Raw genomic sequence first — 126,161 nt, 5'->3', positions numbered from 1 at the left:
GTTATGTACTCACGGATAACACAGGCTGCAACTCAATGCAGCTTTGACCAAAAGACTTTGAAGTAAGTTCAATGTGATTTATTGAACCACTATGAGTTCTCTATGAGTTCGACTCTCCTGCTAATCTTGCTATAGCAACTCAGTCTAACTAACCAGTCTGCTCTAAGCCACGTGGTGGGTGTGATGCTTCTGATCTGCCCCTGTCCTACTCTCTAAGTGTCGCCTGTGGAAAGAGACAGAGCATGTGTGCCCTGTCCTTATATATGGGTTGTGTAATGCCCCCTTGTGGTAGTGTCACCTCTGGATGACCTGACTGCCCATTGGTCATGTCTTATCCTATGTGTTCATTAGCTGTATGTCTGCATGTCATGACGTCTCTGGTGCTCCTTCTAGTGTTACTTAGTCGTAGTGTATTTACATTAACCCCTTGTGTATTTACGGTGATGCATATCACCACAAAGGAAAGTTGAATTGTATGCCACTTTCTCGATTTTGAAGTGTTTTGCCTCAGCCTGAGTGCCTGACAAGGAGTGCATACTGAGCGCTCCAAAGAATTACAATCGGCTGGGGGCGCCCGAGGAATGTGGCTGTACCTACGCCACATGGACTGCAGGGGTTCAAGAAGGCAGCTCACCACCACCTCCTCAAGGGCAATTAGATAAAGGACTAACCAACAGCCCACGTCCCGTGAACGAATTTTTAAAAATGAACGCAAGTCGGATTTTATGACACTTTCTGTAATTTTCAGGTTGAAATGTTTTGAAATGTACTTTTGCAAATGTTATGAGCAGAGTATAATTTGGGGAGGTGGGTGGGCGAGGGGAATTAAGAGACTGTATAGATTGATTTGTTTCACATGGCCCAGGAAGTTGTCCCACACTGAGCTCATGAGAACGTTGGGAAAAGGCTCCTAGTTGGTAATTCTGATAAATCAAAGGCCTAATGAGGGTGACAAGTGGCGCCAGTATCTTCGGCAGGTAATGAGCGCTGAGGGGGTAAGACTGGGACAACTCATAGTTCTACAGCTGCTATTTGTTTCAATGGTTGGAAAGATCAGGGAACGGCTTTGAGCCAAACCTGCTTCTGGTGCTGATCTGAAAGGGAGGGGATTTCACGCCATCTGCTGGCCTTTGGGGAGATTGCATTATATCGCGGCACTGTTTCTGGATGGCGGTGCAGTGGTAATGTCACTGGGCTAATAGTCCAGAGGCCCAGGATTTCCGCCATGGTTCCATTAATTAATCAAAATTCTGAAATTGAAAGCTAGCCTCACTGGTGAGCTTGGAACGCTCGTGGATGCGAAGACCCACCGGATTCACAAATTTACATCCTTTATGGATGGAATTTGCCATTCTCACCTGGTCTGGCTTCATGTGACTCCTAACTGCTCTCAAGGGCAATTAGGGATGGGCAACAAATGCTGGCCTTGCCAGTGATGTCCACAACCCATGAAATAATGATTTAAATAAAAGCATAGAAAGCTCGAGCACATTTCACTTATCATATCTGTAACAACTCTTTGCAAGAGCTATCCAAATTACTGCAAGGTGCTGGGTGTAATTCGGTGGGCCTTACCAAGGTATTCAAAGTCTGAGGTAGTTCAGCAGTAAGTATGTATTCATTTCCAGAACCCATATAAATAGGTACAGTAAAGAATCAAGCAAGGAGCGATCTCCGTGCTTGCTTCTACACACGGCTCTGTCCAATGCTACACTGCCCCCCAGGTGTGAGTCATGTGTTCTTGGTACTGTACTCAGTCTCATGTTAACCCTTGATGTGCCAGGCCCTTATACTTCATAATTAGTTTCACTCCCCTGCTCTTTCCGCACAGCCCTGAAATAATGGGTGGCACAATAGCGCAGTGGTTAGCACTGTTGCTTCACAGCGTCAGGGTCCCGGGTTCGATTCCCGACTTGGGTCACTGACTGTGCGGAGTCTGCACGTTCTCCCCGTGCCTCCGTGGGTTTCCTCCGGGTGCTCCGGTTTCCTCCCACAGGTCCCGAACGACGTGCTGTTAGGTAATTTGGACATTCTGAATTCTCCCTCTGTGTACCCGAATAGCGCCGGAGTGTGGCGACTCGGGGCTTTTCACAGTAACTTCATTGCTAATGTAAGCCTACTTGTGACAATAACGATTATTATTTTAAAATATTTCCATTTGTGAAACGTACGTCCCAACCTTCTCTTATTTTTTAAATTAGTATCTCCATCGGTTGCCCTATATTTTAAAATTTATTTCAATTCTTTCTTTTTTGACAGAAGGATAACTTGCTCTTCAATAATTCCACTCAGTGACCTTTTAGAAGAATAGCAGCTCATTACTCCTGGAACAATTCATACGGACCAGAGCTAAAAATTAATGATTGAATTCCAAACATGTCTGATAAGTACAAATGCTGTCCTGGTTTGATGTATTCCTGCAACTTGCAAAATCTTTGAGAAAATTGAAAACTAAGAACATCAGTGTTACGTGGCATCGGGCGCAGCCGCCTGCCTATCAGAGTCATTCAGACAAATGATCCATTGCAACGCGCACACATCCATCGTCAATCTCTAAGTCCAGTGACTGAGAGGTTTAACTCCACTCACCACTCTGTACAGTCCTCCATTTCACCAAAATTAGGAGCTGTTTTCATAAAGGATATTCCACCAGCACCGGGATGAGGTGCTAAAGTGGCCTTTAAGTGGCTTCTTAAGGCCTCAATTGGCCTTTGACCCACTACCGTGACACCCAGGACTTGGCTGGGAAAGTTGGGAAGGTGGTGCGGTCTCCACCCCACACCTTACTGTCCAATCAAACAACCTCCCCTGTCTTCAAAGTCCTGGTGGCTGGTGGGGGAAATGGGGGGAGTGGGGGTGGGGGGGAGGGGTTGGAGGGTGGCATTAAATTCCACAAAACAAAAGAAATTCACCCGAACCTCTATTAAAGCCTGCCTTTAGCTCTCTGTTCCACCACTGTTGCTGATGTCTCCCCCAGAATTGTATTAACTTTTCCTGTGTTACTTATTTTTTTCCATTTCTTCCTGGCCACTTGAACACCAAAGAGTCCTTCAATTCTGATAAGAAATGTTTGACCTATGTTCTTCCATTCTTGTGAAAATTCATTTACATTATTGGACGTTGATTAACAACATTAATCACTAACATCTTACAATGAAAATTGCTTATTGTCACAAGTAGGCTTCAAATGAAGTTACTGTGAAAAGCCCCTAGTCGCCACATTCCAGCACCTGTTCAGGAAGGCTGGTAGGGGAATTGAACCGTGCTGCTGGCTTTGGTCTGCTTTAAAAGCCAGCTCTTTAGCCCAGTGTGCTAAACCAGCCCCAATATGTATTCCAGAATATTTCACCCTCAAGTCCTTTCAGCGACTTCAGCAATAATAATCTTTATTAGTGTCACAAGTAGGCTTACATTAACACTGCAATGAAGTTACTGTGAAAAGCCCCTAGTCGCCACACTCTGGCGCCTGTTCGGGTACACGGAGGGAGAATTCAGAATGTCCAAATTAGCTAAGAAGCACGTCTGTCAGGACTTGTGGAAGGAAACGGGAGCACCTGGAGGAAACCCGCACAGGCACGGGGATAACGTGCAGACTCCGCACAGACAGTGACCCAAGCCGGGAATCAAATCCAGGTCACTGGCGCTGTGAAGCAACAGTGCTAACCACTGTGCTACCGGGCCGCCCTTTGGGACTCCAGCTCCATTTGGGTCTCCATCTGATATCTCTCTATACGCTGTCTACCATACACTCAAGTTCCAGGCTAGCCTAACACTTGACAATTACCCCCATGGGCTCACACTCTGCGTACCAACCTATTACCCAGGGTGGCCTCGGGTACCTTTCTGAAATCCAGGTAGAAAACATCCACTGCCTCACCGCATTCACTAACACCACTGACAACTGCAATCTTCTCTTCAATGTGGAAAAAATATCCCCAGATGCTTCATTGGTGCGGGATCAGTCAGAAATGGTCACCAAGCTAAAGAAGCTGGATTTCCTGAATGTAAATTGGCACTCTCTAAACTGCCCCATCCTCTCTATGATCTGTTATGCTATGCCTCATTGGCATCTCAAGTGCCGTTCCCAGATTGGCATAAGGGTCACTGTACTGAGTTGAAGATTTCGCCTTTGTGAAGGATGGGTTTCAGAGTTGTCCTCTTTACAATTCATTTGGATGTTACTTGATTCGAATGAGTTTTGAAAGAAATTGATGAGAAACTATGCAATCTCCTCAACCAAGCCTACCAATGCCTACCTACACTGGAGTTGATATCCTGAGATACTAAGGATTTCCTCCTTTTATACCGCAACTTAGCTTCTCTTTCCTCTTCATTGATAGAAACAGTCACTAATCACTGATTCAAAAGATCCACCTTTTCTCTGGCATCTCAGTGGGCAGCACAGTGGTTAGCACAGTTGCATCACAGCTCCAGGGTCCCAGGTTCGATTCCGGCTTGGGTCACTGTCTGTGCGGAGTCTGCACATCCTCCCCGTGTCTGCGTGGGTTTCCTCCGGGCGCTCCGGTTTCCTCCCACAGTCCAAAGATGTGCAGGCTCGGTGGATTGGCCGTGCTAAATGGCCCTTAGTGTCCAAAAGAAAGCTTAAGTTACTGGGTTGCGGGGATAGGGTAGAGATGTGGGGTTGAGTAGGGTGCTCTTTGTAAGGGCTGGTGCAGACGCGATGGGCCGAATGGCCTCCTTCTGCACTGTAAATTCTATGTAAATTCTATTTATGTAAATTCTATGTAAATCTCTCTATTGATACTACTAAAGAGGCCATCTTCCAACTTAAGAACCTTTATTGTCCTTTTCTAATTCTCATCTTCAAATCCCGCCTAGCCGACTTGTAACCCTTACTCTCTTCAACTCTCTCCCAAACTCTTCTGCCTCTCCAATTCTCCCTCCAATTTTTGAAACCTTCTCAAAACCACATATTTTTAATCATGCTTTAATCATGCTTCCTTATGTCTCAAATGATGACTTGGCGACAACTCTTTTCATTGCCGCTCACACATAAGGTGCACCAGCGCCTTTTCTGTATTTGAAGCCAATCTCAGAATCACAGAACTGTTACGGCGCAGAAGGATACCATTCGGCCCATCGTGGCTGCATCGGCTCGCCGAATGAGCATCAAGACCTAATGCCAGTCTCCTGCCTTTTCACCCTGAACATTGTTTCAATTCAAATAATCATCCGATGCCCTCTTGGACGCCCCGGTTGAATCTGTCTCCACCACGCTTCCGGGCCGTGCATTCCAGACCCGAACAGCTCGCTGTGTGAAAAGGCTTTTTCTCGCAACAGGAATGGATGTTCCTATTGCCGTATTAAATCACGAGATTTCAAGAAGATTTCCAAATGAAGAAAGGTTTTGATGGGATGGGTAGGGGCAGATTTGGGTAACAATCAGCTTCAGTGGGTGTTGAAAGCGAATGGAATCAAAGCGTCCACCCATTATCCAGGGTATTGAGCCTTCCCTTCCCTCCAGGCAGCTCCACTTAACATCTGTGCAGTAATTTTGGAACAAAATCTCCCTGAAGCCGATCGAGGCTCAACAATTAAAGCCAGATATATAGAATAAGAAGCTATTCTTGGCACAGAAAATTACGGTCTCGCACCGTGAATGCTTAGTAGCTTAAAGAACTGTGCCGTCCTCTAAAGTGTTTAGGGACTCCAGCGACATGTCCAATCTGCCAGACAGCTTAGCTGGGGCAGGGCAATACAAAGGGGATGAGCAGTAGCCAATGAGAAGGTGGATGGCGAAATTGCAAGCGATGCCAAGTGGCTATAAAACTCACAAGAGATAGAAACTTTATGCAGATGAAAGATTGGAAAGTGGACAAAGCAAGAACACAGAAGCTTATAGCACACGACGTACAATGAAGTGGCTGTTAGTCCTTTGGGGTCTTTGCACCTTGGCATATGCTTTAAAAAGGTAAGAGTATATGTTGCTGCCTCGCTGTTGGGAGTTTTAATACTGAGTCAATATTCAGCAGTAAGACAAGCCACAATTAGACACGGCTGAACACATATTAGATGCAAGTTTGAATTGATTGATATCATTATCCTAGCTCTTTAACAATGTTACTGTATTGTAGATGATTTATTAATACACTTTAACAGCTTCTGTGTGTATACAAAACCTGACAGTGACTTGTCAAATGTATTTATTTTAATGATCGTTCTGAGGGCTACTTGAGATGAATTTAACACAAGGTGCCATTTATGTTGTCGGTGTGGGGACGATTCCTTCAGGTGATATAGTAGAGCTGCTATGGACCAGAAAATACTGTCATTGCGATGTTGTTAAAAATGTTAAAATTTGTTAAAAAAACCTAGTGTGAGGAATTGAAACTATGATCTTTCGATACCTGTCTGGTCTTTGCTTTCATTTCCCAGCGTGCTGTTTACACCTGAGGTACAGGAGCTGAATTTGGCAAGTCTCAATTTGTGCACATTTTCACACTCCACCAGAGTTTGCTTTCATTTTTCTTTCATTTGCTCTTTCAAGGGGTGTGGACGCCTCTGGCAGGACCAGTATGTGTCGCCCATCCCCAATCACCTTTGAACTGGGCGGCTCGCTGGGCCTTTTCTTTTTTTTCCATAAATTTGGAGTACCCAAATCATTTTTTCTAATTAAGGGGCAATTTAGCGTGGCCAATCCACCGAGCCTGCACATCTTTGGGTTGTGGGGGCGAAACCCACGCAGACACGGGGAGAATGTGCAAACTCCACACGGACAGTGACCCAGAGCCGGGATCGGACCTGGGACCTCGGCGCCGTGAGGCAGCAGGGTTAACCCACTGTGCCACCGTGCTGCACTCTGTTGGGCCTTTTCAGAGGGCAGTTAAGAGTCACGTGTAGGCCAGGCCAGGTGAGGTCGGCAGATTTCCTCCCGAAAGATGGGGGGGGAATGAACCAGATGGATTTTTAACAATAATCGATGGGAGTTGTAGAGATCACCGTTGCTGAGACGAGCTTTCTATCCCAGATTAATTATTTACTTGTTCTTAAATTCCACCAGCTGCTGCGGCAGAATATGAAAGGATATGGCAATTGAGAGAGGGGTTAGGATCAGTGTCTGGCAGGCAGCAGTACCGCTGTGGAATTAGTAGTCCGATACATTTGGGCCGGAATTCTCCGGCCGTTCACTGGTGATGGGATTCTCTGTCCCTGCTGGCATTGCACCCCAGCCTGTGGCTTTCCCGGCAGCTTGGGGTGGCTTCACTGGGAATTCCCATCGACAAGCGGCAGGAATAGAGAATCCCGCCACCAGTGAATGGCGCGGCCAAACTCTCCGTCCTCTCTAGCAGTGGTAGGAGGGCGGACTCGCAGCAGAGAATCCAGCCCTGATAACAGAGGACATGAGGGGCGGGATTCTCCGGCCGTGTTCGCCCGGCGACCGCACAATCCCACCCGAGGTCAATTGATTTTTCCTTTGTCTGCGCCTCGTCCCACGGCGTTATGGCGGCGGGCGGGGAAAGCGAATCCAGCGAATAATACAGAAGGTAAATGTGTGGGTATATTTTCTGATCAGTGCTATTTTGGGATGAAATCGTGATTAGGGGAGGAATGGAGAGCAAGCATCTCCACAGGGAAGGAGACAACATCAGAGGGAGAAGGTGGGTGCGTGTGCATGGATATGTGTGTGTGTGCGCGCACGCGTGTGTGTGTTCATGTTAGTGTGTGTGTGCGTGCGTTTGTATATTCGCGTGTGTGTTCGTGTGTGTGTGTGTTTGTGTGTGTTCGTGTGTGTATCCGTGTGTGTGTCTGCGTGTATGTTTGTGTGTGTGTTTGTATATTCGCATGTGTGTGCGCTCGTGTGTGTCTGTACGTGTGTTTGTGTATGTGTGTTTGTATTTTCACGTGTGTGTTTGTGTGTGTGTTCGTGTGCGTGTCTGCATGTATGTTTCTGTGTGTCTGCGTGTGTGTGTGTTTTGTGTGTGCATGTGTGTTGTGTGTTCGTGTGTATGTTCGTGCGCGTCCGTGTTCGTATGTGTGTCTGCATGTGTGTGTTCGATCTTGCTAGTGGCCAGCTCAGAACTACATCCTAGCAATAAGACATTATTTTAATAAACCCCCTTTGCATTCACTGAAACCAGCCTTACTTTGTTCTGCGTCAGTAGACCTCCTGACTGAGAAGGAAAAGGCTGGCTGGATGTCTCAAACTGAGGTGATGGTGCCTGATGGTGATTGCTCCAAGTACGATCTCCTGTCTCCTGCACCCCATTGTCAAACCAATGTATTCTTCAGAGGAAGCCAACCTGTGCGCTGGGGCACGGCTCCATGTATGTTGCCCACACTCCAACACCTCACCCAAGCGGCATTCCTGCGTGCAGGAGTGCCAGTGCCCAAAATGCCAGCCTGGTTGTGAGTTTGTTCGTTGGTCGAAAGTTAGTCTGAGGCTTTGAAACTGGAGGCTGCTTCTTTCGCAATTTATATTGTCCTTGCCCTCATTTCCCAGGGCACTATTGTGCTTAGAGTTTGAGGGCTCTCAACGGATGCAAACTTTCATCTTTCATCAAGGTTTTCTTTTTGTGGGAATGCTTTTTTCTAAAAAAAAAGGTTGTTCTTCAGCAAATGACAGCTGGCTCCTTCAGTGGAGAACTCCTTCTTGCCACTCAAGTGGATAGAGCTGTGAAGAAGGCCTATGGTGTGCTCGCGTTCATTAACAGAGGGATTGAATTTAAGAGCCGTGAGGTGATGATGCAGCTGTACAAAACTTTGGTAAGGCCACATTTGGAGTACTGTGTACAGTTCTGGTCGCCTCATTTTAGGAAGGATGTGGAAGCTTTGGAAAAGGTGCAAAGAAGATTTACCAGGATGTTGCCTGGAATGGAGAGTAGGTCTTACGAGGAAAGGTTGAGGGTGCTAGGCCTTTTCTCATTAGAACGGAGAAGGATGAGGGGCGACTTGATAGAGGTTTATAAGATAATCAGGGGAATAGATAGAGTAGACAGTCAGAGACTTTTTCCCCGGGTGGAACAAACCATTACAAGGGGACATAAATTTAAGGTGAAAGGTGGAAGATATAGGAGGGATATCAGAGGTAGGTTCTTTACCCAGAGAGTAGTGGGGGCATGGAATGCACTGCCTGTGGAAGTAGTTGAGTCGGAAACATTAAGGACCTTCAAGCAGCTATTGGATAGGTACATGGATTACGGTAAAATGATATAGTGTAGATTTATTTGTTCTTAAGGGCAGCACGGTAGCATTGTGGATAGCACAATGCTTCACAGCTCCAGGGTCCCAGGTTCGATTCCAGCTTGGGTCACTGTCTGTGCGGAGTCTGCACGTCCTCCACGTGTTTGCGTGGGTTTCCTCCGGGTGCTCCGGTTTCCTCCCACAGTCCAAAGATGTGCAGGTTAGGTGAATTGGCCAATGATAAATTGCCCTTAATGTCCAAAATTGCCCTTGGTGTTGGGTGGAGGTGTTGAGTTTGGGTAGGGTGCTCTTTCCAGGAGCCGGTGCAGACTCAAAGGGCCGAATGGCCTCCTTCTGCACTGTAAATTCAATGATAATCTAGGACAAAGGTTCGGCACAACATCGTGGGCCGAAGGGCCTGTTCTGTGCTGTATTTTCTATGTTCTATGTTCTATGTATCAGAGTTTAGGCTACACAGGCATTAACAGCAGGGCAGGGTGGCATGTGGCGCAGTGGTTAGCACTGGGACTGCGGCGCTGTGGACCCGGGTTTGAATCCTAGCCCTGGGTCACTGTCTGTGTGGAGTTTGCACATTCTCCCTGTGTCTGTGTGGGTTTCACCCCCACAACCCAAAGACGTGCAGGTTAGGTGGATTGGCCACGCTAAATTGCCCCTAAAAAATTGGAGACAAAAAATAATTGGGGACTCTAAATTTTTTTTTTAAATTAACAGCAGGGGATTTATGGGGCAGTAGAAGTAGGAACGAGCCTGGGGGTAACTGAGGCTGGATTTCACTCCAGTCTGAAATGGGGTTCGAGCCTGGAAGCAGTCAGGTCTGTATGAGTGTTTCGTGCCGAACCCATTGAGTTTAATGTGTGGGACTGGGATGGGCCTGAGCTGTTAGTGATGATTGTGTTTGGAAGGTACTTTTGCAGATATCACTATCGCACTTATATCTGTCCTTCACGTGTACCTCCAGCAGACCAGGATTTTTCCCCCCTCCCCCACCACTCCCAGAAAAACACGATACCCACAAGCCCTCACTCATCAGTCTGTTTGGCTGCGTGAGAGAGTTTGGAGAGGATTTCTCTGGTTATTGGCTATTTTCAGAAGTTGCTGTATAAACACAGGGTCTTATTTTAGTTGCTGTCTGAGAGTTAATTTCACCATCTGGCTGATGATGCTGGCACTGACCCTGCTACTGAACTCACATTTCTCCACCTCTCGCAGAACGTTTTTATCAAAAAGAAACTCGGTAAAAAAAAGTTTTTAGGGAAAATAAACTTAGTTGATTGTCCTCTGTTAACAGAGATTAATCATTGTGAACTTTTCTGTGGCAATTGTTAAAACTTCGCTCTGTGTGCCGACAGAAGTTGTCAGGGTCCCAGGAACCTTTCTTGGTTCCGAAGCTTCCTATAGTACTGACATAGAAACAGGCCATTGGGCCCCTTGATTCCGTTCCGCCAAGCTACCCAAATGGGAAAGGGGAAATGTAACGTACTGTGTTCAGTTCTGGTCACTCTATTATAGGAAGGATATTGTTAAACTAGAAAAAGTGCAGAAGAGATTTACAAGGATGCTACCAGGACTTGATGGTCTGAACTATAAGGAGAGGCTGGATAGACTGGGATCTTTTTCCCTGGAGCATAGGAAGCTTAGGGGTGATCTTATAGAGGTCTATAAAATAATGAGGGGCACAGATAAGGTGGATAGTCAACGGGCGGAATTCTCCCCCCCCCACGTCGGGTGGGAGAATCGCCGGGGCGCCATGCGTGTCCCGCCACGCCGCCCGCACGCGATTCTCCAACCCCTCCCAAACCGGTGCGGTGAGAATCACGGCTGGCCGCTGGGAGAATTGCCGTTTGCAACGGGCGAGCGGCGATTCTCCGGCCCGTATGGGCCGAGCGGCCTGCCCAATACGACGGGTTCCCGCCGGCGCCGACCACGCTGGGGGTTGGGGGTGGCCTGTGGGGGGGGGGGGGGGGGGAGGGGGGAGTTCCTGCACTGGGGGGGACCTCAAACGGTGTCTGGCCCACGATCGGTGCCCACCCATCGGCGGGCCGGCCTTTCTGATGGAGGACCTCCTTTCCTCCGCCGCCCCGCAAGATCCATCCGCCATCTTCTTGCGGGGCAGCCTCGGGGAGGACGGCAACCGCGCATGCGTAGTCAATGACGTGCCGTCATTTACGCAGCGCCACTTTTACGCGTAAATGACGCGACGCCACTCCTAGCCCCCCAGGGGGCGGGAGAATAGGGTGCTGGGAGCGGCCTCCGACGCCGGAGTGAAACACTCCGGTTTTCACTCCGGCGTTGGGACTTAGTCTCCCGATGGGGGAATTGCGCCCAACATCTTTTCCCAAAGGTAGAGGAGTCTAGAACTAGAGGGCATCGATTTAAGGTGCGGGGGGAGATACAAAACAGGCCAGAGGGAAAATTGCTGCACACAGGGTGGTGGAACGGGCTGCCAGAGGCAGTGGTAGAGGGGGGCACAATTTTTTCCTTAAAAAACAATTAGAGAGTTACATGGGCAGGGTGGGTATATAGGGATATGGGCCAAATGCGGGCAAGTGGGACTAGCTTAGTGATAGAAACTGGGCGGCATGGACAAGCTGGACCAAAGAGCCTATTTCCATGCTGTAAACAGCTATGACCCTGTGACTATATTAATATACACAGGGCATCCCAAAGCACTTCACGGGCAATGAAGTATGAAATGCAATCACTTTGGTGATGTAGGAAATGCAGCAGCCAATTTGAACATGGCAAACTCCCACAGACAGCAAGGTGCTAAATGACTGTATTGTGATATCGCTTGAGGGATAAATAACCGGGTGGGACATCAGAGATAATGTAGGATAAAGACTTTGGGGGGGGGGGGGGGTGCCATGTAGAGTAAAGGGTTAACTCTAACGCTACTCTATTAATAGCGACTGAGCAATGTGTGTAAGGGACGACGTTATAGTGATGTCACTGACTGAGAGAGATAAGTGAGGTCAGTCTAGGAGGAGCTGTAGCTATGCCCTGATGTTCTATAACCTTGTATATCGTTAGCTATGTAAATAAAAATATTTTGAAGGGAAGGCCTTTGCCTCCAGCAAAATATCTTTCTGAAGTAAGATACCCAACACTCCCGAGATAACCCAACAATAACACAAGACACACAACCTTCAGAGTGGGAGGCAAAACTGCTACAATTGATTCAAAGCTGACACAGGCCAGCAACTTAGTTCGTACAGAATTCTGCTGGTCTTGTCAACATCAGTTTGTAAATCTGTGCGATGTCATGATGGCCTGTGAGAGCTGTTGAATTAGTGGAAACAAGAGGGAGACGAAAACTGAGGGGCTCGTGCCTTGACAGTATACAAGAATGACAATATTCAAGGGGATGAACTCAAGAGTCCTTTGTACAACTGATGGGCTAGATGTTTCTGGGGACATGGGCGGCACAGTGGTTAGCACCGCTGCCTCACAGCTCCAGGGTCCCGGGTTCAATTCCGAGTTCGGGTCACTGTCTGTGCGGAGTTTGCACGTTCTCCCCGTGCCTGGTGAGTTTCCTCCGGGTGCTCCGATCTGCGGAGACTGCGTTTACCTTAGCAGTAACATAGACAGGCTACCAACACTTGTAATAATGCAACTCTATTTTATTTAACTAAGAGCTGTTAAACATACTTGTACTGTGGGTCGACACTATGTTAGATTGACTGAAGACCTATGCCTAACCTGACTAGCCTATACTGCGAGCACATGGTGGATGTTTGTGCTACTGACTGCGGGTTCTGTCTGTCTCAGAGGCTGCATCCCGAATGAGCGGGAAAACTAGTGCCCTCTGACTTTATAGTGACCGTGCCCTAACTGGTGATTGGCTGCTGTGTTGTGTGTGTTGATTGGTCTTGCAGTGTGTCAGTCAGTGTGTGTCTCTGCACCAAGATATACTGATGTGTATATTATGACATAATCGTCCCACATCTTTGCTTAAAAATCCAATGTTTGCTCGGACATTTGCCTAGTTCCACTCACAGCTTTGTCGAAGATAGTTATAAAGTACTCAGTGCAGCTCCAAACCATCATCACAGTGTATCGATTGCGGGGGCAGCAGTTAGACAGAGCGCCTGCTCTTTCTAGGAATGACATTTCAGCGCCACTCTGGCATTCCCGCTGGCAGCAGCACTTGGCTTGCAAACGGGAGCACCGAGGCCAACATTTCTGTGGGCCTAGAATCACAGACAAGACAGACCAGGTAAGGATGGCTAAAGGACAGAAATGTATCCAGTAGGATTTTATAACCATGCAGTAAGGCCTATGTCCACCGTTACTGATTCCAATTTGTTTATTCAAGGTTCTAATTAATTAATTTGACATATATTCCCCAACTGGGGGAGGAGGATTTGAACTTTAGTCTCCCTTGGCATTACTGGGTCCAGTCTTGCATTGCAGTGGGTGGGGTCCCTGCCTGGGCATGTTGGAAGGTGTCTTCCGCAGCCAAACCGGTCGAGTAACAACCTGTAAATCCTGCCACCGCTGCCAATGGGTAAGAGTTTGAGAGATTCCTGGCCAACCGTGTGACGGAATAAATGTTGGAGCCTCAAACATCACTATCCAGAGCGCGTGGGCACGCCATGCATTTAGAAATTACACGTTGCAGCTCAGAACTCCCTGGCTGAACTGTAACACACCACATCAGCATAACCACAACGCTACGGACCCTTAATTAATGAGGCTGATGCTTGAACTCAGAGTGATTAATTAATTGACTTTGAATTCCTTGATTGCAGTTAAATGATGTGCCGCTGTGACTCCAGACTTGGTGAAAGGCGGATTTGTAAACATTTGTATGCTAGGGAGGGCCGATCAAGGCCACGGGAGAATTTGAAAGCAAGAATGAGGATTTTAAAGGCGGCATCTGTTGCCGCAGTGAGCATGTGCGAATGCTATGGGCGGCCATCTTGTGTTGTCAGACACAGTGAAACCAGGTGACAGGAATGGGAAGTCGTCCTTTCTCGTTTGCCTTCTCTGACCCGGGAGAAGTGGGATTTATTTTTGAAATTAATGTATGGGATGTGGACGTCACATTTATTGCCCCTCCCTATTTGCCCTTCAAAAGATGGGGTGGTGAGCTGTTATCTTGAACCGCTGAAATCCTTGAGGTGCAGGTACACCCACAGTGCTGTTAGGGAGGGAGTTCCAGGATTTAAAAATAAAAAAAATAAAAAATTTAGAGTATCCAATTATCTTTTTCCAACTAAGGGGCAATTTAGCGTGTTCAATCCACCTAGCCTGCACATCTTTTGGGTTGTGGGGGCGAAACTCACGCAAACACGGGGAGAATGTGCAAACTTCACACGGACAGTGACCCAGAGCCAGAATCGAACCTGGGACCTCGGCGCCGTGAGGCAGCAGTGCTAACCACTGCGCCACCGTGTTGCCCCGAGTTCCAGGATTTTGTCCCAGCGACAGTGGAGGAACGGCGATATATTTCCAAGTCAGGGTGGCGAGTGACTTGGAGGGCAACCTCCAGGTGGTGGGGTTCCCAGGTGCCTGCAGCCTTTGTCCTCCTAGATGGTAGTGGTTGCGGGTTTGGAAGGTGCTGTCTTAGGAACCTTGGTGAGTTACTGCAGTGCATCTTGTAGATGGTACACACGGCTGCCATTGTTCACTAATGGTGGAGGGGGTGAATGTCTGTAGCAATCAAGCGGGCTGCGTTGTCCTGGGTGGTGTCGAGCTTCTTTTTAAAAAATGTTTTTGTTGAGTTTTTGGCACAGAAAACAAATATAAATGTGAACAAACAGTGGGAGTTCAACAAGAGAATACGAGAAGTAAAACTAGACTGATTGACACATAGATTGGTTTTGACTATTTACATAGAGACATCACAGTTTCCTCTTCCTTTTCTTTTACTGCTTCCTCACAGTGTTTGCCGTGATGATTGTGGTCCCCTGCGTTTCGCTTCCCACCGGTTTTCCCTTTGCTTTTCTTCCCTTTCGTTCTGCTTGTTGTTGCCCCTGCCCATCCCTCCCCTCCCCTTGTGTCTCCTGGTTTTCTTGTTGGGCTTGGTTGAGTTCCTTGTTCCTCTGACCCCCTTCCCCCCCCCCCCCCCCCCCCCCTCCTTACTGTGTCATGGCTATCCCCTCCTAATCTTTGGCTTCCTAGTTGGCTACTGATGTGTTAGGCAGGTAAGTTCGATGTGGACTGCACTCGATGCAGGGAAGCTAGATACAGACGTCTAACACTGGAGAAGATCCAACACTGTTTTATTCAACGATAGAACTGATATACATATTCAGCTGTGCGTCGACACTATACTGAACTGACTGGAGACCTTTTAGTAGCCTGACCAGGCTTTCTAGCTACCACATGGTGTTTGCACTGTGCTAGATCGTGGACTCTGACTGTCTCAGTAGCTGGGTCCCGAGAGAGTGGGAAACCTAGTGCCCTCTGGCTTTATAGTGGTAGTGCCCTGCCTGGTGATTGGCTGCACTGCGTTGTGTGCTTACTGGTCATCCTGTGTGTCAATCACTGCCTGTCTACATCTCATTATATACATGCGTGGATATTATGACAGCTACAAACATGTCTTGGAACAACCGAGTGACTGGTTCCCACGTTTTGTGGGAGAATGTGCAAACTCCACATGGACAGTGACCCAGAGTCGGGATCGAACCTGGGACCTCGGCGCAGTGAGGCAGCAGTGCTAACCACTGCGCCACCGTGCTGCCCGGTGTCGAGCTTCTTGACTCCTGTTAGGGCTGCACTCATCCAGGCAAGTGGAGAGTATTCCATCACACTCCTGACTTATGCCTTGTCGATGGTGGACAGGTTTCGGGGAGTCAAGGGGTTAGCTACTCCCCGCAGGATTCAAGGCCTTCCAGCCTGCACTGGTAGGCACAGTATTAATATGGCTAGTCCAGTTCCATTTATGGTCAATGGTAACTCCCTCTTCCCCCTGAGGATGTTGATATTCTCCCAGTGCTTGCGTGGCTCTCACCCCCACAAACCCAAAGATGTGCAGGATAGGTGGATTGGCCACGCTAAATTGCCCCTTAAAACAAACAAAACAAAAATACTCAGCAGGTCTGACAGCATCTATTTAATTTGCACGATGGCACAGTCCAGGTGACACTGTACAAAATTTATAACAGCAACTTGCATTTATAGAGCTTGTTGATAGTGAGAGAACATTCCGAGGCATTTCAAGGGAGCAATACCCGACATCACTTGACACTGCGACCCCAATAAAGAGGGCAAGTAATCGAAAGCTTGGTCAAACAGGTAGATGTTAAGGAGCATCTTAAAGGCAGAGAGAGAGGAAAAAAGGAGAGGTTTAGGAAGAAAATTCCATCCAGTGTTTCGGGCCGAGGTGATTCGGGCGTGTCTGAGAGCAATGAAAATTGTGAATGCATCGTCCCAACATCTCACCACCCACCCCAGCTCCATCTTTTTTTTTTAAATGGTTCATGGGATGTGGGTGTCGCTGGCTGGGTGAGCATTTATTGCCCATGAGAGGGAGGTTAGGAGCCAACCACCTTGCTGTGGGCCTGGAGTCACATGTAGACCAGACCAGGTAAGGACAGCAGATTTCCCTCCCTCTGAAGGACATTGGTGAACCAGATGGGTTTTTACGACAATCGACAATGGTTTCATGGTCGTCATTTGACTTTTAAATACAGATTTTTATTGAATTCAAATTTCACCACCTGCAGTGGCGGGATTCGAACGCGGGACCATAGAGCATTACACTTGGCCTCTGGTTTACTGGTCCAGTGACAATACCACTATGACTCCACTATCCAGCCCATGAATGCAAGTTGTTGTTATTCAGTCTTTCCTACTGCACCCCTTTGAGATATTTCTCAGAAGCAGAGGGAGTAGCAGGGGCAGCGATTCTCTGTGGCCAGCGATCTGCTGATGGTGAGATGTTAAGGCTTCCCAGCAACCCTAGAACCTTGGGCGAAATTCTCCGGCATCAGCGCGATGTCCGCCGACTGGCGCCCAAAATGGCGCAAATCAGTCGGGCATCGCGCCGCCCCAAAGGTGCGGAATGCTCCGCATCTTTGGGGGCCGAGCCCCAACCTTAAGGGGCTAGGCCCGCGCCGGACGAATTTCCGCCCCGCCAGCTGGCGGAAAAGACCTTTGGTGCCCCGCCAGCTGGCGCGGAAATTACATCTCCGGGCGGCGCATGCGCGGGAGCGTTAGCGGCCGCTAACGGCATTCCCGCGCATGCGCAGTGGAGGTAGCCTCTTCCGCCTCCGCCATGGTGGAGACCGTGGTGAAGGCGGAAGGCAAAGAGTGCCCCCACGGCACAGGCCCGCCCGCGGATTGGTGGGCCCCGATCGCGGGCCAGGCCACCGTGGGGGCACCCCCCGGGGCCAGATCGCCCCAGGACCCCGGAGCCCGCCCGCGCCGCCTTGTCCCGCCGGTAAGATAGGTGGTTTAATCTACGCCGGCGGGACAGGCATTTTAGCGGCGGGACTTCGGCCCATCCAGGCCGGAGAATCGCGGGGGGGAGGGTCCGCCAACCGGCGCGATTCCCGCCCCCGCCGAATATTCAGTGCCGGAGAATTCGGGAACTGGCGGGAGCGGGATTCACGCCAGCCCCCGGCGATTCTCCGACCCGGCGGAGGGTCGGAGAATCTCGCCCCTTATCCCAGACGGCTTTGTTATAAGGCCATAAGACATAGGATCAGAATTAGGCCACTCGGCCCATCGAATCTGCTCCGCCATTCAATCATGCTTGTTGGAGCAGAGGGAAATAAAAGGGGGCTTCATACAAAAAATATCAACTAACCTAAGGCAGGCTTTCTTTCCCCCAAAATTATACTTGACGGATAAAATTTGTAAAAGTTGCACAAAGCATTTTGAATTGAAAATGACAGAAATCCAATAAAAGTCGACACTGCATTCTCCCCTCTGCCTCAACACAATCTCATTCCTCTTGATCCTTACAATGTACACTTCATGCCAGGTATACAGCCGGAGGAGCTCTACACAGTTTGCAGACCCTCAGTGTGTTACGGCTGAGTACAGACACGGTGCGTGGGATTCTGTGATCCTGAGGCTAAGTGTTGAGGCCGTCGGAAACGCCGTCGTGTTTCTCGACGGCGTCAACACGGCCTCAGGATCAGCAATTCTGGCCCCTACAGGGGGCCAGTACGACACTGGAGCGGCCCATGTCACTCCTGCTGCTGATCCCGGCGTCAACTGGGCGCCGTGGGGTCCGCGCACACGCAGTGGCAGTGGCACAAACGCACACATGCGCAGTGGCACCAACGCACGCATGCGCAGTGGCACGGGCACCAACGCACGCATGCGCAGTGGCTTCCTTCAACGCGCCGGCCCCGCCACAACATGGGGCAGGACTACAGGGGCCAGCGCAGAAAAAAGGAGGCCCGCAGCCAGATCGGTGGCCCTCCCCCGGGGTCGGACCCCCCCTCCTCCCGCCACAGGCCGCCTCCCTGCCGGCTGAGAGCAAGTGTGGACGGCGCCGGCGGGACTCGCCGTTTTTACGACGGCCGCTCGGCCCATCCCCGGCTGAGAATCGGCGGGCCGGCCGCGTGGAGCGGCCCCCGACCGGCGTTGTGCCAACCACGCCGGCGCCAATGACGCCAATTCTCCGCTCTGCGGAGAATCGCATGCCGGCGGCGTGACGCGATTCGCGCCGGTCGCGGGATTCCCCGGCCCGGCCCCAGGCTGAGAGAATCCCGCCCAATGGGACAGACTGGATATTCTGCTCAGGGGCCAGCAGGGGAAGAAGGGGCCAAATGGTCTCCAAAGCTGCATGATTCCATCGTAAAATCCTCTATCTGAGCGCTAACCTGCCAATTATTCAGGTCCCTTTTAATCCCTGAATGATCATTAACAGGTTATACAGCATTAGCATTTAGATTGTTTTTTGCACGAACATCATCCACATCAAGTAATTAAATATTTAACCCCTGGATGTTCATTAACAACAGGAGAACATTTGCATTTAAATTGGTCTTTGTGCAAATGCAACTGACATTGTATAAATATATAATCCTGTCAACTCCAGAGATATTGATAATCATAAACTACTCTTTATCTGGGCTGGTTGCATTTACCATGTGTACAGGATTCTAGTAGTTTATACCTGCACTGCAACTTTTACCCTGTCCACATGGGGTGGGATTCCCTGGTCCCCCAGTCGATAGGTTCTCCATGGAGCAATGCAGTCAATCCCACAACCACTTTTGGTGTCGCTCCGTTCCTTTTAGAATCAGTGACTATTGCTGCCTCTACCACCTTCACAGACAGTGAATTCCGTGCCACTACCACACACCGTGGGAAGCAAGGTAATCTTCCGCACATTCCCGCTCCATCTCTTGCCCAAGACCTCAACTCTGTGCCCCCTCGCCCTTGTACCATCGGGTAATTGGAGAAGTTTTTCCTCGTCTACTTTGTCCAAACCTGTCATAATCCTGTAACTCTTCAATCAAAGCTCCCCTCAATCTCCTTTGCTCCGAGGAGTACAGCCTTTCCAAACTAAACTTGTTACTAAAATCCCTCTCCCTGGAATCATTCTGGTCAAGCTCTACTGCAGCCTCTCAAGGATGGTCACTTGCTTACGGAGCGCGGTGACGAGAATTGAACGTAATTCTCTAGCTGGGGCCTAACCAGAGTGATGGAAAGATTTAGTGTAGCCTCCCTGCGTTTGTACTGAAAGGCCAGAATTTAATATCCTCCAAGGTGGCACATTTAGGTTGCAGAGAAACATTTAATTGGGCAGGTGGATAGTGGATGGCCACCACACCGTCTTCTAGCCCTGATTAAGTCTGTGGTGGGAAGGTTTGTGCACAGTCCATCACTGGCTGAGACCCTTAGGGTTAGGGTTAGGGTTAAGGTTAGGGTTAGGGATAGGGTTAGGGTTAAGGTTTGGGTTAGGGTTAAGGCTAGGGTTAGGGTTAAGGCTAGGGTTAGAGTTAGGGTTCAGGTTAGGGTTCGGGTTAGGGTTAGGATTCCGGGTTAGGGTTAGGGTTAAGGGCTGAGGGTTTCAATCAATGGCAGACATAGAAAATAGAAGATAGAAAAATACAGCACAGAACAGGCCCTTCGGCCCACGATGTTGTGCCGAACTTTTGTCCTAGATTAAGAACAAATTAATCTATACCCCATCATTCTACGATAATCCATGTACCTATCCAACAGCCGCTTGGAGGCCCATAATGTTTCCGACTCAACTACTTCCACAGGCAGTGCATTCCATGCCCCCACTACTCTCTGGGTAGAACCTACCTCTGACATCCCCCCTATCTCTTCCACCTTTCACCTTAAATTTATGTCCCCTTGTAATGGTTTGTTCGACCCGGGGAAAAAGACTCTGACTGTCGACTCCATCTATTCCCCTGATCATCTTATAAACCTCTATCAAGTCTCCCCTCATCCTTCTCCGTTCTAATGAGAAAAGGCCAGGCACCCTCAACCTTTCCTCATAAGACCTACTCTGCATTCCAGGCAACATCCTGGTAAATCTCCTTTGCACCTTTTCCGAAGCTTCCGGAGAACCCCGAAAGCAAATGGTACCGTGTTTTCTCGTGAGTTTCTTGGCTGGGCAGCAGGAACCTCTTTGCCAAGCACTTAGTGTCTGACCAAGGGGTCCGGCATTGGGAAGGGGGGGGCCTGTTGAGAATCACCCTCTACCATTGCTGTTGACCCTCCTACCCCACCCGCACGATGCCCATCTCACGACCAACCCCCCCCCCATCACCACACACACACACACACTCACACAGACACTCCTCCCCACCTGTCATCAGTGGTCCATGCCTTGGACCATGCTGATCTAAGGTGAGCCTGGGTGTGGCGCTGCTGAGCAATGAAGAGTTGTCGGTCCGTGGCCGGAATTGCCCGACTATCCTGCGGGCAGTGCACCCCCACCTGCGGGTTTCTAAGTGCCATGGAGTGGCTGCAATGCGAATTCCCATTGACAGCGGTGGGAGCAGACAATCGTGCCGCCGGCCAAAGGCACGCCGCCTCACGCTGGACATGTTTTGAGCGGAGTGCGGGTGGGGCACTTCAAGTGCGCCATCTTACCTAACCTGACCCCCATATTGCTCTAGGTGGGTGGGTGGGTGCTGAAATCGGCAGCCCCCCCCCCCCCCGACACATGGGACTGAAGCTTTAAAGATCAAGTGGGTTCCTCAGGCCTCTTCCTTTCTCCCCACCTGCCCTCCAAATCCCGGTCCCCCCGCCCAACTCCTTCTCTAGAACATAGAACATAGAACATTGCAGAGCAGTACAGGCCCTTCGGCCCTCGATGTTGCGCCGACCTGTGAAACCACTCTCAAGCCCATCTACACTATTCCCTTATCGTCCATATGTCTATCCAATAACCATTTGAATGTCCTTAATGTTGGCGAGTCCACTACTGCTGCAGGCAGGGCATTCCACGCCCTTACTACTCTCTGAGTAAAGAACCTACCTCTGACATCTGTCTTATATCTGTCTCCCACCCCCTCCCTGCCCCCCAGCCCCACCCCCGGCTGTGCCCACAGACCCCCCCCCCCTGCCTGTGGTAGCCGTCGCTCTCCGCCCTGCTGTCTCCTCTCCCCTCCGAGTTTCAATGCCGGCTTGCTCCTTCCCAGCTCCGTGCTCTGTGAGTTTCCTGCTCATCCACGGGGGCGGGCTTCCAGTCTTCCCGAGGGAATGAGGGAGGGTGTAAAAAGAAACAACTTCTTTTTTTAAAAAGACCCGGCCGTACAACATTTGCGACGGTTTGCGATCTGTGAATGTTTACGATTGAGCTCAGTGGAAATGAATAATTCTCAGCAGCCCAGATTACACGGTCGCTTAATTTTAGCACTGCAGCGTTTCACTGCCAACTTGAGGTCGTGGCGGGGTCAGGTAACCCAAGGGAATGCGCCACCCGGTTGAATATTTGGGAGAAGCTTAAAATTCGAGTTCTGTGAGAAAGTCTTCTTGACATTTCAACCAACGTGACAGTAATGCCCAGGAGTCGCTACCTCCGCTCCGGTGAGGCTCGGGTGGTTTAGTGCCCTCTTGTGGCTGTTTCGGGTACAGTGAGGTGACCGCCAGCCGAAAGGAGAGGCTGCCTCAGTCTCAAGAGGGCTGGGGCCAACGGGGGTTTTATGTACAACTGGAATCATTCACATCCGCACAACATCAAAAATAATACCTTGAGGCATTTCGCAAATTAAAAACAGGCAGGGGATTGGAGAGCGGGACATGGGAGAAGGAGCAAAACAGGATGGGTGGCTTTGGCTGAAAGGTAAGCTTAGGAATCCATTTGAAGGGCGCTATCGGTGTTCTTTCAGCAGTGGCTGCGCTCTCCCCTTCTTCAGATGTTGCGGGTTAAAATCTCAACTCAGGGACATGAGCACAAACGCTAGACGAACACTCCGGTGCAGTACAGAGAAAGTGCTGCATTGATAGAACTGCCACCTCTTGGATGACAAAGCTCCGTCCACCCTCTGGGCTGTATGCAAGCGATTCCACAGCACGGTTTCGAAGAGGAGAAAGGGGAATTATCCCGACTAACATTAATCCTTCAATCAATATTGTGGCATTATCATAACTATCAGCATTACAAGGGTTAATGTAGTACTGTGAATAGCCACTCGAGGGAGCTGCAGACACTTACTATATAAAGCAGTGATGCTAGACCCTCGGGGAGGAGTGCATGCAGGAGACAGCTAGTGAAGGTCAGAAGAGTATTTAGTGTCAGAAGGTTAGATTATAGTTTACACCAGTAGTGAGATTCGCAGTAGATAAGTGTAGTTAGATGTTATTGATCAGTATTCTAAAGGACTAAGTGTTGAAACCCCAGATTAGTCGTGTCAATAAAATCATAGCTTTGATAAGTAAAAGCTATACTGTGGTCTTTGTGGAACACTACGCCAACCATCCTAAATAAGCAACACAAAGAACACCACAAATATCACAAATTAGCTGCTCATTATCACAGTGTTGTTTGTGGGAGCTTGCTTTGTCCAAATGGGCTACATTGCAACAGTGACGACATCTCAGAAGAATGTCATTGGTCGCATTTTGGGATGATCTGGCATTGGGTTAGATCCTCTATAAAAGCAAATATTTTGTTTTTCATGCTGATGCTGACACACAAAGGCACTCACTGTTTCCTGGGTTGTTAGTGATGATGGTAGCACCAAAACAGCTTTAGATCCTGTTTTCCATAGGGACATAAGTATTCCAATTGACCCCTTGAGTCTGCATCACCATTCAGTTAGACCCTGTATGACCTTGACCTCAACTCCTTTTACTCACCTATGCGCCATGTTCATTGATATCATTACCGAACAAAAATCTACTGATTTCAGTCTTGGAAGCACTAATTGTTAGAGTCCTTCCCTCTTCTTGATTTGTTCCCATTTATTTATTTATTTTTTTGGCCCGGCAATTGTTAATTGAGATATACCTTTAAGTTGAGCAGAGGAAAAACAAAACTTAATGTTTGACAGCTGGAGCACTCGTCAAGTTTTGTATTTGGGATGGGAAATCTTAGACTTGCTTGCACCGAGCAAATTGGAGGGCTTCGGTTCAATTGGTTGGCTGGCGGCCAATGGATTGGCCAGGGACAGTGTTCTGCCTGGCCACAGACAACGATTTGTTCTTGCCAGGTGGGGTCTTTTGGAGGGAAGCCAGCAAAAGACATGAGACCTTCGAAGTAAGAAGTTGTGTTTGCCCCCTCTCTCTCTCTCCCTTTCTCTCTCTCTTGGCTACTGGCTGCCTACTGTCTGCAAGTCTATAGTGAAGACCATTAAAAGCTGAAGGGAATGAAAACATCCAGCTGAAGGCCTAAATGGAAGATAGAATCTAACTGGAAGAAATCCATCTGAAGTCAAAGATCCCTGGGCTGGATTCTCCGCAGCCCCGTGCCAGAATCACGGGAGTCATTCTCCGCCGGCGGGGGTCTCCGTTTTGCCGGCGCCCGGGGGTTTCCCGACGGCGTGGGGCTGCCCCACAATGGGAAACCCCATTGACCGGCCGGTGTTATGGAGACTCCCGCCGGCCGGTCGGGGCAGAAATGTGGCGGGGCGGGTAGGAGAATTTCGCCCCATGTTTGGCGCGGGGGCAGAGAATCCACTTTTATGCAAGAATCATTCCCGGCGCCGCTCCCGCACAGGAGAATCGCTCGCACGCAATTTACGTGGCGTGGCTGGGGGGGGGGCCATTGCCAGAGGCCCTCCCAGCGATACTCCGGTCCCGACTGGCCAAATTCCCGATGGCGTGGTTCTAACCACGTCTGGCCGGTCAGGACTCTCGCGCGGCGGCTGCCCTGGTGGGGGTGGGGGGGTGATCAAGTATCGGAGGTGGCCTTATGGGCGGCCGGGGCGGCCATCGGGCGGGTTAGATGGAGCGGCGCGGGGCAGATCAGTGGGACCTTGTTGGTTGGTCCAGGTCCGCCGGCTGAGTCCGCCATCGCGTTCGGCTCAGCCGCCGTGTACATGCGCGGACTCGGAACCGGAGGTGCGGAACACATATCCGCAGCCAAAGCCGCGTGAAGCACTCCGGAGCCCGGCCAGCCCCTTGCAGCTAGGACATTGGCTGTATATTTATTTAAGGAAAGTCTGGAGGAGAACGCCAGCGTGTTCACGCCGGCGTGGAGACATTTCACCACCCTCTCCTCCATCACCAAGAAATATTTCACAGTGAAACTCAAATGTTATTTTAAACAAACTCAAAGAAGAATTGTGAACAAATGAATACATGAATTAGGAGCAGGAGACGCCATTTGACCCCTCTGATGAATTCCCCATCGTTCAATAAAGTCATGGTTGATCTGATCACCCACTGAGAGAAAGAATTTCTCCACATCACCATCTTAAATTTTTTTTAAGTGTCCCTTGATTCTCATCTCTCTCACAAGGTGAAACATCCGTTCAGCGTTCACCCTCTCAAGTCCCATCAGCATCTTAAATGTTTCGATAAGATCACCTCTGATTCTTCTAAACTCCAGTAGATACAGGGCCAACTGTCCAGCCATTCCTCATAACATAACCTACCCCCATCCCAGGTATTAGTCGAGTGAATCTTCTCCAAACTGCTTCTAATGTATTCAAATGTCCATAGAATCCGCACAGAGCATAAGGAGTCCACACTCCAACCCCACCTCTGCCCCCCGAACCTCTGTCATTCCAGTTGCAATGCTGGTCTCTCTCTCTCTCTCCGAGTGCAACTCTGCCTGAGCCCCCCTAGGGCACACCCTCCTGGGGTACAGAGGAAAGCCGTGAGCAGACCAACACCACACCCCCACCGGTCAAGAGTCTCAGTGGTATGACTGAGAGCCCAGGCCAGTGCTGTGGCACATCTACTTTGAATGTTGCACTCACCTTGAAGTCACAAGCGAAGTGAGGCCTGCCAGCTGGACACCACTTACGTGATTCAGACCGATCTAATTTCCTAATGGCGTGGTCGCAAGATTGAGCGGGGCAACATGATTCCGACGAGCAGCGTCTCTAACGAGCATTCATAGGTATGGCCATGCATGCAAACAGCGTCCCCGACATAGATCAGCGGGAAACCTGTGCTGCTATCAGCCCACCAAAAAAGTGGTGGTGGGAGAATTCGGAACTGCATTCCCGCTGGCGAGAATCCGACTTTTGGCTTCTCTCTGAATGTCCCACTCCTGCCTGCCACAGGCCGCCCCTTACGTTCTCTTCCTTCCTATCTTCGTATCTTCAGCGAATTTAGCAACTTTCATCCAAGTCATTGATATGAATTGTAAATAGTTGAGGCCCCAGCAAGTTGCCAAATTGAAAATGAACCATTTACCACTACTCTCTTGTTTCCTGTTAACGGACCAATCCTGTCTCCCTGCTAAAGTATTACCCTCTACACCCTGAGTTCTTATTTTGTGCAGTGATCTTTCATGTGGCACCCTGTCAAAATCCTTCTGGGAATCCAGGTACGGCACCCACCCGCAGTGTTTGGGGCCTTGGAGCAAACACTCCTTTCATTTGAAGCAGTGTTTCACTTGCAACTCCTTCAATTGGGTCTACTGATTTCCCTGCCCCCAATGCGGCCTCCTCTACACTGGGGAGACTAAACACAGACTGAGTGACCGTTTTGCAGAAACATCTGGACTTAACATTGAGTTCAGCAACTTCAGACCATGAACTCTCTCCTCCGCCTTGATCTCCTTTCTTAATCCAATTTTTTGTCCCAACGCCCCTCCCCCTCCCTCATGGGGGTCATAAAACATAGAACATACAGTGCAGGAGGAGGCCATTCGGCCCATCGAGTCCGCACCGACCCACTTAAGCCCTCACTTCCACCCTATCCCCGTAACCCAATAACCCCTCCTAACCGTTTTGGACACTAAGTGCAATTTAGCATGGCCAATCCACCTAACCTGCACGTCTTTGGACTGTGGGAGGAAACCGGAGCACCCGGAGGAAACCCACGCAGACACAGGGAGAACGTGCAGACTCAGCCCAGCGGGGAATCAAACCTGAGACCCTGGCGCTGTGAAGCCACATCGCTAGTCACTTGTGCTACTGTGCTGCCCACTCTCATTGTTTTTAAGTTTTTCATTCACAGAGCGCTACTCCTTGTGCTGCTATCAACACATTGTAGCGCACAAAGACTCCGAGAGACGAATAGAGTGAAGTCGATGAGGCTTTATTAAGCGTGTCTGTTCCCCCGCAGCTCGGTAGTAGACTGGCCTGCGGGGGAGGACTCCGGCTTCTTATACTCTGCCTTCAGGGCGGAGCTAGAGGGCAACGGCCAACCAGGACCCGGGATCTGTCAGCCAATGACATTAGGGCTTCCAGTCCCACATGACCCCTAATACATACTACCACACACATGCTCACATCTTACCTTTATGCCACAATCAGCACCTTCTTTAGTCTTTAATACTACCATTAATACTTCCTTTGTCTTGTGTCCACGATGTCTTTGTCAAGTCTCTCCTGATCTCCCACCTATCCCTGACCTTGCACTTTGCTCCACCCCCTATTAAAAAGTATAAAGTCCATCACATTTTTCCCTCTCTTTAGCCCTGAAGAAGAGTCATATTGGACTTGAAACATTAAACTCTAATTCGCCCCTCCACAGATGCTGCCAGCATGAGTTTTTCTAGCATTTTCTGTTTTAATTCCCCTTTATCCACACTGCTTGTTACATCCTCAAAAAACTCCAATAAATTAGTCAAATATGATGTCCCTTTCACAAAACCGTGTTGACTCTGCCTGATTGCATTGAGGTTTTCTAAGTTTCCCGCTATAACCTGCTTCATAATAGATTCCGGCAATTCCCCTATGATGGAAGTTAAACTAACTGGCTTATAGTTTCCTGTTTTCTGTCTCTGCCCTTTCATGAATAGAGGAGTCACGCTCACTATTTTCCAATCTGATGGGACCTTTCTGGGATCGAGGGAATTTTGGAAAATTTAAACCATCGACTATCTCAGCAGCCACTTCTTTTAAGATGCTGGAATGAAGTCCAACTGGACATGGCAGCTTTTAGTTCTAATTATTTTCACAGTCCCCTTTCCCTGGTGTAATCGTATTGAGTTCCTCCCTCCCTTTCACCTCCCGATTCACAATTATTTCTAGAATGTTATTTACATTCCCTCGAGTGAAGACAGATGCAAAATATCTATTCAATTCATCTGCCATTTGCTTATTTTCCATTGTTAATTCTCCCAATGCACTCTCCAGAGGATCAATGCTCACTTTAATTACTCTTTTATTTTTTAAATCCCTGCAGAATCGCTTGCTATCTGTTTTTTATATTTGCAGCCAACTTCCTCTCGTAGTCTAATTTCTCCCTCTTTATTAATATTTTCGTCATCCTTTGCTGTTCATTATATTCTGTCCAGTCTTCTGACCTGCCTCTCACCTTTGTGGAATGATGTGCTTTTTCTTTCAATTTGATACTATCCTTAACTTCCTTAGTGAGCCACAAATTCTAAGGGTGGGATTCTCAGGTCGCCGACGCCAAAATTGCGATTCCTCGCCTTTGACCTTCTCAGGTAGCCACAGTATTAATGTGGCTAGTCCAGTTCAGTTTCTGGTCAATGGTAATCCCCAGGGTGTTGATTGTGGGGATTCAGCCATTGAATGCCAAGGGGCGATGGTTAGATCCCAGCTTGTAGGAGATGGTCATTGCCTGGCACTTCTGTGGCATGAATGTTACTTTGCCACCCTGAAGCTATGCCTCTGTAGCGGCTGTTAGATTGTACATATTTATTTCTATTTGCACTGTCAGTTCATCTGTTTTGTTCTGAATGTCATGTGCTATTAGGAAAACAAAGGTAGTTTTAAGGGATTTATATTTTTATTGGTAAACATTAGAAATGAGGTATGGCTTTAAGTGGGTTTAATTTAATGTTTCTGTGCCTGGGGGGGGGGGGGGGTAAAACCTATAGTTAGATTCATGCTGGACAAAGGTGTTTGTATGTGTGGGGATTGGTTAAGTTCCAATTGTGTTTCTATTGTGCTTAGAGAGGGCTGCGGTGTGAACAATAAATAAAATGCACAAGCATGTGGGCGTTGCTTAGCAACTGGGGCTTTGTAAGGTAGAGAGGATTTTAAGTTTTAACTTTGCTCATATGATTGCAGTGGAAGATGGGTAGTGAAAGAGAAGGCAACTCTCACACCTCGGCTGGAAGCAGCTGGTTTCGAAGGTTAGAGAGGGGTCATCTCTCAGCTTTGCCAGAAGAAAAGCCATACCATAGAGTAATGATTAAGAGAACAAGTGCAGCGATCGGAAGAACAGCTTGTTAAGGAAACAAGAGAAATGAAGAGAAGTTTCCAAGTAGTCTGAGGTTAAAAGTATTAGAACAAAGCACTGTTCAGTAAAGACAAGTCTAGCCGAGGAAAAGGCTGAGATGCGAAAAAGATGTCAGAAATGATTTAAACATTTGTGAGATTTTACTACAACCTATGGAAGGCGAGTTGAAATAACTACGGAAATCGGTGGCTGGATCTCAGAGATGGTGTAAAAACAATTAAGGCAAAGGAAACCTAAAAGAGGGGGTGGTGTCAAATCCTGGGCAGGATTTGCAGAAGATTGGTTAAACAAGTCATTTGGAAAACCTGGACTGGACTTTGGAACGCAAACCGCTTTGGGAAAGTAGTATTATGAGAGATTTTAAACTGTGATTTTGGGAGTGGAGTTTGGAAACTCTCATGTGATCATCATCTAGGGGGATTCTGAGGAAAAATCCACAGACACTAACTTGGGTTTGGAACTGAGTGTCTGCATTTAACCACAGTCATCTTGTGTGCTTAAAAGGGACTGTTGGTGTTAATGAGACTATTGTCGTTTAAGGTGTACTTTTTAATCCATGTTAATCTTTAAAACTGTGGGTATTTGTTAAGCTAAGTGGGGAGTAAAAGAGTATTGTGTTATAATCCAACTTTTCCACATTTAATAAATGTTTTTATTTTTGTTATTATAACTAATAAGCGGTCTTGTTACTCTGTTCCTCCACATTTTATAAAGAAATAAAAGTTATGGCGCGGGATTCTGCGGGAATTGGCGGGACGGGCAACTCCGGCGGGAAGGAGTCGCGGGAACCACTCCGGCATCAGGCCGTCCCGAAGGTGCGGAATCCTCCGCACCTTCAGGGGCTAGGCCGGCGCCGGAGTGGTTTGCGCTGCGCCGGCCGGCAGGGAAGGAGCTTGGCGCCACGCCAACCGCGCCGAAGGGCCTCCGTTGGCCGACGTGAGTTGGCGGATGCGCGTGAGCGCCAGCGTGTGCTGCCGTCATCCCAGCGCATGCGCGTGGGGGTTCACCTCCATGTTGGCCATCGCGAACAGTTACAGCGGCCGACACGGAACAATAGAGTGCCCCCACGGCACAGGCCCGCCCGCGGATCGGTGCGCCCCGATCGCGGGCCGGGCCATCGTGGGGCCACCTCCTGGGGCCAGATCCCCCCCCCCCCCGAGGACCCCGGAGGCCGCCAGCGCAGCCAGGTCCCTCCGGTAAGTACCTACTCTAATTTACGCCGGCGGGACCGGCCTAAAACGGGCGGCCACCCGGCCCATCGCGGGCTGGAGAATCGGCGGGGGGGGGGGCGCTGCCAAATCCCCGGCGGCGGAGAATTCTGCAGCCGGCGGGGGCGGGATTCACGCCCCCCCCCCCGGCGATACTCTGACCCGTCGGGGGGTCGGAGAATCCCGCCCATGGCCTTTAGAGCCAGCGTTATATTCTGGGACCTTCCCACCCAGTTATAGCATCAACTTGGATCGCAACATTCAGATACAAAGCCTTTAGTTCTGTCTTAATTGTAACCTATAGCCTTATCTGTTGGTGAACCCTGAGGTTTGTACACTCTGTCCCTTCCAGCCACACTCTGATCATCATTTTCCTTATTGCTACCTTGTTCTCCTGCCTTGATTTCTTTATTTGATTTGTTTAATTTATCAACAAAGCACATTCTTATGAACAATATATAAATGCAAATTGTTCCTGGTGATTGGTTGGTTCCTACGTGGTCTGGGGGAGCGCTGCATCTGATGGGCGGAATGGCCTCTTTTTGTTCGCTGACATTTAGCAGAGGTGCATGCTGTTGCTCTGCAATCATTCTGAAACATTCCTGTCTCCAAAGGATCCCTCTCTATAAAATGCCATCCATTCGCCAATCACTACGGCAGCTTGGGGTGAAACTGACGGATGTCTCTCGGGAGGTTCATAAAGAATTTGGGACCAACGTGGGCAATGGAACAGCACCAACAATCCTGACCAACTACCTGGATGTAAGTGCGCAGCCCTCTTGATTAAACTTTGCTCCTAAGTCTGTAACCTGTGGCTCACAGATCTGTGCTCCCAACCTTGAAATGATCAAACCCAATTTTTCTCACCATCCATTTTTGGAACCTAATTGTTTTAATGCGTTCCTAACTTAAAAGGTCAATAATTGGAAACAAAGTATAAGGTAAAACAAGATTATTAGTATTTGAAAAGCAGCACTGCGGCTCTGCGACGGTAGCATTGCAACGGTAGCACAGTAGTTAGCATCGTTGCTTCACAGTGCTAGGGTCCCAGGTTCAATTCCCAGCTTGGGTCACTGTCTGTGCAGAGTCTGCATGTTCTCCCCGTGTCTGCGTGGGTTTCCTCCGGGTGCTCCGGTTTCCTCCCACAGTCCATAGATGTGCGGGTTAGGTGGATTGGCCATGCTAAATTGCCCTTAGTGTTCAAAATTGCCCTTAGTGTTGGGTGGGGCTACTGGATTATGGGGATAGGGTGGAGGTGTGGACCTTGGGTAGGGTGCGCTTTCCAAGAGCCGGTGCAGACTCGATGGGCCGAATGGCCTCCTTCTGCACTGTAAATTCTATGATAGATGGTAGAGGCTGTAGGTTATTCCTTGACCAGCATCAGAAGAAACAGGTTAACATTGCTGTTTGTGGGGCCTTGCTCTGTGGAAAACTGTCTGCGACCTTTTCTACAGTGGCAGCATTTCGAAACTCTGCCCTTTGAGATGTCCTGAGTCCCTGTCGCTGTCGTGTTGTCCTTTTCAGACCCAATATTTTGGGGAGATCAGTATCGGGACACCTCCACAGAACTTCAAAGTCATCTTCGACACCGGGTCAGCCAACCTCTGGATACCATCGGCTAACTGCTCACCGATCTACACTGCTTGTTGTAAGTGTCCTCTCGATTAATCTAAGGTTCGCGCATCATCACAACTCAGTGAGCATTCCTCCATTATGGGCGGCACTGTAGCACAGTGGTTAGCACTGTGGCTTCACAGCACCAGGCTCCCAGGTTTGATTCCCCGCTGGGTCACTGTCTGTGCGGAGTCTGCACGCTCTCCCCGTGTCTGCGTGGGTTTCCTCCGGGTGCTCCGGTTTCCTCCCACGAGTCCCGAAAGACGTGCTGTTGGGTGAATTGGACATTCTGAATTCTCCCTCTGTGTACCCGAACAGGCGCCGGAGTGTGGCGACTAGGGGCTTTTCACAGTAACCTCATTGCAATGTTAATGTGAGCCTACTTGTGACACTAATAAAGATTATTATTATTATTATTATTAACGGGATCCCAAGCCACTTCTTTCCCCCATATCTGGTCAGATTTGTGTAAACCCATCACTGACCTCAGTCTCCAACAAACCCCTGACACGCCTGTTAAACTGACACCGTCGTCAATCCCCCCCCCCCCCCCCCCCCCTCGCCCCCTCGCAAGAACTTTGAGGTGGTAAGCAGATCGCGAAGCTGCTGCAGATTCTATCGGGAGCTGTGCAGAAATGAAATGAAACAATCAATAAGAAAATGTGAGAACATTTTCAAGATTTAGATCAGAGAAACATTTTCATGACTGGAAAAAACATGAGCAAAATATAAAACGGTTAACAGCAAGGGAAAAAGAAAGAGAAGTTACAAAATTAAGGATGTGGCAAGGAATAGAATCCAACAAAATGTAAAAAAAATTGAATTTAGGTTTAACACAGATGTCGCCACTGGATGGGGCTATGCACCAAGATTTGATTCAGATCTATCAGATGCTCAACAAATGATTAAATTGCCTGAAATTAAATAGCTTGCACCTTGTTTTGGCTCTTTGCAGATTCCCATAACAGGTACGACTCCTCTACCTCAAGGACATATGAGGCCAATGGACAAGGATTTGCTATTCAATATGGATCTGGCAATGTGAAGGGAGTCCTCAGTCAAGACATTGTAATGGTGAGAACTTGGTGATGAATCCCGTCCACGCATCAGCACAAACTTTATTTACTGGGCACCATTTACTGTTCCCATGCATTCAGCAAGATCGGGGCTTCTTACTGTACCATATGGGTCAATTGATGTGATGGGGGCTCTGCCTTTAAGGAGAAGGACTGCTCCTTTAACAGGCAAATAAGTGCATAAGTACTTAAGAAATAGGAGCAGGAGGAGGCTATTCTGTCCTTTGACCCTGCTCCGCCATTCAATAAGATCATGATTGGTCTAGTTGTGGCTTCAGCACTTTTCTAACAGTTCTCCGCTCCCCACTCCACCCCCTCCCCATAACTTTTGGCTCCCTTGTCGATCCAAAACCTGCCTAACACAATCTTGAACATATTCCAAGACCCAGCCTCCACTGCTCACTGAGAAAGAGGATTCCGAACATTATTGACCCACTGAGAGAAGAAATTCCTCCTCATCCCTGCCCTAAATAGGAGACTCCGTCCTTTGAAACTTTCTAGATTCCCCTATGAGAGGAACCCCCCCCCCCCCCCTCAGCATCTGCCCCGTCAAGCCCCCGTAAGAATCTTGCACCTTTCAAATAGTGGTCATTTGAACACCATGATACACCTGTAATTAATTCACCAAGTCTACAACCCAACCCCCCCCCTCGCCCAGTCAGACCACCCTGTTCCCCTGGGACCGCCCATACCCCCCCCTCCCAGCACTGTCTGGAAGCTGCGTGATTGATCCAAGTTTGTGAGATGTGATTTACAAAGCTAGATCTTGATTCCAATAGGTGGCCAATATCCCGGTCATCCAGGTTTTTGCTGAAGCCACTGCCTTACCAGCTTATCCTTTCATCTTTGCCAAGTTCGACGGGGTCCTGGGGATGGGATTCCGAACTATTTCCATCGACAACATTAAACCGGTGTTTGAACGAATCCTGGATCAGCATGTCCTCAATGACGACGTCTTTTCTGTTTATTACAACAGGTGGGTACATCCAATATATAATCTGTAGATATCTGCAACATATAACCTATAGTGTAGATGATAAGTGAGTGAGACAGGGAGCTTGAATTGACAGGAAAGGGATCTGGATCCTTTCCAGGTCCATCTAACTTGGAGGACCCACAGCAGAGACTTGCATGTACATAGCACTGTTCCCAATGACCAAACATCCCAAAGTGTATGACAGCCAATTAAGTTGGTTTTGCAGCATGGTCGCTGTTGTGATGTAGGAAACCCACTCTGAACACAGCAAGATCCCACACACAGCAATGCGTTAATGATCAGATACTCTGGGCTGGCTGGATTCTCCGGACCCCGACGCCGAAATTGCGTTCGGCGAGGGGGCGGAGAATCCCCGATGATGCCGAAATCAGGGGCGGCGCCGCTTTCGCGATGCTCCGCGAAGTATCCACGGCTTTCGCGATGTATCCATTGCCTGAGGCCCGCTCTGTCCCCGACCGGCCGAGTTTGCGACGGCGAGGGACTCTCATGGTCTCACCCGTCGTGAAGTTAGCGTGGCGGCTGCGGACTCAGTCCGGCACCACCAGTCGGAGGAGGGCCGATCCGCGGGCAGGGGGGCTTCATTCGGGGCTGGGAGCTCTGTGGGCGGGGGGTCCAGGGCGGGCGAGCGGCCGAAGAAGGGTACTATTTTCGCGGCCTGAGTCCGTGGGCTGAGTCCACCATGAAGCACGGCGCGGCCGCTGCAGGACGCCGCCGTGTGCATATGCGGCCGCGGACCAGGAAATGCTCAGGGCTGTATCGACAGCTACAGCTGGGAGCTCTACGCTGCCTCCCTGCTAGCCCCCCTCCGCCCTGGAGCAGGAAATCAATAGCCGTTTTGCGCCAGTTTTCATGTCAGCATGGGGACTTAGTCTCCCAAACGGAGAATCCAGCCCCATCTTTTTATAATGTTGATTAAGCGATACATGTTTGACCTTCCCAGCTCAAAATACTGTCATGGGGTCTCTTCCACACATCTGCATCAGAAAACAGTGGGACCGGGGTTTAACCGCCCACCTGAAGGGTAACACCTTTGGAAGTGTAGCACTCCCTCAGTATTACACTTCATTGTCAGGTTTGATTTTAGTGTTCCTGTTCGGGATTGGCACTTGATCCCATAATCTTCTAATTCAGAGGCAGGTGCGATACCAACTGACAGCTCCGAGAAAATGCCCTGTTAACTTGGCTGAGCTGACGCGCGACCAGGCGAGGCCCAGTGTTTAAAAAGGGGGAATCAACTAACCAGAACATAGCTTCAAGGGACAGAATTTGGTTAACTCAGTTGGCTGGAGGACAGCACGGTGTCGCAGTGGTTGGCAGTGTTGCCTCAAGGCGCATTCTCCCAGTGTCTGCGTGCGACTCACCCCCGCAACCCAAAGATGTGCAGGGGATGTGGGTTGGCCACATTAAACTGTCCCGTAATTGGGAAAAAAACATTTTAAAACTCAGTTGGCTAGGGTGTGGTGCAGAACAGCATCCACAATATGGCCTTGATCCCGGCTGAGGCAGCTATTGGGGCCTACCTCCTCGCTTCACCCCATTCTGAAATCGGGGCGTAAGACATGATGAAGCAACCCTTGGACAACGAGGAAGATACTTAAAAAGCGTCAAAAGGAGGTTAAATGGCGGTTGCCTATTTAAAGGCATCGAATACTAAACCCTATCAAGGTTTTTCAAAGTATCTGAGGTTATTATAGTTGATTCCCAAAAAGAATGTTCAGAGGTGTGAAATCATCAGTGGTGCAGTCATACAGGAGACCACAGCAACCGTCATAGATTAAGATGTGGAGATGCCGGCGTTGGACTGGGGTGAGCACAGTAAGAAGTCTTACAACACCAGGTTAAAGTCCAACAGGTTTGTTTCAAACACTAGCTTTCGGAGCACTGCTGAGGAAGGAGCAGTGCTCTGAAAGCTAGTGTTTGAAACAAACCTGTTGGACTTTAACCTGGTGCTGTAAGACTTCTTACTGTCATAGATTAAGGAAGAACATTCCAGGTGAACGCTTATCTCCATAATTTTAGAACATTCCATGATGGCTTCCAACCCCATTTAGGCTACAACGGTCTCTCTCTGCCTCTCTGTGTGTCTCTATATCTCTCTGTCTCTCCTTCTCTTTTACCCGTCTCTCTGACTCTTTCTTTCTTTGGCTGTGTGCCTCTCTTTGTGCCTCTGTCTCTCTCTGAGTCTCTATCTCTCTATCTGTCTGCCTCTCTCTCTGTCTCTCACTCGCTCTCACTGTCTCTCACTCGCTCTCACTGTCTCTCTCGCTCTCTGATTGCTGTTAGCTCCTGAATATGATAATTCCGCCTGTTGCAATCTGTCGGACACTACTGAGAGAAGGTCGGATGCTGCATTTGTCTCCGAAATAACAGTGACTGCGTTACAAAATGAATGAATAGGCTATGAGGTGAGGTGAAGTGAGATAAAGAGAAAAGTAAGAAAGATGGGGGTGGGGGCTTGGGGCTGAGAGGTGGAGAAGGGTGAAATGGTGGGGAAAGATGGCCGGAGATGGGACACCAGAGAGGAAGGGTCTCAACAACTAGGAAGATGTTGCTATGGAGACGTTGAATGACAGGGAGATGAAGTAGCAGGGATCAAAGATATCAGACAGATAGAATAATAGTTAGAGAAGAGGTAATAGAGGGGACGATACATAAATTTGATATTGGAGAAATAAGCCAACAGGGGAATGGAGGTAAAACAGCACTTGCGTATCAGAGAGATTAAACTATATGGAAATAGGGTAACAGGTTGGGTTAAAGAGGGGGCTAGGAATCAGAGGTTCAATTGAATGGCAGAGTCAACAAGGAGACAATGGCAGCTGAACCTTCGGTGATGACGAGATGCTGAGCAGTCGCACGTCAGGCGGCTCTCCTCCGTGGACCCGTAAACTAGCAAATGTTCGACGAAAGCCCGCCAAACAACGCAGCTGCAAAGAGACATTGATGGGATGCAGAGTTGGGCCGAAAAATGGCAGATGGAGTTTAACCCTGACAAGTGCGAGGTGATTCATTTTGGTAGAAAAAATTTGAATGCGGATTACAGGGTCAACGGCAGGGTTCTGAGGAATGTGGAGGAACAGAGAGATCTTGGGGTTCATGTCCACAGATCTCTGAAGGTTGCCACTCAAGTGGATAGAGCCGTGAAGAAGGCTTATAGTGTGTTAGCATTTATTAACAGGGGGCTTGAGTTTAAGAGCCGCGGGCTATGCTGTAACTGTACATGACCCTGGTGAGACCACATTTGGAGTATTGTGTGCAGTTCTGGTCACCTCATTATAGGAAGGATGTGGAAGCATTGGAAAGGGTGCAAAGGAGATTTACCAGGATACTGCCTTGTTTGCAGGATAGGTCTTATGAGGAAAGGTTGAGGGAGCTAGGGCTTTTCTATTTGGAGCGGAGGAGGATGAGAGACAACTTAAGATTAAGGTTTATAAGATAATGAAGGGGATAGATAGAGTGGACGTTCAAAAACTATTTCCTCGGGTGGATGTAGCTGTTACAAGGAAGCATAACTATAAGATTCAGGGTGGGCGATATAGGAGGGATGCCCGAGGTAGGTTCTTTACTCAGAGAGTGGTTAGGGTGTGGAATGGACTGCCTGCTGTGATAGTGGAGCCGGACACTTTAGGGACTTTCAAGCGGTTATTGGATAGGCACATGGAGCACACCAGAATGACAGGGAGTGGGGTAGTTTGATCTTGGTTTTGGACAATGCTCGGCACAACATCGAGGGCCGAAGGGCCTGCTCTGTGCTGTACTGTTCTATGTTCTATGTAACTCATTCTCCAACCTGAGAAAGACAGGAAGGAAGAAAGGGGGAAGATGAGAAAAGATGCCTGGAAAATGCCAAACTTGGGGCCGAACAGAGACCAGGAGTGGAAGGGACCAGGAACGGCAACATTTGGACGAGCCAGCCAGCGCACGAGGTGGCGGAGCGCAAGTTTCACCAGAGCAGGAAGGGCAAGGGCAGCTGAGAACAAACCCCTCTCACACCGGGTGGCAGATGGAAGGCATCCTTCAGCGAGGCACTAAGGAAAACTAGCAGGAGGTGAAGGCTGAGATAAAAGCGGACATTCAGGCCGCAGTGAACGACGTGGTGGCCGTGACTCTGGCCCAAATACAACTCGCCCTGAGCAGAGGGGAAGAGGTTGGAAGCCAAGGAGGAGACCATCAAGGACATGGAAATGGCTGCAACCGACCAGAGCGAATGGATCGTGGCGGTACAGAAAAAAGTGGCGAGGTTGGTCACGATGCAGGGCAGTCTGAAGGGTAAAGTTGAGGATCAGGAGAACCACTCAAGAAGGCAAAACCTGCGGATTGTGGGCCTACTGGAGGGGATCGAGGGCAGGGACCCCACAGTCTATGTGACAGAGATGCTGGGCAACCTGGTGGGAAGGGAAACTTTCCCCAACCCACCAGAAATGGACAGGGCACACCAGTCGCTGCGCCCAAAAGCCTATGCCGGGGAGCAACCAAGGGCAGTAATAGCCAAACTGCACCGGTACCAGCAGTTAGAAAGAATCCTGCACTGGGCCAGGCAGTCCATGAACTGTAGCTGGGAAGGACATAGAATAAGGATATACCAGGACATTGGGGCTGACCTGGCCAAGAACCGGGCAGAATTTAATAGGGTAAAAGCAGCCCTGTACACGAACCACATACACTTTGATATGCTGCACCCAGCAAAGCTCTGGGTCACATACCAAGGCAAGGAACACATCTTTACAGCCCCTGCCATGGCAGAGAGGTTTGTCGTGGAGTGCGGGCTGGAACAGCGACAATAGGGGAAGCGATAAGTGGCCCCGAGCAAGGAACGACAGCACGGCGACGAGCCAACGAGGGCGGGAGGAAAAGAAAGCACAGTTGGCGGCCATGTTGGGTGCACCCTGGACAAAGAGAAACCCCGGAGCACAGGGACCCATCACATGGAGAGAGCGCTGACAGCGGCCATCTTGGATGGCCCCCTAACAAAGGGAAACCCCGGAATACAGGGGCGCGTCCACCAGGTAAGTATGGTTAATGAGGCACAATCAATTTGGCTGGAGACGAAGTTGAATTCAAACTGAGGCTTTATTAGTATCTGAAGTGTGGCCTCCTACAGCAGCTGACGAAATGGCTGCTAGCTGGAGGCCACGCATATTTATAACCCGGCTCCTGGGCGGAGCTAGCATGCAGGGGCCCAGGTGAACCTGTAGTGCAGGTTCTACCGTACATAATAGGATATCTACCTTAATATAGGAACACAGTGGTTTACCACATTCACCTCCTGTTAAAATTGAGTCCGGCGTGGGTGGTGGATAACTATATACAATTCGCAATCTTTAATACTTACAGAACAGTGAAGAAAAAATGTCTCTGGTCATCCGATGGGCCGGTCAGAGGTTCAGCCGGTCCGGCGCCTTGATCGTCCTCTGGGATCGACGAAGTGGAGCCGGCGATGTTGGTGCTGTCGTGGTCGAAGTTGACTCCGGGAGCGTGCCGAAATCCTCTTCATCAACGGGGGTGGGCAGAGGGAGGACGGACGGTCCTAGGGCGGGTGATGGGGGCGGCAGGGGAGGGGAGGGTGGCGCCGGGGGCGACGGGGGTGGTGTGAGGGCGGAACCTGCTGGTGCCAGGTTCCTGAGGGAGACGGTATCCTGGCGGCCGTCGGGGAACGCCGCGTAGGCGTACTGTGGGTTTGCGTGGAGCAGGTGCACCCTTTCCACCAACGGGTCCGCCTTGAGGAGCCGCACATGTTTACGGAGAAGCACGGTTCTCGGAGCTGTGAGCCAAGTTGGGAGTGATACCCCGGATGTGGACTTCCTGGGGAAGGCAAAAAGAAGTTCATGTGGTGTACTGTTTGTAGCAGTGCAAAGTAATGAGCGAATGGAATGTAGTGCGTCAGGGAGGACCTCTTGCCAGCGGGAGGCCGGGAGATTTCTGGACCGTAGGGCCAGCTGGACGGCCCTCCATACCGTCCCATTCTCCCTTTCTACCTGTCCGTTTCCCCGGGGGTTGTAGCTCGTCGTTCTGCTGGAGGCGATACCCCTGCTGAGCAGGAACTGGCGTAGCTCATCACTCATGAATGAGGATCCCCTGTCACTGTGGATGTAGGCGGGGAAGCCGAACAGAGTGAAGATGGAATTAAGGGCTTTAATGACGGTGGCAGACGTCATGTCGGGGCATGGGATGGCGAAGGGAAAACAGGAGTATTCATCGATCACACTGAGGAAATGCTTGTGTCGGTCGGAGGAGGGGAGGGGGCCTTTGAAATCCACGCTGAGGCGTTCAAAGGGGCGGGAGGCCTTCACCAGGTGCGCGCGGTCTGGCCGGTAGAAGTGCGGTTTGCACTCCGCGCAGACCTAGCAGTCCTTGGTGATCATCCTTACTTCCTCGACGGAGTAGGGCAAATTTCGTGCCTTAATGAAGTGGTGCAACCGAGTGACCCCTGGGTGACAAAGGCTGTCATGCAGGGTCCGGAGTCGGTCTACCTGTGCGCTGGCACATGTACCTCAGGATAGGGCGTCTGGGGGCTCGTTGAGTTTGCCAGGGCGATACTTAATCTTGTAGTTATAGGTGGAGAGCTCGATTCTCCACCGCAAGATTTTGTTATTTTTGATCTTGCCCCACTGCGTGTTGTTGAACATGAAGGCTACCGACCGTTGGTTAGTGAGGAGAGTGAATCTCCTGCCGGCCAGGTAATGCCTCCAATGTCGCACAGCCTCAATGATAGCCTAGGCCTCCTTTTCGACGGATGAGTGCCGAATTTCGGAGGCATGGAGGGTGCGGGAAAGGAATGCCACGGGCCTGCCTGCCTGGTTGAGGGTGGCGGCAAGGGCGACGTCCGATGCGTCGCTTTCTTCTTGGAAAGGAAGTGTTTTGTCTACAGCGTGCATTCCAGCTTTGGCAATATCAGCTCCGATCCGGGCGAAAGCCTGTTGGGCCTCTGCCGTCAGGGGGAAATGAGTGGACTGTGTGAGTGGGCAGGCCTTGTCCGCATAGTTTGGGACCCACTGAGCATAATACGAGAAGAACCCCAGGCAGCGTTTGAGGGCCTTGGGGCAGTGGGGGAGGGGATGCTCCATGAGGGGGCGAATGGGGTCGGGATCGGGTCCCAGAACTCCGTTCTGGAGCACGTAGCCGAGGATGGCTAAGCGGTTTGTACAGAACACACACTTCTCCTTGTTGTACGTGAGGTTGAGGAGAGTGGCGGTGCGGAAAAGCTTAGCGAGGTTGGCGTCGTGGTCCTGCTGATCATGGCCGCAGATCGTCACATTGTCTAGGTACGGAAACATGGCCCACAAGCCGTACCGGTCGACCATTCGGTCCATCTCCCTTTGGACGACCGAAACCCTATTGGTGACGCCGAAGGGGACCCTAAGGAAGTGATATAGCCGGCCGTCTGCCTCGAAGGCGGTGTATGGCCGGTCCGATTTACGAATGGGGAGCTGGTGGTCAGCGGATTTCAGGTCCACCGTTGAGAATGCCCGGTACTGTGCAATCTGGTTAACCATGTCAGATATGCATGGGAGGGGGTACGCGTCGAGCTGCGTGTACCTGTTGATGGTCTGGCTGTAGTCCACGACCATTCGGTGTTTCTCCCCAGACTTAACCACTACCACTTGAGCTCTCCAGGGGCTGTTGCTGGCCTCGATGACTCCCTCCCGCAGCTATCGCTGGACCTCGGACCTGATGAAGGCCTTATCCTGGGTGCTGTACCGTCTGCTCCTGGGCCTGGAACACCGCTGCGTAGTGGCCCTTCTTCCCGCAGGCCTTACAAAGGGCAGCACGGGCCAGGCAGCGTTGGTGGGGGTGTCTTTGTTGCCGCAAAAATAGCATCGGGGCCCCCCGGAGATCACTGGCTGGCGCGTAGCGCAGGCGTACTGGGTGGGTAGCGCCCCCGCTGGGGCGGCTGCCTGTGGGGCCCATGACGCGTAGGAGGAGTGGGCCGCACGGTTGGGGGTGTAGGACTGTACATTGCACAGGGCGACCGTCATGGAAAACGCTCGTGTTTTAGTCTCTGCGAGGTCGCGCGTGGCCCCTTCTGGGAGCCGCTGCCTGATAACATCAGACCCAATCCCAGTTACAAAAGCGTCCCTCATAATGAGATCTGAGTGCTCCTTAGCTGTAACGTCCTGGCAGTCACAGTCCCGAACTAGTGGGATCAGGGCCCTCCAGAAGTCCTCGATTGACTCACCAGGTAGTTGAGTACGCGTTGCGAGTGCGTGTCTGGCGAAGAGCGTGTTCGTCTTCTGCTCATAACTCTCTTTGAGTCGAGTCATAGGGTCAGTGTAATTTTGTTCATGCGGTGTGGTAATGGACCTGGACAGGACATCTGCAACGATTAGCTCTTTACCTGGCATGTAGACCAGTTCGAAGTCGTTGCAGCGTAGCTTCAGAAGAATACGCTGTAACCGAGGTGTCATGTCGTTTAAATCCTTTTGGATTATGTGGACTAGAGGCCTGTGGTCCGTCTCTACCGTGAATTGCGGCAGGCCATAATCATATCCCTGTTAGGAGGCCCAGACATTCCTTCTCAATCTGAGCGTACCGTTGCTCAGTGGGCGTCATAGCCCTGGAGGCATACGCCACTGGAGCTCAGGACGCGGAGTCATCCCGCTGAAGGAGCACCGCACCAATGCCGTCCTGGCTTGCATCAGTTGATATCTTGGTTTCCTTGGTGGTTGGGTCGAAGAACGCTCGGACCGGGGCTGTCGTGAGCTTTGCTTTCAGCTCGTGCCATTCATCTTCATGCTTGGGCAGCCACTGGAATTCCATCGACTTTTTGACAAAATGGCGGAGGGCCACCACGGATGCCATATTGGGAATGAATTTCCCGAGGAAGTTGACCATTCCGAGAAAGCGGAGGACCACCTTTTTGTCCTCTGGGGTCTTCATGGCGTTGATCACCGAGACCTTGTCGGCATCTGGCCGTATGCCCAGCTGCGAGATGTGGTCACCGATGAATTTGATCTCCGATTGACCAAGTGAGCACTTGGCCCTGTTGAGCTGAAGACCATATTCATGGATTCTTTGGAATACCTTCTTGAGGCGAGCGAGTGTTCCTGGGGCGTTGTGGACCAGATAATGTCATCGTCAACGTACACTCGCACCCCCTCGATGCCCTCCATCATCGGTTCCATGATGCGATGAAATACCTCGGAGGCAGATATGATGCCAAAAGGCATCCGGTTGTAGCAGTAGCGACCGAACGGGGTGTTGAACGTGCACAGCTTGCGACTGGACGCGTCCAGCTGTATTTGCCAAAAACCCTTGGAGGCGTCAAGCTTAGTGAAGAATTTGGTATGAGCCATCTCACTGGTCAACTCTTCTCATTTTGGTATCTGTTAATGCTCCCTCATAATGTTGCGGTTTAGATCCTTTGGGTCAATGCAAATGCGAAGCTCCCCTGATGGCTTCTTGACGCAGACCATGGAGCTGACCCAGTCTGTGCGCTCGGTAACCTTTGATATGATGCCCTGGTCTTGGAGGTCCTGTAATTGCTTCTTCAGACAATCCTTGAGGGGTACCGGCACCCGGCGAGGTGCATGAATTACAGGGGTGGCGTTCGGCTTGAGCAGCATTTTATATCGGTATGGGAGCGTGCCCTTTCCGTCGAACATGCTGTGGTACTGCGTGATAATGTCATCTATGTCAGTTTGCAAGTTTCCATCGGGCGAGGCCGTCGCCGGTGATGATGACATGGTGTGGACGCGTTGAACAAGGTTCAGGAGCTTGCAGGCTCGAGCACCGAGCAGGGACGCTCTGTCAGGCCCGACGATTTCAAACCGCAGCGTCGCCTTGATCGCCTTGTTGGATACTCCCAGTTGACACGAGCCACTGGTTGCTAGGGCATTGCCATTGTAGTCAAGGAGCTGGCAGGCCGGTGGAAGAATGCTTGGTTTGGCGCAGATGGTGTCGAGGTCGGATTTCGAGATGAGGTTCGCCAATGCGCCGGTGTCCAGCACAGTAGCATAGTGGTTAGCACAATTGCTTCACAGCTCCAGGGTCCCAGGTTCGATTCCCGGCCTGGGTCACTGTCTGTGCGGAGTCTGCACGTTCTCCCCGTGTGTGCGTGGGTTTCCTCCGGGTGCTCCGATTTCCTCCCACAGTCCAAAGATGTGCAGGTTAGGTGGATTGGCCATGTTAAATTGCCCTTAGTGTCCAAAATTGCCCTTAGTGTTGGGTGGGGTTACTGGGTTATGAGGATAGGGTGGAGGTGTGGGCTTGGGTAGGGTGCTCTTTCAAAGAGCCGGTGCAGACTCGATGGGCCGAATGGCCTCCTTCTGCACTGTAAATTCTATGTCTATGTCTATGAACCGGATGCGGGCCTTGTTAACTGTGAGGACAGCACACCACTCGTCGTCGGGGTTCACACTGAGGATCGAGAGGTGTTGCGCCGTTGTGATGGAAGGCAGCGCATGTGTGGTTATGATGCCCACCCGGTATGGGGACTTGAGGCACTCAGCATCAGGGTCTGTTGAGCTGTCGGGATCGTAATCTGGCATGCCTTGTTGTATTGAGCGGACACTTCTGCACCGCAGCTAGGATCGCTGGCTGCTGAGCGGTGGAGCAGATCTGCAAAGGGCTGCGTAGTGGCCAAGCTTGCCACACTGTAGGCACTGGCGACCTTTTGTTGGACATTGCCGCTTTAAGTGGGCGGAGCCACAATTCAGACACGTCATGACGCTGACATCAGCGCATTCCGTGCACCATCGCGCATGCACAGTGTGGTCGGCCGACGTACGCACCTGCACAGTCGGGTTGTCGGCCTCGTCGTCCACTCGGTCGTGGCGCGCATGCGCAGGGATCCGGGAAGAGCGCGCAAAACGGCCACTCTCTTCAATACTCAGGCCCTGCATCTGTGCAATGGCCTGCACCCGTTCCGCCTCGTGGGAGGCCAGCTTCGCAGTTTCTGCCGCCCTGATGTGGGAGTAACGATTCTTGGCATGCTCATGGACAACGCACGTCTCGATAGCGACAGAGAGGGTCAACTGTGTGACTGTCAGGAGCTGCTGCCGAAGGGAGTCGGAGTGGACCCCGAAAACGATCTGATCCCGGATCATGGAATTAGCCGTCGAGTCAGTTACCTGACTGCGCTAGGATGCGGAGATGGGTGACGAAGGACTGAAAAGGTTCATCCTTACCCTGAAGCCTCTGCTGGAAAATGTACTGTTCAAAGCTCTCATTCACCTCAATGTCGCAGTGGCTGTCAAACATCAGCAGGGCTGTTTTGAATTTTGTTTTGTCTTCGCCGTCAGCGAACGTGAGGGAGTTGTAGATGTGGATGGCGTGATCCCCGCGGTGGAGAGAAATAGCACGAAGTTCCTGGCATCCGAAGCTGCTTTGAGGTCAGAGGCCTTGATGTACAAGAGGAATTTTTGCTTGAAGATTTTCCAATTGACGTCGAGGTTGCCGGAGATGCGGAGCTGCGGAGGAGGCTGGATGTTTTCCATTTCACCGGATGGCTGCTTGCTGGTCAATGCTGATTCACACGAGGTAGGTCCGTTAATTTTCAGTATCACTCCGTAGTACCATGATGTGTTAGGCAGGTCGGTTCGGTGTGGACTGCACTTGATGCAGTGATGCGAGAAAGATACCTCTAACATTGTAGAAGATCCAACAAGGTTTTATTGAACGATGGAACAAACATAATATTTAACTGTGGGTCGACACTATACTGAACTGACTGGAGACCTTGTACTAGCCTGACCAGACTTATTAGCTACCGCATGGTGTTTGCACTGTGCTAGCTCGTGGACTCTGACTGTCTCAGTGGCTGGGTCCAGAGAAAGCGGGAAACCTAGTGCCCTCTGGCTTTATAGTGGTGGTGTCTTGTCTGGCGATTGGCTGCACTGTGCTGTGTGTTCACTGGGCATCCTGTGTGTCATTCACTGCCTGTCTGCACTTCATTATATGCATGCGTGGATATTATGACGATCTCCAGACGGAGAGGGAAAATCTACAAATGGACTTTGACCTGCTCTCCTCGAGGAAAGCAGTGCACCAACTCTGCCAGGCACGGGGAACCCTATACGAACGCGGAGACAAAGCCAGTCGCCTGCTGGCAAACCAGCTGAAAAAACAGGCAACCACTAGAGAGATCGCACAAATTAGAGACAACAGAGGAACATTAGAAACAGACCCAGAAAAGGTCAACAAAACTTTGAGGCCTTCTACCGGGGGCTGTGCACCTCAGAGCCCCCAACAGGGGACTTGGGGATGAAACAGTTCCTCAATAAACTGGACATGTCAGTTGTGGGGGAGGACAGAAAATGGGGCCTGGAGGCACCGCTAGAACTGGGAGAGATCATGGACAGCATTTGCTCCATGCAGGCGGGGAAGGTGCTGGGACCAGATGGATTCCCGGCGGACTTCGACAAAAGATTTGCGATAGCACTGGCCCCGCGCTTGCGGGAGATGTTCACAGATATATATACATACATATATACACTAGCACAGGCCTCAATCTCGCTAATACGCAGGAAAGACAAAGGAATGTGGGTCATACAGACCCATATCACTACTAAACTTAGATGCCAAAATACTGGCCAAGATCCTAGCCAAATGGCTGGAGAACTGCATTCCAGAGGTGGTCGCAGAGGATCAAACAGACTTTGTCAAAGGTAGACAGCTAACATCGAACATCAGGCGCCTGTTGAACATGATCATGATCCCCTCCTAAGGTGATCGGCTCCCTAGACGCAGAAAAGGCCTTCGACAGAGTCGAATGGAAATACCTCATCGAGGTACTGGAGCGGTTCGGGCTTGGAACAGGGTTCACCTCCTGGGTAAAGCTCCTATACAAAGCTCCCATGGCGAGCGTACGGACCAACAACACCAACGCCCGATACTTCCAGCTGTACAGGAATGCCCGCTGTCCCCGCTGCTGTTCGCCCCAGCGATCGAGCCACTAGCGATCACTCTCAGAACAACAAAGAACTGGAAGGGGATCCCTCGAGGAGGCAGAGAGCAGAGAATCGCGCTGTACGCCGAAGACCTACGCCTCTACATCTCAGACCCACAAAGCAGCATGGAAGAAATCATTGCGCTCATGAAAGGGTTCGGTGCCTTTTCAGGCTACAAACTCAACATGAGCAAAAGCGACATCCTTCCGGTGAACCCGTAAGGGAGAGGGGCAGCACTGGGGGGTCTGCCGTTTAAACAAGCCCGACACAAATTCCGCTACCTGGGGATCCAAATCGCTCATGACTGGGCGGGGGGTGGAGCCTGACCAGTCTGACAGAGGAAGTCAAAAAGGACCTGCAGAGATGGAACACACTCCCTCTCTCCCTGGCGGGAAGAGTGCAGACGATCAAAATGAACGATCTGCCCAGGTACCTCTTCCTACTTAGATTTATCCCGATCTACATCCCCAAGGCCTTTTTCAACTCATTGGACAAGGTAATCATGGCGTTTGTATGGGGGGGAAGAATGCTAGGATCCCAAAGAAGGTCTTACAGAAAACAAAGTCCTGGGAAGAGCTCGCCCTCCCAAACCTACAATACTACCACTGGACAGCGACAGCAGAAAGAGTAATGGGATGGATAAAGGAGCCAGAAGCCAAGTGGGTGCACGAGGAGGCGGCCTCCTGCAGGGGGACCTCGCTCTGGGCCCTCACCATGGCGGCACTCCCATCCCACCCAAGCAGCCCAGTGGTGGTAGCCACCCTCCAGACCTGGAACCAGTTATGGCAGCAATGCGGACTGACCGAAATGTCCGACAAAGGCCCCATCTGCAACAATCCATAGGTTCGTGCCAGCGCTCACTGACGCCACCTTTGAAAGGTGGAGACAGGACGAGGGGACACTGACAGTCAGGGACCTATACACTGATGGCAGGGTTACAACACTGGACGAACTGACAGAGAGGTTCCAGCTAGCAACGGGCAACAAACTCAGAGACCTGAAGCTTAAAAACTTCCTACGGAAGGAGACAAGGACATCCCCGCAACAAATGCTACTGGAAGAATTATTGGACGCAAACATTCTAGGTAGAGGAAACTGTAGCAAAATATATGAACAACTGCGAGAGAGGGCCGATACTGTACTGGACACGACGAGGAGGAAATGGGAGGAAGACCTGGGGCTCGAAATAGGGGGGCGATTCTAGAGCGAAATACTGCACAGGGTAACTCCACCTCCACATGCACGAGGCTCAACCTCACGCAACTAACGGTGGTACATAGAGCCCACTTGACCAGAACCCGAATGAGCAGATTCCTCCCGGAGGTGGAAGACAGATGCGAACGGTGCCATGGAGCCCGGCTAACCATGCCCACATGTTCTGATCTTGCCCCAGACTTGCTGGGTACTGGACAGCCTTCTTCGAGGCAATGTCCAAAGTGGTGGGGGTGAGGATGGAGCCGTGGCCGAAGGTGGCTGTCTTCGGGGTATCAGACCAGCCAGATCTTTTCATGGGAAGGAGGGCGGACGCCCTTGCCTTTGCCTCCCTGATCGCCCGCCGTAGAATCCTGCTCGGCTGGCGGTCAGCAGCACCACCCACAGCTGCAGACTGGCTGTCCGACTGTCGGAGATTCTGCAAATGGAGAAAATCAAATTCGCCATCCGGGTGTCGGAAGATGGCTTCCTCAAAACATGGGAGCCGTTCACCCGACTGTTCCGGGACCTGTTTGCGGCCAACGAACAAACAAATAAATAAACAAGTAGCCAAGAGCCAAGGGAATGTAGCCAAGGCGTGAGAGAAGAGAGGGAAGGGAGGGAGGACCGGGGAGGGGGGGGGGGGGGGGCAGTGCCCCCCCACCCCCATAATGGCATGTTTAATGAAATTCTCTCTTCATTGCTTCTCTGAACATGCACTTCCGCTGTTTCTATTTTCCCACCGCTTGGTTTTTTAGCTTTGTAATGTTTTGGTTATTTCTTTTTGGTGTCTCTGTGTGTACATCTGTAAATATACCGTGTCTAAAACCCAATAAAAACATTCTGGGGGGAAAAGAGAGGGCTGGGTGTAATCAGGAGATGGAATAACAGTACAAGGCTGTATTTGAGAGAGGATACTGTTGATCAAATCTGAAAGACTAACTGACAGGATACGGACAGAAGGTGGAGTAACAGAGAAATGGGTAAACACGGACAAGGAGTCATACGCCAGAAAGACACGTGAGCTAAAGAGGTTGGGAGGATAACAGGGAAACCACACAAGAGGGAGAGAGGACCAAATTAGTTCTACTGCTTTTAAATCCGTGCTAAATACAGTGAGCAGCAGTGGAAACATCTTTTCCATTCCCGTCACACAAAATCAGCAGCACAATGTTCTCGGTCAGTCACTGTCCAGCCTGTGGCAATCCAAGGCTCCTTCTAATCTTCCGAAGCAAATTGCCTTCTCATCTTTAAAGAGCATATTCGCTACAGTGAGGGTGCCAATGCTCGAGGAAAGATGACACTGCTTTGAGGAACCTGGGAGAAAGATCAGAGGGGCATTAAAATAATTATGCATATCTTTAATTCTCTTGGAACAATATTGTTGGTTAGTGCTAAAAATATTGGAGATTGGGCAAAAGGGTGTTTGATCTGACAGTCAGGAATAATCCGGTTTGTTTGCCTTTCAATGAAGGTGAGACAGTGTTGTACCATGAGATTGGACTTGTCAGATGATCAGTGGGCATGGGAGAGGCAGTTAGGAGTGGGAGTCATGTTCTATTTTGATTTGTTCATGGGATTAGAGTATCGCCGATAAGACCAGCATTTTTGCCCATCTCTTATTTTGAACCAGTGCAGTACATGTGGTGTAGGTACACCCATAGTGCTGCTAGGGAAGGAGTGCCAGGAGTTTGACACATGCCAGTGAAGGAAAGGAAATATATTTCCAAGTCAGGTTGGCGAGTGGCTTGCAGGGGAGCTTGCAGATGGTGGTGTTCCCATACATCTGCTGCCCTTGTCCTTCGAGGTGGTAGGGTCTGTGGGTTTGGAAGGTTCTGTTTAAGGAGCCTTGGTGAGTGGATGGTAAACAGAGCAGCCATTGTGTGCCAGTGGTGGAGGGCATAAATGTTAAGGTGATGGATAGGGCGCTAATCAAGTGGGCTGCTTTGTCTTCGATGGTGTCGAGCTTCTTAAGTGCTGTTGGAGCTACACTCGTCCAGACAAGTGGGCAGTTTTCAATTCACTCCTGACTTGTGCCTTCTAGATGGTGGGCAGGCTCTGATAGGTCAGGCGGTGAGATACTTGCCTCAGAATTCCTGGTCCCTGACCTGCTTCAGGGATACATCCAACCCGAGTTGGCAATCCTAGTTATGGTGTTGTGAAACTTTCCATTTCACGTGCTAACTATCCTTGTGGCCGCACTTACTGAGGTGAGGAGTGTCCTGCTAAGCAGCGGTAGTTTTGGAGGGAGGCCCCATTCCAAAGATTGAGGGCCTAATCTTCCGTGGACTGGCTATTGCCATCAGAATACCACTCAGCTCTTTTGCTCAGCTAAGATGAAGTTCAGCATTTCAGGCTCAGAATTCCAAACCAGACCTCTTCCAAAGTGTGGAGCGTATCTGTTCTGGGAGTCCTCCTTCGTCCTCTAGGATTGTCAGGGGAAGCCAGACTTTGCCCCCTTTTCAAGGCATTGCTGTCACATTCCAGTTAGTAGAAAGCCCAATAACCACTTTGAGAAGCTACGGAGAGAAGGTAAGTGTATAAGTGGGTGAGGGGGTAAGATGGCAGGTGTGTAGGTGAGGTGATAAGGGTGACAGGTGTGTGGTAGAGGGGTCAGGTGACAGGTAGGTGAGGGGTTAAGGCAGGCCTGGAGAGGAGTTGGGCTATCAGGGGGGCTTGGGGGTCTTGCGGGGGGGGGGGGGGGGGGGGGTAGTTGGGAGTCAGGGGTAGCCAGGAGGTCCTAATGGTAGTCAGGGGTGAGGGTGGCAATGTTGGGAGTGAGTCGGGGAAGTAGCCGGGTCTGATGGGGGTCCGAGAGGAGGAATCGAGGATGGGGTGGGAGCCGGGGTGGGGGGGCATGGGGTGGGAGTTGGGGCTGGGCCAATAGTAGAATTGGGTTGGAATAGTTAGAATTGGATTCTATTTCTTCTAACTTTTCCTGGTAACTAATTCAGATGAATAAATCAGAACCAGATGAAGCCTGTGACTTTAAATCAGAGTCGGGGGGCGAGATTCTCCGACCCCCCGCCGGGTCGGAGAATCGCCGGGGGCTGGCGTGAATCCCGCCCCTGCCGGTTGCCGAAGTCTCCGGCACTGGAGATTCGGCGGGGGCGGGTATCGCGCCGCGCTGGTTGGCGGGCCCCCGCTCCGGGGTCCTGGGGGGGGCGCGGGGCGATCTGGCCCCGGGGGGTGTCCCCACGGTGGCCTGGCCCGCGATCGGGGCCCACCGATCCGCGGGCGGGCCTGTGCCGTGGGGGCACTCTTTCCCTTCCGCCTCCGCCACGGTCTCCACCATGGCGGAGGCGGAAGAGACTCCCTCCACTGCGCATGCGCGGGAATGCCGTCAGCGGCCGCTGACGCTCCTGCGCATGCGCCGCCCGGAGATGTCATTTCCACGCCAGCTGGTGGGGCACCAAAGGCCTTTTCCGCCAGCTGGCGGGGCGGAAATTCGTCCGGCGCCGACCTCGCCCCTCAATGTTGGGGCTCGGCCCCCAAAGATGCGGAGCATTCCGCACCTTTGGGGCGGCGCGATGCCCGTCTGATTTGCGCCGTTTTGGGCGCCAGTCGGCGGACATCGCGCCGTTTCCGGAGAATTTCGCCCGGGGACTTTTTCTGAGAGTTCATAACACAGGAGGATTACCCATCAGAAGGCCAAAGTTCCGCCGAGGTCCCAGTTTCGATTCTGGGTCACTGTCCGTGTGGAGTTTACACATTCTTCCCATATTTGCGTGGGTTTTACCCCCACAACCCAAAGATGTGCAGGATAGGTGTATTGGCCACGCTAAATTGCATTGGTACGACCATCCGGGGATCGGAACTCCTGGGCCTGAGATTATTCAAACAACGTGAATAACCTGTACCCTCTGCTCCATCTCCTGCCTCTCTGCTTTTATTGTTTTTGCTCTTTTAACCGAGTTGTTTTGTTTCTCTTCACAGAGATTCCAGAGGGACCCCAGGCGGTGAGATAATTCTGGGGGGCAGGGACCCTTCCTACTACAGTGGCGAATTCCACTATCTGAGCCTGGTCAAGAAAGGCTACTGGCAGATTGAAGTCAAGGGGTGAGTGAGCGCTTCCAGCCTTCTCCTGGAGAGAACACTCATGCACAGATTCACTCAGAAATGACTACCGCGTGTGCTAAACAACTTTAAAGATTAGTCTGTACAAAGGGAGCACTGTTAATATTTAACAGTTCTGCTCTTTAACAATTTTTCACTCGTATGACTCACTTGGGATGGATGGTGTGGTTCAAGAGTTTTTTTTCAGAAGGAAGCATGTAGATTGGAGAAAGGAAGTTTTAGTTAAAAATTGAATAAAAGATAAAGCAGAAAATAGAGAGCGTATCAGTAAACAGAAAACAGAAAATGTAAACAACCTTTGTTCCCGTTTCAAATCTCTAAATCTAATCTATACCTATTAAAATATAGCTATGTATAGTAAAATAATGCATACATTAAAACCCTCGACCATCACACCTTCAATGCTTTGAATCAATGGGCACCAGTCCATACATTATCAGCTGTACTTATTTGCTCCCGAGGTGATGTTGTTTCAACCTGGTCCGATTAGTATGGCTAAAATATGTGCTATTAGGGCAGCACGGTGGCGCAGTGGTTAGCACTGCTGCCTCACGGCGCCGAGGTCCCAGGTTCGATCCCGGCTCTGGTTCACTGTCCGTGTGGAGTTTGCACATTCTCCCCGTGTTGCGTGGATTTCGCCCCCGCAACCCAAAGATGTGCAGGGTAGGTGGATTGGCCATGCTAAATTGCCCCTTAATTGGAAAAAATGAATTGGGTACCCTAAATTCTTTTTAAAAAAAATATTTGCTATTGCCTTTAACTGGAAGGGCAGAGGGAGATTTACTATTGTATGTGTTTATTTGTATCAAGGTAGCAGGTAAGTGGGTGAAGGGGAAGGGAAGAAGCTGGGTGGGTGAGGGGGTAGGGCGGCAGGTGAAGGGGGTCCGCGTGCTTGGGATGGGGTCAGGGGGTAATCGGGTTTTCCAGGATGTATCTTCTTTTAATTTAGAGTACCCAATCATTTATTTTCCAATTAAAGGGCAATTTAGTGTGGCCAATCCACCTAACCTGCACATCTTTGGGTTGTGGGGGTGAAACCCACACAAACACGGGGAGAATGTGCAAACTCCACACGCACAGTGACCCAGGGCCGGGATTCGAATCGGGGTCCTCAGTGCCGTAGGCAGCAGTGCTAACCACTGTGCCATGTACCGCCCAGTCCAGGAGGCATTTAAGGGGGATTGAGGGTGGGTAAAGGGGCTGGGGAGGTAATCGGCTGGTCCAGAGGGCAGTCAGGGTGGAAGGGGGGGCCGAGGGGAGTCAGGGGGCCGGCGAGGTAACTGGATGGTCCGGAGAGTAGTCGGGGGGTGGGGTGTTGAGGGTGAATCAGGTTGGGGGGTGGGGGAGTCGGGTCAGAGGGGGGATTGTCCTGGTCAATGTTTTTTAAAAAAAACGCATTTTATTCAAACTTGTATCAAAGTAGGTTACAGTAAATAAACACCCCGGGAAACGTTCTTCCCAACAATCAACTATACAGTTTGTACAGATTTTTCTCCTTTTTCACCCCCCCCCCCTCCCCATCACCCACCCCCCCGGCGACGAACAGCTCCTCAAACACGGTCACAAACATCCCCCACCTTTTCTCAAACTTCCCTGCTGAGCCCCTTAACTCATACTTTATCTTCTCTAACCGCAGGAAGTCACACAGGTCACCCAACCATGCTGCTACCCTCGGTGGAGATGCCGACCGCCACTCCAGCAAAATTCATCGGCGTGCAATCAGAGAGGCGAAGGCCAAGGCATCGGCCTTCCTCCTCTCCATGAGCTCCGGCTTCTCTGAAACCCCAAATAGCACCACCAAAGGGGCCGGGTCCACTCCCTCCTCCACTGTCCTGGCTAACACCGCGAACACTCCCGCCCAGAATCTTCCCAATTTTTCACAACCCCAAAACATGTGCGCATGATTCGCTGGCCCCCGCCCCCACCTCTCACACCCATCTGCTACCCCCTGAAAGAACCCACTCATTCTCGCCCGAGTCATACGCACCCTGTGCACCACCTTAAACTGTATCAGGCTCATTCTTGCACAAGAGGAGGTCCCGTTTACCCTTCGCAGTGTCTCACTCCATACTCCCCCATTGATCTCCATTACCAACTCCGCTTCCCATTTCTCCTTGATCTTCACCACCTGCTCGCCTCCCTGCTCCCCCAGCCACTTATATATATCCCCAATTCTTCCCTCCCCTTCCACATCCGGAAGCAGCAGTCACTCCAGCAGGGTGTATCCCGGCAATCTAGGGAACCCCTTCCAGACCTTTCGTGCAAAGTCCCTAACCTGTAGATACCTGAACTCACTACCCCTCGGCAGCTCTACCCTCTCCCTTAGCTCCTCCAGACTAGCGTACCCTTCCTCCAAATACAAATCCCTCACCTTGACCCCACTTCCCTCCACCTCCTGTATACACTATCCATCCCCCCCCGGCTCAAACCCATGATTCTCGCACAGCGGCGTTAGCACCGACGTCCCTTCCACCCTAAAATGCCTCCTCAGCTGATTCCATATCTTCACCGTGGACTGCACCACTGGGCTCCCTGAATACCTACTCGGAGCCATTGGCAATGCTGCCGTCACCATAGCTCTCAAACTAGACCCTTTACAAGATTCCTCCTCCATCCTAACCCACTCTACCCCTTCTCCTTCCCACCACCGCCGCACCTTGTCCACAATCGTCCCCCAATAATAATGAAGCAAGTTTGGCAACGCCAACCCCCCCCTGCTGCCTCTGCCTCTGTAGCAGGGCCCTCCCCACCCTCTGCACCTTCCCCGCCCATACAAAGTCAGAGATGATTGTGTCCACTTCCGAAAAAGGCCTTCGGTATAAAGATCGGGAGAGCCTGAAAGATAAATAAGAACCTCGGCAGAATATTCATTTTCACCACTTGGACCCTCCCCACCAACGTTAAGTGCAGTGTATCCCTCCTCTTAAGATCCTCCCTGGCCTCCTCCACCAGCTTCGTTAAGTTCCACTTATGGGGCCCTGTCCATTCCCTCGCTACCTGAATTCCCAAGTACCTAAACCTATCCCTCGCTACCGTAAATGGCATTCCCCCTAAATTAGCCCGCTGTGCCAGCTCATTCACCGGGAATACCTCACTTTTCCCTACATTCAGCTTGTATCCCGAGAACCCTCCAAACCTCTCCAACAGGCCCATAATTCTTCCCATACTCTCCAACGGATCCGAAACATACAGCAAGAGGTCATCAGCATAGAGCGCCACCCGATGCTCCCTCTGTCCCCTCATTATCCCCTGCCACTCTGCCGACCCCCTGAGAGCCATCGCCAATGGCTCTATGGCCAGCGTAAACAGCAGCAGCGACAGCGGGCACCCCTGCCTCGTACCCCTGTGTAAGTCAAAGCTTCGTAAGCTCATATCATTTGTCCTCACCCTCGCTCTTGGCGCCACATACAGCAACCGCACCCATGCCACAAATCTCGGCCCAAACCCAAAACTTCGCAAAACTTGGAACAAGTACCGCCTCTGCACCCAATCAAATGCTTTCTCCACGTCCATGGACACCACCACCTCCTGTACCAGAGCTCTCGACGGATTCATCACCACATTCAACAGCCGTCTTATATTACTCGCGAGCTGCCTGCCCTTCACGAAGCCTGTTTGATCTTCTGCAATGACCCCCGGGACACAATCCTCCATCCTCCCCGCCAACAACTAAACCAATACTTTCACATCCGTGTTCAATAGTGATTTGGGTCTATACGACCCACATTCCACCGGATCCTTCCCTTTTTTGGGGGATTAGTGTGATTACCGCCTGCTTCATCGTCTCCGGCAACTCCCCCTTCTCCAGCGCTTCATTAAACGCCCCCAACAGATGTGGTGCCTGGTCCGCCGCAAATTCCTCATAAAATTCTGCCGGGTACCCATCCGGCCCAGGGGCCTTCCCCGACTTCATACCCCTGATACTATCCAGCACCTCCCTCAGCCCCAGGGGCTCCTCCAACACCTGCCTCTTTGCTTCCTCCACCAGGGGATATTCCAGTTTGTCCAGAAACCGTCCCATGTCCCCCTCCTCTCCTCCTGGGTCTGCCTCATAAAGTCCTTGGTAATACTCTCTAAATGCCTCATTTATCTTCCCTGGCTCTGACACCACATCCCCAGCCCCAGTCCGGATCTTCAATATTTCCCTGGACGCAGCCTGCCTCCGCAGCTGGTGCGCCAGCATGCGTCTCGCCTTCTCCCCATACTCGTATTGCACCCCTCTTGCCCGACGCAGTTGCCCTATCGCCCTCCCCGTTGTCAGCCTGTCAAATTGCCCCTGCAACATTTTCCTCCTCGCCAATCCCTCCACGATGGGCACCCTCGAATATTCCCTGTCCACCTCCACTATCTCGCTCACTAGACGGTCATGTTCCGCCCTCCTTTCCTCATTCGCACAAACTGTAAATTAGATCATTTCTCCCCGACCACTGCCTTCAGTGCTTCCTAAAAAATGCCTGCCGACACCTCCCCATTCTGATTGATCTCCACATAATCCCTAATCGCCAACCCCACCTTATCACAAAAACCTCCATCCGCCAACAACCCCGAGTCAAACCACCACCCCGGCCTCTGCTCTCGTCCCGTACTGAACCGAATATCCAGCCAGTGGGGTGCATGGTCCGAGATAACTATCCCCGCATACTCTGCCCCCTCCACCCCAACCAAAATCTCCCGGCTCACTACAAAGTAATCAATCCTCGAATACACCTTATAGACGTGTGAAAAGAAGGAATACTCCCTTCCCCCTGGGTTCTGAAAGTGCCATGGATCCACCATACCCATCCTCTCCATAAACCCCCCCAGCTCCCTTGCCATTCGTACCCTACCCATCGACCTGGGGCTCGATCTATCCACCCTCGGCTCCAGGACACAGTTAAAATCTCCTCCCATGATCAACTGGTACGTGGCCAAATCCGGGATTGCTGCCAGCAACCCCCTCATAAAACCCACATCTTCCCAATTTGGGGCATACACATAAGTGCCACTTCCAATACCCCACTCACAATCACATTTCTCCCACGTGGATCCCTCACCTCCTTCGCACTCACAAATCCCATTTTTTTGCTCATTAAAATCGCCACACCCCTCGATTTCAAATCAAACCCCGAGTGAAAAACCTGCCCAACCCACCCCTTCCTTAACCTAACCTGGTCCTTCACACGGAGGTGTGTCGCCAGCAAAAAGACAACCCCCGCTTTCAAGCTCCTGAAGTGCACGAACACCCGTGACCTTTTAACCGGCCCATTCAGTCCCCGGACATTCCACGTTACCAACCTTACCGGAGGCTTGCGCCTCCAATCCCCTCTACCGTCCGTCATCTTCCCCACTTAACTCCTGCACCTTTAATTCCACTCTGTACCTAGCCCAACCCAGATGGCCCCTTTCTTCACCCTTGACCATGTCATCTCCCACCCCCTGCCGTGTCGCAGAAACCTCCCACCCCCCCGCCCCGCTTTTCCCCTTCCCTTTCTTCCCCCCCCCCACCCCCTTTCCCCCCTCCCCCCGGCCACCCCTCTTGGCCTTCTCCCCCACCACCTCACTTCCCTTCACCAGCATAACCTGCTAGCGCGGCAGCCCCTGCCCAAAGGCACATCCTAATGACTTCCCCCTCCCTCTCCCCCCACTCCTCAGCTCCAAGAGGAAGGCCTCCTGCTGGCCTTACCCTCTCCCACCCAAACAAGGACTTCTCCTGAACTCCAGGTAGCCTTGTCCAAAAGCAAACAAACAGATGTTAAACACAAACAGTCCCATAAAACAGGCGGGGGGATGGGAACATCCATCCCCACATAAACTTTTCACCCATCAACTCCTTACAATCTCAACATTGAATTGAAACGCCCCCCGCACCCCCCCCCCCCCCCCCCCGCCCCCCACAAAAAAAGGCGAAAATCCCCCAACACCTGCACCCACTTCAAACATGCTCCCGCCCATTACATAGTGCCAGCACCCCGGTTCCCAAGCATTGTCCACTCAGTTCTCCCCCAGTTTATGCTCTTTAATGAAGTCTTCGACCGTTTCTGGGGTCTCAAAATAATACTCCCGGCCTCCGAACGTCACCCATAGTTTCGCCAGGTAGAGCACCCCAAACCTGACCTGCCGCTGGTACAGCACCGCCTTGGCCGTGTTGAAACATGCCCGCCGTTTTGCCAACTTGGCTCCGATGTCCTGATGTCCGGACGTTATTTCCCTCCCAGTCGCAGCTACGCTTCTCCCTGGCCCACCGTAGAATTTTCTCTTTCTCCACAAATTTATGGAGTCTCACGATCACCGCCCGCGGCGGCTCCCCAGCTCTAGGCTTTTGCCTCAGAGAACTATGCGCTCGGTCCACTTCAGGTGCCTTATCCAGCACCCCTTCCGCCACCAGTTCTGCCAGCATCCTCGAGACGTACCTCGTGGCACTCACACCTTTTACTCCTTCAGGCAGGCCCACTATTCGCAGGTTCTGCCTTCTTGAGGCATTCTCCTGCTCCTCCACCTTTGCTCTCAGCATTTTTCAAAGGTCTCCTAGGAGCCCCACCTCCGCCTCCAGAGCCACCACACAATCGCTGTGGTCCGAGATCACTCCTTCAATTTCCCAAATCTGTGACCCCTGCACCTCCAAACACCTCTCCATCCGCTCCAAAGTATTCTTCAGGGGTGCCACAGCTTCTGCAATGCCCTTTGCATGATCCTCACGCATTTCTTTCCTCTGTTTATGGAATTCCTCCTTGATAAAAGTCATCAGATCCTGTTTCTGGGGCCTTACAGCTTGCCCTCCCCCGCCTGCATGCTGGAAGAGACTGTCTGTGAAGCACAAGACTGTTTCAACTTTCCAGCCAAACCTCTCACTGTTTTCTGCCGGGTCCGGTGATCAGAAGACATACCATTCCAGGGACTACCCCTCTAACATTCACCTACGCCTTTTCATCAAAATTGCACCGGATCTGGGTAAAAAGAGCCCTTTTCTGTGACTTTGAACAGGAACAGCCCTTTACGTGACCAATCACTCCATGGTCACAAGCGGAAGTCCTGGTCAATGTCTACCCCTTGATCAACATTTATTTTATTTTATTTTTTTAATTTAGAGTACCCAATTAATTTTTTCCAATTAAGGGACAATTTAGCGTGGCCAATCCACCTAGCCTGCACATCTTTGGGCTGTGGGGGCGTAACCCACGCACACACGGGGAGAATGTGCAAACTCCACACGGACAGTGATCCAGAGCCGTGATCGAACCAGGGACCTCGGCGCCGTGAGGCAGCAGGGCTAACCCACTGCGCCACCGAGCTTGATCAACATTGCAAAAACAGATGAATTTCTTGTTATTGCACAGCTGTTTGGGGAATGTGACAAAACGTCAAAGGCATTTCATTGGCGATAAAATTGGTAAATCTTGAGGTTCTGAAAGACATTGTAGGAAAGCAGGAGTTCGGCATGGGGATTCTCAATCTAGAATTCTGTGCTGAAATGAGACTTTAAGCCAAACTCAAGTTGACAGTCCGACCAACGGATCCTTGGCTGAAACTCCCCAAGAAATGTCTCCAATGTACAGACCTCCAGTGGCCATCCTTGCAAACAGTCCAGTCCTAATTGTAATAGTCAGGACATCGTTCTCCTAATCAGCAACCAGCAATCTCTAGTAAATAATACATTTCAGATCTTTTTCATCACCTTTGAGGGCAAGAGCGATTTCCTTTCATGAATCTTGTTCTTTTTCCTCTTTTAGAATTTCTGTCAATGGGGAGTTGTTACTCTGCAGGAAAGGATGCGCTGCTGTCGTTGATACTGGATCCTCCTACATCACTGGACCAGCGTCAGCGGTTTCCTCGCTCATGACTGCTATAGGAGCCACGCTCCTGGCAGAGGGAGAGGTAAGGGCAGGAGTCATTACTTTGCCAGCTGTGTCCCAGTGGGTAGCATGGTTGCCTCTGAATTAGAAGGTTCTGAATTGAAGACCCACTCTGAGGTAGTGTGGCCCCTTTAAGGGAGGGCGGGTTTGACAGGCCACGGGACCGGCTTGGAGCCACTTGCAGAGGAGCGCGCTTGCCCCGGCCAATGGGAAACTTGCAAAGGGCCCTGGGAGCAGGACCCTGGGCTGTGTGGACCCTGGAGCTGTTATAGTTTCGGGATTCCCCGTTCTCGAGCCTTAGTCTTCCTGCCAGTGGAGAATCGCTGCTGGTCTCCGTGGCGCGAAGAGAAGGGCCCGGTATGCAAGTCTCTCTCCTTCACCATGCTAATTTATGTGTGGGGTAAGAGCTCAATAACAGGTCACATCAGCCCCTCCCCCACAGTATGCAGGCATGAGGGTGACCCAACACCCTCCCCATTGGTACCCCCAGACCCACACCACAACCCTCTCCACAGCCCTCGTCAGACCCCACACCAGAACTCCTCACCAGACACCCCCCATCATATAAAACCATCAAAATCTGCATCAGAACCTCCAAATGAGACCCCTAAAACACAGCCCCATCAGACACCCCCATCAGACACCCCCATCAGACACCCCCAACAGACACCCCCATCAGACCCTCCCCATCAGACACCCCCATCAGACACCCCCCATCAGACACCCCCATCAGACACCCCCATCAGACACCCCCAACAGACACCCCCATCAGACACCCCCCATCAGACCCCCCCCATCAGACACCCCCATCAGACACCCCCATCAGACCCCCCCATCAGACACCCCCATCAGACCCCCCCCCATCAGACACCCCCATCAGACACCCCCATCAGACACCCCATCAGACACCCCATCAGACACCCCATCTGACACCCCATCAGACACCCCCATCAGACACCCCCATCAGACACACCAATCAGACACCCCCATCAGACACCCCCATCAGACACCCCATCAGACACCCCCATCAGACACACCAATCAGACACCCCCATCAGACACCCCCATCAGACACCCCATCAGACACCCCCATCAGACCCCCCCATCAGACCCCCCCATCAGACACACCGATCAGACACCCCCATCAGACACCCCCATCAGACACCCCCCCATCAGACACCCCCCATCAGACCCCCCCATCAGACCCCCCATCAGACCCCCCCATCAGACCCCCACATCAGACACACCCATCAGACACACCCATCAGACACCCCCATCAGACACCCCCCCATCAGACACCCCCCATCAGACCCCCCATCAGACACCCCCATCAGACCCCCCATCAAACACCCCTCATCAGACACCCCCATCAGACACCCCCATCAGACACACCCATCAGACCCCCCATCAGACACCCCCCCATCAGACACCCCCATCAGACACCCCATCAGACACCCCCATCAGACACCCCCATCAGACACACCCATCAGACACCCCCATCAGACACCCCCCATCAGACCCCCCATCAGACACCCCAATTAAACACCCCCATCAGACGCCCCCATCAGACACCCCCACCAGACGCCCCCATCAGACCCCCCATCAGACACCCCCATCAGACACCCCCATCAGGCACCCCCCATCAGACCCCCCCATCAGACCCCCCATCAGACACACCCATCAGACACCCCCATCAGACACCCCCATCAGACCCCCCATCAGACACCCCAATTAAACACCCCCATCAGACACCCCCATCAGACACCCCATCAGACACCCCCATCAGACCCCCCATCAGACACCCCCATCAGACACCCCATCAGACACCCCCCATCAGACCCCCAAATTAAACACCCCCATCAGACACCCCCATCAGACACCCCCATCAGACACCCCCCTATCAGACACCCCCATCAGACCCCCCATCAGACACCCCCATCAGACACCCCCATCAGACACCCCCATCAGACACCCCCATCAGACACCCCAATTAAACACCCCCATCAGACACCCCCATCAGACCCCCCATCAGAAACCCCCATCAGACCCCCCATCAGACACCCCCATCAGACACCCCATCAGACACCCCATCAGACACCCCCATCAGACATCCCATCAGACCCCCATCCCATCAGACACCCCATCAGACACCCCCATCAGACACCCCATCAGACACCCCCATCAGACATCCCATCAGACCCCCATCCCATCAGACACCCCATCAGACACCCCCATCAGACACCCCATCAGACACCCCCATCAGACACCCCATCAGACACCCCCCATCAGACCCCCCCATCAGACACCCCATCAGACACCCCATCAGACCCCCCCATCAGACACCCCATCAGACCCCCCCATCAGACACCCCCATCAGACACCCCCATCAGACACCCCCATCAGACATCCCCGTCAGACACCCCCATCAGACACCCCCATCAGACACCCCCATCAGACACCCCCTCATCAGACACCTCCTCATCAGACACCCCCCATCAGACACCCCCATCAGACACCCCCATCAGACACCCCCATCAGACACCCCCATCAGACACCCCCCATCAGACACCCCCATCAGACACCCCCATCAGACACCCCATCAGTCACCCCCATCAGACACCCCCATCAGACACCCCCATCAGACACCCCCATCAGACACCCCATCAGACACCCCTATCAGACACCCCCATCAGACACCCCCATCAGACCCCCCCCCCCATCAGACACCCCTATCAGACACCCCCATCAGAGACCCCCATCAGAACCCCAACAGAGACCCCCATCAGAGACTCTTTGAAGTGCACTTTGGCCTCCGAAGAAGCCTCTGGCATTTGTAACAGCCACTGCTTTAAACACTGTTGTCTGAGGCAGCAGGTGTTAGGGAAGGGTAAATGACAACGTAATGATTTTTCACTCCACTGCCTGAACTGTTCTTCAGCTTTCAGGCAGGGGTGACTGATCGGTGGTGTCTGATGGGGGAATCTGATTGGGGGGGAGTCTGATGGGGGGTATGATGGCACCTGATGGGAATTTGATGAGGGAATCTGTTGGGGATGCTGCTGGGATCGTTGGAGGTGGCATTGGGGTATTCGGGTAACCCTCATACATCATGCTGTAGGGGGGGGCGTGACCCATTATTCCTGAGGCGGGGGGGAGGGGAGGATGCTCCTACTTGTCAGCGGGGGGGGGGGGGCACGATTTGTGTTGTGGGGGGGGGTGACAGGGGCCTTCTGAAGGACTTTGGGTGGCACCTCAGTTATTTCCTGATCCCCATGACCCACCTCGGGGTCCATCGAATCTGGGCCGCACTTGGGCAAACTTGCCCACTCGGTGAATTTCCCGGCGTGAGAGCCGAAACATAACGGGAGCTTCTAGCCCGTTAATGACATTAACATTTTTTAGCATGCTAGATTTGCATCCTCCAGCTATAGAAGTGGACGAGGCTTCAGTGACGGTTGCAGAAGAACAGACTTCCAAGTATATTCAGGACGGAACTCAGCAGTTATGCTTGAACAGCTCTACAGCCAGGTTTTCTGCTTACACTGCGGACCAGCAACACACTCCCTTGGTGTATAAGAGCAATAGGCCCATTTTTCCTTGGTTGTTGTGGAAGGACACGGACCCATTCTCATGAGAAGAGACTGGAAATTTTAAAAAATTGCGATGGGGTCCTTCAAGATGTCCTGAGGAGGTAGGAGGACATTTTTCACAAAGAACTAGACTGGATCAAGGGTGTCAAAGCCAAAATCTATGTCAATCCGGATTTGATGCCCAAATTCTTTCGAGCCAGACCAGTGCCCCATGCCCAATCGCAGAAGGTTGAAGCTGAGCTTCAGAGATTAGAACTGGGCACAATCAGACCCGAGAGGGCAGCACCCATAGTCCCCGTTTTCAAACCGGATCAGTCGAAAGTAATTTGTGGGGACTACGAGCTGACCATATATCAAGCTGCCAAGGTGGATAGGTACCCGATTCCCCGGATCGAGGACCTCTATGTCAAGCTGGGGGGGGGGGGGCCTCACCTACTCTAAATTGGATTCTAGTCACGTATACCTGAAATTAGAATTGGACAAAGAACCCCAGAAGTTTGCCACAGTAAACATCCACAAGGACCTTTTCCAGTACACGGTGTCACTTCAGCCTGTGCTATTTTCCATGTAAGCTGGAATATCTCCTCCAAGGAATTTCCAAGGTGTTGGTCTACCTCGATTACGTTCTAGTCACTGGCACCACCACTGAAGAGCATAGGGCCAGCCTGGAGGACATGTTGAGGAGATTTCGGGATGGAGGGGCCCATCTCAAGTGCACAAAATGTTCTTTCCAGACCTCAGAAGAGACCTATCTAGGATTTTGCAATGGTGCGACAGGGTTGCCATCCCCTGGAGGACAAAGTCAAGGCTGTACGCAAAGTCCCAGAACCCAGAAATGTAAGTGAGCTCAAACCCTCCCTCAGTATGGTAAGTTATTGCGGAAGATTCATTTTGAATTTAGCCAAAACACTGGCACCTTCACACCAGCTACTAAAGAAGCACCTGCCGTGGCAATGGAAGGAGCCCCAAGAAGACGCTTTTCAAGTGGTGAAGAAACCTTTGCAGTCCTCAAATCTTTTGGTTCATTTCGACCCTGGAAAATCGATCGTGCTCACATGTGATGTGCCCCTTACGGTATAGTGGCAGTTTTATCCCACAAGATATGGTTCTGTGCCCCCCCCCATCGCCTTAACCTCAAGGAACTCGTGCGGCAGCACAGTAGCATTGTGGATAGCACAATTGCTTCACAGCTCCAGGTTCCCAGGTTCGATTCCCGGCTTGGGTCACTGTCTGTGCGGAGTCTGCACATCCTCCCCGTGTGTGCGTGGGTTTCCTCCGGGTGCTCCGGTTTCCTCCCACAGTCCAAAGATGTGCAGGTTAGGTGGATTGTCCATGAAAAATTGCCCTTAGTATCCAAAATTGCCCTTAGTGTTGGGTGGGGTTACTGGGTTATGGGGATAGGGTGGAGGTGTTGACCTTGTGTTGGGTGCTTTTTCCAAGAGCCGGTGCAGACTCGATGGGCCGAATGGCCTCCTTCTGCACTGTAAATTCTATGTAAAGGACCCTCTCAGAATTGGAAAGGAACTATGCCCAGAGTGAGAAGGAGGGCATTGCAGTCGTGTATGGTGTGAAGAAATTCCACCAATGTGCGTATGGACGGTGATTTGGCTTCGTCACCGACCACAAGCCACTACTGAAAATGTTGATGGAAGACAAGCCTATACTCCCAATAGCCTGAGCTAGGGTGCAGCATTGGGCCTTGCTATTTCCAGCCAACAATTATGCTTTCCAACACGTGCCAGGCACACAGATTGCCAACGGAGGTGCATTGAGCCGGCTTCCCTTGCCGAAGAGCATCCCGTCTCCACAAAGAGCTTAGGAGATCGTATTGGCTCTGAACTTCCTAGACACCCTGGGCAGGATTCTCCGACCCCCCCGCCGGGTCAGAGAATTGCCGTGAGGCGGCGTGAATCCCGCCCCCGCCGGCCGCTGAATTCCCCGGCACCGAATATTCGGCGGGGGTGGGAATCACGCCGTGCTGGTCGGCGGGCCCCCCCCCCCCCCCTCCAGTGATTCTCCGGTCCGCAATGGGCCGAAGTCCCGCTGCTGTAATGCCAGTCCCGCCGGCGTGAATCAAACCACCTCTCTTACCGGCGGGACTGGCGGCGCGGGCGGGCTCCGGAGTCCTGGGGAGGGCGCGGGGCGATCTGGCCCCGGGGGGTGCCCCCACGGCCTTTCCCGCCGGCCGGCGGCGCGCCAACCACTCCGGCGCGGGCCTAGCCCCTCAAGGTGAGGGCTTGGCCCCTAAAGGTGCGGAGAAATCCGCACCTTTGGGGCGGCCCGACGCCGGAGTGGTTCCCATCCCGCCGGGACCCCCCGCCCCGCCGGGTAGCGGAGAATCCTGGCTCCTGTCAGTGACTGCCGGACATCTGTAACTGGACCCAAAAAGATCCCACACTATCAAAAGTGGAGAGAATGATACACACAGGGTTGCACTATGAGAAATCTGAGCAATTAAGGCCCTATTTTACCGGTCAGGATGAATTGACCTGCGAGGATAGTGTGATTTTGTGGGGATCACGTGTACCAGTTCAGTCTCCAGCTAGGGGGCGCCTCTTTTGGAGCTGCAGAGTGCCCACCTTGGGCAGATAAAAATGAAGATGTTGGCACACAGCTATATCTGGTGATCAGGCATTGATAAAGCCATTGAAGAATTGGTATAAGTGTCATCCTTGTCAAACACAGCATACCCTGCCTCCATCAGTCACTCTCCACCCTTGGGAATGGCCAGGTTGCTTGTGGACCCAGTTCCGCTTTGACTGTGGGGGCCCATTCATGGGCAGTATGTCTTTAATCTTGTTGGATGTTCACTCTAAGTAGTTGTTTATACAGGAAATAGGGACCGAGAGCTCTGCGGCCACGGTGGATTGCCATTGATGGGCTTCCAGAGTCCTGACAATACCACCCCTTTACAGGCGGCGATGCCCAGGTTTTCACCTGATCCAATGGCATTCACCATACCAGGATGGCCCTCTATCACCCCGCGTCCAACGGTTGGCTGGGAGAACCATTCATACCCTCAGGAAGTGATGCGTAAAGTCTAATGAAACCAATGATTGACCAATTTTTTTATTGTCGTATTCAACACCCCACACCACAAGGGGGGGTGACAGCTGCTGCGTTGCTCACGGGCCTTCGCCTCAGGACCCATTTGGATCCCGTGCAGTAGTAACTACGAATTTGGCAGGGAGGGTGGGGGCACGTCAGGCCTCCCAGAGAAGTTAATGGACTGCTTGGAGGGTGGGCGGCAGGTCTTTCTTGGTGGGCGATCCGGGGCTGGATTCTCTGAACCCCGACGCTGACAACGTGTTTGGCGACGGGGCGGAGAATCCCCGATGAGGCTGAAATCGGAGGCGGCGCCGCTTTCGCGATGCTCCGCCTCCTGTATTCGCAGAGTACACCGCGCCACGTGTCCACGGCCTCAGGCCATTGCCTGAGATCCGCCCCCCGATGTTCCGTCCCCAACCGGCCAAGGTCCCGACGGCGTGGGTCTCTCTTGTCCAGCACCGCCACGGTCGGGGGGAGGGCCGATCCGCGGGCTGGGGTGGACATATTCGGGGCTGGGGGCACTGTGGTGGGGCGGTCCGGGGCGCATGAATGGCTATGTACTATTTCGCGGGCCGGGTCCGCTGCAGGCCGCCCCCGCGCGCACGCGCGGCCACGGACCCGGCAATTCTCCAGGCCATATCGGCAGCTGGAGCCAGGTGCTCTGCGCTGCCTCCCTGCCAGCCCCCAGCAACACGGGGAACAGGTAGCCGTTTTGCGCCAGTTTTCCTGGCGTAACACGCCACTGTTCCTATGCCGGCGGGGGCCATAGACTCCAAATCAGAGAATCCAGCCCCCGGCATTGGTCTGTAACGTCGCCTCGGGGCCACCTTGGCTAGTTGGACGGATCGTGGCCCAATCAGGGCCTGTGTCATATGTGATCAATATTAAAGGAAGGATTGACAAAAAGCATGTCGACCACTTGAGGAGTTGGGGGAAGGTGATAAACCCCAATCTGCTACCAATAAGTTCCATTATTAACACTCCTGCAAAGTTTTGGACCAAATGGAACTGAGGACCCCTGAACCCACTCAGCCAGCCCCACCTGTGGAAGCCACTGCTGTATTTCCCACGCGGGAAAATATTACTTCACCCAGATCAGCTCCTTGTTCATTTGATAATGATTTACATTCAGTGATATCATGAGCTGCAGGTCATTATGGTCATTGCCAACATGGAGATCATCGTGCACTGACTCATTGCGTTGGGTGATTAATCACCAGAATTACAACATTGTTATCAAATGAACACATCACCAGGCTCTGACCTCATCCTCAGGTAGTTATTCAGTCAATCTAAAATCACTGTTTGTTTGCTTGTTTTGTTGAACCTTCTTCAGATGCCTCCCCCCCCCACACCGCACCCCCCGCACCCCCCCTTCCCCCCCCCCCCCCCCCCCCCCCCAACCAAGAGAAAAGTCCTCAGGCCTAATAACAGCTACCTCAGAGGTTTGAGCAACATAATCGAGTTTGGCACTCCAGTACTGAGGAGGTGCTGCTCTGCCTGAGGTGCCTCTTTCAGATGAGATGGTATATCGAGGGCAGGTCTGTCCTCTCAGGTGGACAAGAAAGATCCCCTGGATATGGGGATTCTCCTGGTATTCTGGCCCTCAAACAGCACCACTAAAAATAGTCATTAACGGTATTGTCGTTTGTTGGATCTTTCTGTGTACAAACATGTTGCCGTGTGTCATATCCGGCGTGGGTCTTATGGGGTGGGTATGCTTACCTCTCCCTGGTTCTCGAGGAGTACAAGCCCCCCAGCTGAGGAGCGGGGGAACTCCATTCAGCTACGAATAAAAGGTCAGAGAGTAAGGCACGGCCGTGGAGAGATCCGATAAGGATCCACTGGGACTTGTATCTGACGTAACTGTAAAGAAACCAGAGTTCTTCATTCTTACTCGGTGTGGACTGTCCATGTCCTTATTAAACCGGGTTACCCCGTGTTACAGTAGTAACTACACTTCCATAGAGACATCAATTGACTATGGCCTTAGGAGGTCCTGAGATTGTGGTAGGCACTACGGGGGCGATTCTCCGATATGGAGGCCAAGTGTTTGTGCCGTCGTGAACGGCCGGAGAATCGCCGCTCGCCGGTTCTCCGAGCGGCCCGGTGCAAATCGCGCGCCGCTGGTTTCCGGGGGGTTGGAGAATCGTGCGCAGGGGTCGGGTCAGCGGGCGCGATTTGCGCGGCACCCCGCCGATTCTCCCACCCGGCGTGGGGGGGTAGAATAGCGCCCTACATTTCTATAGCAGTGTTGTAGAACAAATGACCAGACGTATCTAGGGCTACAATAACAATATTTTGGCCTCATGCTCGAAACCCCCTTGTAGCCGACACAGTTAAATGTTCTCCACAAGGAGCAGTAAAGTTCCTTCTCCAGTGCAGAATTTATAGCCAGGTTAATGATGACATTGAAAGAATAGCAGGCAGAAGAGGCACTCTAATTGCTTTAAGCCAACTAGATGCACTGAATCAATAATTCTTGGGTAATAATGAACCAATGTTAAAATCCACAGGAAACACTCTGGCAACTTTTGTTTCCATTTCAAAGACATGATGATCAAAAACACTTGGATGCATGTCCATGTCATGCAAATGTCATGTGAGAGTACCTTTAAGAAATGGGTGTTTATAAATGGGTGTGTATATAAATATCTGTAGTGAGAGTACCTTTAAGAAATGGCTGTTTACTACTGCAGTGATGTCAGAGAGTGGGTGGAGCAGTGCTGTCTGTCAGCTTTTTACTTTTGTTTTTGAGCAGGCTGCAGGGTGTGTTTTAGTTTTGTTTTCAGTGTTGGAGCTGAAGCCAGACCAAGCAGGTGTACTGCTGTTCTCTCTGCTATCAAAAGACTATCTCTTGATCATTTGCTGAATTCAGAATTATAAATGTTTTCAGTAGTGACTTTAACCTGATGTGCTTCTGATAAAGGTTTTGTTTTTAAGTCGTATGGATGTTAAAAAGGAAAGCTTAAAGGTTTACTTAGTGTTGTAGTCTTTGGGGGTTGTATTTGAATTAATGGTTGCTAAGATGTTCACTGCATGTTTTAAAAAGGTGAACTTGGAGTTCATAGAATAAACATTGTTTGCTTTAAAAAATACTTTTCCATTTCTGCTGTCCCACACCTGTAGAGTGGGCCGTGTGCTCCCCATACCACAATCTATTAAAAGTTGTGGGTCAGGTGAACTCCATGATACACTTTGGGGTTCTATAAACCCTGGCCCATAACACAAATATGAATTGTGAGATCACTGACCGCTCCTATGGCTCTTCTTTTAGGATTGAATTCTCCGTAGCTGGGTGCCACATGTGATTCGAGACTAATGTAACAGCCAATACTGCTTGATTTGCTACAGGAAGTGGACAAAACATGAGCATACTTTGTTTACTGCAATTGAAAATCAAGTCATTACATTGCTACGATCACAGATGCGAATAGCCGATTTTGGTAGTTGATAGAGTAACTCTGGAGATTGAAGTCTAATGTCTGGTCTGGAATTCTCCGGCCATTGCGATTCACTTTTCCTGCCAGCAGTGCACCCCCCGCCCGTGGGTTTCCTGGCGGTGTGGGAGGGGAAATCCAATTGACAAGCTGGCGCAGACAGGGTGGGTTGAATGGCCTCCTTTTGCACCATAACAATGCTGTGATTTTTTGAGCGGGCAGTCAGAGCCTGGGTTCAACATCTCACCCAAAAGGCAGTAAGAACTTTTGACAGTGCAGCACTCTCTCTGTGCTGCTTTGGAGTGGGAGCCTGGAATTCTATGCTCAAATCTCTGGATGTGTGACATGAACTCACAATCCTGTGATTCAGAACCAAGAGTGCTCCCAACTAACCCTTGGTCACCACCAAAACCATTTAGAGGTACAGCGAAAGCCACTGTTTATGGCGGCACAGTAGCACAGTGGTTAGCACTGTTGCTTCACAGCTCCAGGGTCCCAGGTTCGATTCTCGGCTTGGGTCACAGTCTGTGTGGAGTTTGCACATTTGCCCCGTGTGTGCGTGGGTTTCCTCCGGGTGCTCCGGTTTCCTCCCACAAGTCCAAAGATGTGCAGGTTCGGTGGATTGGCCATGCTAAATTGTCCCTCAGTGTCCAGAAAGGTTAGGGGGGGTTACTGGGTTACAGGGATAGGGTGGGCTTAAGTAGGGTGCTCTTTCCAAGGGCCGGTGCAGACTCGATGGGCCGAATGGCCTCCCTCTGCTCTGGAAATCCTGTGATCAAGAAAACCTAGTGTTTAATTGCTGGAAGTTTGAGAGTCCTTTATTGGCTGATGGCTTTTGTTGCGCTCTGGCCATTAAAGGTGACTGGTATCTGGGACAAAGGTGGGAAGAGTCGATAAACACGGCCCATCCCTTTTACTGAATGAAGCTCTCTTGCTCTCATACTGAAAGATAAAGAAGAAAGACTCGCATTCATATACAGTCCTTCACAACCTCAGGGCATCCTTCACAGCCAATGAAGGGCTTTGAAGTGTTGGAATGTAAGTGTTAGACTGTGACATTTTGCTCACATTGATCTGTATGGTGTTACTTCTTCCACAATGAAATATAGCATTAAAGTGGGACATTGTCCAGGCTTCACAATGTCACTACAAATAGAAAACACTCGTATGCCGAGTAAGTATGGAACTTTGTTATAAATTATTAAGTGTTTCCCCATGATTAGAACAGTGAGGCGACAGTGTTTCTAACCCATTCTGAACCCGCCCGTGGAGTTTTTTGATGGGACAGCTTCGAGAGGGAACTTTATTCTAACCCCTGCTGTACCTACCATTCGGGTTGCTAATCCTCCCGGATTATCCTGGGGTCTCGCCAGAAATTAAAGGGTAATCTCCTAGACACCATGAGCACGGGGCAGCATGGTAGCACAAGTAGATAGCACTGTGGTTTCACAGCGCCAGGGACCCAGGTTCGATTCCCCACTGGGTCACCGTCTGGGCGGAGTCTGCACGTTCTCCCCGTGTCTGTGTGGGTTTCCTCCGGGTGCTCCGGTTTCCTCCCACAGTCCAAAGATGTGCAGGTTAGGTGGATTGGCCATGCTAAATTGCCCTTAGTGTCCAAAAAAAGGTTAGGAGGGATTATTTGGGTTATGGGGAGAGGGTTGGAAGTGAGGGCTTAAGTGGGTCGGTGAAGACTCGATGGGCCGAATGGCCTCCTTCTGCACTGTATGTTCTATGTTCTAAGTTCTAACCCAGGGGCTATATCGCGGAGCTGGGAGAATTAAATAAAAGAAATAGATTTCTTTCAACGTATTATTGATAAGAAATGTTGGAAATACTGAAGGAAAGGCAGTTTGACAGATAGTCACCTGGTGATGGAGAAGCTATTCACTTTCCAATCAATTGTGGCGAGGCAGGGAAGTTTGATTTTGAGTGGCCACTGGCGAGGGAGTGTGGGTGGATTGGGAGAGGGCAAGGGGGGTGGTGGTGGGGAGGTGGGTAAATTGAGGGGAAGAGGTTATGTGATAAAACCTCCAGGAGTCAGTCGAGCCAGAGTTGACCTCCCGACCTCCGACTGCTTCAGATGACTACGTAAGCTGGGACAAGTGCAGCTTGAGACAAATCCTACAATCCACTGGAAGGAACAAATTGGAGATTGAAGCAGATCGATTCTGATTCAAAGAGCCTGGCTGGAGAGAATCTCTTTTTACAATAACTGTGGCTGCTCCCTTCTAACAGTCACCTTGGAAATGAAAATTCTGGCCTTCACTTCAGGTGTCAATTGATTTGTGTTTCGGTTTTTCCAGCAGCGCCGTACTTCTGCAGCATGCTCCCCCATCTTCTCAGTCATCCAAAGTCCATCACCATGGTTACTAAAGTAGTTTCAAACAGAAAACCTAGTATACCAAGCTGAATGAAGCTTCACCTTAAATAATATATGAGACAACATCATGTGTTTATTTCCCAGGGCAGGACCACATGTATTGGTCCTCCAGGCTGTTTAAACATGAGAATTTGTACGTTTGGACCTTTTCTGCTCTGCCGGTGTGACTTCACACTACCTGAATCACAGATCTTATCGAGAACCATTGTCAGGGTTCAGTGTTCACTCAGTCACTGAGCCATGGAACGGAAGAAGGTCCTAAGTACACTGCTTTCCGTAGCAACTGTGCTCTATGTTATCTCATGGAGGTGGTGAATAGCAATCAATTCCACAGGAAACTGGATAAGCTTAGGGTGGCACGCTGTCACAGTGGTTAGCACTGCTGCCTAATAGTGCCAGAGACCCAGGTTCAATTGCAGCCTTGGGTGACTGTGTCTGTGGAGTTAGGCACGTTCTCCCCGTGCCTGCGTGGGTTTCCTCCGGGTGCTCCGGTTTCCTCCCACAGTCCAAAAATGTGCAGGTTAGGTGGATTGATAAATTGCCCCTTATTGTCGAAGGGCTTAGATGGGATTACAGGGATAGGGCAGGTGAGTGGCCCTATGTAAGATGCTCCTTTAGAGGGGCAGCACGGTCGCACAATGGATAGCACTGTTGCTTCACAGCGCCAGGGTCCCAGGTTCAAATCCCGGCTTGGGTCACTGTCTGTGCAGAGTCTGCACGTTCTCCCTGCGTCTGCGTGGGTTTCCTCCGGGTGCTCCAGTTTCCTCCCACAAGAAGACATAATGTTAGGTAAATTGGACATTCTGAATTCTCCCTCTGTGTACCCGAACTGGCGCCAGAGTGTGGCGACGAGGGGCTTTTCATAGTAACTTCATTGCAGTGTTAAATGTAAACCTACTTGTGACAATAAAGATTATTATTGCAATAAAGATTATCATTATTAGAGGGTGGGTGCAGACTCGATGGGCCAAATGGCCTTCTTCTGCACTGTCGGGATTCTATGAACCTATGAAGGACATGAGGAAGGAAGGAATAAAACTTAAACTGATAGGGTTAGATGAAGCGGGCTAGGAGGAGTTGGGCTAATTGGCCCATTACTGTGCTGCAAATTCAATGGAGTTATTTGCCTCAAAAATTCTCATGTGCTGGTCCCACATTTTCATTGCTCTCTGAGTAAGAAGTACAATGCAAATAGTCACTTGGTTAGTATAGAGCTTCAGTATTGCTGAAAAAGTGACATGCTGTCATCAGGACAGTTTGGTATAAAAGCTCAGGTGGCCTGAGAAGGTAAGTTAGAATTATAGAATCACAGAATCCCAACAGCAGAAGGAGGCCATTCAGCCTATCGAATCTGCACCGGCCCTTGGGAAGGGCACTCTAACTAGGCCCAAGCCCCAACCCGATCCACATAACCCAGTAACCCCTCCTAACCTTTTGGGCACTAAGGGGCAATTTAGCAAGACCAATCCACCCAACCTGCACATCTTTGGACTGTGGGAGGTAATCGGAGCACCCGGAGGAAACCCACCCAGACACGGGGAGAACGTGCAAACTTCACACACTGACCTGAGGCCGGAATCGAACCCGGGTCCCTGGCGCTGTCAGGCAGCAGTGCTAGCCACAGTGGTAACATTTATTTAATGAACATGAAGTAAAGGCCACTTTGCGGCTTACGACTCAATGGTCCCAGTCGGGACCACTGGAGGTGGCGGCCCCAATCCGGGCTGACTTCAAATGGGCGGGTTTACGAGACCCAGCTGGGCGGGCGCCCACTAACGGGGACGCTCATATTCTATGAGTCCCATGGGGAGTTCAGTCAGCGTATCCCTGTGGGTCTCGTGAGGATTATTATAATCGGGAACAACAATTTAGATTGCATGAGAAGAGAGTACTGATTGGTTCGCGAGTGGGTCCTCATTGGCAGAGGTGTTGCCATGGAGGTTGAGCCGGGAAGCGGGTAAATGCCAAACTTTTGTTTGAATTCAAATCAGACAGACCAACTCTGATTGGTCAAAGCATTGTAGTTAGGTTTAATTACTGTGAGAGTGTAGAAGTTCGAATAGCTCTGGAGAAAAGTATCGAATGGAAGATCAAAATAATACGATTGCTGGAAATCTGAATTAAAAAGAGAAAATGTTAGAAATACAATGAGAAAAAGAGAAGGAAAGTGGAAAAGAGAGGTCAGTAATAGGTGGTCAAGAAGGCATACAGATCGGCAGCACGGTGGCACAGTGGTTAGCACTGCTGCCTCACGGCGCCGAGGTCCCAGGTTCGATCCCGGCTCTGGGTCACTGTCCGTGTGGAGTTTGCACATTCTCCCCGTGTCTGCGTGGGTTTTGTCCCCACAACCCAAAGATGTGCAAGGTAGGTAGATTGGCCACGCTAAATTGCCCCTTAATTAGAAAAAATGAATTGGGTACTCTAAATTTATTTTTTAAAAAGAAGGCATACGACATGATTGTCTTCATCAGCCGGGGCATTGAGTATAAGAATTGGCAAGTCATGTTGCAGCTGTATAGAACCTTAGTTAGGCCACACTTGGAATATAGTGTTCAATTCTGGTCGCCACACTACCAGAAGGATGTGGAGGCTTTGGAGAGGGTGCAGAAGAGGTTTACCAGAATGTTGCCTGGTATGGAGGGCATTAGCTATGAGCAGAGGTTGGATAAATTCAGTTTGTTCTCACTGGAACGACGGAGGTTGAGGGGCGACCTGATAGAAGTCTACAAAATTATGAGGGGCATGGACAGTGTCATGATATGCAGAAATGCAGATAATGATATACAGACAGGCACAGACAGGCAGCTAATGAACACAGAGAACAGGACATGACCAATGAGCAGGCAGGACACTCAGGGATGGTATCTCACTATAAAAGGCACGAGGCACTCACACTCCGCCTCTCTCCACTGATGAACATCTACAGAGTGAGTCAGGGTGTATGTACAGTATCACACCTCCAGCACGTGGCTAAGAGCTAGTCTGGTTCAGTTAGATAGAGTAACCACACTTAGGTTAGCAGAGAGTCGAACTCACAGAGAACTGTGCTAACTGTGCTACTGGTTCAATAAATCAGATTGAACTAACTTCAAAGTCTGGAGTATCGTTTGGTTAAAGCTGCATCCAGTTGCAGCCAGTGTTATCCCAGAGTACATAACACAACAGACAGAGCGGATGGTCAGAAGCTTTTTCTCAGGGTGAAAGAGTCAATTACTAGGGGACATATGTTTAAGGTGCGAGGGGCAAAGCTTTGTGGAGATGTGCGAGGGAAGTTTTTTTACACAGAGGGTAGTGGGTGCCTGGAACTTGTTGGCGAAGGAGGTGGTGGAAGCAGGTACAATAGTGACATTTAAGGAGCATCTTGACAAATACATGAATAAGATGGGGAACAGAGGGATACAGACCTCAGAAGTGTAGAAAGTTTTAGGTTAGACAAGGCAGCATGGTCAGCTTGGAGGGCCGAAGGGCCTGTTCCTGTGCTGTACTTTTCTTTGATGGAAGGATGGAGAGGTTAAATGACAAGCAATCTTTTAAGTCCAATTTGTTCTTGTCTCCCCCTTTCCTCTGTATTTGCTCAAAATGTATTATATCTCTCTATTTCTCCAGTTGTGACGAAAGGTTAATGGGCTGAAACCTTAATTCGGTTTTCCTTTCCATGGATGCTGCCTAATCTGCACAAAGTATTTGCAGATATTATTCACCTTATTAATTAATAGTCTTATCTGACTTGCCATTCAAAACGTGCTTCCTGGCAAATCGGCATTGCCAGTAGTTTCTGCTCAGCATGTGGGCTTTGCGGTGGAGAACCCTGAGCAACTCGATAAGTTTACTTTGATAGCTGCTAGCTCCGCAAGGCTTGAGCAATTGTCCCATGTAGTGGCGTGGAGCCAAAATAGGAGCAGCTTAAAGACACTACAAGTGTCAAAGCAATACATCACAGAAGAAGCCAGCTCTGTGCTTATCTCGACTCGATGGGCCGAATGGCCTCCTTCTGCACTGTAAATTCTTTGGTCATCTTAAAAAGAGCAACAACATTGTATCTTCTCTAGCGCGAAGCCAATTGATAGGAGAGATCTTGTAAAATTATCTTTGTATTTAACCAGAGAATTATGGGACCTATTTACAAACCAGAGATCCTTGATCAACTTGAATAGGTATGAAATCAGACTTTACAGTTGTTAATCATAGAACAGACTTGCAGCCACAGTGGTAGAATTACAGCTTACTTTGCAGCTCTCAAATTGGTGGTGTACTGATTTCGTAATTGATGGAGGAGTAAAGGGAACCAGGGTTGGTGTCAACTAGGAAGGAAGATCTAAATGGCTTGGGATAAGTGCTGATCTAAATCAGTAAAAGAATTGGATGCCCTCAAATGGCGTTTTCTCATTCCTACTTTCTCATCTCCCTTTCCACTTCACATGCAGTACATCGTGGATTGTGACAAAATACATCTACTGCCTCACATTTCTTTCAACCTGGGAGGAAGGAACTATCTATTAAAGGGTGAAGACTACATTATGAAGGTGAGTTTGAATTATAATGTGGGGGAAAGGGGAGAAAATTTGGCTGGGGGTTTTCAGGCCTCCTCCCGCGGTGTGTTTTCCTGCAGCAGAGGCGACTCGCTGTAAGCCTCCGGCGGGATCTTCCTGTCCAGCCAAAGTCTACGCCCACCCTGCTGCTGAGGAACCATCGTGGGGGGGGGGGGGGGGGTCACGTTTGGTGGAACCAGAAAGTCCCGCCAACTGGAAGGACCAGGAAATCCCGCCTTTGTGTGCGTGTGCATGGGTGTCTGTGCGTGTGCATGTGTGTTTGCGTGTGTTTCTGCATTCTTGCTCTGCCAAGCTGGCACAACAATGTGTACGTTGTATTTTAGTTCGAGGAAATAAATGTAATGAAATCAGGAGTCACAAATTTCAATAACATTTCTAGAGATTTTAAAATAGTAACTTACAATATTTCTTAAGAAAGGAAAACTTAACCACACAAGATTACATTTACACAGTTAAAATTAGTCTTTCAGAACATTTCCCAACAGTCTGTTACTTGGTCAGACTCAAAAATAAATACCCTTTTTAGGCAATAATCCTTACAGAAACTTAATTTATCGAACAAATTCCAGCACAATCCGCTGTTTCTATAGGGAAGATGTGTCACAAGGCTTCTCTCTCGCTCTCTCTCTCACTCAACTGTGGAACTCTAAGGTGTTAAACAAAACTCTTCTTTCTGGAACAAACAGACGCTTCTCTGTTGTGGCTGCAAACAGGTTCCCTATACCTCGTCACAGATCTGTTCCAGCATGCATCACACTCCAGGGTCTTACATGGTCACTCCTTATAACACAGCACCCAACCTTACCTTAAGAACAAAGAACATAGAAAAGTACAACACAGGAACAGGCCCTTCGGCCCTTCAAGTCTGAGCTGATGCCCAAAATAAAAAAAACCTTCTGCCCTTACTCAGTCCGTATCCCTGTATTTCCTCTCTATTCATGTACCCATCCGGGTGCCTCGTAAATGTTGCTAATGTGCCTGCTTCCACCACATCCACTGGCAGCGCGTTCCAGGCATCCACTACTGTCTGTGTGAAAAACATAACTCCAGACCATGGGCGGGATTCACCGCCCCCCTGCCAGGTCGGAGAATCCCAGGGGGGCGATGTGAATCCCGCTCCGACGCCAACTGCCATATTCTCCAGAACCAGTTTTCGGGCAGGGGCCCCCGAGGCAATTCTCCGGGCCCCATGGGCTGAGTGGCCGTCGGTTTCTGGCCAGTCCCACCGGCGTGGATTGGACATGATCCCACACGGCGGGACCTGGCTGGTAGGCTGGTTAGTGCGGTCCTCGGAGGGGCGCGGGGGGGGGGGGGATCCGGCCCCGGGGGAGGGGGCCTGCAATCGGGGCCACTGTAGGGCTCCGCCATGGCCGGCGCGGAGAAGACACCTCCTTGCGCATGCGTTAGAAAACACCGGCCGGTCTGCGCATGCGCGGAACCACACCGACGGTTCTGCGCATGCACTAATGCCCCTCGGCGGCGGTTGGCGGGCCGTCAACCATTCCGCTGCCGGCCTAGCGCCCGGAAGTGCGGAGGATTCCACAACGTCCGGTCGGCCCGGCGCCGGAGTGGTTCGCGCTGCTTTTTACGCTGACGTCGGGCCATCGCAGGGATTCGGGAGAAATCCGTTGCATGTGTTTTTCTCTTTCATCTTTGAAAGGATTGTTTGCAACATCGCTCTGAACATAACTGTCTTCAAAATAAAGTGTGTGTCACGCACGTGTGCATGCATGTGTATGTATGATTGTGTCTGAGTGTGCCTTTGTCCGTTTCTATTGGGGTAAGTCTGAGTTTGTGGCTCTGTCTATGTCTGAATATGTGTGTGTGTGTGTCCCTGTCTGAGCATGTGCACATGCATGTATATCCGTGTGTGTGCATGCATGTGTGCGTGTATCCCTGGACCCAGGCGAGCGACAGAGGACTGGAGAAATGCAGCCACGATGTCAGTGCTCAAAAGAGGTTGTAAGGATAAGCCCAGCAACTACAGGCCAGTCAATTCAATTTCAATGGTGGGGAAGCTTCTAGAAACAATTAATCAGGGTATAAGTAGTAGTCACATGGAAAAATGTGGGTTGACTAGGAAAAGCCAGCATGGATTTCTAAAGGGGACCAATCTTGCTGGCGTTTTTGAAGAGGTAGCAGAAATGTTCGATGAGGGTAATGCTGTTGATGTGGTGTACATGGACTTCCAAAAGGCATTTGATATAGTGCCACATAACAGACTTGTAAGAAAATTTATAGCTTATGGAACAAAGGGACAATAGTAACGTGGATACAAATTTGGCTAAGTAATTGAAATCAGAGAGTAATGGTCAATGGATATGTTTCAGTCTGGAGGAATGTTTGTAGCGGTGTTCCCCAGGAGTTTGTATAGGGACCCTTGCATTTCTCGATATATTAATAATCTAGATCTTGGTGTGCAGGGGACAATTTCAAAGTTTTCAGATGACACAAAACTTTGAAGTGTTGTAAACTGTGAGGTCGACAGTGTAGAAGTTCAAAAGGACATAGACAAATTGGTGGGATGGCAGGTGAGGTGCTCCAAGATGTGTTCAAAATCTTGAGCGGACTGGACCGAGTAGATCAGGAGAAACAGTTCCCGCTCATTAAAAGATCAAGAACGAGAGGGCGCAGATTTAAAGTGATTTGCAAAAGAATCAAGGGCGGGATTCTCCCAACGGGAGTCTAAGTGCTGACGCCGGAGTAAAAACAGGAGTGTTTTACTCCGGCATCGGCACCCATTCCCAAACCCCTATTCTTCCCCCTCCATGGGGCTAGCAGGGGTGTCGCGCGATTTACAGGGGCGGGGCCCCGGCGCGGCGTCAGCAACCCAGCGCCGCATAAAAGACTTGGGTCCCGCGCATGCGCAGTTGGACCGGCGCCAACTAGTGCATGCGTGGTGGTCGTCTTCCCCCAGGCCGCCCTCACAAACATGGCGGATGGATCCAGGCTTGCCGGCGGAAGAAAGGAGGCCCGGCGACAGAGAGGCCAGCCCACCGATCGGTTGGTCCCGATCGCGTACCAGGCCCCTCCGGAGGGCCTCCCCCGGGGTTGGGACCCCCCCCCTCCCACCCCCCACAGGCCGCTCCCGGCCTTTGAAGCCCCAGGTCCCGCCGGCCCGACAGCAGGTTAGAACGGCGCCGGCGGGACTGTCATTTTTTTCGCCGGCTGCTCGGCCCATCCGGGCCGGAGAACCGCCGCTCGCCGTTTGCGGCGATTCTCCGAGCGGCCCGGCGCGATTCTCGCGGCCCTGGTTTTGGGGGGGGGGGTGGGAGAATCGCGTGCGGGGGTCGGGGCGGCTCGGCGCAATTCGCACGGCGCCCCGGCGATTCTCCCACCCGGCGGAGGGCGGGGGGGAGAATACCGCCTTAAAATGTGATGTGAGAAAAACCTTTCGGCCTGGAATGCACTACCTGGAATTGTGGTGGAGACATTTTAATCAACACATTCAAGAGGGTGTTAGGTGATTATTTGAATAGAAAAAATGGGCAATGGCAAAAAGTCAGGAAAATGGGACTAAGTATTAATGCTCATTTGGAGAGCCACTGCAGACACGATGGGCCGAATGGCCTAATTCAGCACTGTAACAATTCTGTGATTGTGTGTGTGTCTATGTCTGAGTGTGTGTGTGCTCTGATGATTTTAACAATGTTGCTGGTCGTGGTCAGTGTTGGTGTGGGCGTGTCCTATGTATGCAATCTGCTCTGTCCATGGATTCTAGGTCCTGTGTTGTTCATATGAACAAATGAACAATGAGGGACAGGACAAGACCCTCTTGTTCAGGATCCAGCCAATCTCCACCATTCATTATGATCATGGCTGATCATCCAACTCAATAGCCTAATCCCACTTTCCCCCATATCCTTTGATCCCCTTTGCCCTAAGTGCTGATTCTAACTGCTTCTTGACTCAACTACTTCCCACTCAACTACTTCCTGTAATAATGAATTCCGCAGGCTCACCACTATCTGGGTGAAGCAATTTCGCCCATTCTCTGTCCTAAATGGTCCACCCCGTATCCTCAGACTGTGACCCCTGGTTCTGGGCACACCCACCATCGGGAACATCCTTCCTGCATCCACCCAGTCCAGTCCTGTTAGAATTTTATTGGTTTTATGAGATCCTCCTTCATTCTTCTGAACTCCAGCGAATACAATCCTAACCGACTCAATCTCTCCTCGTACATCAGTCCTGCCATCCCAGGAATCAGTCCGGTAAACCTTTGCTGCACTCCCTCTGCAGCTAGAACATCCTTCCTCAGTTAAGGAGACCAAAACTGCACACAATATTCCAGATGTGGCCTCACCAAGGCCCTGTACAATTGCTGCGAGACATCTCTGCTCCTGTACTCGAATCCTCTCGCAATGAAGGCCAGCATACCAATTGCCTTCTTTACCGACTGCTGCACCTACATGTTTACCTTCAGTGACTGGAGTACCAGGACACCCAGGTCTCGTTGCACATTCCCCCTCCTAATTTATGGCCATTCAGATAATAATCTGCCTTCTTGATTTTGCTACCAAAGTGGATAACTTTGCATTTATCCACATTATACCGTATCTGCCATTCATTTGCCCACTCACTCAACTTGTGCAAATCACACTGAAGGATCTCTGTATCCTCCTCACAGCTCACCCTCCCACCCAACTTTGTGTCATCTGCAAATTTGAAGATATGACATTTTGTTCCCTCATCTAAATCATTAATGTATATTGTGAATAGCTGGGGTCCCAGCCCCGAACCCTGCAGTACCCCACGAGTCACTGCCTGCCAATTTAAAAAAGACCAACTAATTCCTATTCTTTGTTTCCTGCCTGGCAACCAGTTTCCTATCCATCTCAAAGCACTACCCCCAATCCCAGGCGTTTTAATTTTACACGCTGATCTTTGTCAAAAGCCTTCCGAAAGTCCAAATACACCACATCCACTGTCTCCCCACCCAAAGCCAGGATAGCTATTGGGTGAGACACAAAAAAGAAAATCAGATTAATACCCCAGAATCAACTGGGGACGGAACACCTCTCCCACCCACTTAGCCTATCAAAACTGGCCCAAGAGATGACTCTGTCCCAGAGAGCCCCAAAGAGCCCATCCTTTGTAAGAGGTGAATTTGCCATGCTCTGCCCGCCCCAACCGGAAACAGATTCAGCTGGTGCTTGAAGGGATCCAGCAACGCAACATCCAACTGGACCAAATGATTGCCTGTTTCAGAATTCCACCATTCTCTGAGGAAAGCAGCACCACCTGACATGGAAATGAGGTCTGCCTTTATACAACTTTAAATTGTGACCTCGGTCCTCCCGAATCAATTTAACTGGAACAAACTGTAAACTGGAACAAAATCAATTTCTTTCGTTGTCATGTGAGCAGCAATCAAACCCTACATCCATGCTTCTCCAAAGAATAAATATCTGATCCATTGACGTTAATGGAAGCCTTGGGTGTTTTCCTGAACTGTGATAATGAGCCTTTATGATCCTTTAGCACATGCTTAAGATTTTGTGTTTCGCATTCCCCTGCTAAATTTGGGAACGTCATGAGCTCTGCCTTTGAACCTGTTGATTGATAAACAACTGGGAAGCTATTACACATCTTGTGAGTAGATTTTAGTGTGGTTAAAGAGAATGTGTTGAAAACAAAATCCAGCTTGAATGTTTTAGTTCTGGGAGACATGGGGACTGATCTCTGCTTCTCACTGTTTACAGGCCTCCCAGTTTGGAGAAGACGTCTGCACCGTTACCTTCACTGGTCTTGACATTCCGCCACCTGCTGGCCCGCTCTGGATTCTGGGTGCCAACTTTATCGGTCGATATTACACCGAATTTGATTACAGGAACAACAGAATAGGTTTCGCCGCAGCCGTATGAACCAGACAGGCACCGGACCGCTTGAGTTATATCTTTATTTTGGAACACACGGCTCACTCCACCTCTATGGCAACTTTTTCTAGAACAGCAGCTTCCTTTCGGCCAGATTAGCAGCTTTTGTGTCAAGCTTCTTGTTTTCCGTGCTGTCGGCACTCAGTCTTAGATTTAGAATTGTCAATGCAGGACACATGGAGCAGGCATGGATCAAAAGAAACACCATTCACTGCTTTCTCGAGGCCTTGCACAGTCCAGATGATCACCCTTCTCCATTCAGGGAGGCTGTGGCGTGGCGGTATTGTCACTAGACTAGTAATCCAGAGGCCCAGGGTAATACTCTGGGGGCCCAGGTTCGAATCCCACAATGGTGGAATTTGAATTAAATAAAATTCTGGAATTAAAAAGTCTAATCATGATCAACGCTGGTCATAGAAATCCATCCAGTTAACTAATGCCCTTTCGGGAATGAAATTATTGTGGTCGACTCTGAAATAGCCTAGCAAAAGCCAATCAGTTCAAGGGCAATTAGGGATGGGCAATAAATGCTGAATAAAAGAAAAATTAATCTTTGTAGAATCGTTAGATTTAGGAGCAGGAATAGACACATTCTACTCCTTCAACCCGTTTCATAGAATTTACAGTGCAGAAGAGGCCATTTGGCCCATCGAGTCTGCACCGACCCTTGGAAAGAGCACCCTATCCCAGTAACCCCACTTAACCTTTTGGACACTAAGGTGCAATTTAATGTGGCCAATCCACCTAACCTGTACATCTTTGGACTAAGGGAGGAAACCTGAGCACCTGGATGAACCCCACGCAGACACGGGGAGAACGTGCAAACTCCACACAGTCACCCGAGGCCTTAATTGAACCTGGGTCCCTGGAGCTGTGAGGCAGCAGTGCTAACCACTGTGCCACAGTGCCACCTTAGCTCCATATCTGCATATATTAGGAAGAGGCACATGGCCACAAATAATTTCCTATTCAACGAGAGCATTGCTCATTTGTATTCCGATGTTAGTCACCTGCCCTGGATCCCTTTCCCTTAATAACAGCAAAAAACCTACATTCTCAGATTTAAGGTTATCGATTGATCCAGTATGTACTGCTTTTTGTACCGAGACATGTTTCCTGACTTCCCTCCTGAATGGCCTTTCTCTGATTTATGTTTCCTTAGCTTCTCTCACCAGCGGAATAAAGTTTCATAGATTTCATAGAATTTACAATGCAAAAGGAGGCCATTCGACCCATCGAGTCTGCACCGGCTCTTGGAAAGAGCACCGTACCCAAGGTCAACACCTCCACCCTACCCCCATAACCCAGTAACCCCACCCAACACTAAGGGCAATTTTGGACACTAAGGGCAATTTATCACAGCCAATCCACCTAACCTGCACATCTTTGGACTGTGGGAGGAAACCGGAGCACCCGGAGGAAACCCACGCACACACGGGGAGGATGTGCAGACTCCGCACAGACAGTGACCCAAGCTGGAATCGAACCTGGGACCCTGGAGCTGTGAAGCAATTGTGCTATCCACAATGCTACTGTGCTGCCCTCTCCATTCTATTGATTCCTTTTTAAATATTAAAAACCTCCAAAAGGAAAGTTCGACAAATGCCCTGTTGCGGTCAGGAGGTTGGGGGGGGGTAATTTAAAATTCCTTGATTTCCCCTCTCACTACCCATCCATGAACAGAAAGGTGTTATGATTTGGATTTCCCCACTTTATAGACGGTTGAGTATTTTTTCCAGCCCTTGGGATGGATTCTCCGCCCCGCCGCGCCAGATTTCTGCTTCAGTGCGCCGGCGGGATGCTCCGTTTTGCCGGCTGGTCGATGGGGTTTCCCATTGTGGGGCCGCCCCACGCCGTCGGGAAACCCCCGGACAGCCGGCAAAATGGAACATCCCGACGGCGGAGAATCCTGCTCCTTAAATTTGGAGTGTCCCGAATAACTCGCAGCAAACCCGAGGTAAGATAAAATAAAGGGGTTAGTTTATTTTTACACACGCGTGCATGAAGGGGTTTTTCGACATCCGCTCCTACTGCGCCGCCACAATAAATGGGGGCAAGGAAAATAGAAGAGTGTTCAGGACATATAATAAAATAAGTTATGGCTTCACGTGATTGCAGAGTGAGAGTGTAATAGAATGTTTCTTTAGACGGGAGGTTGGCTTATTGTCAGAGAGTGATCTGTCTTTCCAGAAGTGAGACTTCCACAATGGGAGAAGGTACATGGAGTGAGTTAGTCTTGGAGACGTAAGTTCCAATGTTCCAGTAGTTTGCAGTTTTGATGAAGTCCAAAGGTCTTTCTGCTGCCACCTTCTTGATATAATACAATGCAGGCTGTTTGCCCGGAGTCCTGTTCACAGTGTAGGTGTCTGAGGTCAGGTCCACAGGGGAATATTACAAGTTCTGGCAGCTGGGGGGGAGGTCATGTGACATACCCTCCCACCACCATGTTGGACAAAGGATGTATTTTCCCAGGGTTGGAATCTTGAGGTGTTTAATAGGAGTCAGAGGTCCTTTTGTTCGCAGAGACACTGGTTTCAGGTTGACTAAACAAGGCCCCCTTATTGAGTCCAGTGTGTTCAAGCGGTTAATGCTTAGGCCACGAGCACCATTATTGGAGACTATGATTTGTAACCAGCTGCCTTTGTTTGGAGCTGGCTGGACAGACAGCTCGTCGGCGAGGCCTTTGTGTTGTCTTAGTTTGAATGTTTATGCGATGCAAGGGAATGTTACATTCCAGGACTTTTGAGGGCCTTTGATCATTTTGAAATTGCTCAGAAACTCCCAGAAGCCAACAGGTGACCAGCTGGAGCCACCTTGTCAGCTCAACATTTTGAAAACCATTCATTAAAAAAAATTAGGATGTAGTCTGTCTTGCAAAGACATATATAGTTTTTCCTTCCCCCCTCAAATGCAACAGCCCCAATCAAATAAAGTTATTGGCTCATGCAGTCACTGCTAAAAAGGTATGAACTTCGACCGGGGGAGGTGAGGCCGGGGAGGTGAAGGGGCAGTGGTGGGGGAGAGGGGGCGGCGGGGTGGTAGGAGGGAGGGGAAATGTGGAAGAGGGCTGTGCAAGAAGGGGAGAAGAATGAGGGCTCACAATGGCAGGCAAAGGGGACAAGGAGGTGGGTGAAGGTGGGCACAATGGAAGGCAGAGGGAGGACCGAGGGGTGGGATATTGGACCCTGACAAGGCTGCATGAAAATCTCACAAACAAGGAGGTCAAAGGGATATCACATCGTTTACTGGAAGGGAATGGATGAAGACTCCGGATGTGGTGGATAGAGATGCCTTGCTGGTGATGGCACGGGGTGGAGGTTGGGGAGGGGGGGGGTGGGGGAGGGTCGAATCGAGGGACAGACTCTCTGGTGAAGACAGGTGGATTGGAGAGAGTGATATGAGTGTGCTGGAGTGGCATTTAACTACGGCGCCAGGACCTTTGAACCCACCAGCTAACAGCGGGCAGACAAATCAACTGCCCGCCACCAGAAGAGTCGAGGGGAAGTCTCGTTGCCGTTTGATTGGACAAGCAAAGAAGGGAGTGCGCAGACCATTCAGTTTCCATTCCACCTCCTTCACCCTGCCAAGAAACATAAAACACAGCCTCTGTTTACTGATGGAACCCTCCACAGTCACAGGGCCACTTGACGCCACCTCCTCCCATCCCCCACACTCTCTTTCTCATACATTTCTCTTGCATACATTGCTATTTCAAAATCTATATACCGGGCATGTAATAATTACTTTAGTACCTGTATGTTCTTATAAATGTAGACTTTCTATCACCGTAAGCAACTGCTAAACTGCATTATCCAGTGGGATGGTCCCTAGAAAATATGTAAGAGCAGATGTAGGCCACTCGGCCCTATGATTGACAGCGGGTGTGTCTGTATACTCAGCCGGGTGCCCCGGTGGTCAAGCGGTCACAATGCTGAGCCAGATCCCAGGCCGTGCTTTCGAAACCAAAATAGCAATCTTTTTCAAAGAGTTGTAGTTTATAATAATACTAATTGTCTTTATTGTCACAATAATAGCTTACTGTCACAAGTAGGCTTCAATGAAGTTACTGTGAAAAGCCCCTAGTCGCCACATTCCGGCGCCTGTTCGGAGAGGCTGTAACAGGAATTGAACCCACGCTGCTGGGCTTGTTCTGCATTACAAGCCAGCTGTCTTAGCCCACTGTGCTAAACCAGCCCCTGTCAAGTAGCCTTGTTATGGGCCAGGGTTTAGAGAACCCTGAAGTATCATGAAGTTCACCTGACCCACAACATTTAATAGATTGCGGTATGGGGAGCACACGGCCCACTCTACAGGTGTGGTAGAGCAGAAATAGAAAAGTATTTTTTGAAGCAAAACAATGTTTATTCTACGACAGTGTTCTTCAAACTTTTTTTCCGGGGACCCATTTTTACCAACCGGCCAACCTTCGGGACCCAACCCGGCCGATCTTCGGGACCCAACGCGGCCGACCTTTGCGGCACACGCCAGCCGACCTTCGCGACCCACGCTGGCCGACCTGAGCGACCCACGTCGGCCGACCTGAGCGACCCACCATTTTCTCTTACCTTGTTTGCTGCTGATAAAAATGGAGGAAATGGCTTTGGGTCCCTTTGGCCCTCGTACACGCTCCTCCAATGGAACCTGCTGGATGAAGGTGAATCCTTCCGCTGTCGGAAAGTATGGAGTCTCCATCGGTCCAAAGTTCTGCATTTTTTTCCTGTAAAATTTTATCAAATATAACCCCCCCGAACTTGTAAAAAAAATAATTTTTAAATGAATAATATAAATGAAAAAAATAAAAATTAAATGAATTAAATAAATGAATAAAATGAAGACCCCCCCCCCCCCACGAACTTGTAAAAAAAATAAAATGAGTAAAATAAATGAAAAAAAAATTAAATAAATAAAATAAATGAATAAAACCCCTCCGAACTTGAAACAAAAAGCTGTGACAATTTAAAAAAATAGCGGCAGCGCTGCGCATGTGCGCCTGATCATCGCGTGCATGCGCATAGTTTTGGGCATGCGTGCCGATGATCATGCGCGCATGCGCAATGCGGCCAAATTTTTTTACCATATTCGCGGCCATTTTAAAGGCCACTTGCAGCCGGCGTTATTAAAATCCGGCTGCTGTGCGGGGATTTGTGCGATCCGGAGCGCCGCAAAGGACGGCTCCGCTACCCTCCCGACACCCGCCCGACACCCGCCCGCCACCCACCCGCGGATCGCACCCCCGACTTTGAAGAACACTGTTCTATGAACTCAAGTTAACCTTTTTAAAACATACAGTGAACATCTTAGCAACCATTAATTCAAATACAATCCCCAAAGAATACAACACTAAGTAATGCTTAATAACTTCCCAAACAACATCCAGAAGACAGAAGAAACACCTTTTAACAGAAGCACATCAGGTTTACATTCACTACTGAGAACATTTATAATTCCGAATTCACCAAATGATCAAGAGATAGTCTTTTCATGGCAGAGAGATCAACAGTACACCTGCTCTGTCTGGCTTCAGCTCCAACAAAGAAAACAAAACTAAAACACACCCTGCAGCAAACAGCCTAAAACAAAAGTAAAAAGGTGACAGACAGCCCAGCTCCACCCACACTCTGACATCACTGATAAACACCCATTTCTTAAAGGTACATTTCTTAAACACCCATTTCTTAACGGTACTCTCACATGACAGCCTTAGATTGCAATGAAGTTACTGTGAAAATTCCCTAGTCGCCACACTCCGGCACCTGTTCGGGTACACAGAGGAAGAATTCAGAATGTCCAAATTACCTAACAAGCACGTCTATCGGGACTTGTGGAAGGAAACCGGAGCAACCGGAGGAAACCCATGCAGACACGGGGGGAACATGCAGACTCCGTACAAGCCGGGAATCGAACCTGGGACCCTGGAGCTGTGAAGCCATTTAAGATAAATGTAGGCCTTCAGCCTTTTTTTGGCAATTGATTCTTTTATGGGTGTCCGCCTTGGCTCAATAGTATTAAATCCACCTGGAGGCCATAATATTTGTGGGTTCAAGACCCATTCCAGAGATCTGAGCAGATAATCCAGGCGGCCAGGCATATGGGTGCTGTGTTGAGGAAGTTCTTCACGGTTGGAGACCCCCAGAGAAACAAACTTCTGATCGGTTTTGAACGCAAATTTGAATCCATGCCCCGTTCAACTCGGAAAAATATTTGTGACTTGACATAATTGTGTGCCCTTGCTCCATTGGCATCTGTTTCCCTCTGCAGTACAGCCAGGTACAACACCCCACTCCGTGTAACCCAGCCTATTATCTGAAAATAAACTCACCTACAGCAAGTCCTCAGTATAAATTATGGTTGCATTCCTGAAAATCTCTGCCTTAAGTGAACCAACTTTATGTGAATTATGGTTTCCCAAGTGGATCAATATTAATGCTGGAATTAGCTTCCGCCAGACATTCCTCGCCCAGAAAAAGGAACTGTAGAAGTTGGAATACTACATCAAATCTACGCAGCACTGTTCCTCCCTGAAATAATTAGCAAAATCAATAATTGGCTAAATATTAAATAAATCTTGTCAGAATTGAAATTAGACAACACGCACCAGTCTCTCTCTTCTTAGGCAGTGTCTCAGTTTTGGGAATGATCTACTTCCACTCCAGTACGATGGGATGGGGGATGTTTGATCTCTTCAGGGGGCTTTAAGGATTGCCAAGTGTTTCAGCAGAGGTGGCTTTGAGCGATTTCCAGTCTCGATGGTGGGCATGTTTGTTTTGGAGGGAGATGGTGGGCAGCACGGTAGCACAGTGGTTAGCACAGTTGATTCACAGCTCCAGGGTCCCAGGTTTGACTCCCGGTTTGGGTCTCTGTCTGTGCGGAGTCTGCACGTTCTCCACGTGTGTGCGTGGGTTTCCACCGGATGATCCGGTTTCCTCCCACAGTCCAAAGATGTGCAGGTTAGGTGGATTGGCCTTGATAAATTGCCCTTAGTGTGCAAAAAGGCTAGGTGGGGTTGCTGGATTGTGGGGATAGGATAGAGGTGTGGACTTGGGTAGGGTGCTCTTTCCAAGGGCAGGTGCAGACTCGATGGGCTGAATGGCCTCCTTGTGCACTGTAAATTCTATGACAACCTGGATGTGGCACCACAACATCGGCTGCTCGTTCTACAGCTTCAAGACATTTCGAAACATCCAATTTCGCTGCTTGGCCAAAGACTTTTCTTCCTCTACTTGCAGCCACAGGCCCACTACCATCACTTAATGTGATTTCTCGTACATGTTTAAAAGTGATTTGAAAGTCTCACACAATAAAACTCCAGAATTTAATAAACCCTGACTTTGGATGCTTCTGTGTTTTTAAAAATATTTTTATTCAAACCAGAGCATACATTCACACATCATCATTCAACAAACATAACACACTCCCCCACAGTTTGACATTTTTTCCCCTGTTTTCTCCCCTTAACTCCCCCTCCCCCGCTGGCGACAAACATGCCCTCAAACAGGGACAAGAACAGTCTCCATCTCGCCCAGAACCCCCCCACCCCCCCCCCCCCCACCCTCCCTCACTCCGAGCCCCTACGGGCAAACTTAATCTTTTCCAATTTAGGGAATTGTGCTCCATCCCCCGGCCACGCTGACACCCTCTGGCTCCACCGACCTCCACTCCAGTAGAATTCGCCACCAGGCGATCAGAGTGACGACGGTCATGACATCAGCCCCCATCCTCTCCAACATCCCAAAAATCACCACCAAAGAGCCCGGTGACATCTCCACCCCCGCAATTTTCAATAATGCTTCAAATATCGGGTCCCAAAACCCCGACAATCTTGGACATGGCCAAAACATCTGGACGTGATTTGCCACCCCATACCCCACCACATCTCTCACACTTACCCCCTACCTCTGAAAAGAAGCCACTCTTCCGCACCCAGATCATGTGAGCCCTGTTCACCACCTTGAACTGGACCAAGCTCATCCTGGCACAGGACAACGTTTCCTTTACTCAGTGCATAATCTCACTCCGCAGCCGCCCCCCCCACCCCCATCCCAAACTCCATGCCCAGCTCCTCCTCCCACTTCTGCTTCACCTCCTCAATTGGTGCTCTCCCTGTGCCCACCAGCCCTCCGTAAATATCCGCCATATTGCCGACCCCCAGCTCTTCTGGCGCCAGCAACCTGTCCAACAGAGTGAGCTCTGGCAACCGAGAGAACGAGGGCACCTCCTTCCGTGCAAAATATATCTGAACTGCCCCCCCCCCCGCCCCCCACCCCCCCCCCCCCCCCCCCCACCCACCCACCTTGGCAATTCACATTTTCCTGCAATTCGCCCAACCTTGCAAACCTTCCTTTCACAAACCCTCACCCCTTTCAGCCCCTCCCTATGCCACTGCCTATATGTCACATCCACCCCTGCCAGGGCGAACCTGTGATTCCCACAAACAGGACCAACACCGACACCGCCCCCCTCTCCCCCCACACCAAAATGTCACATTAGCTGGTTCCAGATGTTTTAGGATGAAGCAACCACTGGACTCACCATATATTTCCCCGGGGCAAAAGGAAGGGGTCCCCAGCCAGAGCACCCAAACTTACCCCAACACAGGATAATTCCTCCACCTGCGCCCACCCATCCCCTCCTCCCCCCATCACTGCTGGACCGTCTCCATATTCATCGCCCAGTAGTAATACCACAAATCCGGGAGCATAGTACCCCTTCCCCCGCCACTTTCTTCGTAAAAACACCCGGCGAATCCGTGACGTCTTGCCAGCCCATACAAAAGCCGAGATTAACCTGCAATGCCCAAGGTGGTGGGGATGAGGGTGGAGCTGTGCCCGAAAGTGGCGGTCTTCAGGGTGTCAGACCAGCCAAATCTCTTCATGGGGAGGGGGTCCGCACCCTTGCTTTTGCCTCCCTGATCGTCCGCCATAGAATCCTGCTCGACTGGTGGTCAGCAGCACCACCCAAAGCTGCAGACTGACAGTCCGACCTGTCGGAGTTGCTCCAAATGGAGAAACTCAAAATAGCCATCTGTGGGTCGGAAGAGGGCTTCCACGGAACATGGGAGCCATTCACCCGACTGACGGGACCTGTTTGTGGCCAGCAACTAATTAGCCAGGGACTAAGATATGGTAGTCAAGACGCAAAAGGAAAGAGGGGGAAGACCTGGGGAAACAGGAAACCCAATGAGAGAGAGGGGGGAAGCAGGGAAGAAGGGGGAGGGGATGGGTGGGGGAGGAGGGGGCGGGTCAAACAACGGAGGAGAACCATGTAGCCACCTGGGTTGGCCAACTCCCGACGTAAAATGGGGAACAGCAAAGGCTGAAGGGAAATTCAGCCAACACAGGCAGAAACTAGCAGGTGCAAGTTTACTGTGTATTAAACTCTGCAAAAGCCCAGACAGCATTGATACAAGCAGCCATCTGCATAATAATGTAGCAGCCATCTACATACTAATGAGCGATCCCCGGGAACAATCGAAAAATTTGGGATAAACAAGGCCAAGCCAGACTCCTCGGCGCCAGCAGGAGCCAACACAAAAGAGGTTAACGGACACCTCAAGACCGCCCATCGATCAGGGGGCCGCTCCAGTATTGGAGAAATCGAACCAAGCGATTGGAACGAAGTCCAATCACTTGGAACTAGGTACAGGGTACAGGGTCCGCCCCGAAAGGCGGCAAGCCCCTGGGGACTATAAAGTTAAGCCCCCAAGTTCAAATCATCCTTCTTGACCGGGTCACTCAGCAACGCGAACCAACCCTTGACAGTGACCGGTCCAGCTACCGCCAAGAGCCCGTAAGTCTTAAGTCAACGCTCGCTACGAGATAGGCGCTCCTAGCTACCAGTCCGTAACAACTTCGAATCCCGCAGACTCAGAACCCGAACGAAAGGCCATTTGTTCCCCTGACCTGGTGGGCCAGTCCGAAGCTAAGTATAGGCCTGTTAGTTGTAGAAGTAGCTTAGAAGTAGAATTTATGAATGAGTAGCGATTTACTGTGGATAAAAATGTGCTTTGATCTGAATCTTACTAATTGGTGTATTGAGTTATTGATCATTACTTGAACTTGAACCTCGTGGCGGTATCATAAAGATACCTGGCGACTCAAGAGCAAAGGTTATAAAACAGAGCCAATTGAACCAACCAAAAGTTAGCAACATATTACTGGTGACATCTGACGGAACCCGATCTAGAAGTGGCTTAACCACTCCGGGAGAACCCAAAAATTTGAATTAGAGATCCAATTGGGAACAGAAAACCACAAGTGTTCAAGCAGTTCTGATCAATCCTCATAATTCGGAAGTGTGTGTATGCATGCGTAACTAACAGGGCTATAAGATAAACTGATAGATTTTTTGTTGCGACAAAACTGTCGAGAGTTTGTATTTCAGAAAATAGCGAAAGCCATACCCGTAATTACAGCACCGCCTTAATACCCCTTGTTCCAAATTTTGAAAGAAGCATTCAGATAAGAAAGATGGCAATGCAGTCAATGCAACGCCTCATGAACCCAGAAGAATTCGTGGTCACAGCGACCAGCAGCAGCAGAGTAGGACAGTGTCCGGTTTGGGAAGAGGAAATCAGGAAGTACCTCAAAGGGAAAGGATGGCCCCTTTGGAGCGAATTCTGTAACAATGAGGAAACAGGTGCCGGGAGTATAGGACATACTTGGTGGGAGAACCTGAGCGCGATTCACAAGAAGAGCTTAGGAAAAGCTTGCGCCGATGGCAATCATGTCCTGCTTGGCACAATTGCGAGGCACAGAGGAGGTCGTTAGGACGCTCCGGAAAGAGATAGAAGGCATACATCGAATGAGCAAGGTCGATGTCAGTGAGGTAGAGAGAGAGAATGTAGAGTTAAGGAGGAAGTTGGCAGCAAAAGACGGAGAGGTGGATGATGCCAAGAGGGCACACCAGTCTTGTCTGGCGCACTTAAGCAGCTTCCAGTCCCAGTACAAAAAGGCCTATCAGGACACGCAACGTGCAGTCCTGGTACAAGAGGAAACTGAGAAGCAGGTAGAGGCATTGCAAAGGCAGTGTAGTGACCTGAAGGCACCGTTAAGAGCACTTCATGCTGCCACCACGGAGCAAAGACAAAGCTCACTAGACCACGCAAATTGCCGGAAGCAGATTGCAGAACTGCAATTTCTGCTTTCAGTTCAAAAAGGATTCCAGGAAACCTTTGGATCACAGTTAGATGAGGAAGACGGCCCTGATTGGGAAGAGTTAAATGAGACAGCGCAGAGATATGTTCAGGGAACATGTACGCAGGGAAAGCCCCAGAAGAGAAAAGCGCCCCAACCCCCCACAGAGCAGATAGTTCAGGCTCCAATGAACCCAGTCACCACCCACCGCACAGCCACATCGGACGACACGGAATTTCTGTACACCACCCCCTTAACAGTGACCCAATTACGGGATGCGTGCGAGAAAATCAAACCGTTCCTCCCCACCTCAGACCCCCACCACTTCTTTCCCAGAGTAAAGCAGCAGGCGACCATGTACGGCCTGGATGAGCAAGAGCACGTGAAGCTCACAGTTTTGAGTTTAGACCCTTCGGTCGTAGCAGCCCTTCCCGACCCACAGAATGTAGGAGGAGGCACCCTTGCAGAAATGCATACCGCGGTCCTAGACCCGATCGGGTATAACCGGGGTGACCCTGTAGATGGCCTCAATAAGTGCAGGCAAAAGAAAACCGAGCACCCCACAGCGTTTGCTGGACGCCTGTGGACCATTTTGCAGCAGTTTTTGGAGACTTAGACCGCGTCCATTTGTCCCCAGACAACATGGCCAAATGGACCCGCACCCTTATCTCTCATGCCACAGAAATAGGACAAAAAGCTTGTGCGAATTATGATCCCTCAGAGGAGGCTCATAATGAGAAATGGGTCGTAAAAAGATTGTCCCGCGCCTGGGAGCAGTCTGTACAAAACAAACCCGCAGTTAAAAATCCTGAAGAACAGCAGGCAGAAGCAGACAGACAAGCAGTGAAAACATACCAGAACCCCGCATGGGTAAATGAAGGCAAGAACAGCCCCCCACAAAAGTCACAGGAGTGTTACAACTGTGGACAGTTGGGACACTTTGCAAGAGAATGCAATGCCCCACGAAAGCCACAGAGAGCCCCGCAGGCAGGCATCCTGAATGAGAATAAGACAGAGCCCATATATAGTGTGAGCACCCGTTCAGATCAGACGGACCAGAACGGAACGGACTGACGGTGACGGGCTTCCCCAGTTGGGTCTGCGACACCCTTTGGGATAGGTCCGGACGACCGGTAGTTGCAGCAAAAATACGGGGACAGCCCATCGAGTTTCACTGGGACACAGGAGGGTCCCACACCACAAGAAATTCCTCCACCATGTTTCAAAAGAACATGTGGCCCACGACAGCCACTACCACCCTCAGCAGCTTTACAGGCCACTCACAGCAGGGACACATCACAGCCCCTGTACCCATTCAAATCGGCAACATCACCACCAAGCACCCCGTAGTTTTAGTCGACCTGCCCCACACAGCAGAGCACATTTTGGGCATAGAGTTTATGAATTCCCACAATCTATCCTTTGATCCAGTCAACCAATGTGTCTGGAAAATGGCAAAATCTGCAAGAGCCCCCGCAACGCTCACAATAGGTGAATACGCCAACAAAATTAGCGCAATAGGCGAATTTTGGTTTAACCCGACTACAATTAACACGGACAAGCAGGTTAGGGCAGTGTTACAAAAGAACAGGACAGCATTCACGACCCACAAACACGACTGTGGCGGGATGACTGGTTCAGTACAAATCACAGGACCTGACCCTAGACCCCAAAAGCAATATGGATTTCCCCAAGAGGCAGAGGGAGAAATCGCAAAAGTAATCGACAGCTTATTAGAGCAGGGCGTACTTAGATCAGTAGCCTCCACTAATAATGCCCCGATTTGGCCAGTGAGAAAGCCCGATGGATCATGGCGACATCGATTACCAGGAACACAACAAAATCACCCCCGCAGCAGCCCCCACAGTAGCAACAAGTCCCGAGACCATGCTCAAGCAGGGACTCAATTCCCGATACTTTACGGTTTTGGATATCAGTAATGGATTCTGGTCCATTCCATTGGCAAAGGCGTGCCAGTACAAAGTTACCTTCACCTTTAAAAACCAACAGTACACGTGGACATGCCTTCCACAAGGATTCCACAACTCCCCCTCCATTTTCCACCGACAGCTGGCAAATGGTTTAGCCAAATTTTCTCGCCCCGAATGTCTGGTCCAGTACGTAGACGATCTACTACTGCAGACAGACACCAAGGAAGAGCACATCGAGCTTCTGTCCGAACTCCTGGAACTCCTACAAGCAATTGGATGTAAAGTTAACCCCAAAAAGGCCCAGATTTTGGAACACAAGGTGATATATTTGGGAACAATTATCACGCACGGTAAACGCGAGATTGAGCATAAAAGGATTGACTCGATTGCTAAATTGCCCCTTCCCCAGAATGTCTCAGCCCTCCGGTCGTTTTTAGGACCGGTTGGCTACTGCCGAAACCACATTGACGGTTTTGCCAGCAAGGCAGCACCCCTCTCAGACCACCTAAAGAAAGGAGCCCCCTGGGAATGGCTTCCGCAGCATACGGATGCTGTGGACTCTTTGCAAAGAGCACTCATAGCAGCCCCTGCATTACAAGTTCCAGACCCGCTTACCCCCTATGCGATAGACGTAGCAAGCACAGACCGCACCCTTTCGGCCGCGCTCCTTCAGGAACGGCACGAACAGTTAAGGCCCATGGCTCACGCCTCCAGAGTTTTAGATGCAGTGGAGCAGGGATTTTCGGCCTGTGAAAGGCACCTGCTCGCAGTTTTTTGGGCAGGACAGTACTTTTCTTACATTACCGGACTGAACCCCATCACAATCCTCACGGAACACATCCCCACCCAACTGAAATTCGTTTTTTGAGAAAAAAAAATGAGGGAGTTACACATAGTGACCAATTATAAAGGGAGTAATTGGCACTAAAGGACAGACAGGCTATCATACGAGATATTAAACCAAGATAGTAACAGACACTATGCTTGATCCCACAGAACACCAGAAGCTCCAGGACCAGAGAAGAGAAGAGAAAGAAGAAGAACCATGAGGACATCCTCCATGTGGCTCATCACCATAATGGACATTTGGTTGCGCGCGAACGCGAACCCCCTGACCTCAACCCCCCCCCCCCCCCCCGCCGTTAATGATTCACTTCCCCACAGTACTCAGAGCCCAGTCACAAGCGACGCCACACCATCTTGGTGTGACAGGTTCATAACCTGGTACTCCCTGTCCTACTTGATAGAATCCCTACTAGTATTGGCGATACTCTGCTGCATCGTGCAGACTATTCGTCTGACAAAATGGAGAAGGAGAGCCTACCGCGCTCGCACCCCGGTTTATAGGATAAGATCACCTATTTTCAGATATGACCAGACCCCCAAAGCCGGCGATTTATAATAAAGAACATTCGTTTGCGTTTTTTTGTTGTGATTAAAGACATGTTTCATGAGCGATTGTACAATCCTGAGCTTGACTGCCAAGCCAGAAAAATGTGTATAATGCTGCTATGATTTTGTTTGTATTATTTAGGAAGTTAGTATGATTGAATGTTTGAGTGAGTGTAGTTTATTAAGGATAGTTAGAGGTTCCGATTTTCTTATTTTGTAATGCATGTCCCTGTTTGACATAGCGCCCCTCAGAATTGTCAGTTAAAAATTTCTTGCATAGTTATGGTCAGTGTAGAGGCCATAGAAGAGTGCTCGCCGTGTCAGGGAATGAAGAACAACGCAGTTATGTGATCATTCACGCTTTGCGTGAGGATCACAAGGAGGGCATGTAGCCACCTGGGTTGGCCAACTCCCGACGTAAAATGGAGAACAGCAAAGGCTGAAGGGAAATTCAGCCAACACAGGCAGAAACTAGCAGGTGCAAGTTTACTGTGTATTATACTCTGCAAAAGCCCAGACAGCATTGATACAAGCAGCCACCTGCATAATAATGTAGCAGCCATCTACATACTAATGAGCGATCCCCGGGAACAATCGAAAAATTTGGGATAAACAAGGCCAAGCCAGACTCCTCGGCGCCAGCAGGAGCCAACACAAAAGAGGTTAACGGACACCTCAAGACCGCCCATCGATCAGGGAGCCGCTCCAGTATAGGAGAAATCGAACCAAGTGGTTGGAACGAAGTCCAATTACTTGGAACCAGGTACAGGGTCTGACCCGAAAGGCGGGAAGCCCCTGGGGACTATAAAGTTAAGCCCCCAAGTTCAAATCGTCCTTCTTGACCGGGTCACTCAGCAACGTGAACCAACCCTTGACAGTGACCGGTTCAGCTGCTGCCAAGAGCCCGTAAGTCTTAAGTAAACGCTCGCTACGAGATAGGCGCTCCTAGCTACCAGTCCGTACCAACCTTTGAATCCCGCAGACTCAGAACCCGAACGAAAGGCCATTTGTTCCCCTGACCTGGTGGGCCAGTCCGAAGCTAAGTATAGGCCTGTTAGTTGTACAAGTAGCTTAGAAGTAGAATTTATGCATGAGTAGCGATTTACTGTGTATAATAAATGTGCTTTGATTTGAATCTTACTAATTGGTGTATTGAGTTATTGATCATTACTTGAACTTGAACCTCGTGGCGGTATCATAAAGATACCTGGTGACTCGAGAGCAAAGTTTATAAAACAGAGCCAATTGAACCAACCAAAAGTTAGCAACAACCAGGAGGGAGGAAAGAAAAGGGAACACAAGCGGGAAAGGAAACACAGGGGAACACAACGGCCACAAAGAATGCAGCAAGGCGGAAAGAGAACAAAAGAACAAAAAGAAGAAATGATCTAAAGTCTAAAACTTTAAAACGACCAAAATGTAAATAGCATTAGGGGCAGCCCCCAGGTGCACCTCTCCTTGTAAAAGTCTTATCATCCTGTGTGTATTTATACTGTGCTATGTAAAACAAAACACAATAAAAACTTTAAAAAATATATATAAATAAAGGGTCGCCCATTTAAAACAGAGATAAGGAGAAATATTTTTGCTCAGATGGTCATGGGTCTTTGAAACTATCTTCCTCAAAACGCAGTGCTCCTAATTTGTATGTTTATGTGTTGGGATGATGTTGGCTTGAATGCCACGCTCTTCACAACAGTGTTGACCCGACAGGCCCAAATGTTGCATGAAAAGAGCCGTTGTGTGCTGCGCAATGATGTGAGAAACACATTATACCAGAAATTAGGATTTATATCAGGGAAATGGGACCTAAACCAAACACCACTTTATAACAAATCAACTTAAAATGGGGACTTACAGTACATTGGTTTTTAATCTGAAAGAAACACTGAATAAACCTTGCGGCATTAGCCAGACAAGTGAGTGATGTACCTGCTTGAAAACATTGCGATAAATGTGTCAGGAAAAAAGGCTACGGTTACACTTTGATAAAAGCAAATTGCTGCGGATGCTGGAATCTGAAACAAAAACAGAAATTACTGGGCAATCTCAGCAGGTCCGACAGCATCTGTGGAGAGAGGACCTGTTCCAGCTGTTAACAGACTGAGAGCACATTGACCGGTGATGTTTAACGGACACCCATCCATACTGGGGGAGCACAGCTTAACTTAGTGTCTGCACGTTTTAAGTTATAGGATTCATGCAAAATAGTTGGTTGAGAATGCATATTAGGCAGGGACTAAGATAAGGTAGCCAAGACGCAAAAGGAAAGTGGGGGAAGGGGGAAGACCTGGGAAACAAGAAAGCGTAACCAAACCCAGCGAGAGAGAGAGAGGGGGCAGCAAGGAAGGAGGGGAGAGGTGGGGGGGGGGGGGGGGGGGGGGAGAGAGCGGGGGAAAACAATGGAGAAGAACCAGGAGGGAGAAAAGAGAAATTAATATGTTTATTTTTGTAAAATGTAATAATAATCAATGCAACCCAGAGCAAGCAAAAACAAATCACAATCAAATATAAAAGTACAAAAAAGTAAGAGACAAATACACAACACTAATTAACTTAAATACTAAAACGAACCTAAACCTCTTAACAACTGACGGAGACTAACACCTTCACTAAGGAAATAAATGGCTGCCATCTTAGATAGAACCCTTCCACCCTGGTGGTGAACTTGACTTTCTCCAAATGCGGGAATGACATTAAGTCACCCAGCCAAGCAGAGGCACTGAGCAGAATGAGAGACCTCCACCCAAGCAGACCTCATCCCTAGGCACTGAGCAGAATGAGAGACCTCCACCCAAGCAGAACTCATCCCCAGGCTAACAATGAGGCAAAGGCGAGGACATTTGGCTTCACCCCAAACCCCTGCCACCAGCGGACATGGATCAAATCCACATTGAAGAATGAAGTCCCGAAGAATTTCAGTTGTAAAAGGCCACTGTTCTCATGTCGACGTCAGGACATAGTCTCCAAATCAGAGAACCTAACCCATGGAGTTAACCCTACGAAGGCCATCACCCCACACCTCACCGTTAAAAATGGGACCCAATTCTCCTTCCTATTTCACCCTAACGCCACTCAATGTGCAAAATCCAATGATATGACCATATAGGTCCAAAATAGACTCCCTGTCAGGTTGAGACAGGGACAGAATCTTCCTCATCAGGGAAGAAGGTGGCGCCAAAGGAAAGGAAGGAAAATCCTTACGCGCAACTTGTAAATTCCTAAAGAGACGGGAGTTGGACAGCTGGAATTTCCCAGCTAACTCCCTGAAATTGGCAAACCTTCCCTCCCCCCTTCACCTCCCAAGATTTAAATGTCGAGTCCAAACCAGCAGGTAGGAAAAGGTGATTATTGGAAATAGGGGTCAGTGAAGACAGGGAAAGGAGCTTGAATTGCTGTCTGAACTGTTTCCAAATCCCAAAGGAGGAGGCCACCACTGTGATTGAGGAAAATCTAACAGGGGCAAGGGGCAGCGGCACTGTGACTATGACAAGAAGAGTAGATGTACGGCAGGAACAGGCTTCCATTTGTCCCCATTGGACTCGGGATTGCTGAACCACAGCAACAGTTTTTTAATGGTAGCCGCCCAGTAATAAAACAATAAACCGACTGTTTGTCCCTTTGGAGCAGAACCCCCCCCCCCCCCCCCCCGACTGTTTGTCCCTTTGGAGCAGAACCCCCCCCGACTGTTTGTCCCTTTGGAGCAGAACACGATGGATTCTCGGAGTTTTACCCGCCAATAAAAGAGGATATCAGTTTTTGGACCCTGATAAAAAAGGATTTGGGAAGAAAAATGGGGAGACACTGAAAGAACAAGAATAACCTTGCAAGCCTCATATAAATTTATGGCCAAATCCAAACCTCCCAAGAATCTCAAATAAATACTCCCATTCCACTCTAACAAATGCCTTTCGAGCATTAAGAGATACTATCACCCCAGGTTGAGGCACAGGGGAGGGGGAGAGGATTTAACATTTAACAGGTGACGGATGTTGGCCGACAATTTCCGGTCCTTCACAAAGCCTGTCTAATCCCCTGAGATTGTAGTTCGGAAGCGAGTCTCCATCCGAAGTACCAAGACCTCAGCGAGTGGCTTGACGTCTGCATTCAGAAGCGAGATAGGACAGTGTGAACAACACTCTGTCGGATCTTTGTACCTCTTAAGAAGCAGGGAAATAGAGGCTTGAATGAGGTTTGGGGGCAAGGACCCCGGGGATAGGCAATCATAGAATTCCTAAAGCACAGAAGGAGGGCATTTGGCACATCGAGTCTGCACCAACCCTCTGAAAGAGCACCCTACCTCGGACCGCTTACCTGTCTTATTCCAATAACCCCACCTAACCTGCACATCTTTGGACTGTGGGAGGAAACCCACGCAGACACGGGAGAAAGTGCAAACTCCGCACAGTCACCCAAGGCCGGAATTGAACCCGGGTCCCTAGTGCTGTGAGGTAGAATTGATAACCACTGCTCCCTGTGCCATCCCAAATCATTGAACATGTCCAAAATTAAAGGTACAAGCTGCTTCGGGAACTTCTTGCAGAATTCAATCGTAAAGCCATCTGGACCAGGGGCTTTGCATCAACCCAATACCGTTTCAAATTTCATCAGGGTGTAGCGGATATTCAATCTCACTGCTCCTATCCACCTGAACCATTGGGATGAGCAGATCGTTCCGAAAGCCAAACTTGACCGATCCACCTGCAGGAGGCTCTCATCTATAAAGATTGTGGTAAAAAGATTCAAAAGCCTGAGGAGGGGCAGAAATGAGGATGTCGCCCGAATTGAGAAAGGGTGTGAACTTCCAGGAGGCCGCCTGCCGCTTGAGCTGGTGAGCCAAAAGGCGGATGGCCTTCTCCCCGTATTCATAACACGTGCCCCTGCAACGTTGTAACTGAAGTACCGCCCTGCTAGTCGACAACAGTTTGAACTGGGTCTGCCCTGGAGTAGGATCAAGCGAGTACTGGCGATCCACCTCTAAAATGGAACCCACCAGTCTCTGCTGCTCCAACTTCGTTATCCTCAACAAATGTGCTCCGTAAGAGATCATTTCGCCCCTGAGAACTGACTTAAGAGCCTCCCTCAATGTGGAAGGTGAGATTGAATCAGGTTTGTTAGATGTTATATACTTCTCTATGGCAGTGGACATACGCCCACAAATTTTTTTATCCACTAACAATGTTATATAGGGGCTGGTTTAGCACACTGGGCTAAATAGCTGGCTTGCAATGCAGAACAAGGCAGCAGCGCAGGTTTAATTCCCGTACCGGCCTCCCAGAACAGGCGCCGGAATGTGGCGACTAGGGGCTTTTCACAGTAACTTCATTGAAGCCTACTTGTTACAATAAGTTATTATTATTATATCTAATCTCCAGGGTGGACGTTGGGTGGAGCAGGACTCTAGAGGGCATGGTGCGAAGTAACAATTGCTGAGTGCTCAGCCACCACCACTGAAGGGTGGAGAGCCCTACCCAAAACAAACAAATCAGTACATGAATATGTTTGGTGGGCAGATGAAAAAAACAAATATCTGGATTGTTTAGATGCAAAACGCGCCAAGGATCAAATCTGCGTCATGAAAGATGACAAGGTCCTGGCCATCCCTCAAGGAGCAAGAGATTTAGGCTTAGAACAATCCAATCTCGGGTCCAAGACACAATTCAGGTCCCCCTCTAAAATAAGCTCATGTGAGTCTAGATTAGGGACGGAAGCCAGCAGGGTATTAATAAAACCCGTATCATCCCAGTTGGGATTAAATGATAACCATGACTACTGGAATGTTCATCAGGGAGCCACAGACAATCACATATCAACCGTTGGGGTTGGCTATAATCTTAGAGCGGGAAAACTGAACCTTTTAATTAATTTGAATCGCCGTACCTCTGGCCCTGTTATTAAAACCAGAATAAAAATCCTGTCCCACCCACTCCTTGTGCAGCCTAGTCTGACCTCTGACCCGCAAAGGGTCTCTTGCAAAAACACTACATCGGAGCTTAAACTCTTGAGATGAGCAAATGCTCTTGACCTTTTCACGGGGCCATTCAAACCCCGAACGTTCCAGGTGACCAAAGGAATTGGAGGTCTCCCACCACCCCCAATCCGGAGTCAGCCATTCCCGCCAAGAGAGACGAACTAAGAGATGCGGAGAAGGTAAAACAAAAGGATCCACATAAGGTGGCCACTGAACCAAGTCAAAAAACTGGACAAAGGGAAACAATAGACACCATCAGCAAACTACCATCACACCCTCCTCCAACAATGCCATCGCCATTGAATGTGACCACACTCAAATACAAATAAGAGTGAGGCAAATAAAACCTACGCTAATACTAAAACCTACGTTTAACAAACCCAAACAGAACAAAAACTCGAAGCTCATTATCAAAAAATGACTACAATGAGCTGCAGCAAACCCTCCAAAACCGCTACTGTTAACTAACTCCTTAGTTAGCAGGGAGACTCCCAACTGGAGAAAGAGAAAAATAGATATAAATAACAAAATACCAAAACCCCATTTAACTTACGCGCCAGAAGGAAGCTAAACATCAATATAAAGAACAGAACCCCACAGAGTATAAAACCCCAATTCTAATCAAGAACAATAAGGACTCAACCCAGCAAGAACAAGAAAAACAGAAACACCAACAATGCAACATGCCCGACGACAGAATCAAAAAACAAATTACGGCGCGCTCAATTTGTGCTTTTTAACGAGAGAGTCGCATCTCCCGGCAGGTCGAAGAAATACTCCTTTCCCTCAAAAATTACCCTGAGGTGAGCGAGGTAGCCCGACCCGAAGCGGACCCCACTCTTGTAGAGGGCGGCCTTGACTCCATTGAACAAGGCTCGTTACTTTGCTAACGCCGCACCCATGTCCTGATAAAACCTGGTGAAGTGGCCTTTCCACTTCAAATTGTGATGTCCCCTTGCCCATCGCAAAACCTTCTCCTTCCCCTCCGGCAACCCTACAATCCGGATATTTCGCCTCCTGGACCTGTTTTCCAGGTCATTCAGCTTGGTTCGCAGCGATTTATTTGTTTCGGCCACCAAAGCCAGTTCGGAATCCAATGTGCCAATCCGATCACTGGGGTGCGATAAGGCCACCTCCATACTCTTGATCGTGGTGCCCTGGACCTCAAGAGTCTCATGAGTTTTCCCCAGAGCCACTCGACTGGGGTCAAGGCCGCTGCAATTGATCTTCGGAGATCCTCCAACACCATTTGTTGGTGCTTTTCAAATTGTTTTGCCAGTCTATTAGAGAGAACCTCGACCTTTAGTGGAGTGGGCGGAGAAACAGAAACCGACTCCGCCATCTTACTTGCTGTTGAACTGTGAGAGGCTTCAGACTTTGTCGACAAGTCCCTGCTTCAAACTTTCTTTTCCTGTTTTCTTTGGGCATGTCAGTAACAAAAGACCTCTGTTCCGATAACTATCATGGGTTTCCGATGAACAAACAATCTGTGGCACCAAGACAAGGGGCAAAAGTGCAGTTCTCTGGTGGGAGCCATCTTGTGGGTGTCTTTCCCCTATATTACTCCACCTCAAGTCCCAGAATTTATAAATGATTTTAAGGTACTTTATTAAGTTAATTAAGGGGTAACAGTTTAGATATGATGCATCGGCTAAATAGACCGGAGAAACACATGACCCTTGACGGGTGAGTGTGTTTCCTGATCCCAGAGGACAAGCGACCAGATGTCGCAGAGCGAGTGTTGCTCTCTGTAGCTTGTGGGTGTAGTCTTCTGCTCGCTCGGCAAAAAGTGCGAAGAAACTCTTCTCCCGATCGTCCTCTGTCTTCCCTGGTCTTCCTCCATCTGAAGCAGGCAAGAGCCTAATGGTAACTCCAAGCAGCGTTAATATATATTTTTTTGAAGAGCTGGTTGTTCGACCTCTGTCAATCACTTGTTTGAATTGCTTTGCCCAATCGTCACAGGGTAGGTACCCAAGATGTCACCTCCCCTTGTCCATCACTTGAGCTCAAAGTCATCTTTTAGTTTACCTTATGGTGGGAGCCACTTGTTGGCTCTTACTAGATAGACACTTGTATAGATAAGTGGTTACAAGACACCATCCTATCAACTTTGGAATGTCAACATGGAAGCCTGAACCTGGAGGCCTCGATATTTCTAGGGACATGAAGAAGAGATTCCCAAAGAAGAGTCATATCCAACTCTAAATATTGGGCATGATCTACCCGGATGTCTACAGATTCCTGTAGCGTGCAATTATCCGGGTGCTTCCCGGTGCTCGGAGCGTTGAGTAACACCCCGCTATCTAACACCCATCAGGTAAGATCAAGGCCTCAGTAGGAACTCCCTGACAAGGCTGCAAAGTCCTGTTTGCTGCATTGAGGAGCTCCGCTCACCGGAACTGCACAGTGCAGCGAGAGATCAGAATGCCATTTAAATACGGTGTCCCAATCTCTCGAGACCCCAACGCAACCTCAATCCAACGCACTATAAAGGGGTCCACAGGCCGCCCCACACTCAGCACCCCAGGCCCAATCACCACCACACAAAAAATGCCAGCTTGACACCATGGCAGTGCCAGCCTGGCAGTGCCCCTTCCAGGTGGCACCAGCATGCACCAGGGGGGCTCCAATCCCCAGGGAGACCCCAAGGAGTGCCATTCCATCTAGTCCCCATTTGTGGAGACCATTGCTGAACGGCACTCACCCAAGATCTCCAAGGCAAGGGAGTTATATCCCACACCTTGGTTAGATCTCGGGAACACCTATTAGAGTGAGAGTAGCTGTCTCACTCTAATATGCAGATTTGCCAGAAAGTGATCCTGCCCACACTGGGTGGGATTCTCATCGCGATGTCTCGCAAGATTGCGTTAGATCTCGCGAGGAGTGGAGAGCCGGGAAGATCCGTGAAGTGGGATCTCCCGGGATCTACCAGCCGCATTGTGCCGGGCTGCTCTTTGGGTACAATGCAACTGGTAGATCTCGCCCATTATTGCTTCGCCCTCCACAGACCTGCCCGACCTGCTGTGTCTTTCCAAAGTTTCCTGCTTTTGCATTAAAGGAAACATTCTCCCAGCATCCATCCTTAAGAATTTTATAAATTCACATTAGATCATCTGTCATTCTCCTAAACGCCACAGGATGTAGGCTTGGTCCACTCAATGTCTCATGCCAGCAATCTCTAGTAAATCTCTGCTGTACTGCTTCTGAGAGAAGCATTCTAAAGAGAAACCCAACCACTCACCTCTTTGTGACACATCAGACTGCCCAAGCAGGTTCTATCACTGGTTTAGTCTTGTCCAGGCTTCTTCTGCAGTCCCATGGCAGATTGCCTAGACAACATCAAACTTGTGCTGACTTTTCCCACATCCTAACAAGAACTCAGCAGCCACCCTTTAACACAGTAGGTTCCATTCCTTTTCATTTCCCCTTGTAGCAACACTAAAGCTGCCCTTACTTATGTCTCACTCTCTCTACAGAAATGAGGGGTGGGATTTTCCGACCCCCCACCGGGTCGGAGAATCGCCGGGGGCTGACGTGAATCCTGCCCCAGCCGGTTGCCGAATTCTCCGGCACCGGATATTTGGCGGGGGCGGGAATCGTGCCCGCCCCCCGCCGATACTCCAGCCCGCGAAGGGACGAAGTCCCGCTGCTGGAATGCCTGTCCCGCCGGCGAGAATCAAACCACCTCTCTTACCGGCGGGACTAGGCGGCGCGGGCGGGCTCCGGGGTCCTGGGGGGGGGGGGGGGGGGGGGGGGGCGGGGCGATCTGGCCCCGGGGGGGTGCCCCCACGGTGGCCTGGCCCGCGATCGGGGCCCACGGGCGGGCCTGTGCCGGGGGGGCACTCTTTTCCTTCCGTCCCGGCCACAGCATCCGCGATGGCCGACGCGTAAGAGACACCCCCCCCCCCAGGCGCGGGGATGACGTCAGCAGCTGCTGACGCTCCCGCGCATGCGCGGACTGCCGCCGGCTAGCGAAGTCCTTTCGGCCCCGGCTGGCGTGGCGCCAAGGCCTTTCCCTCCAACCACTCCGGCGCAGGCCTAGCCCCTCAAGGTGAGGGCTTGGCCCCTGAAGATGCGGAGAAATCTGCACCTTTGGGGCGGCCCGACGCCGGAGTGATTCCCGACCTCCATCCTGCCGGGGCCCCCCGCCCCGCCGGGTAGGGGAGAATCCCGGCCGAGATGTCTGCTTTAATCAATTACCCCAGAATCTTGTATAAATGGAGATTTCTGTATGCTTAAATCCTCCATATTTCTATATGCCTAATTGTCCAAACGTGGAGCTTCTGCCGCTAGCACCATTTGACACACAGTACTGCCCTGTGAGGTGGCTAATTCCACCTCTCTTTGCCCCTCTTTAAGCTGCTGTAATTCAAAATCCTCCATCAGCAACACCAACCCAAGAATTCCTGAGAATAATAATTAACCTTATGTAGGAGTGAAAGATAGCGTGTGAGGTACAGTGACTTGTTGTGATGTGACCAGCGACATCTACCAGAAGCCATTTGCAGATGGCATTCCGGCGTGATGCATTTACCAGGAAGCGAGATAAGCACATGCAGGAGAAAGGAACTAAAGTGTACCCTGTTAAGATTGGATAAGGGGAGTTGGAAGAAGGCCTCGCAACTATGTTTAATAACCACCTACTGCATTGGCAGGTTGTGCCCCTAAGCTCAGGGGGAATTTCCTTGGCTTTGTCATCTCCCCAGTGTCATAATATACACCAGTATATCATGGTGCAGACACACACTGATGGACACACAGTGGGACCAATCGACACACAAAACACCGCAGCCAATCACCAGTTAGAGCACACGCACTATAAAGACAGGGGGCATCAGAGTTCCCGTTCGTTCGAGTTTCAGCTAGCTAGGAGGACAGAGCTCACAGCCTGTAACACAAACATTCACCATGTGCTGAGTGCATCTACTGGTTAGGACAAGGCAAAGCTCTTTAGTTAAAGCTAGTGTCGTATTGACCCACAGTCTGAGTATGTTTAAACAGTTAATGATTCAATAAAATAGTTGCACTATTTCAAGTGTTGGTGACCTGTATGTGATCCAGAACACCCAACACATCATGATACCAGGGGTTGAGGGATATTAGCACTTCTTAGACCTACCTGCAAGTGATCTGCCTTCTGCCAGTATTCCGTCATCCTGCAACATGGACAACATCAGCCCGCCGCCGCTCCGCATCGCTGGCAACCTAGGGGCCAACTGGAAGATTTCAAACAGCGCTTCCAGCTCTTCCTCGAAGCCACAGACAGGAAGGGTGCCTCGGATACCAGAAAGATCGCTCTCCTCCTCTCCACGGCCAGGGACCATGCCATCTACATTTTCAATTCTCTCACCTTTGCGGATGATGAAGATAAAACGAAGTTCAAGATGGTCCTCCTCAAGTTTGACACTCACTGCAGCGTAGAGGTAAATGAGAGTTTTGAGCGCTACGTGTTCCAACAGCGTTTGCAGGGTAAGGATGAACCTTTCCATTCCTTTCTCACGCACCTCCGCATCCTTGCGCAATCTTGCAGCTACGGGCCCACCTCCAACTCCATGATACGCGGCTAGGTTGTTTTCGGTGTTCAGTCGGACCCCCTACGTCAGCAGATCCTCAAAGTAAAGGAACTCACCCTGGTCACCGCCACCTGTGTCTTACATGAAAACGCCACGAGTCGGCATTCCCACATCCAAGCGGCTGAAACGGCACGGCAAGGTCCCCACGAGGCGGAACGGGTCCAAGTGATTGCGCACCTCCAGGGCCTCAGCCTGGATGAGGGCGGCCATTTCGCACGCTTTTCGCAGACTCCCGTGCTTGTGCGCACCAAACGAGGGGACGGTGACATTGAGGAACATAATGCGCAGGCGTGCACCACGCACGACCGCACCGTGCATGCGCAGTGGCACAGCAAACGTGCTGATGCTACGATGTGCGGCAACTGTGGCTCCGCCCATTTAAAGCGGCAATGCCCTTCAAAATCTCGACAATGCCTAAGATGTGGCAGACTTGGCCACTATGCTGCCTTCTGCCGAGCAGCTCAGCCTGACAATTCATATCGCTTCAGCCAGCCTCGCAGGAATGTCCGGGCAATTCAGCCCACGGTCACCGAGTCTGATGCGGACCTCCCACACAGCAGTGACACCTGGGACCCGAAGGCGCCTTTTCGAGTCGGTGTCGTAACGAAAAACAGGCTGTCCCCGAAGCAAAGACACCAGCCGCTGTCGGTATACAGCATCGATCGAGACGATGAGTGGTGTGCCACCCTGACGGTCAACCGGTCCCAAATACGATTCCACCTGGACACTGGTGCCTCTGCCAATCTCATGGCACGGTCTGACTTCCAAAGCCTCCATGTCATACCAGCCATCTTTCCATCAGCCTGCCTGCTATTGGATTATAATGGCAATGTCATTCCTGCTAGCGGCTCGTGCCAACTTGAAGTGACACACAGGTCACGCAAAGCCATCCTTTCTTTCGAGATTGTGGGCTCCTCGAAAGACTCCCTGCTTGGCCCACAGGCATGCAAGCTGTTGAACCTAGTTCAGAGAGTGCACTCTCTCTCTCCTGATGACACGTCTGCCTTCCAGGACGCTGACTTCAGGGTGCAACTCAACGCCTTCATCGACCAGCACCGCGACGTCTTCGAAGGCATGGGCCGCTCCCATATATTTACAAGATCCTACTCAAACAGAACGCCACGCCTGTGGTGCATGTACCTCGCAGGGTCCCAGCACCCCTTAAGGACCGCCTCAAGCAGCAGCTGCAGGACCTCCAGGACCAAGGAGTGATCTCCAGAGTTACGGAACCAACCGACTGGGTCAGTTCCATGGTATGTGTAAAACAAGCCTTCCGGCGAGCTGAGAATTTGCATTGATCCCAAGGATCTGAATCGCAATATCATGAGGGAGCATTATCCAATTCCCAAGCGCGAACAGATCACATGTGAGATGGCTCACGCCAAGCTCTTCACCAAACTCGACGCTTCGAAAGGATTCTGGCAAATCCAGCTCGACAAATCCAGCAGGAAACTGTGTACATTCAATACCCCCTTTGGCAGATATTGTTACAACAGGATGCCATTTGGGATCATACCTGCTTCAGAAGTGTTTCACAGGATCATGGAACAAATGATGGAAGGCATTGAAGGTGTTCGTGTCTATATCTTTTGATCTAATATCATTTGGTCCACCACCTGTTTTTGAAAACTCACCACTATTCTTAGAAGTCCCCCTATACCAAAAAGGGCCGACATTCTAAATGTTGATCAGGGATTCTCACTCCCCGACTCCGATGCAAGTATCAGTGGGTGCTATTCAGGTCAAACTATATTTTCAAGTTATCCCCCAGTATAACCCATATCTTCACCGAAAATTTCATCTACTTACCACTTAGTAGCATCGATCCTGGGTCCCGCATTGCTAAGTAAGTAAAGTAGACTAATAACCACTGTTTCAGGTTAAAACTTTTAAGTTATTTTATTATTATATATTTTTTCTCTTTTTAAAAGATGCAATCACTGTCTTTACAGAAAAGTAAAAAGATCTTGCTTCTGGATCCTTCTGGTTGGTTGAAGGGACCTTCAGGCCCAACTTGACAATCAATCTTCTTTAAAGTCTGGTCTTCTTTAGATATATTCGCTGATGAGCTCGGTTGCTGTGTCCTATCTTTCCCATGTACCGAGCTGTGAGAGCTATCTCTGAGCTGAATCTGCCTACTCTTTAAATTCTAGTCTTCCTTAGATGTATTAGTTATTTTAGCTCGGCTGCTCTTCCCTGTCTCTTTCCCATGACCGAGCTAATTGTAATCTGACTCTAGCTGCTTGTTCCTTCTCTGTCTCTGAGCTCTGGTTCTCGTTCTGGTAGTTCCTGCTCTTGTCTCTCGGTTTATATTCGCTTTCTAACAATTACGTTTTTATGATGTTATTGTAAAGTAACTCTTATTTTCTTTGATTGTAACAAGTATCTTTTGATCTAAACCTTTTAATCCAACTAAATATTCATTTTGACTTGACTTCACCTCATAGATCTGATTACATTGTTTCCTTTGTGGTGTTCAAAATGCTTTGATTTCAATAGAGGTGTTACTTTTAATTCCTGTCATTTCTATAGTTTTACTTTGTTTGCTAAGCCTGCTTGACCAAGGATATCTGCATTTTACAATCCTTCCCTGGCAGCTGCTGTTAACCCTTTGTGGGATCTTTCCCTGTATCCTCTCATGTTTCTCTCAGACCAGATATTGCCAGACTTCCATGTTTCAAATGACACATCTTTCCATATTTTCAATAACACACCCCGCAGGAGCATGTCAGTCGCCTCCAGCGTGTGTTCAAACGCATACGTCAGCAGGGACTATGCCTCAACTGAGCTCTTTTGTTCAGACGGAACTCAAGTTCCTCGGGGACCACAACTCCCAGTTGGGTGTGCGGCCGGATGCGGACAAGGTGGCTGCCATCACAGCCATGAAAACGCCAGAGGACAAGAAGGCAGTCCTCCGATTTCTGGGCATGGTCAACTTCCTAGGGAAGTTCATCCCTAACCTCGCCTCTCATGCCACGGCTCTCAGGAACCTGGTTTATGAAGACAACAGACTTCCAATGGCTTCCTGCCCATGAGCGCGAATGGAGAGAACTCAAAACCAAACTCACCACGGCCCCGGTCTTAGCTTTCTTTGATCCAGCAAAAGAGACCAAAAGAGGCCAATCCGGCATTGGGGCAGTGCTACTGCAACATGATGAGGCCTCATCATGGGCCCACGTTGCATATGCGTCACGCGCCATGACCCCCACGGAACAGCGCTACGCGCAGATAGAAAAGGAGTGCCTGGGCCTTCTGACCGGTGTGGTTAAGTTTCACGATTATGTGTACGGACTTCCACAATTCACCGTCGAGACCGACCATCGCCCGCTGGTCAATATAATACAGAAAGACTTGAACGACATGACGCCTCGCCTCCAGCGTATTCTTCTCAAGCTGCGGTGATACGACTTTCAGCTGGTATACACCCCAGGGCAAAGACCTCATCATTGCCGACGCTCTCTACAGGGTAGTCAACACGCCGTGTGACCCAGCGGGATTCGTCTGCCAGGTTGACGCCCATGTGGCCTTCGTGGCCTCCAATCTACCTGCCACGGATGAACGTCTCGTCCAAATTCGCCGCGAGATGGCGGCTGACCCTTTGCTACAGCGTGTCATGCGCCACCTAACAGACGGGTGGCTCAAGGGCCAATGCCCGCAGTTCTATAACGTCACAGGTGATCTGGCGGTAGTAGATGGTGTTCTCCTGAAACTGGACCGCATTGACATCCCGCATAGCATGCGCCAGCTCGTCCTGGAACAGCTACACGAGGGCCATCTTGGCATGGAAAAGTGCCGCCGACGGGCCCGAGAGGCAGTGTACTGGCCCGGCATTAATGACGACGTAGCCAACACAGTGCTCAACTGCCCCACTTGTCAGCACTTCCAGCCGCCACAACCACGCGAGACCCTACAGCCCCATGAGTTGGTCACATCCTTTGGACCAAGGTGGGCATCGACCTGTTCCACGTGCTGGGCAGGGACTATGTCCTGATTTTAGACTACTTTTCAAACTAACCGGAGGTGGTACGTTTACATGACATCACATCGTCTGCAGTTATCCGTGCCTGTAAGGACACCTTTGCTCGACACGGCATCCCACTCACTGTGATGTCGGACAATGGCCCCTGCTTCGCAAGCCAGGAATGGTCCAACTTTGCCAGGAGGTACAACTTTGCAGATGTGACCTCCAGTCCCCTGTACCCCCAATCCAACGGCAAAGCAGAGAAGGGTGTCCACATAGTCAAACGGCTCCTCTGCAAGGCTGCCGATGCTGGGTCCGATTTCTACCTCACCTTGCTGGTCTATCGCTCCACCCCACTGTCCACTAGCCTGTTGCCAGCTCAGCTGCTCATGGGTCGCCCTGAGGACGAAGGTGCCATCCATTCATGTCCCAGACCTCGACCACGTCCCGGTCCTTCGCCAGATGCAGTTGTCTCGTGCACAGCACAAGGCGGCTCATGACTCCCGTGCAGCTGATCTCCCTGCTCTGGCTCCAGATGACAACGTCCGCGTCCATCTTCTGGATAGTGGCTGGTCTGCAACCGCTGTGGTTCTTCGGCAGGTGGCCCCCCGCTCGTTCCTGGTTCGTCTACCGGATGGCTCCATTCTGCGCCGCAATCGACGTGCCCTTCGTCTCATTCCGCGCTCGCTAGGTGATCCTCCACCATTGCCACGCCCCCCCTGTTGACCCTGACCTGGACTATGCAGAGACTCTGGTTACTCTGCATCCTCCTCACTCTGACGCAGTCCAACCCGCTCCTCAGCCGGCAGCTCCCAACCCACCCTTGAGGCGGTCAACCAGAATTCGTCGCCCACCACAGAGACTTAATTTGTGAACTTTGTGGACTCATGGACTTTCTGATTTGTTCTATTCTTCCGTTTAATCGTTTAAGTGATTTGTATATAGTGTTCATCTCGTTATTCTTGTGACACACTGTTTTTCTGCACCAGGCACCTTCCCATGTAAATAGCTTAGTTTTCATGTCCATAGTCCTGTAAATATTTTGCACACACGTAGTCAGGAACATTCACCATACACTATTTATTGCCACGCAGGTACATTTTTTATAAAAGGGGGGATGTCATAATATATGTCATAGTATATCATGGTGCAGACACACACTGATGGACACAGTGGGACCAATCGACACACAAAACACCGCAGCCAATCACCAGTGAGAGCACACGCACTATAAAGACAGGGGGCATCAGAGTTCCCGTTCGTTCGAGTTGCAGCTAGCTAGGAGGACAGAGCTCACAGCCTGTAACACAGACATTCACCATGTGCTGAGTGAATCGACTGGTTAGGACAAGGCAAAGGTCTTTAGTTAAAGCTCGTCTCGTATTGACCCACAGTCTGAGTATGTTTAAACAGTTAATGATTCAATAAAATAGTGTTGCACTATTTCAAGTGTTGGTGACCTGTATGTGATCCAGAACACCCAACACATCACCCAGCACCCAAGCTACTGTGTGACTGGATGAATCGCACCAGAGACTCCACCTTATGGCGCTGACCTTATTTTTCGGTAATGAATTGATTTGCTGGCAACTTAAGAAAGTGACAGGTTCCGTAGCTTTCCCATCCTGTCAGTGGGAGAACTGGGGAAGTGTTGAAACATGTTCCGTACACGTTCTGTGCATTTTTGACATTAAACATTTATTTCTATTGCATTTTGCTGTCAGTGACAAAACGCCTTTCACCAGATCTCCAACAACGAAGTAAAAAAGTTCAAGCAGCAGGTGTATTATTGCCCCAGGGGTCATCCAGTCTCCTGTTTTACCGAGAAGTTCGAACTGGCTGAATCGCCATTGATGTTCATATCAAACACAGAGGAGGCTTCACTTACATCAAATCTGGGACTAATTAGATTACTTTTTCAAAGCACTGACACAGGAATAATAGGCTAACTAGAAGATTCTATAATCAAGACCTGCACAACCAGGCCTGGGCAGGGCTAGATACCTGCAGCAGAAAGTTGTTATGAGCTTGATGCACGTGGTCGAGCCTTCTAAAATAGAGACTGAAAAATTGGCATAATAAATGAAAGGGTTAATAACATGGGAGAAGAGGTGGGGAAAGGTTTCACTGTGAAGCAGTGGAGCTGTAGTAACAGGCATGAGTCCATTTTACATAAATGGAGATAGACAAGTAAAGTGTGCAGCATACAGTGAGGATGAGGGCTGGACTTTAGGGTCAGCAGTGAAGTGATGACACTCGTTGCTGACTTGATAAAAGCTGTCTGCCAAGATGTAGCCATGTTTGTGGCCTGGATTTCACCTTTCCCAATGTTAATTTCACCCTGGCATCACTGGTGGCACAGTAGTGCAGTGGTTAGCACTGTTGCTTCACAGATCCAGGGTCCCGGGTTCGATTCCCGCCTTGGGTCAGTGTCTGTGAGGAGTCTGCACGTTCTCCCTGTGTCTGCGTGGGTTTCCTCCGGGTGCTCCGGTTTCTTCCCACAGTCCAAAGATGTGCAGGTTAGGTGGATTGGCCGTGCTAAATTGCCCTTTGTATCCAAACAGGTTGGGTGGGGTTACGGGGATAGGGTGGAGGTGTGGGATTGGGTAGGGAGCTCTTTCCAAAGGCAGGTGCAGACTCGATGGGCTGAATGGCCTCCTTCTGCACCGTAAATTCTATGATCAACTGGAGGGCTTCCCCAGTGTCCAGTAACAGTGACGCCATTAAGCAGGTTAACAGCCAATGAAGTTGAAGAATTATCGCAACAGCAAACCGGGAAGTGAAATACACTAATTAATTAGCTATTCTTCATCATTTTAGAGAAAGTGAAATGAAGATTGGCACATGCACATAAAATGTAAGATCGAAGTTGAAATATCATAAACAGTCTTCTTAATGTACTGTGGGATATTTATCACAATGAAACACCTTGGTGTTCCACAAATATAGAATTCGCTTTTCAGGAACTGAGAGGTTGTTCATCAATAATTATTAGCGTAGTGCATAATTAAAAATTCAATTACACAAACTTCCGGTGACGGTGGGTGGGAGGCAGCCGCACAATGGAGGGCTCCCGTTCGGGAACGGCATTTTCGGGGCTTTAAACCCGGTCCCAGGGTCCACGGAGGCGGCAAAGTGAGGCACAGTGAAGGCACAGTAAAGAGAAATGTCGAGGGTGAGCAAAAAAACGGCCGCAAAGGAAACAGCTGAAGGTCCGTCGGGGAGTGGAAAGGTCACCGCGGGGTCACCAAGGAAATGGAGGCTGGAGCACCAAGGGAGGCTGCATCGCTTACGGCTGAAGAAATAACTACGGTGATGGCTGCGGAATTCGAAAGGCAGTTTACAAGATACATGGAGATGGTGAGGAAGGAGATGAGGGAGGTTTTGAGTGTGCTGGTGGAGGAGGCGGTTTCCCCGGTGATGACGGCGGTGGCGAGCGCAGTGGCGGAGGTGCGAGAGCAAGGGGAGGCGCTGAAGGAAGTGGAGGAGACATTATTGCAGCACGGTGATCAACTTACCTCGATGGGGAAGGAGATGCGGAAGGTGATGGACATTAACAAGGATCTGCGAGGAAAAATGGAAGACCTGGAAAACAGATCCAGGCAACAGAATTTGAGGATTGTGGGGCTGCCCAAAGGAGTTGAAGGACCGAGGCCGACTGAGTATTTTGCCGCGATGCTGGCGAAACTATTGGGGGAGGGGGAGGATCCCTCCCGATATGAACTGGATCGGGCTCATCAATCGTGGAGGCCTGTACCAAAGGCGAGTGAGCCGCCAAGGGCAGTGATTCTGTGCTTCCGTAGGTACAGTGTGAAGGAGAAGGTCCTGAGCTGGGCCAAGCAGAAGCGGGTGGTGCAGTGGGCTGGAGCTGGTATACGTGTATACCAGGACTTTACGGTGGAGCTGGCGAGGAGGCGGGCTGCCTTCAACCGGATGAAGAGGGCACTGTACATTAGCACGGTGCAGTGCGGCATTGCATATCCAGCGAAGCTGAGGGTGACTTACAAGCTCAAGGACTTTTATTTTGGAACGGCAGAAGCAGCAGAGGAGTTTGCGAAGGCAGAAGGACTGTGGCAGAACTGAGAAATTGAGAAATGGCCATGTGCCGATGTAACCTCATTACTGTATTTTCTTCTTTTTTGTTTCACTGCGTGCGGGTGTATGGGCTAAAGGAGCCAATGTTGTATATATTTGGACAAGGGAAGTGATGGGACTTTCACTCGAAATGAGGGCTCTTTGGGGTATAGGTGGATATGCGGGGTTTGTGTGCTAAAAGGGGACTTCTGGGCTTTCCTAGGGTCGGGCAAGGGGGAAAGGGACCCAGGCAGGGGGCCTCCATGCTGGCCGGTTTAAGCCGGCCAGTGAACGAGAGTGAGGTGGGGGAGGGGTGCGGCCATCGGAGCCTGGCAGAGCAGGGTCCGAGTGGTCTAGCCGGGGTGGAAAGTGGGGGGGAAGGAACCAAGGTTGGGGGGAGGGGTTTTACAAGAGGCAGTGGGCGGGAGGAGTTGGAGACGGGGGGGGGGGGGTTTACAACTCTTGGGTATCATGTACGGTACTCTTTCAGAGGTTGGATGGCGTTGAGTGTGGGGGTGGGGGGGGGGGGTGCGCGCACTGGACTCTATAGGTTAAGGGTGACCATGGGCGGTTTATTCTTTTTCTCCTTTGTTTTTTGTTTCCACCGCGGGAGGGTTTGGTTTATTGGATACATATATTGACAGGTGGGCCGTTGTTTGGGGTGGTGGGAGGATGGTATCGTTGGTATTGTTAAGGGGATTGATTTTGTATTTGTTACCGTTTACTGTTTGTGGGTGGGGTGTAAATTTTGAAGGAAAATGTGAAAATGGAGAATAAAAACATTTATAAAAAATTTTTTAAAAATCCGATTACACTTCATTCCACAAGGCACTGTTTATTTAAAAGTTTTTTTTACGGTTGGACTAGAGGTCTTGTGGTGCAGTGGGTAGTGTCTGTACCTCTGGGCTAGAAGCACCAGGTTTGAGTCCCCCTCCAGGACTTGATTGCCAAGAAAGGTGTTCATAATGTGGCCAGACAGGTTGAGTACTAAACCTACTAAATCCTTCCGACACACTAATGGCAGGGGGTAAGATTGGGAAAGATTCCTGGTCAGCCCTGCTTGGTGTGGGCAATGGTGCCTCTCAATTTATAAGTCTCCCGCAACAGGCTGGCAACCTATTCCAGGTAAAACCCGCTCTTGAATCGGTCTACCTTGCGCAACACTAGATGCTGGAAGTGAAGCCAAAACGAGCAAGTTCATGCACATTCAAGTGCACTCTGTGGAGGAGCAGGAGTCACTGACAGCAAGTTCTGCATTACTGCGGGATTGCAGGCCTTGCTGTTAGTATGATAGTCACAATGATAGTTATTGTTGCCACTTTTACAATCATGTAATCCAGGCCATGGAAGTACAGTGGAACCAAAGAACACCAACAACTTGTACGTGTATAGACGGAAAATGGCAGAAATACTCAGCATGTCTGGCAGCTGTTACTGCAGCGTGAGGGAGGTTGAAAGGTGACTCCCCTGTCCTACCACGTCAAGTCTGACAGTAACAGGGTGGTTGAAAGAATTTTACTCAATGTTTCTGTTCAACCATTTACGTACTGATTGGAAATAAATTAGTCTGACAGGTTTCCTTGAGGGTTGGAACAAAAGAGGGTTAGGTAAACCCCACTCAGGTAAAGTAGCAAAATATTTTGAAAGCTAAATCCAAGTTTCTCAAACTTTTGTGACCCATGTTCACACACATCAGCATGCAAAATTTACAAGTTATAGTTAGGTAGTAACTTAGCAAATTAAGGTTCAATGCTGAAATATTAACGATGCAATTCAACGAATTAGGAACAAAGTCCCATAGCTTTTTAAAAAGAATTTAGAGTACCCAATTCATTTTTTCCAATTAAGGGGCAATTTAGCATGGCCAATCCACTTACCCTGCACATATTTGTGTTGTGGGGGAGAATGTGCAAACTCCACACTGACAGTGACCCAGAGCCGGGATCGAACCTGGGATTTTGGCGCCTTGAGGCAGCAGTGCTAACCACTGCATCACCATGCTGCCCCAAAGTCCCATAGCTAGTGCGTAGTGTTTCCTGGTGCTCACAGCGCCGTGAAACACATGGCTATACAAAGTGATTTGGGTTGTATAAGTAGCCTCAGCGGGGAACACACGTCAGACCCCGTTTTGTACACCACCCTGCCCCAAAGACATGCAGCTGGGGGCCTCCAATCCCCTGGGAGACCCCAGGAGTGCCATTCCATCTGGTACCCATTTGTGGGGCCCAATGCTGAACAGCACTCACCCAAGGTCTCCGAAGCAAAGGGTATCAATCTCAAAGCCTCAGGTACCTTGGGAATTTGCACATTACAGTCAGACTAGCTGTCTCGCTTTAATATGCAGATTTGCCGAAACGTGATCCCGCTGTGGCAAGCTGCTTTTCGGGTGCAGCGTGGCCATTGGATCATGCCCCAAATCTTGGCAGTTCACTGTTCATGAGTCCTTCACTGGTCACTGTGTTGGCAGAAAATTTTGCAATTCACTATCTCTATGTTGGATTTTTAAACTGTGAGAGGGAATTTCTTAATTTGGGAGCAGAGATAAGGGAGTTCCTTACCTCTCCATTGCCAGCTTTTCCAAAACATTTACCACTCTTTGTAGCCTGCATGCTGTATTAAAGAGATTTAAGAATGGCTATTTCAGTCACATGTCCTCTCCCCGTCATGATTTCAGAAAGTGTTTCTTCGTCTGATGTCTAAATTGATGGTACTTTTGTTTCATGCCCAGGGCATGAGTAGATTCTATAATGGCCCAGCTATTAACCTCTTGAGTAAGTCAGTATCCATCTTGATGAAATATGAAAACATCTTTCATATAACTATTATTTTAGCAGATATCCTGCCTCCAGTGGAGAGGTAGATTTAGAGAAATGTAAATGCTATGCCCAGTACATTTCTGTAGATCCCTTTGAAGTAGTTTTTGATATCCTCAGGTGTAAATGTTTAGAGAGGATGTCATAGTATATCTGAATTGTATTCTACATTGAAACTTTCCACAAACTAGTCACTGACAATACCAGATGTCAGGTGACTTGTGGCATCCACCTTTCGTCATTGTTTTTTCTTGTCTTAAAAAATCCGTTACATGTTTGGTTAACAAGTGAAATTACAGATTAATATCACTCTCGTACAAGTCACATTATTGTGACACAGTATGTGTGGAGAGAGAAACGTAGTTAGTTGGCCGAATCTTTCTCTGGGCTCAGGGAAACATAACTGACGCCCTTTTGTTGCTCGCAACTTAACACCAGTTCTATGTGTGACTTTACACTCCATTTTAGCCTTTTTACACTGGGGCTGACTTTGCAGCGTAAGTTGCAAGTTGCACAGGAGTGCATGAGGAATGTGGGTTAGAAGGCCCGCCAACACAGTGTCCCAGCTCTCAACAGTGTTTAATGGTTCCCTAAACATCATTCCTCATCCTTCCCACACCCCACCCACCCCAAATCTACCCTAGCCTACCCATTCTCTCTCAGATCATCCATACCATCCCATGCCATCTCAATATCCGTCATATAACCTCCCTAGCCACTGACCCAGTATGCACTATGTCCAGTCCTCAGATTCCGTGCAATATTGATGGAATACATTTTACATTCCTTGGGAAAAAATAAACCCCAGAATGGATATTTTAGCTGTTGATTCAAATTTGCTAGAGGTTCCTTTGGTGTCCCTCCTCATCAGCCCCCACCCCTCCCCACCCCGGCCCAACCCCAAGAAGCTTCAAGGCGGTTTGGTCTCAGGATTTTCAACACATTGTCCGCATCAGCAAAGCATCAGGCATTCTCCTTCACCCTCTGACCACTCCCCTCCCCCACTTACTTTAAATTTAAAAAAAAAATTTTTATGAGGGTATTTGCAATTTTTATAATAATAACAGCGACATAAACATGACACAATAAACATCCTCCCTCACAGGTCCCACCTTCACTAACCCCCTACTCTAAACTAAACTAAACCGCGACCCCCACCATTTCTGCTGACGGTCAATTTTCCCCAAATAAGTTGACGAACGGCTGCCACCTCCGGGTGAACCCTAGCATTGACCCTCTTACGGCAAACTTTATATTCTTGAGAGTGAGAAACCCAGCCATGTCACTAACCCCGGTCTCTACACTCGGGGGCTTCGAGTCCCTCCACATTAATGAGATTCGTCTCCGGGCTACCAGGGAGGCAAAGGCCAAGACGTCAGCCTCTTTCATCCCCTGAACTCCTGGCTCTTCCGACATTCCAAAGATCGCTACCTCCGGACTCGGCACCACCCATGTTTTGAGTACTGTGGACATCGCCTTAGCGAAACCCTGCCGAAACCCTCTGAGCTCCGGGCATGCCTAAAACATGTGGACATGATTTGCTGGACTTCCCGCGCACCTCGCACACCTGTCCTCTACCCCGAAAATCTTGCTCACCCGGGTCACCATCGCATGTGCCCAGTGGACTACCTTGAATGTTATCAGGCTAAGCCTGGCACATGATGACGATGTGTTAATCCTACTTAGGGCATCCGCCCACAGACCCGCCTCTATCTCTCCCCCTAGCTCATCTTCCCACTTGCCCTTTAGCTCCTCAACCGGAATTTCCTCCTATTCCATGAGTTCTTGGTGGATGTCTGATACCTTCCCCTCGCCCACCGATGTTTTGGAGAATACTCTGTTCTGTATCCCACGTGGCGGCAGCAGCAGAAAGGCCGGAACCTGCCTTCTCAAAAAGCCTTGTACCTGCAGATACCTAAACCCATTTCCAGTTGGCAATTCAAATTTATCCTCCAAGGCTGCAAGCTGGGGAAGTTCCCGTCTATAAATAAATCCCCCATCCTCCTAATTTCCTGCCCTTTGCCATCTCCGGAACCCACCATCCAGCCTACCCGGTACAAACCATAGGCAGCACGTTAGAATGGTGGTTAGCACAATTGCTTCACAGCTCCAGGGTCCAGCTTCGATTCCCCGCTGGGTCACTGTCTGTGTGGAGTCTGCACGTTCTCCCTGTGTGTGCGTGGGTTTCCTCCGGGTGCTCCGGTTTCCTCCCACAGTCCAAAGATGTGCAGGTTAGGTGGATTGGCCAAGCTAAATTGCCCTTAGTATCCAAAATTGCCCCTAGTGCTGGGTGGGGTTACTGGGTTATGGGGTTAGGGTGGAGGTGTGGACTTGGGTAGGGTGCTCTTTCCAAGAGCCGGTGCAGACTCGATGGGCCGAATGGCCTCCTTCTGCACTGTAAATTCTATGATTCTATCACAACTGCAGGTGCTAACCCATCCCTCCTCTCCTTCTCTGCCACCCCTGCACTCCTTCTAGATTATTCCTACCGAGTTTTGGACTCGGCTCAAAACCCAGGCCATGATGTCATCCCATCAATACCTCCTTATTCCATCCCTGGCCTAGTTTTTGGCTGCATAAAAAAAAAACCACTATCGGACGAGCAGCCCTTGTCTGGAATGCATTTCTCAGCCCTGTGTTCAATTTGTCGAGAAGTGGCCTTAAAGAGGCACGCAATAAACATCACGGAGAAAGCAAATCTGCAACATAGCATCAGAAAAACTAAGCTGGTGGCAGAACAAAGGAACATAGATTCTATCCAGCAAAAGGAGTATTTAAGACAGGTTTTCAAAGCAAGAAATGGACTTCTGAGCAGGGTAATGCAGGGAAAGAAACACGGAATCAATTAAAGATCAGTCGGATGCTGGTACGAGGGGTCTGCAGATCTTTTGGAATTCTTCGAATAAGTAAGAGAAAATGTAGGCAACGGGTAATGAAATACATGCAATATGTTTGGATATTCAAAAAGCCTTCAAAAAGGTATCACACGGCAAATTCAAGACTAAGGTCAGGCTGAGTCGGGGATAAGTAGCAAAATGGATACCGAGCTGGTTACAAAACAGAGAGTAGGGGCTTAAAGATCGTTGCTTAGACTGGTGGAGGATGTGACGTGGTATTCCACAGCAATTGACGCAGTAATGGCCACTGCTCACCGCTTACAGAAACCGTATGAACCTGGGAATCAGATGTACAATCTGGAACAAAAAGGCCAGAAAATACAGGACAAACTCGGCAATTCCGTTTTTATTTCAGATTTCCAGCACTAACAGTATTTTGCTTTTATTTTGGTACAATCTGAAAGGCCGTGGCGGACACTTAGCTGGAGGTTAATAATAATAATAATAATAATCTTTATTAGTGTCACAAGTAGGCTTACATTAACACTGCAATGAAGTTACTGTGAAAATCCCCTAGTCGCCACACTCCGGCACCTGTTCGGGTACACTGAGGGAGAATTCAGAATGTCCGATTCATCTAACACATACATCTTTTGAGACTTGTGGGAGGAAACCGGTGCTCCCGGAGGAAACCCACGCACACACGGGGAGAACGTGCAGACTCCACACAGACAGTGACCCAAGCCGGGAATCAAACCTGGGACCCTGGCGCTGTGAAGCAACAGTGCTAACCACTTATTTAACTAACCACTAGTTAAATACAGCGAAAAATTGCAATAGAATACAAGAAGGCATGCAGAAAACCTGCAGAATGGACATGTAAGTAGAAAATTAATTTCACCGATAAGTGTGAGGTGATGTACTTTGGTAGCAGAAATAAGAGGCCACATTCTGCCGGGGAAATGGGCCAGTGGAGCATTTGTTACAAATTATTAAATGTAGCAATGATATATAAAAATGTTATTAAAAAAGCACGAGCCTTCGTTTCTCGAGGAACAGCATTGAAAAGCAGGGAGATAATGTTGAAATTGTATAGAACCTTGGTCAAACCACACCTGGAACAATGCATACTGTTCTGGTCGCCTTATTACTGAAGAAGGACATAATGGTGGTGAAGAATGTGCAAACAAGATTTATAATAATCTTTATTGTCACAAATAGGCTTACACTGCAATGAAGTTACTGTGAAAATTCCCGAGTTGCCACATTCCGACGCCTGTACGGGTACACAAGAGGGAGAATTAAGAATGTCCAAATCACCTAACAGCACGTCTTTCGGGACTTGTGGGAGGAAACCGGAGCACCCGGAGGAAATCCACACAGACACGGGGAGAACGTGCAGACTCCACAAAGACAGTGACCCAAGCCGGGAATCGAACCTGGGACCGTGGAGCTGTGAAGGATAAAAGCAGAACTGAGAATTTATAAAGTTCTAACTATCAAGAATAATTGAACCTCTGTGCTTGTTAACCTGTATTGACTCCCAGGAGAACAATTCTTCAATGTTAAAACTTTTATCCTTGTGTTCAAATTTTCCATGGTAGCGACTCTCCTTATCTCAGGGATTGCCTCCAAACCTCTAAGTTACCTGTCCTGCAATTTTTCATTTTTCGTCCATGGGATGTGGGCGTCGCTGGTTAGGCCAGCATTTATTGCCCATCCCTGAGGGCATACTGAGGGCATTTAGGACTCAACTGCATTGCTGTGGGTTTGTGCCACATGTAGGCCAGACCAGGTAAGGTTGACAGACTTCCTTCCCTAAAGGGCACTAGTGAACAGAAGGGTTTTTCCCGACAATTGACAATGGTTTCATGGTCGTCTTTTAATCAGACTTTTAATTCCAGATTTAAAAAAAAATTGAATTCAAATTCCACCATCTGCCCTGGTGGGATTCGAGAGCATTACTCTGGGTCTCTGGATTACTAATCCAGTAATCCAGTGACAATACCACACCACTGCCTCCCCTGATGCCTCCAATTTTAATTGCTCTGGTTGGTGAGGATATTGGGCGGGATTCTCCGTCTGTTCCCGCCAGTTAGATTCTCCATCAGTTCCCGGCAGCGGGATTCTCTGTCTGTTCCCGGCAGCGGGATCCTCTGTCCGTTCCCGGCAGCAGTATTCTCTGGTCCCACTACGGTGAATGGGAGCTTTGACTGAACGTCAAATTCTCCGACCTCACTGACAGCCGGGGCGGCGCAGACTCGCAACGTTGAATCCCGGCCATAAACGCTGGAATTCCCTCTCTATTCTTCTCCGCAGCCCCCCCCCCCCCCCACCCCTGCGACTGTGATATAAAATAGTTAGTTCAAATATTAGTTACAGTAATGTAGATGTAGGCCAGTTTAATTCTAGTGAGTTCACAAAGGGCAAAGCACAAAGGATTTCAGAAAGCATGGCAAGGAAGGGGGGAGGGGTGTCTGGTGGAGGATGGGAAAAGGATGCTGGGTAACAAGAGGCCCAGGGTTAAGGAATGCGAAGTGAGCCAATCAGGATGTATGGCCAGGTCAGGAGGGGTATAGGATGACCTATGGGAATCTTGTATGTGAAACTTGATGCCATTTGAATGTATTTGCAGAGATCTCTTTGTCTCCGACTCATTCGTTTTCCGAGGGGTACAGGAGACACCTTGTGTGTTCTGAGTCTCTGTGAAGCGAGTCAGACTTGCAAGTTGGTTAAAAATAAATAATACTATACCTACAAATCCATCTCGAGTTTTATTGAGGCCAGACTGACGGGTAAAGAAATTAATATTGTCATTTGGTGCCGAAACCCATACAACACACACCCAAAGGGAACACAAGATTTTCCTCAGCTGCTCTGATATCTCCCTATGTGGCTTAAGGTGACAAATGCTACCCAATAACACTCCTGTGAAGTGCCTTCGGATATTTTGTTTTGTTACATAACTATAAAATTGTCATTGTGGAATAGAATGAGGCTTGTTTTTTCTGCCAGAAATGGCTGAGGGGGTGGCCGAAATAAATAAAAAATAACGTAGTCACTGAAGGATTCCGGAGAAATGCTTTAACCAGGAGAGCGGTGAGAATATGGGACTCACTGCCACACTGTAGTTGACCTGAATAGCATTTGGTGGGAATTCAATGAGAAAGAAAGGAATAGAGGCTGTTCAGGTGGGGTTAGGTGAAGGGGGATATGGGGTGCTGGAGGACCAGTTCGCTGGATGAAACACTCTGGTCTGGATTCTCCACAGCCCCACTCCGAAATCACATTTGGCGTGGGGGCGGACAATTAGCTTTTGCACCGAAATCAGGCCCGGCGCCGGTACGGTGATTCTCCGGGACCCGAGAGTCGGTGTGTTCGCGGAATACTCCGCGCGGCTCGGGGGGGGGGCCATTGCCAGAGGCCCGCGCAGCGATTCTCCGCTCCCAACCAGCCGAGTTCCCGACGGTGTGGTTCTAACCACCTATCGCCATTCGGGAAGCTCGCGTGGCGGCTGCGGACTCAGTCCGTGGCTGCCCTGGTGGGGGGGGGGGGGGGGGGGGGCGGGAAATCGAGCACCAGGGGGTGGGAGGCTTTATGGGCGGCGGGGGGACAGATCGGACAGGACGGATCTTCAGGTGTGCGGCCGATCAGTTGGGCCTACATCTTGCAGCTGCCTCCGTGGTCTGAGTCCACCATGGCGTTTGGCACGGCCGCCGCAGTGCGCGTGGACTCCAGACCGAAGTGCGTGGGCCAGTATCCACAGCCAAAGCTGCGTGACGCAGTATGGTCCCAGTATGAAGCGTATGGTCCTGCTAGCCCCCGACAGGTGAGTGAATG

At 50.1% G+C, this 126,161-nt stretch overlaps 1 protein-coding gene across 2 annotated transcripts; it reads left to right on the top strand.

Moving 5' to 3' along the window:
- Positions 1 to 5,831: 5,831 nt before the first annotated feature.
- On the top strand, positions 5,832 to 83,183 carry ren (renin). 2 transcript variants are annotated; one of them, XM_072480052.1, is made up of 9 exons: positions 5,832 to 5,932; positions 30,695 to 30,842; positions 31,605 to 31,728; positions 32,650 to 32,768; positions 33,550 to 33,746; positions 51,782 to 51,904; positions 59,629 to 59,773; positions 76,633 to 76,731; positions 82,464 to 83,183. In XM_072480052.1, exons 1-9 carry the CDS (start codon positions 5,877 to 5,879, stop codon positions 82,623 to 82,625), a joined length of 1,173 nt encoding a protein of 390 aa, XP_072336153.1. In that variant the 5' UTR covers positions 5,832 to 5,876; the 3' UTR covers positions 82,626 to 83,183. The 2 variants fall into 2 exon arrangements, with proteins under 2 accessions (XP_072336153.1, XP_072336154.1); XM_072480053.1 differs by lacking the exon at positions 5,832 to 5,932 and adding an exon at positions 19,314 to 19,448.
- The last annotated feature ends 42,978 nt before the right edge of the window (positions 83,184 to 126,161 follow it).

Source organism: Scyliorhinus torazame, chromosome 17 (assembly GCF_047496885.1).
Source record: "Scyliorhinus torazame isolate Kashiwa2021f chromosome 17, sScyTor2.1, whole genome shotgun sequence".
Taxonomy (NCBI): domain Eukaryota; kingdom Metazoa; phylum Chordata; class Chondrichthyes; order Carcharhiniformes; family Scyliorhinidae; genus Scyliorhinus; species Scyliorhinus torazame.
The sequence above is the reverse complement of the archived record's forward strand: the minus strand, read 5'-3'. Positions and strand labels throughout refer to the sequence as shown.

What these genes read in the sequence shown, in the direction of transcription:
- ren (XM_072480052.1), top strand. Translation starts at nt 5,877, where the DNA reads ATGAAGTGGCTGTTAGTCCTTTGGGGTCTTTGCACCTTGGCATATGCT. An exon ending in ACCGATCTACACTGCTTGTT is followed by an intron (nt 31,729 to 32,649) that starts GTAAGTGTCCTC and finishes GGCTCTTTGCAG; the next exon opens with ATTCCCATAACAGGTACGAC. An exon ending in CGCTCCTGGCAGAGGGAGAG is followed by an intron (nt 59,774 to 76,632) that starts GTAAGGGCAGGA and finishes CTTCACATGCAG; the next exon opens with TACATCGTGGATTGTGACAA.